General features: G+C 40.1%; 1 pseudogene; it reads left to right on the forward strand.

The window, feature by feature from the left end:
* The first annotated feature begins 9,531 nt into the window (after positions 1 to 9,531).
* On the forward strand, positions 9,532 to 105,344 carry LOC131827732 (RNA-binding protein EWS-like; annotated as a pseudogene).
* Positions 105,345 to 144,179: the final 38,835 nt, after the last annotated feature.

Below are 144,179 nucleotides of genomic sequence, written 5' to 3' on the forward strand. Positions count from 1 at the left end.
GCTGGCACTCTCCCTTCTCATCTGAGAAATGCTCTTTTGTCCAGTCTGTGATTGATCTGGATGCTTCCACATTCTGTCAGAGTCCTTGGCCATGATTAACTGAGTGAGGGTGGGGTCCTGACTGGGATGTTTTGAGATGGAACTGGGAATGCTAACTAAGTTCTAGATCCATCCCACTCTGTATATAAAACTGTAAGATGGCAGCATGATGAAGTCAGCAGCCAAGCATGTAGTTATGGGAAGTCTGAGTCTTATTCATTCAAAAACATTACTGGAAACAAACAAATAAAACCTGCCAAAAATCCAAAACCAGAAACATTACTGAAAGAGTTGACCACGTCTCTATTTCCACTTGCTGATATACATGCTCCTTTCGACTGACTTCAGTTGTTAGTTCACTAACTTCAGCTAAGTAACTAACTTTTGCCAACACATCTCCACGAAGTGTGTTCTCGTCAAGGACACACTGTCCTCCTTCTTGCCAAACCAAATGGTTGTTGTTTGGTCTTTTAGTCAAGTGACATTATAGCCACATTAGACATTGTAGATTCTCTCTCTGCCTCCAGTGCTTTTTCGCGTTGTTACTTTCAGGATATCATTCTCTCCTGTTTATAGACCATGCTCTTGGTCACTTTTTCTCAGCCTCTCCCTTGTTTTTTTCCTCCATTTCTACGCTGCTTGCAAGAGTGTCAGCACTGAATCTGAATCTTAACCCCATTTCTTCTTTCTTTCCTTCTGCATACACCACTCAGATAATCTCTCCAGCCCTGGGCTTTAAATATCACTCACATGCTGATGGTTCACTAACCCAGAGACCCCAGCTCTGACCTCTCAGATTCCTCTACCCAAATGTCCACATGTCATCTCCAAGTGGATGTCTAATAGGCAGCTCAAATACCTGAGTATCACACACGATCCCCCCTCTCCAAAGGAACCCTTCCCGAATCTTCTCATTTCAGTAAATAATACTAAATTGTTCAAACCAAAAGATAGAAGCATTGTCTTTGACTCAGCTTTAAAAGCTCCCGTTCTCTTCGGTCTTCAATGACCATCTCCTAAGTTCCCCCCTCTTTTTTTTTTTAAGATTTTATTTTTTATTTAAGAGGGAGAGAGAGAGAGAGTGAGAGAGAGCATAAGAGGGGAGAAGGTCAGAGGGGGAAGCATACTCCCCGTGGAGCTGGGAGCCTGATGCGGGACTTCATCCTGGGACTCCGGGATCGTGACCTGAGCTGGAGGCAGTTGCTTAACCAACTGAGCTACCCGGGCACCCCTAAGTCCCTTCTAAATATGGTCCCACACAAGACCCATGGGCCACAACTTCCACTTATCTCTGAGGGCAAAATTCAGTGAAAGGAAGCCCTCTTGCAGACTTGAGCTGAACTCAGAAACGATTTCTTTACTACCTCATTCTAAAGGTGCAATCAGGGGCACACTGGACTTGTTATGAGGTGTCTCTTAAGGGGGCCCCTAGTCACAAATAAGTCTGAAGTAGTTACAAATGAAAACTCTGAACTAGCCTTCCAGAAAGAATAATTGCTATTTCTGGAGCTCTGGGCTGTGTGTTCTTTGGGACTGTCCTCATAATTAGTTGTTCTCCACTGTGAAAAGAAAAGCAGAAACTGAGCCATCTCTCATATACTAAACAAACCTTTACTAGTATCTCATTTTATAGGTGTGGATCAAGGTCTGAGTTACAAACAAGAATAAAAGAGGTTCCTGTCTTTCACTCTCTGATATTGGGAGAGTATGGCTAGTGGTTTCATTGTACCTTGTTGTGTCTTGAGGCCCTAACTAACATAGAGACTAAAACAGTTTCATATCCATACCTAAAATATGAACGGACTCCCTCAGAAAAGCGGTTGAGACATGTGGTGAGTCCACTCTGAATGTCGCTGTCACAGACTGAATCGTGTCTCTCAAAATTCATATGCTGAAGTCCTAACAACCAATGCCTAAGAATGTCAGTGCATTTGGAGATAGGGTCTTTAAAGGAGTAATTTAGTAAATCGAGGTCAATAGGGTGGGCGCTAATAGGACTGGTGTCCTTGTAAGAGGTGATTATGACACAGAAGGAAGACCATGTGAAGACAAAGGGAGAAGTGGGGCATCTACATGCCAAAGAGAAAGGCCTCAGAAGAAACTAAAACTGCTGATACCTTGACCTTGAATATGCAGCTTCCAGAAATATGGGAAAATAAATTCCTGTTATTTAAGCCATGCCATCTATGGTACTTTGTTTTGGCAACCCTAGAAAACTCGTATAGCCACTGTGGAAGATGTCATATGCTCTGGAATTCTATGGACCACTGTACTACAGGGGAGTAGCCCCCCATCAGTCATATTCCTCGAAGACCTGGCAGAATAGAGGAAGCCTAGAAGGAAGACAGGGGAGTCTACCACTAAGGAAATGCCCTGCCTCCTGCATAATCCTCTTCCTCACACCGGAACCCTGGAAAGAATTCGAGGCAGGGACCCAGAGGACTGGGTTTGAGGCTGACAATTGGTAGCCCATAGTCAATGTCAGGGACCTTAATGTGTCTAAGCTTCAGTCACCCCATTGGTAAAATGGAATTAACCATTTGGGCTTCGCAGAATAACTCAAAGGGATGATGGACGGCAAATTACTTTGCTAACTCTGGCATGCTCTACACATGTGAGAGGTTATTCTTATTCTTTTTACTCCTGTTTTCATTTAACAAAATCTAACCAGTGGCCCAGGACAAAGCGCATTCAGCTGCACTGACGAATGCCACCTGCCTCTGTGATTGCCTTCTTCATTTGTTTCCATTTCAAACACCCTGTGAGCAGAGTAATTGAGTTTGAATTGCTTGGGGGATCCTCCCCCCTCATGGCTCCATGCAAGTAGAAACTTACTGTTGCTAATGATTTATTATTTCACCTCCTAAGTGTATTTGGTGCTTGTGCCCAACACAGTAGCTGCATAAGGGGAGCACACACGTGCCGTCACTTCCAATATGGACATGAATAAATCCAGGCTGACCCTTCTGCCTTGATCATTTATGGAAGCAGCTCTTTCATCCTCTAAAACAGAAATGTTCTTATCTCACAGCCTCTCTCATGGGACCTGTGTTTAAATTAACTCACTGTCCTCAAGTGCCCTGGCTTCCACTCAACCCCCAAGGTTTTCTCTGTTCTAGGAGGGGAGAAGGACTGTAAATTTACAAGTGCAGAGGTATCCCTATGAATTGGAGTCCATGTGTAAATAAAAATAGCTCACATTTTAGATTACTCATTATATGCTAAGCATTTTACAAGTGTAGCCTTTTTAAGACTCACACAACCGTATGAGGTAAGAGTTATTATTGTCTTTTTGTACAGGTACAGTGGTTTTTAAACCATGACTGTGAATTTTAAAATCAACTTCCATGCTGAGGTGGGTTCTGTATTTCCTCCCCTTAAATATGGGTAAGCTGTGACTGTTGGCCAATAAACAACTGAAAAGGTGCTCTCTGGCTTCAGAAGCTTGGTTGTCAAGACCACGCAGTTTCCACCTTGATTGTTGCAAATCTCACCCTTGGAATCCGTAATCACCATATGAGATATCTGACCATTCTGAAGCCAATATGTTGGAGCGTCCATGCCTTCCCTTTGGCCTTGAGTTCCATATGAACCCAACCTCCCAACCATCCTGCAAAGGTGACAAACATGAGAAAACTTGTTTTGAGTCCTCCAGAACCCTCCAGAACAGCCCATCTGCCGGTGGATTATCATCAAGTGACCTACACTGACAGAAGAAGAGAACAGAAGAGTCACTCAGCTAATAACCTACTCAAATTTGTGAACCACAAAACTATACAAGATATTAAAATAGATGTTGATTGAAGACATTCAGTCTTGGGATAGTTTGCATACAGCACTAAAGAACCCAAATACTAGTTGAAGAAGCTGAGGCAAATGAAAGTGAAGATGTTGTGGATCTGGGACTAGACTCCAAGACTCTAGAGTCTGACTTCTTAATTATACTGCCTTTTCCTCAAAAATCCATAATGATATAATAAGATGAGGAGAAGAAGTAGGATTCTGCTCAATAAAAGAAGTGTCTTCTAACAGAGCTGCCAATAGTAAAATCAGGTCAGTTTCGGCATTTAGAGAAAAAGCTTTTTCATTTGCCATCAAATAAGTGACTTCAAGTCTTTCTCCAACCTCTTATCAGATGTGTGACCCTAAGCCCGGAACTCAACTCTAAACCTTCACCTTCTTGCTTGTAAAATGGAAAGATAATAACTGTGAGGTTCAAATGAGATCAGATCTAACAGAGTACACACTCTGCACATATTGCATGGAGCACTGGGTATGGTGCATAAACAATGAATCTTGGAACACTGAAAAAATAAAATTGAATTAAAGAAATGAATAAATGCTGGGGAAATCCTCAGAGACAATTTCTCTCCTTCAGCCACGATATACCATCCTGGCAGTGCTTCAGACACTCGGCGATGTCTAAAGAAAAGCTTCTTTGTTATGACTGAGGCGGTTCTATTGGAAACTGCTAGGTAAAGAACAGAGATTCTGGTAAATATCTATAGTGCATAGGACAATACCCACCCTGGCCCTCACCCCAAAAAAGAATTACCTATTCTGAAATGTCAATAGTGCTGTTGCTGAAAAACATCCTCATAAAAGAATTGTGTGGTAGCTAAAATAGACAAGATCTCACCAACATTCAATTGCGTCTCTCAAAAATTCTATTATTCTATTTTTTAAAACATTATGATTCTAACCTTCAACCATTCTATGATCCCTAGATTAAAAGATCAAAGAGGTTTTAAATGTTATGATTCTAAGAAGCCACAATTCTAAATTTCTAAGATTCTATTTATTACTCTGAGGTACTTGAAATATAAGACTACTTTCCCAAGCTTCTAAGATGCTCAGATCTTAAGAGGCTTTAATCTTAGATTCTATGGCATCTTGAGGTTAGGTTTCTAATAAGCTCTATTCCATAAAACAAGACTTCTATGATCCCACAATAACATAATGCAATAATTCTAAGACATTATGGTGTTGTAGGGTATATTTCTAGGGTCAGTATGTTCAGGGCATGGAAACTCACTGTGCTGAAGGTGAGGGGCAAGGCTATATCCTTAAGCTTAGTTGTTTGTGATCTGTTTGTATAATCTAATAACCATGTCTGAGGGATGGAGATTTCCATTGAAATGTTTGTTTCAGTAGATGAAAGTTCAGCACCTATGATGCCGTAGACAATTTGTGGCCCGGTTTGGAATAAGTTGAGCTTTCTTGGATATGAAAAGGATACTAACATTTGTGTGCATTACATTGAGAAGTCATGACTTATGATCCCAGCATCCTGGACTCAAGCCCTGCTTCGGGCTCTCTGCTCAGCGGGGAGCCTGCTTCTCTTCCTTTCTCTCTCTCTGCCTGCCTCTCTGCTTACTTGTGATCTCTGTCTGTTAAATCAATAAATAAAATCTTAAAAAGAAAAGAAAAGTCATGACTTATTGGATATAGTCATAAAGGTAATCGAAGTTTTTATTCCTTTGTCCCCTTTAAACCTATTCTATGGGGATAGCTGTGCTCTACTCCTGGGTTTATTTAGGGCTAGCCTTATACTTCTGGTGGTGTATAAGTCATTAACATAGAGTTAATCAAGAAGCAGCTTGTCTGTTCCAGAGAAACAAGCCAAACTCCAAACTTCATTCACAGTTATAGCTACTTCCCTTTCCTGGATCTGGCTCACCACCAGCTGGCCACCTGCATTAAGAGGGAGGATTATGGTGGGTTCCCTTTTCTTTCTCCACGTGGCTCTTTTTATTATCCTCTCTTGTCTTCCTGGTCATGATTTCAGATGGCTCCAGGGTTTAGGAATAGGGATGAGGGAGAAGGAGAGGAGGAACAAGGTTGGAAATATCTTACTTTGAGAGAAAGCAGAGCTCCTCCTTAGGGCTAGCACATGTTTAAGCAAAACTCCTCTCAGGAAATATCAGTGAATTCCTCAGATATGCTACCCCTTCTCTGTGGCTGGAGCTTTCCTCTTTGTGTCTTCTCCAGTATAAGACAATGGGTCTCTATTTCAGCTGACCAGGAAGGACTCCTCTTAACCATGAGCTCCATGTGGTATGCCTCTGGTTTCTTTCTACTCGAGTTAACTCACCCCTCTGAAGAAGGTCTAAAACAACCCTCTTACATAGAGCCCACGGAGGTCCAAGAGAGACCATGGTTCATCCTTTGTTTTTGGAAATGCCAAAAGTCCAATTCAGTTCCAATTTAGCCACTTTCTTCTCCTTAGAATTGTAAGACAGCCCTTGACATTTAAATGTCTCAGGTCTGAGTCAGACCACAGCTGATGGTCCCTCTCTGAGTGGTCTCTTCAAATCCCTTCTCTCACCTCAGGAGAGGGGCAGGGTCTCCACCCTGTTTGGTTGTAGAAAAAATGGGTTGGGGTATGGACTCACAATAAATGAGAGGCTTTATCTAAAATTCCTTATCTAATTTCCAACAGTTTTTTTTTTTTTTTCAGCCATTCCAACATCTTCCATGGTCTAGAGTAGTGGTAAGTAAATTATGGTCTTCCAGCCAAATCATGCTCACTACTTGTTTTTATAAATAAAGTATTATTACAACACAGCTGCACATTCATTTTCATGTTGTCTGTGGCTACATCTGCAGCAGAGGTGAATAGATGCAACAGAGAACATAGCTTCCACCAGCTTCCACCATTCACTTGCCCTTTACAGAAAAGCCTGATGGGCTCTGAGCTGGAGGCAAGGGAACCAAACTGACTCTCTGTCACCTTCTTTTACGGACACAGCACCGTCCTTTCTTGATTCTCCTTTGGAAGGTCACATCTAATATATTAAGACCTCTATGAAACTGAAACTAAAATAATTTTATTTTAACCTTCTGTCATCCTGTTAACACTTATTTACCTACTCATGAGCCAGGTGTACTGGGATATCTACCCAAGTTACCATGTTTAATAGTTAACACGGATACCAGGAGGCAAGCAACATTGATCTCATTTTATGGAAGAGGATACACAGCCTCAGAAAAGCTTAGTAACTTGCTTATGAATAAACAACTAGTAACCAGAGAGGTGGAATTAAACTAAGTTTATCTGATTCCAGAGGAAATGCTCTTCCAAATATCTCAGCTGTTTAGAAACCATGCTATCAAATTCACCCTGTCATTACTGATGCTTCATTTCCCATCCCCAGGAAAGTATAGTACTACTAACATCACCATTCCTGGAACATGGGATCTGGCCAAATTGAAAGTGCTCATTTGTTTCAACAACATGAAAATTATTTATCCAACAACTGCCTTTCAAATCAGGGTTGAGCAGGATGCTATCAGAGTCACCACTCCATAGTGTGCATTCCAGCTTAATTTCAGAACTCTTCATTATGAATCTCCTCCTAGAGAGACTGTCTTTTCCTGAGTTCTGGTAGTAAGAAGTGCCATCAAAAGAAGAAAAAAGTCCATAGAAACCCCAATTTAACCTTTTGCAAGAAGGAATGAAACCATTAGGGAAACAATTTTGGCACAATACTCCCAACCCCATTTCCCACTGTCTAATTTTTAGATGAGAAAAGTGAGATCTAAAGGAAAAACAACAACAAAAAAATAAATAACTGTTCTAAAATGACATGACAATTAGTTATAGAGTGAAGAGAAACTACATTTAACACTCCAAGCCTAGTTTTCAATCTAACATGACAGAGACAAAAGGCAACCAAGATCTTATTCTTTTCCATCTTTCCCAAAAATATTCTGTGTTCATCTAATAAATACATAGGTCTTTTATTATATTGTAAGAAAAATAATAGGTGAAGAATCAAGAGTTCAAAAGCTAATAGAAGATGTCAAATTTACTGAATAAGAAAGATCACCAAGTCAACTGTGGAAGAACCAAATTAATCCAGAATGTATGGGAGACGAAAGAGAATATATGAGAACACAGCAGAGTCCTAGAAGAGTATGAGGGCAGCAGGGAAGAGAAATCTGGTCAGATTGAGAGAGGGAATAACAAACATTTTGTGTGTAGCATTTTGACAAGCTAGGTAGACTACACTTAAGATTACATCTAACCTTCTATTTCCATTGTATTAAGAGAACTGGCAAGTTTTTAATTACTTTTCATTCCTTTGGATGTCAGACTGGTATTTCTTTTCAATATGGTATACACAGATTTAAGAGATGGCTCATTATGTCAAGGCACTTTGATATTCATCAGTCCTCCATCCCTGAGCTGTCTGTTCATGTTCGTGTGTTGGTTCATACAGTGTGCGCACTTCTTGAGTACTCAGTTGTCTTGTACAAACCTCTCACTCATGCACTCAGCCATCACTTCGGTCAAGAGAATTCTTTGACCGCTACTACTGCAGGGTTCATATCCTGTCTGTGTTCTAGTCATGCCTCCCACAGTTTCTGGTATATAACAAGCCTTCAGGAAACATTGTCTCATGGAACTGTGTTGAATTTTAGTGCCTGTGTGGAGTACTGGAGACCAGGAGAACAAGTCAAAGGTTTCATCATTGGGCAAATCACAATAAATTTGAGAAATACAGAAAAAAAATTCTCAGAGTGTTCTGTGTTGAGAAATAGAAGAAGGTGAGGAACAAGTTCAAGGGAAGTGCAGGGAGTGGCTTCTCCTAGAGGCTGATCATGCTCTCCAGCCTCGTTGTGCACATGGAAGCAGAAAGGTCACTCTAGGTGGCCCAGATAGAGGCTTGCTCTTAAAGAAAGAACAAAATTAAAATCCTGAATCTCCCAGTCCCTACATTAAGTACCTGTACCAATTACTGGCCTTCCTTGTCTATAAGAGGCTTTGACAAGCAACAAGTGTGAGACACATTTAGGGTTGATTATTTATTGAATAGGCTCCAGATAAGTTGGATTAATGGAAGGCATGCCACCTGCCTCTGAAGTCTAGGCTGAAGAAATAAAGTGAAATTGGCAAATACAACATTTCAAATGAACTCCAGCCACTACCTTCAAAGACACCAGAGTCAAACCAATATATTAGGTTCATAGGAGCAATCCAAGGTGTTCTGTGTATATTAATTGGCAATATCACTCATGAGCCCACATTACATACAGGTATATTGAAACTCATTTCCATTCAGCACACATTTATTAAAGGCTGACTCTTCATTTACTTACCCATTCATCACTCACTGGACAAATGTTTTCTGTGCCCAGAACCATGCTTGGTGCTGCAGAGACAGGGCAGATCTTAACTAACATTGCTCTACCCTGAGGAAGCTCAATATTTGGTGAATGACCTGCACAGTGAATGATCATGCAAGCAGTCATTGAAGATTTGACAAATGGAGGAAAGAAAAACACAAAGTGTGAAAAGAATGTAGAATGAGGGGTCCTCATCCAATCTGATTGTCAGTAGATGCCTCTTTGAGGAAGTGATATTTAGGAAAGACATGAAGGCGAGTTAGGAACCAGGCAAGTAGGATGTGATGTGGGTTCTCTAGTTTGGAAAAGCATCTATATCTTCTGTCACAGGGCTAGTGGCTGTGTGTAGAGAGGTGGAGAATGACAACTAAGACCCATGATGAACTACATCAGTCAGAATATTTAGAGGAAATATCAAAAATCTTGGACAAACTCAAGTGAGTATGAACACTAAAGAAATTTAATATTTTATATGACGGGAAATCCAGAAGTTGGCAGACTCTAAGAGTGGCACAGTGAATGTACCCATGATATAATAAAGGCACAGATTCCTCCAACCTCCCTTTCTCTTCTACCCTAGCTCCAGACTTCTCCTGAACTCTACACTGGCTTCCCTTGTATTCACCAGAGGGCTTCCAGAGGAATATGACTTTACAGCAATGCTTCTTTGTTCATGATCAGGAGGAAGGCAGAGAAAGCCCTCTGTGAAGTATAAACTGCTAGATCTCTCTTACAGTTTTCTTGGTTTAATTAAGTCATCCCTGAATCCTGGAAAACCCAGGGAACACCGTGCACTGACTGGTATGGAGAAATCAGACTCCAAAACTGAGCAGTGCATGAAGCCACCCTCTACCAGCAGGGATAAAAGTAGGTGCAAGAGTGTTTTCAGGGCTCTGTTAAGAAAGGAGCAGCAGCACGCTTACAATAGATGCTGAGTTAGCCACCATCAGTGCACTGCACTGCTCTCTGTGAGCACAGAGAAAGCTCATGTCCATCTTGCACAGAAGATGTGAAGAGAGCATCATCATTGTTGATTGTGAACATTGGGTTTTATTCCTGTTTCTCTACCTACTGGCTGCAGTAGCTAGACTAGCAATTCAGTATCTCATTCTCAGCTCGATTCCCTGCAAAATGGGGGAAAGAATTACAGTCGTATGGCGTACTTTTCAGATTTGAATAAAATAATGCAGAAAATGAATTTTATCTATGACAGATAATCCATGTATGTTCCTTCCTCCTTCCCTGACCTTCCATCTGTCTTGCCCCAGAGAATGGGGACACTTTAATTCTCACTGGTAAAAACAGAATTTATGAGGGCTCGGTAGCCTATCTTGCTTATAACATTGGAGACAGAATAGCATAATTTCACACTGGAGGACAGAAGGACAGCCAAGCTTCTGGGCATGGATCTGAGTGTGCTTGGGGGTGACTCTGATTGCATAGACATGAGGTGAGAGATGTAGGTCTGGTCTGCTTATCGATAGCCCACCATGCTGATCTCAGAGTCAGCCTTCATTGTGTGTCTTTTTTCCACAATAATTCCCTCTCAGAAGGTTCCTTGGAGTTCATACAAGAAAGCTGAAGCAGGCCAGTACCACCTGTTCACCCAACTTCTTGGACATGCATAAATGCTATCTAGACGCCTTAAGATCCCACCATAAGGGCAGTATGTACTTAAGCAAAAGGGAATGAGGGCTAACTCAATCAAGACATATAAACTGGTTTCTCTGGTGTCAATACCCAGAATGGAAACAGAGGGTCTAAATTTGCTCTCGTTTCAAAAATTCATAAGACCAAATAATGAGGTTATATGCTAGAATATCTCCAAAAGATGAATGAATGTGTGAAAATGGAAGAGAATTCTCAAGACAATATTGATAAAATCTGGAGGTCTTAGGAAGCTTTTTCATGGGGAGGAAGTTAAGGAAGGAAAGCAGGAATCCAATATTGCTTCCAGAGTTTGGTTTTGGAATACCTGGGATAAGTTCAGTATAGTAAGCAAAATGGGAAACATGAAGAGTAAAAGGTAGCATATTTGGGAAAATGTATATGGCTCAAAATTGCTGGAACATATGTTCTGAGAAAGGGTTGGAAGGAGATGAGGATGCAGATACAGACAGGCATTAGGGAATAAATTGCTCATTATCTCATATAAGATTCTTGGACTTTATTCTAAAGGTAAAGCAGAATTAAAGAATGTCTTTAAAGCAAGGGCATGTTGTGTATGTTTCTGTTCCTATTCTGGTTGCAGGAAAGATGGACTGAGTGACGGAAGACAGGGAGACTAGTGAGAAGTTTTCTGTAAAGATACAGGCGAGAAGAAGTTAAGACCCAGAAAATAATGGTTGATAGGGAATGAGAGAAAGATGGAAAAATGGGAGTGACTGGACAATGAAAAGACTTGTCTGCCATCATGTAGTGGCTTCTGCTTTAAGATGCAGAGAACCACACAGTTGGAACAACCAGACTTTGATTATTGGCAAAGGAAGATCAATGGATTCCTCATTTGTGTGAAAATGGCATCCTTTTCAGGTGCTGAAACAGTGTCTGGGCTTCATGTGGCCATCTGGGTAATACTGTACTGCCTGGGTCTAAGAAGACATGAAGAACCAGAGACTTGGAAAGTTTAAGTTCTCTGAAAAGAATGGGGGATTTCTGTTTTGAGAGTTTGATCATACCGTGAGAAATCACTGGGGGCGGGGGGATTTCATATTGTTTGTATTTTAGGCATTTGTGCTGATGATAATATAAGATTTACATATGCAGTTCTGAAATGTGGAATTCTTTGGTGTTATGAGCTGAATTGTGCCCCCCTACAAAGGAGGGAGATATGCTGAAGCCCCAAGACCCAGGGCCACAGATTGTGAGAAGGTTTTTAAAATGGAAAGTAATGTTAAATGAGTTTACTGAAGTGGGATTTAACCAAACATGACAAGAGTCTTTATACAAAAAAGACATCTGGTTCAGTTTTTCAGCAACGTGGCAGGATACAAAATCAATGTGCAGAAATCAGTGGCTTTCTTATACACTAACAATGAAAATACAGAAAGGAAAATTAGAGAATCGATTCCACTTACTATAGCACCAAGAACCATAGGATACCTGGGAATAAACCTAACCAAAGAGGTAAAGGATCTGTACTCGAGGAACTACAGAACACTCATGAAAGAAATTGAAGAAGACACAAAAAGATGGAAGACCATTCCATGCTCTTGGATCGGAAGAATAAACATTGTTAAAATGTCTATACTGCCTAGAGCAATCTATACTTTTAATGCCATTCTGATCAAAATTCCACCAGTATTCTTCAAAGAGCTGGAGTAAATAATCCTAAAATTTGTATGGAATCAGAATAGACCCCGAATCGCTAAGGAAATGTGGAAAAACAAAAATAAAACTGGCAGCATCACGCTACCTTATTTCAAGCTTTACTACAAAGCTATGATCACCAAGACAGCATGGTACTTGCATAAAAACAGACACATAGACCAGTGGAACAGAGTAGAGAGCCCAGATATGGACCCTCAACTCTATGGGCAAATAATCTTCAACAAAACAGGAAAAAAATATACAATGGAAAAAAGACAGTCTCTTCAATAAATGGTGCTGGGAAAACCGGACAGCTATATGTAGAAGAATGAAATTTGACAATTTTCTTACACCGTACACAAAGATAAACTCAAAATGGATAAAAGACCTCAGATTCCTGAGACAGGAATCCATCAGAATCCTAGAGGAGAACATAGGCAGTAATCTCTTCGATATCAGCCACAGCAACTTCTTTCAAGATATGTGTCCAAAGGCAATGGAAACAAAAGCAAAAATAAACTTTTGGGACTTCATCAAAATCAAAAGCTTCTGCACAGCAAAGGAAACAGTCAAGAAAACAAAGAGGCAACCCACGGAATGGGAGAAGATATTTGCAAATGACAGTAGAGACAAAAAGTTGATATCCAGGATCTATAAAAAACTCCTTAACTCAACACACACAAAACAGATAATCATATCAAAAAATGGGCAGAAAATATGAACAGACACTTCTCCAATCAAGACATACAAATGGCTATCAGACACATGAAAAAATGTTCATCATCACTAGCCATCAGGGAGATTCAAATTAAAACCACATTGAGATATCACCTTACACCAGTTAGAATGACCAAAATTAGCAAGACAGGAAACAACATATGTTGGAGGGGATGTGGAGAAAGGGGAACCCTCTTACACTGTTGGTGGGAATGCAAGTTGGTGCAGCCTCTTTGGAGAACAGTGTGGAGATTCCTCAAGAAATTAAAAATAGAGCTTCCCTATGACCCTGCCATTGCACTACTGGGTATTTACCCCAAAGATACAGATGTCGTGAAAAGAAGGGCCATCTGTACCCCAATGTTTATAGCAGCAATGGCTATAGTCGCCAAACTGTGGAAAGAACCAAAATGCCCTTCAAAGGACAGATGGATAAGGAAGATGTGGTCCATATACACTATGGAGTATTATGCCTCCATCAGAAAGGACAAATACCCAACTTTTGTAGCAACATGGATGGGACTGGAAGAGATTATGCTGAGTGAAATAAGTCAAACAGAGAGAGTCAATTATCATATGGTTTCACTTATCTGTGGAGCATAACAAATAACAAGGAGGACATGAGGAGATGAAGAGGAGAAGGGATTTGAGGGACATTGGAAGGGGAGGTGAACCATGAGGCACTACAGACTCTGAAAAACAATCTGAGGGTTTTGAAGGGACAGGGGGTGGGAGGTTGGGGGAACCAGGTGGTGGTTATTACAGAGGGCACGGATTGCATGGAGCACTGGGTGTGGTGCAAAAATAATGAATACTGTTATACTAAAAATAAATAAAATTAAATAAATTTTAAAAAAGGACATCTGGACACAGACACATACAATGAAGACCTTGTGAAGATATCAGAAGAAAACCGCCAAATAGAAGAAACCAGAAAGAAAGGCTTCACGAAATCAACCTTGCTGACACCTTGATCAGAGAGTTCTGGTCTTTATAACTATGAGAAAATAAATCTCTGTTGTTTAAGCCCCTCAGTCCATGGCAGCCCTAGAAAACTAATATGCTTGGTGTAACCTTATAGGAAAGCTTGGATGGCATCATTCAAGCTGCTAAGTGGGATGAGTGATGAATGTTTGAATCGTGTTTCTTGGGGTTATCTGAGTCAAGGTATTTTTGTGCTATTTCAGTTTAGTCTATTAGTATTTTAGTTCATGAACCTCATTGTTATATGACAGATATTTTTAAGATGATCTCAGGTTAAATTCCCATCCTAGTCATCAGAGCATGATGCTCAGGGCACAGGAATGTTTGGAGAAGCTGCTAGAGGTGGTAAGCAGGACTTTTTTGATATCCTCTGAATTTCTTCCTCACAGGAAACAGCCAACCCTGACCAGTCAACCAGAAATCTCACTAGTAAGCTCAGCAGATTAATAGAAAAAACATAAACCAAAGAGATGTCTTTTAGAAACTGCTCATGCCTATCCCCCCAACCCCCACCAACTCCAGTCTTTCTGATACAGACAGTGTTTGAGATTGAGAATATTTCTGGAGGGCCACCTTTACCAACAGTGATTTTTTTTAAGATTTATTTATTTATGTTAGAGATAGGGAGAGGGAGAAAGAGAGAGAAGGATCAGGAAAGGCAGAGGAAGAGGGAGAGAGATTCCCAGACAGACTCTTGCTGAGTGCAGGGCCAGATGCGGGGCTCAATCTCACAACCCTGAGATGACGATCTGAGCCCAAACCAAATGTTTGATGCTTAGCTGACTGACTGAGCCTCCCAGGTGCCCCTAGCAGAGAAATTTTTAAAGGTCTTAATAGTCTACCCCACTGGAGTGTCACAAGACACTTCTCAGAACATATGAATGGGCACTTCTCAGAGCATAAGAAAGGGCACTGATGACAAGTCAGACCTAGGAAGATCTTCCTTCCCTACTCAACAATTTATGGTTCTAGACCCTTTGATTTGAGGCTGGTAGGTGCTCATTGGGTTACAATGTCCTCACATTGTGGTTGGAAGATGTGATTGGAAGACACATCAGGTTGGGTATTAGGAGTGGGAGACTGAGACTGATAGATGGGGAAAGAGCCAAAGCTGGGCTTAGTTGGTTTCAGTAAAGAGGTTTAGTTTTAGCAAAATGGAGTTTTCCATGAGTTCAGTGTATACTGTCCACTGTTTTGAGGTTCGTGGCCATGGCAGAGGATAATTTTCTTTGTTTGCCTTTGTGTGCATGTACACCTGCCTCAGGACCTCAAAAGGAGGACAGCAATAGGGTAAGCCACATTTTGAATACTCCTATGTCATGTAGCTTGGACAAAAGAAAGTATTGACATCATACTATCGTAGTTCTGGTACCTTGATGTTCCCAATCTTGTCATAATTCCTGAGCAACAGGAAGCCATTGAAGGCACTTAGGTCGGGACTGATATAGTAAGACCGGCCTTGAGGAAAACATAACAGGGAGGCTTGATACAGAGGTCAGAGTAATCCACTAAGATTCTGCTCCAGGATTCCTCATTCATTCTATCCATTAACTTCACAAATATTCATCAAGTGGTTATTTTGCAATATTGATCTTGGCTCTAGAGATACAGTGATTGAAAAAAAATCAAGTCACTGCCTACAAAAAGTTATATTCTAGTAGAAGAAAAGGGACAAATAAACATGGTTACATGTATAAGTTATAAAACAAAGAGAGAGAGAGATGAGGGGTGCCTGAGGGGCTCAGATGGTTAAGCTTCTGCCTTCAGCTCAGGTCATGATCCCAGTGTTCCAGGATTGAGTTCCACATCTGGCTCCTTATTCAACAGGGAGTCTGATTCCCCCTCTTCCTCTACCCCTCCCCCTGCTCATGCTCTCTCTCTCTCTCTCAAATAAATTAATAAAATTAATAAATCTTTAAAAAGAGAGAAAGAAAGAAATGCAAAAAGATTCCATTGTGGTCTGCTGCTATGTAGAAGGAGGTCCCATAAGTCCTCACTGATGAGATAATTTTAACAAAGGCTGATTAGACATTCGGGGAAGGAGGATTTTAGGCAGTAAAAAGGTACTGAGATGGTAATGTGTCTGGTTTGTTGGGGACATAGCAAGAACACCCATGTGGCTACAACAGATTTGGTGGTGCAGAGGGATAATAAATGCATTTGGAAAACTAGCAGGGACAGGTAGAGGGAGAACAGATCACAGAAGGACTTAAAAAGTATCCCTGTGTCTCTTGGTCAAAACTTCATCAAAATACCATTTTGCTTTTCTTACTTTGGAGCTTCCAACCTTGTCCTCATTTCTGAACAATATGGGGAAGCTGTAGAAGGTGTTATAATCACGTTGTATTGACATGTCCCTTGAGCTGAAGAAAGTCAGGAGGGCCTGGGTTGGGGGAGCAATTACGGAGATGGGTAGGTGCTCATGGACTTCACTTAGAAGGCCAGCACTCAAGTGAGCAGCAAGGCAGCACAGGTGGTTATGTCCACTAGTGTGGTACAGGAGTGCAAAGAATGTGGGGAAGGAGCTCGTTAGATTTGGTCTATGTACTCCTGATTTCTCAGTTCATCCAGTTTATCCAGCACAGCTGTTCCCATAAACACTGCCACAAGGAGATGGCTCTCAAAACTGTAGAGAGACGCTTTCATGCATGAGCTATCACCAGATGTCGACCCCTTTGCACATGCCCTGTCACTTAGCAGCAGCCGCACTGGCAGCTTTGACCTTGGCAGGAGGCCATCTGTTCTGCCCGGAACCTGCTATGGCAGTTGGGCTTCACAGTGGCACCTGCAAGTTGGTGCTACATCACTTTTGTGAGCAAGAGGCAAAGAAGCAAATAGAATTACATTCCTTTTAAGTTCCTTTGGATGTTCTTCTCACCTTCATTGTAAACATTTATTTAGTGCTTGCTGTATGTCAGGCACTGTGACAAATAGTTGCAGAACATTACTTAATTCTTATCACACCCACGAGGTCTCCCCATCCTCATATTCATATAAGGAAATAAGGGGACAGAGAAATGAAATACTTTGCCCAAGTTCACACAGCTAGCTTGGGCTTATTGACCTAGAGGAAAACTAACCCCATTGCCAACCTGTCATGATGGTAGACCAACAGACAGCACACCTAAGGATTCCAGGCCCCTTTACAGGGTGAAGACCAGAGCACCTTGCATCACCTACTTAGGACCTCATGGCAAGTTCATTTCATGAGCTCATGCATGCCATAGCAGGTGCTGGTCTAATTGATTTTATTTTTTTTTTTTAAATTTAACCCTCAGAGCAGCCTGACTTCTGCAGATGAAGAAACAGAGCTCAAGGTCTAAGAGCCATCAGATAGCTGGGCAAGGCATATAAATATAGGGCTCTCTGATGATTGAGCATTTACTTCTGACCCCCATGCTGTCAAGACTCATTTTGAGAAGAACCCATCCCAGGGTTTAGGCTTTCAGGGTACAGATTTGGTCTTTGAACCAACAGTCTGGTGCAGCACCATGGGACAGAAATAGAATGTGCACCATAAACATACTTTCAATTTTTCAAGGTCTGCATTAAAAAAAAAAAAAAACCTCAATAGATAGGTGAAAATAATTCAATAATATATTGGATGAAGGGGTACATTTCTCATCATGAGCATGGCATAATGTGTGGAAGTGTGAAATCACTATATTGTACAGGTGAAACCCATATAACACTGTATGATAATCATACTGGAATAAAAATCGGAAATAAATATGAATTAATAAATAACATAATAGGTTCAAAATAATATAATTTCAAAATATAAATGATATGAGTATGAATGAGATAGACTACACTCCTTTCTTACATATTAAGCCTCTAAAACCTGAACAGATGAAGGAAAACAATGAGGAAGGAAAGAAGGCAGATAGGGACTTCATTTATTGGAGCCTTGTATTACTCTTGTGTATTTGGGCCTCATGAGCTGAATTAATTACAAGGATTTTTGTGTGATAATCAAACAAAGCAAGTTGTAAACAGTAAAACACGATGCAAATCAGAGCTCCCTGCCTGCCTCTCCAGTGCCACTGCTCAATTCCCTATCCTGTGCCTAGAACATGCTTGATGCTGTTTATCTCCTTCTGGACTGAGTCTTTCCTCTTTCTCTGCCTTATTCACTCTGTGCACCTTCCTCCAGGACTTTTCCGTGGAGCTCCATTGTCTGCATTTTGAGTCAGATACCACCTCTCAGTCCCCTCACGGGGTTCTGTGTCTCCATGGTGGCAGCAGGCATTCAGCCACTGCCCTCTCACGGGCTTGGATGAGAATATAAGAACCTGTCTTCTGATTTGGTGGTGAGCTCCCCAAGGGATGTAACACCTTGTTCATTATAACACCAGTATTTTGCAAAATAACTGGCATATAACTAAATTTTGAATCAATAAAAGCAAAGATGATTGAATAAGTGAACACATGAGTGAATGAATAAATAGTTTGTACTTGGAGAATATAGGAGATTTACTGTATTTTCACACACTTTCTAGTGTCTAGTGTCTTAAGTATAACAGGCACATCAAATGCCTAGCAGGTTTTGTTTTACGGGGTGTTCTTTTGTTTGCTTGTGTTTTTTGGATGACTGGTTATTTCTCTACAAAAGACCCATTTTATTTATGGCTATATGGCCCAATCAGAGTGCAGACCAGAGCTTGTGCTCATCAGAAAAGGACAACAGGTGTTATTCTAGAGACATCCATGCCTGAGCAAAAGCTGAGGCCTTAATTTACTCTGACAACTTCTTCTAAGTAGCCAAAGTGAATTGGAAACCTTCCCTTGAGACATTTATTGGAAAACTCAGTTTGGATTAGTCTAATAACTGAATGTCAACTGACTTCCAAAACAAAGCAGTGAGGCATGCTTCCCTCTTTACAAATCAAGTAACCCAGAAGAGCACAGCCTCAGTAACCACTAATAAGGATTCTCAGAGGATTGAGGCTGGCAAGGGAATTGCTTTTACCCATAGGCTAAAGTCCAAAGACCTTACCTTAGCATCCGCCGCCCTTTATAAATTAGCCCTGACTTCCCCAAACACTGAAAACACTTGGTGAAATCCCACAAGCGTTTCTAAGGAAGTAGAGGGGAGAGGGCATTCCAGGTTGAGGGAAGAATTTAAATAAGGGCAGTAGAGTCCGTTAAGTTTAGCAAATCAGTTATGTCCATAAGGTATATGTGTGGGAAGAATTCATGATGAAATAGGGAAATAAAGGTTACATTTTGTATTATTTCATTTATATCACATTTTAGAAGACAACATTTTATAAATGAAGAGCCTTTTAATGGTCAGGATTTAGTGGCAGAGCCAAGTGAGGTGGCCATGATGGTATGATTTTATGGACATGGGATAATTATAGAAGTGTAAACCTGGTGATTCACAGACCTGTACCCCTGGGGATAAAAATATATGTTTATAAAAAATAAAAAATTAAAAAAAAAAAAAAGAAAAAGAAATACAACATGAGAGATCCTTGTGATACTGGAGTTATTCCATACTTGACTGTGATAATGGATACAGGAACCTACAAGGTAATAAAATTTTATAGAACATACACACATGTGCATAAAATAATACTGGGAAAATCAGAATGAGTCACAAGATTGCATCAGTATCAATGTTCTGGGATATTTAATAAAATTTTGCAGAATTTTGCTACTAAGAGAAGCCGGGAAAAGTAGAGAAGGTATAGTTACCTGCAATTATCTCCATAAAACTTTCAATAATAAAAAAATACTGCTTGCTGTAACTTGGGGGCTGACCATATGTTGGCTGAAGACTTTAAATTCTATAAGAAATAACTAGAAGGAGTCAGTGTGAGAGTATGTCAGTGTCTACTGGCTGAGTTTAGGAAAGTATAAGAAAGTGATTAGCTTCTTCATTAATTGGCTTGTTTGTAAAAAGAAATGAGAGACAGTTCAGAAATCTGGGACCATGAAAATTTGGCAAAGTGGCTACTTCTACACTCTCAACAGTAGGGAATGAGACTGACAAAGTTGAATTGACAAGGACACATAAAGACTCAGTCTTTCCACAAAAAGCAGTATCTCAGCCTAGTTGTCTGAAAGCAAAGCTTGAGATGAAGTTTCATGTTTTATGTCTCTTATTTAAATCAGAATGAAAAGCTAGGGAAGTGTTGCAAGGTAGGAGGAAAATCCAACCTAAGAATATTGGCCACTTCAATTTTAAAGAACTTGGATGTAAGTGGAATTTAAAAAATAAGAGGAGTTTGGCTTCCATATATCTTTAGAGATCCTAAGTCCCCTGACTAACCCACACTGTACTGTGCTTTACATTACTTTGCAAAGTGAAAGAATCCTGCAGGTGTAATTAAATTCTCTAATCAGCTGACTTTAAGTTGATCAAATGAGAACTTAACTCGGGTGGGCAGTACCTAATCACAAGAATCCTTTCTGAAAGCATCTAGATGTTGAAGCAGCAGATTCTCTCCATTGTTGGCTCTGAAGGAAGAAGCTACCATGAATTCTGTAATCACAAGGAAGTGAAGTCAGCTAACAACCTGATGGAGACTGGAAGCAGATATTCTCCAGCTGAGCCACCAGGACACAGCCTGGCTGGCACCTGGATTTCAGCCTTGGGATACCCTGAGCAGATGGTACAGTTGAGTCATGCCAAGGCTTCTGATTTACAGAGATTGTGAGACAATGATGCATGTAGTGTCCAGTTGCTAGTTTGAGGCACTGTGCTAGGCAGCAATAGGAAACTAATACAGTTACCTTGCAGAACATAGATCTTAGTTACTTTCTGGCAAAAATATATCACTAAGGTCTCATCCTAGTAAAGAGTGTCATTATAGTGTCCCTTATTTTTTCCCTGAAATCAGCAAAGACAGTTTGTATAGAAGAGAATTCCTGGTAGGTAACGTATTCATGTTCACACCCTTGACTCTACAGGTCCGTTACTGGTATTACCATTGAGAGTTACCACATCCATAGAACATCTGAGATATAATTAAGTAAATAGTTTTCTTTATATCTACTCACACTTTCACTTATTTAAATCCATGAGGAGGTTGTGTTTATCATGGTGCTGCTATAAGTGACAAATTGTCAAGTCTCAAAGGTTTAGAACAAAAAGTCTATTTTCTTCTTGTGAAATATTCCAAAGATGGGTATTCACCAGGAAACTCTTCTGCAACTGTCCCCATGCACTGATTCAGGATCCAATACTTTCCAATTTGCATCTCAGTGGTCTTCAATATACAAATTTCAAAATCACCTTGCTGTTCATCTCTTTATCAACTAATCTGTGGGTAAAAGAGAATGAAGAATCAAGCATAGTAAGGACCTGTCCACAATTCCATGCATTAGCCCTAGGGATGTGCCTCAAGGCAAGGAACTTGACAAATACAGTTAAACCCAAGGAGGGGGTGGTCGGGTGGGAAGAAAGTATGGTGGTTCAACTAACATTCTCTGGCCAAAAAAATGTATCATTGCTACAAATAGAAAATCTTAACTCTTCACAAATAGAAAATATAGTAAAAATCAATACAATAAGTCTTCATATCATTTGAAATCCCAAGGCCCAATTCTACCTTGATGGAGCAAAGCAAATCTAAATATTCTCTTTTCCTGATTCTAGTTGCTCTATGAGCACTTTTCCTCAAGCCTTCCGTTTTGAATAAGTTGAAAAACTGTATTATCCATATTTCCAAGGATAAGTAAGCCAGCCATCCTCCCCTCTCCCTATTTGAAGATTATTTATTTATTTTTTTTTTTGACAGAGAGCTCAAAAGTAGGCAGAGAGGCAGGCAGCGGGGCAAGGGAAACAGGCTCCCCACTGAGCAGAGATCCCAATACGGGACTTGATCCCAGGACCCTGGGATCACGACCTGAGCTGAAGGCAGAGGCTTTAACCCACTGAGCCAACCAGGCACCTCCTCCCAATGTAAAACATCCTCCTACTACCCACAATCTAGAGACACTTAGGGGAAAACACCAGTGTAGAGTGGTTCTCCACATGGGCAAATACATCTCAGGGGCCACTTGGCGATATCTGGAGGCATTTTGGGTTGTCATGACTAGGGAACAGGCTGCTACTGACATCTCATGGGTAGAGGCCAGGGATGTTGCCCATAATTCCATATATACAAGAAAGCCCCCACAACAACAAAAAATTAACTGTCCCCAAATACCAGTGATGCCACGTTTGAAGAAACTGGTATAAAGTAAATAGAAACTGGATTCGTAAATCCCCCTCATCGTGTACCCATACAGGAAAAAATCTTAAGCATATACTATGTGCCAGGTACTGTTTTATATTCAATGATGCAAAAGTGAACAAGACAGATTGCTTTCCCTCATGGCACCTATGTTCTGGCTTATTACATATATGACCCAATTAACCTGCCTGAAAGTTAGGCTTCTCACTTGTGAAGTAAGGGTCACTGTAACTCACAGGGCACGTATGGAGTTTAAATGAGACAATGTATGTGTAACGGGATGTAAAAATGGTACTCTTCATGCTTCATGGGGCATGAATTCAACAGATGTTACATTCCAAAGTGAATTGAAAACAGAACACTATGGAAAAAATAACTGGTTATATGACTATCACAAAATGTGCTTACAAAGGTGTAGGTGGAGTAGTGATCCATGAGGATCCTGCAATGAGACTTCTGGGAAGGACCACAGGGCTGATGAGGCTGCAGGGGGTGGGGGTCTGAAAAGAAAGCTTTAAGATTACAAAGAGGTTTGAAGGGTGCCCCTGCGGTTGAAAGGGGGACACAAGCATGGGTGCTTACCATGCCTAAGAAAGTTAGAGTAACTGCAGTCCTGATAGTGCACACACAGGGCTTTGGAGCAAAAGAGGTAGAATGGGAGCCTGGGGTCAATTTCCAAGGAGTTCTGCCCCGAAATGCAGCCTTCCAGAGTAACAAAACTCAGCAATAATGGACTGTGGAGTTTTCTGCTAGGACAGAAGTCCCGAGGTGATTTGGAAGGAGACAAACACAGGAAGTCACATCATGGCAATTGCAATGGCAGGGTCTCAGTGGGGGAGCTTCTGAACTCACCAAGGCATTCACAAAAGAAAGTTTTGTGAAGTTCTGATCATCTGCCAGATATGAAAATCTCAGGACAACACTGGATAACAGCTTCCTGGTTGCCATTCTCTAATCCTCTCTGTCCCCTGTTTGGCAGGGTCAGATAATTATTTCATGAGTCTGGAGGAAAGGTTCCAAGTAGAAAAAAAAGAGTAGGAGAATTTTACTACCCTCTCTCAATTTATATGAGCAGCCTACTCCAATGGCACCTTGTGGAGGGCAAATTTAAAACAAAATCAAGTTTAGGAAATTCGTTAGGATAAGGTAGGCATTAGTGAGGTATCAAACGCCCCAATCCCAGTTAATCACAGAGCTTTATTTCATCTTGTGCGATCTATCTAAATTGTGGCAGTGGGTATGTGCACAGGGTGGAGGGGGGCATGCTCCATTTCACATAGGGAATCTCATCGACAGATCCACATCATCATTACTATAACAACAAATGACTTCCCGTGGGTTTCTGAAGCACAGCAAGAGAGAGCTGAAGTGTTGCACATGCGCTTTTATAAGGGGACCTGAAATGACATAAATTGCTTCTCTCAATATCCTAATGCCCATGATGGCAGACATAATTGCCCTGGAAGGTGGGAAGTGCTATCTCCCCATGTGCCCAGGAGGAAAGCACTAGATATGAGAGAGCACTGGTCATTTTTCAACTTCCCAGTTTATAATTTACTGCACTGGACATTTTCAGTTGCTGTCCTAAGAATGACTTAACATATTTTAAGTTAACCCAAAGAACCCAAAGTCAAGGAAACTGTGAACTTACATCCAGGGGCAGAGAAAAGATAGGTTTTCATTAGACTCGACATGTTCTACAAGTTTAACTTTCTGGGAACCCAAGTAAAACGTGAAGGATACTGAGTTGCACACACCAGGAGACCCAATATTGCTTGCCTTCTTCCTTTCTCTTTTCCATGTGCAACTACAATTTCAATACTATTCTGATCCTGATATGAAGAAAATAATCTTATTCTATATTATTTTTTAAGAGCCATTTCTTCAACACCCACTGTATGTCAGGCACTAAAACATCTCTTTTCACTTTCTTTTCATGATGCTGCAGCAGGTGGCTCCATGTTTCCCCAGTGCAGTTAATGCAGAAGACTGCAGAGCATGGAAGATATGCAAAGCCATAATTTCCTTGATCAATATTTTTACTAGGATAGTGGACATACAAACTATTGTTTTTATATTAGAACAAATCTGAGTATATTTGTGGGATTTTTTTAGTTTTATCAAAAACTAAAAAACTATAAAAACTTATACACTTAATGTATATAACTTGATGGGTTTGGTATGCATACATCCATGATACCATCATCACAACCAAGATAATAAACATATCCATTACCTCCAAAAATTTCCTTGTGTTCTTTTGTGGTTTTTTTTTGTAAGAATACTTAACATGATATCTATAAATGTTTTAAAGTGTAAATTGTTAACAATAGGTACAATGCTGTACAGCAGATCTCTAGAACTTAATCATCTTGAATAACAGAAACTTTATTTCCATTGAAAAACAATTTCCAGTTTTCTTCTTCTCCTAGCCCCTAGCAACCACCATTCTGTTCTCTGATTCTATGACTTTAAATATATTAGATATCTCATGTAAGTGGAAACAGAACAGTGTTGTTCTTCTGTGACTGGCTTATTTCACTTAGCATAATGTCCTCTAGGTTCATCCATGTTGCAATAAATGGAAGAATTTCTCTTCCTGTGAGGATGAATAATATGTCATTGTAAGTGTAATACCCCACATTTTCTTTATCCACTCATCTGTTGATGGTTATTTTGGTTGTTTCAATATCTTGGCTATTGTGAATAACGCTACAATAAACACGAGGGTGCAGATGTCTCCTCAAGATCTCCATTTCATTTCACTTAGATACATAAAAGAAAGTGGGATTGCTATAGATTATATGGTAGTTCTATTTTTAATTATTTGAGGAACCATCATACTGGCTGACACCATTCTATGCTCCTACCAGTGGTGTGTACAGATTCCAAATTATCCACATCCTCCCCAATGCTTTGTTAACTTTCATTACATTTTATTTTGATACCAGCTATCCTAACAGGTGAAGTGATAGCACATTGTGGTTTTTTTGTGTTGTGTTTTTTTTTTTTTTTTTGGTTATTCCATTTTATTTTATTTTATTTTTTATTAATTAATTTATTTTCAGAAAAACAGTATTCATTATTTTTTCACCACACGCAGTGCTCCATGCAATCTGTGCCCTCTATAATACCAACCACCTGGTACCACAACCTCCCACTCCCCCACCACTTCAAACCCCTCAGATTGTTTTTCAGAGTCCATAGTCTCTCACGATTCACTTCCCTTTCCAATTTACCCCAACTCCCTTCTCCTCTCTAACACCACTTGTCCTCCATGATATTTGTTATGCTTCACAAATAAGTGAAACCATATGATAATTGACTCTCTCTACTTGACTTATTTCACTCAGCATAATCTCTTCCAGTCCCCTCCATGTTGCTACAAAAGTTGGGTATTTTGCTCATTTTTAAGTTGGGTTATTTGTTTTTTGCTATTGACTATAGAAGACTATATACTTTGAATATTAACCTCGTATTAGATGGAGGGCTTGCATATAGTTTCTCATATTCTGTAACATGACTTTTCACTCTGAATTGTTTCCTTCCCTGTGCATACAGAAACTTTTTAGCTTGATATAGTCCCACTTGTCTACGTTTGGTTTTGTTGCCTGTGCTTTTGGTATCAAGTCCAAAAAACTAATTGCCAAAGCTAATGTCAAGAACTTTTCTTCCTGTGAATTATTGGAGGGGTTTTGTAGTTTTAAGTCTTATGCTTAAGTCTTTAATCCATTTTGTTTTTTTTGTTTGTTTGTTTGTTTGTTTTTTTAAAGATTTTATTTATTTATTTGACAGAGAGAGATCACAGGTAGGCAGAGAGGCAGGCAGAGAGAGAGGAGGAAACAGGCTCCCTGCTGAGCAGAGAGCCCGACGCGGGACCCGATCCCAGGACTCTGAGACCATGACCTGAGCCGAAGGCAGCGGCTTAACCCACTGAGCCACCCAGGCGCCCTCTTTAATCCATTTTGACTTGATTTTCGTATAATCCATTTTGAGTTGATTTCTTGTCTGGTATAAGATAGGGGTCCTATTTCATTCTTTTGTATGTGGATAACCAATTGTAAGATATACATTAAAAGAATAAAGAAAAAAACCCTACAGATTCTTTACAAAAAAAGAAAAGAAGAAGAAAAAAAGACCCTGACAGAATTAATAAATCAGCACAACAAATTCACATTCTATACCCTACCAATGAACAATTTAAAAAAAAAAAAAATTAAGGAAAAAATCCATTTACAATGGTATCAGGAAGAATAAAATATTTAGGAATAAATTTAACCAAGAAGATTAAAAACTTGTGCATTGACAATTGCAAAGCACTGACAAAAGAAATGAAAGCAGATGCAAATAAATAGAAAAACACCTCTGGTCATGGATTGGAAGAATTAGTATTTTTTAAATGAGCACACTATCCAAAGTAATCCATAGATGCACTAAGATCGATCATTGTCAAACTCCCAATGACTTTTTTTTTTTTAACAGAAATAGAAAAATAAATCCTAAAATTCAAAGGGACAACAGAAGATATGGAATAGCTAGTGTGATCTTGAGAAAGAAGAATTGGAAACATCACACTTTCTGAATTGTGATTATAAAGTATTTAAAAAGACCCCATTTAATGGCTCAATAATATCATGTGGAAGAATCCCCCCAAAATAAATTTTAACGTTTGTCATACATCTTAGATGTTTCCAGTTTTTCATTAGCAAATCTTCCGCTGTGATAAATATGTCTGTCATGTAAGAACATGTCCTTACGATTTTTGCTGAAAGTGAATTGAAAACAAAGAACAGTATTTTGTCAGTAGAAAATAAAATATAACAAATAAGGTCCCAAAGAAAGGTAAGAGAGCAGGTGAGTAGAATACACAGCTTCATTTACAGTTTGGGCCATTACTGGACATGTTATATAAGTAATACAACTAGGCAGCTTCCATGTTTTCTGGATGTTCTTGAGATCAGGTAGGTAGTGCAGCTTGTAGAAGGCACGTTTTTTTTTTTTTTTTTTGTCTTCTTTTATTTTATTCACTTTTATTTTTGCATGGAAACACCTAATCTGTTTCCTTTTCTTCTTCCCCCTTTACCTCCTCTACCCATTCCCTCATCTCCCCCACACACACCAACAATCAGAAACCAAGTGAAGTCTTCCAAAGCTGTTCATTCCATCAGCACATTGTGCAGGTCTGCAGTGGGGCAACTTTGTTCTGTCTCTCTCCTGCACTTGGCTTGATGTAGCTGAAGTGGGACACTTCCTTCAAAGACCCGGTACAGACAAAACACTTATCTTTGCTCAGGGTTTGGAGGAACTCTCCAAGAAAAGGCAGGGAAACTAATCATAGTAAATGGAGAAAGAAAATTTTCAGGGAATAGTAAAAGACTGACAGAAATAGAAAGGAGCCACAAAACTGCTCTACAGAAATCCCAAAGGTAGGAATCTGTACCATCGTTCCCATTATCATCATGGTCAGCACTCACGGAGCTTCTCTGTGCTAAGGAGTCTATCAACATCATCTCATGAAATCTTCTCAAAAACCTTCTGATGTAGATATTAGTATCTTAAGCTATTCACACAATTAAATTTAGGCCCTGGGAAGTTGGGCAAATTTTTCAAAATCTGCGTTATTAAGCATCCTGGGTCAAAAATCCTCAGCCTAGATTCTGGAAACTCTTATTCACCACCACACTTTCCTGAGGTAGCTCCCACTACCTTTTTTTGGCCAGAGGAGTGTAATAATGTCTGATTCATTCAATAAAATTCATGAAGGAATAGTTTTCTTCCAGGTCACATGGAACTATTATTGTGAAAAGCCCAAACAAAGCAAAACTATAATGATAATTAGAACTGATTGTTTTATTTTTTTTCTAAAACACAACAAGCTAAAAATAAATACCTGAAATGATAGAAACCATAAAAAGAATACAAACCAAAGAGACAACCCATGGAATGGAAAAAGATATTTGCAAATGACACTACAGACAAAGGGCTGATATCCAAGATCTATAAACTCAACATCCAAAAAAAAAAAAAAAAAAAAAAGGATAACCATGCCAAAAAGTGGGCAGAATATATGAACACACACTTCTCCAAAGAAGACATACATGCAAATGGCTAACAGACACATGAAAAAATGTTCATCATCATTAGCCATCAAGGAAATTCAAATCAAAGCCACATTGAGCCACCCGTTAGAATGGCCAAAATTAACAGAGGAAACAACAAGTGTTGGAGAGGATGTGGAGAAAAGGGAACTCTCTTACCCTGCTGGTGGGAATGCAAGTTGGTGCAACCACTTTGGAGAACAGCGTGGAGATTCCTTAAGAAACTAAAAATAGAGCCACCCTATGATCCTGCAATTGCACTACCAGGTATTTATCTCAAAGATACAGATGTAGTGAAAAGAAGGACCATCTGTACCCCAATGTTTATAGCAGCAATGGCCACAATTGCCAAATTGTGGAAAGAGCTAAGATACCCTTCCAGAGATGAATGGATAAAGAAGATATGGTCCCATATACAATGGAATATTACTCAGCCACCAGAAAGGATGAATACCCAACTTTGGGACTAGAAGAAATTATGCTGAGTGAAATAAGTCAAGCAGAGATAATCAATTATCATATGGTTTCACTTACTTGTGGAGTACAAGGAATAACAAGGAAGATTTTAGGAAAGGGAAAGGAAAAGTGAATTGGGGTAAATTGGAGGGGGATATGAAGCATGAGAGACTGGACTCTGAGAAACAAACTGAGGGTTATTGAGTGGAAGGGAGTGGGGGAATGGGTAAGTCTGGGGGTGGGTATTAAGGAGGGCATGTATTTCATGGAACACTGGGCATGCTGCATAAACAATGAATCTTGGAACACTGAAAAAATAAAACAAAATTTAAAAAAAAACAATACAAACCACTAAGAATAGTTTAAAGCTGTATTTTCTAAATGAGTGCTTCATGGGATGCAAACAGTGAAATCATCCTTTAAAAAAAAAAGATTATATGATTATGTAGTAGAAAATGCTAATATGAACTTCTGAGCTCAGAAGTTCATATTAGCATTTTCTAGATTCTGAGATGTCTGGCAATACTATAGCTAACGTGGGTTAACCCCATTAGTAAAACTAAAAATAAAATAAATAATTGAGAGGGAGGCAAACCATAGGAGATGCTGAACTTCAGGAAACAAACTGAGGTTTGCTGGAGGGGAGGTGTTTTGGGGGGATAGAGTAACTAGATGATGGACATTAAGGAAGGCACTTGATGTAATGAGCATAAGGTGTTATATTCATTGATGAATCACAAAATTCTACTTCTGAAAGTAATAAAAAAATCTAAGCACATTTGGTTACAGAACCATCTTTTCTCTACAATGAATGCCCTTGGTAAAATACACTGTTTTATGTACTTCCTATGGGATCTTGCAGAGAATGCCAATATGGAGCTATTTCTTTATCCTTCTTAGCCCCTTGTTTAGAAAATTCATGTAAAACCTCTAAGACTTACCATATCTGCTCCCACCAGGAGAGCAAGGAGACTTTGTAATATAGGGACGAGAAGTCCACATCTCAGCTATTTCTTTTCTTCATTGCTTTTACCTGTTCTATCTAACTTTAACTTCTCTAACTTCTTGGCCCCTTAGTTGGCTTATTTTCCTTGGCTCAGATCTTGGCCAAGTCTTTTGGATTTTGAAATGTGGGCTTGCCCTTTGGGCTGAGTGAGGTACCCCCCAGGACCCATCACCAGGTCTGTGAATTCTAAGTTTTACATACCACTACATGGTCCATTCAATAATTCAGCAAGTCATCACCAACAACCCACACTGAACATACGGAGGTTAGTAGCACAAACATGTAAGTTCACATAGTGTGTTGTAAATTAGCACTAGACAGATAGGCTCTCCTTGGGCAGTGTAGTAAGCATTGTGGAATGAGAAGGACATGCTGAATAAGAGGACTTGTAACCTAGATTTGAGGGGTAAAGAAGATTCTAGGAGGCAATGGCATCTACCCTAATCTATGAAGGTGAATATAAATATTTAAGTGAAAGAATGGTAAAGTAGAAGCAGAATGTAAGTGTTCTAGGCAGATAGAACCACAGGGGTAACGTTTGTGTTACCCCTTAAAAGAGGAGAAATAGATTCCTTTAACTGACACTTGTAGTTTGAGGATGTAAGTAATGGGTCATGAGGTTTCAGAGGACAGAATAGAAAGCATGTGTCCCAGGCCAGCAACCTGGGATTGGGTGTTTGGCCAGCCCAGGTTCCTGGGCCAGACCTCACTTATGTATGGGAAAGAGTTGTCAGATTCCTGAGCTCTGTTCACCTGCAGTCATCATTGCCCTTTTCCATGGGTCAGAATCCTGCCTTTCTGTCCATATCTCCAGCCAATTTAAGTAAATCCCAGGTGTATAGGAGAAGCTTCAACCCCAGTACTCAGAATGGGAGGGCAGTGTGAGGCTGAGGTCCAGGTCATCAGACACATAAGATCTCTATAATAAACACTGCTCTGGGTTCACTGTCAGCCACCATCTCACCTGATCCTGTGGGTTATTTGTTAAAATTCCCAAGGATAGCTGAGAATATGGATGACAAGAGAGATTAAGTAATTCACCTAAGGATATACAGGGTTTTTTTTTTAACCTTTTTATTTTTCAAAATTTTATTTATTTATTTGACTCATAGAGATCACAAGTAGGCAGAGAGGCAGGCAGAGAGAGAGGGAGAGGAGGAAGCAGGCTCCCTGCTGAGCAGAGACCCTGATGCGGGGCTTGATCCCAGGACCCTGGAATCACAACCAGAGCCAAAGGCAGAGGCTTCAACCCCTGAGCCACCCAGGCACCTCGGATATACAGGTTTTAAACCACAGATTCTAAACACTGATCTACCAAAACGCATCCTCTTTCTATCATGTTGCCTCACTTCAGTGAGTGTTTTTTGTTTGTTTGTTTGTTTGTTTCTGTTTGGTTAGTTAATAACAATATTAGTAATATAATAGCATCTAACACTGATGAAGTGTCTTTGGACCAAGATCCTTATTAGATGTTTTGTATTCATGATCTCATTCAAACCTAATGACAGCTTATGGAATAAATACCAGTATGCTTAATTTGCTGAAGATAAACTTACAATTGAGAAATGATAACTTTTCTGTGGGAAATGGTTATTACATGCAGGAGGTAAGATTAGAATTCAGGTTCTTCCAGCTTCATATTGCATATCTTTCCATAACTACATTGCCTCTAGATTGAATAAATGAATTAATAGAGAGGACAAACAAATGCAGGAATGATAGCATAAGCCCTTGCATTTTTTTGAAATGAAATGCATGGGATTTTCAAACTGAGAACGGTTTTTACCACTTTTTTTTTTTTTTTAAGAAGAGGGCTACCAGCAAAGACCTTTAGGGGTGCTATATAATTGCCTATGAGGATCCATTACAGTCCAAGAGACACAGGTGCCAAAGGCTCCCACATCCATCATGGGTTTGTTTTATTTTATTTCAAAGTAGATAATGAGGATCCCATTTATTCTAGGCACTTTTGTTGATGACATACTAGCTCCCATAAAATCTGAAAAGTAAAATCAATTTTATGAGCAATTAAATGGGGTCTATCCAGAGGTAATTAATTTTATGATGGAGGTTGAACAAGGTGATAGGAGAGCCTGTTTTAGATGCATTGATGATAGGGAGGAATAATGGCTCATCAGCTATGAAATAGTTCCAAATTACCTTGCTTTGGGGTCATTATTTATATTTTAAGTCTGCTGCCCTGTTTGCATCATGAAAGGAGAGCATATTGTTATCCACAGACCTTTGAGGAGTACTCCACATTTGTTCTTGTGAGCATAATGGAAATCTGGACTGTCAGGATACTGGACTTTGCTTTTCTATAAGACAGATGTCCTTTGATCTACAGTTGAAGGAACAATGAGGCCATTTATCAGTAAAAGGATTCAGTACTATCTGAACTTGGGAAATTGATAGCAAACAGCTGAGAAACAGGTGTTTGGAGGTTATGGTCCTGATATAATTAATTAATCTATGCATTTGTTTATCAAGTACTTATTGGAAATATCCTATATGTTAGGCACTATGCTAACTACTGGGAAAATAAGGTAAAATTAATATAATTAATGAGGAGTTTGTGGGTCTGTGATAGAAACTGAATTTTTCCTTGGGATGATTCAAAACCTTTAGAAAAAATTGCTCTTGAATAGGTTTGACCACCTCAAAATCCAATGATTACAAAACATATGAGTAATGTGTCTTGCTTCTAAGGTTATTAATACTACATGCCTTTGTCCTTAGAATGGTGCCCCTTCCACAAACAGAGTCAAGTTTAATTTTGATCACCAGGGACAGATAGCACAATGAAAAATGCTGAAGGACATTCTACGCACCCTAGTTTATCAAAGAATCCCCAATCCTTCATGTCTTCTTTATGAAGCTTCCTTTTCACCTGAGCTTACACAACACTGTCTCATCCTCCATTATTATGTCACCAGGCATGGACAGAGCTTGGACTTCCAAGCCAAACTCATCTGTCAAACCCAAGTAATCCTAATACTGGCTATGATTCATGCAAGAAATTTCACCTTGATGACCATCCCCACTGCCCCCTCTAATGAACCCTACGGTTGCAGGTTTTGAATGAGAAAAACTCAACCCAAATTGCTAAAGGGAAATCAAACAAAGAAAGGTTTGGTTGGGTTGCATAACTGTGAAGTCAAATAGAAAATAGTTTCATGCACAGCTATGTTCATCTTCACGTGCATTCAGATAATTGTTTCACACCTTCTCCATCACTGCTTTGTCTTCTTTGGTTTCCTCCAGCAGGGTTTTTCAAATGGTGGCCTCTGGAATCACCACATGTATACTGTCCCCACTGTCTAGACTTACAGAAGGAAAAAAATCATCTCTCTCTTATTTGCTCAAAAAACATTACTGGGGGCACATGGATGGCTCAGTCATTAATTGTTTGCCTTCAGCTTGGGTCATGATCCCAAGGTCCTGGGATTGAGGCCCACATTGGGCTCCCTGCTCAGCAGGAAGCCTGCTTCTTCCTCCCCCACTCCCCCTGCTTGTGTTCCTTCTCTCTCTGTGTCTCTCTTGGTCAAATAAGTAAAATCTTTTTTTAAAAAAAGTTAAAAAAAATTGCTGGGATTCACTCTGAATAGAACAATTTGAGTCTCATGTGCCTCATCAAAAAAAAAAAAAAAAAAAAAAAAACAACAAAAAAAAAACATTTTAAGCAGTCAGTTCTGGGCCATACATCCACCCCTAGATAAGGCATGAAATTAATTTTGTAAGAATCTCATGGACATGGAGAAGGTTAATTATGGATTCTTATTCCAAAAGATGGAAGCATAATTTACATGGCAGAAAATCACACAAAACAGAGTCCAGTCTACCCCCTTTTTTTTCCCTGAAAATTGAGCATATTAATCTCATAAAGACACAGAGAGAATTAAAATAGATGAGTATAAAGTGTCCTACTCAGTGGGTGGCACAGAGTAGATGTTCAAAAAGTCCATTATCTTTCCTTTCCATAAAAATGAAATACCTTATTTCATGCTTTCTCATCTTTCCAAACAGGTGATAGAAGTTTTCTGGTTAGGTGCCAACTTATGTTTGTAGCTTTGTCCAAAAAGCCAGTCTGGTGGCTTGCACTGAGTGATAGGTATATATTTTTAAGAGAAAAGTGTTTGTGAAATTGCAGGCTGGAATTTCCAGAAATGTCTGGGGAGATTTCTTAAATACGATCACACATGTTTGTATAGTTGACCTAACTGGTCTTCTTAGTGGCCATTTCATGGCCCAAAAAGAAAGATTCAGCTTGAGCCCTACTCTGTAGGGAGCTTAAGCTCCAGTGGTAGGAATAATACAATTGGAGAAAAGAGATTTAAAAGTCATCTGTTTCCCTAGCAAAAGTCATATGTGTTGCAACATCTTCCCTGAAGGCTTGACAAACAAAAATTGTAATGAACAGTCACACAGCCATATGTTCTTTGAGCTAGCCAAAGAAGGCTTTGTGCTAGAAACACATCTAGCTGCAACCTATATAAATATGCCAGTCAGGCAGAATAGTCTGTGGGTGAGATAAAAGAAAAAGCCATCTGGCTCTGCAATATAGACCTACCTGGACTTTGAAATACGTTTTCATGGCCTGGGCTTGGTAATCTAATTTCCTGGGTTCAGGATCTCCTACAAAAGCTAATAATCATTTTGTTTCTAGTAATTGTGTTACATCTGGCCAATGCCTCTTGTTCAGAGTCTTAAATGCGACTCTATAGATATTTTTAGTCTATCCTTAACCAAGAAGTAGAGGGAACTAACTGCATATTACAAAAAGCGGTCTCTGAAGAAGATGACAATGATGAAAATCTGTATACTATGAATAAAAATCTGCTGCTTGACTTAATCTGCCTTTGGTCAAAAGAGAGGATTAAAAAAAAAAAAAAAAAGTGTTTTGACAGCACTCTGCACTTAGATGCCCTGGCCTGACACTAACTTGGCTGTTGGTAAACCACTTCATTTCTCCAACATCCTACACAAAATTTACTGATGTCCAACCAGAATATTACTGGAAACTCATGATAGAAACAGATGGCAGCAGACTCCCACTACCTTGAGTTTTCCTTGAAATCACCTAACACAAGCCCAAGTCCTATCATAAGCCCCTCTGAACCTCATCTTACTGGCAGTTCCCATGCTTCCCTGTGGTGTATGGTATCCCTTTTCTCAGAAACTCATATATGCAGCATTGTTAGACCATGTGTTCTTCACATAACTCTTTGACTAAGCACTCAGTTGATGGTAGTTATTGTGAGGAGTTATGAATATGTGGAATATGATGGATTACTTGAATGGGAGCCACTCTTAGAAGTCAACATTCTACTCTCACAGACACCCATATTTACCAATCCTCACTCTGTCAGTGTCTGTAGTATCTTGAGGATAACTTTTGGGTTTATAATGTGTTTCTCTGGATAAACTTATGTTGACATAACCTAATTCTGGTAGACAGTGAGAATATTTTCCACCAATGAAGAAAGAACTACAAGAAAAACCCATATCCTCTGAAAGGAATCCTTCAACAGGTGAGAGACAAAGATATTGCTTTTCTTTGGCTTTGCACCTCCCTCTTGTAGGCTCTGTGAGGGGTTGTTAAGAGTGGAAGTAGAGGCAGTCAGAAGCTAGAACCCCTGCATAACCATGTCTCTCAGGGATAAGTTTGAGGATGTTGGTTTTAATTGTAAGAGAGGTGGCAATTCCTTTAGTATGTGCCTTTGCAGGTTTTAAATGAGTTTTGCCCTGAGCCCAGTAACTGCCCCTTCTTGAGTGATTTGCTAATATCTAGAAAAGAAGAGAAGAAGGGAAAAACTGTGGCCAGAGGAATACACAGCCAGCCAGCAAAAAAATGAGCCAGTAGTTGTAGGAAAGCAGAGGGTTTAACATAAAGCAGTTCAATAATCCCAGGCCCTGTACACATAATCCAGTTTCCATCTGCCTCCCTCATCTTTGAAAATCACCCCTCAAATACCCTCTATCCTGCTAAGAATGGATATGTCTTTCTGCAAGCATTTTTGTCAGTTCTTTTGTGTGCTAATCTCCCTGCCTGTCATGCATAGGTAGCAAGTCATTGCAGAGTTATGATCTGTAAGTCTAGAAATGTATAATGCAGTTTGAGGAAAAAAAAACACTGAGAACTATTTTCTACTTACTGGACAGGATTATGGTGTGCATGAGGGTTCATCAAGGTCACTGTGGCTTTTCTGTTCATAGACTTTAGTCAAGCAAGACATACTGTGTAACTGAGAGGTGACTTCTTTGGCAGGATATTATAATCAGTAGCTATGTTATCTCTGCTTCCCCTGAAATAATTTTATATATTTTATTGATCAGTGTTTCGGTAGATGTAATGAGTCAGAGAGACCTTGGGGAACACTCGGGCAAATTTGCAAAATATTTCAAATCAGTTTGAATTTGTGCTCTTTGGTAGGCAATTTCTGTGCACTTTCTATGAGCTATTGTTAATGTTTAGGCATGTGGAAAACATGAGTGACATGTTTATCATGTGATCAGCCCCAAAGAGGAAGAGCAGATAAACCCTGTGGCCATCTTTCTTCCGTCCTTCCATCCTTCCCATTTTCAACATCCATTCTGTCTCAGGGTCTAGCACATTTCCTTTATAGTGTCCTCTCCTTTCCTCTCCTTTCTTGCTCAAAACTGAAATTAATCACAGATTCAACCACTGCCCTCTCTAATGGTAACATCCTAATTTTGGTCACCATTTTCTTCTGTCAGGAGAACAAAAATGTCTTCTATGTGGCTTTCCTGCTACTACTCTCACTTCATTCTCCACGTAGTAGCCATACTCAGTTCAATTTCTGAGTAGTTTTAAACTCAAGCCAGGTCACAAGTATCCTAATGTATTTTCTAGGGGTAAATATTACCTACTTCCCTTCTATATTTTACACTCACATGTGATTAAAAGTTAGGAATTTGTGAAAAGAACAAGAAAATGTGACTCATGATCAAGACAGAGAGTAGCCTTGATGTTGGTCCTAATGTTGAAATTAACACATTATGATTTCAAAATAAATATGAAAAATATATTTAAAAATCTAGTGAGAAAAGATGGCATGTGTGAACATACATAGAGTTTCAGCAGAGGCAAAAGTAATAAAACAATTAAATGAAATGAGGGAAATGAAACACATGATATTATTTCAAGGGCTTCAAAGCAGTATGGACACATCAAAGGAAAGGATCACTGAACATGAAGACAGGTCAGTAGACATTACCTAACATAAAACATAAAGAGAAAAGGAGATGAAAGAGATAAGGTCTCCAATACCCAAGACCTTTGGAGCAGCATTAATAATATAACACATATATTTGGGGTATCAGAAGGAATGAGGGGAAGAATCAGAGGGATTCCTGTGCTTTTCCAAACTTTCTGAAAGACATCAACTCACAGAACCAAAAAGCTCAGTGAATCACAAGCAAGATTACAAAGGAAATCACACATAACGTATTTAACATAAAACTGCAACATCTTTAAAGTGCTGAAAAAAAATCAGGTCAACTAGAATTATTTATACAGCAAAATTACTCTTCAAAAATATAAAATAAAGATATTTTCAGGTAGGCAGAAAGTGGGAAAATTTACCTACAACTGATCTATACTAAAAGAATACTTAAGAATACCACATGAAAGGCAAATCAGCAGCAAGGAAAGAAAAATAACAAGAGCCAATATGCCTTTTTATTATACACACACATACACACACATGTATTTGTATAATTTCCTAAAAGACTGTTAACTGTTTAAGATTAACATAATAGCAATGTGAATCTGTGACATAAAACACTCAACACTCAGGTGGGAAGAGGGCCAAGGCCAGGGTGAGGCATCTAAGGCACAAAGTTAAAGAGGCACTCACCTTCAGGTCGTATGTACGACATGCCACCATTCCCCTCACCTTTGTCCTGGGTGGGAGAGGTGAAATTGAAGTACACTATTACAAGAATCTTAAGGTTTCCTGAGGTACTATAATTTTACTTGAAGTATGCATGTTGTAATATCTAGAGAAACCATTAAAAGGCACAAGATGTTCAACAAAATAAGTCAAAATGGGATCCAAACAAATAATTCAAAAACAGAAGAAAGGAAAGGAGAAGCAGAGGAATAAAAAGTACATGGGGTAAATAGAAAAAAAAATGAACAATTACAGTAGAACTAAACCCAAACATATAAATATTTATATTAAAAATAAAGAGATAATCCAATTAAAAGGCAGAAGTTGTAAAATTGTATGAAAAGCAAGATGCAGTTATGGGTCATTAATAAGAAATTTTAGACAGGTTGATAATGATAGAATAGAATAACATATATTACAAAATTATTGAGTGAAAATGACGGTGGAACTGTATTAATCAAAATGCATGTCAAATAAAAGTATGACTGATGCATTTAACAATGATTCTATACTAACCAAGAGGACAAATCTATTGTCCTATGTATTAAACTAATAATTTTATTATTATTTAATATTGTATAGTATATTTAATATCATTATATTTTTTATTTAATATTTATATATTATTTAATATTTGCATATTATTATTTATATATTTTATAAATTATATATTTTATGAATTATATAATATATATTTATACATAATTATATGACTTATATATTTTATGAATTTATAAATTTGTATATGATTACTTATTATTTATGATATTATAATATTGATATATTTACTATATTATATTTAATATTTAATATTATAAGTAATATTATTATGTAATTGTTATTATTAGGACTATTCTATCCTATGTATTAAACCAATAATTAGACAAATCTATTGTCCTATGTATTAAACTAATAATGAAAAGTTTTACAGAGCAAAAACTGATAGAACTAAAGGGACATATACACGAATCTGCAATAAAGGGCAGGGATTTTAACATCTCTCTTTTAGTAATGGAGAGAATACCTAAAAAATATTAACAACACTAAAGTTTGTAGCATTGTTGTAGTGTTGTTGTTGTTGTAAAGCTTGTTGTAGTGTTGTTGTTTTGCTTAATTGGTATTTGAGAAAGATTAATAATTTTAAATGCTTGCAGTAGAAAAGAAGAATGCTGTCTAGGTTGTTGTCTACGACTACAACTTAGGAAGGAGAAGAGAAGGGAGTTGGGGGAAATCAGAGGGAATGAGGAACCATGAGAGATTGTGAACTCTGAGAAACTTAGCACTTTGGAGGGGAGGGGGTGTGGAGGAATGGGTGAGCCTGGTGGTTGGTACTAAGGAGGGCAAGTATTGCATGGAACATGAGTGTGATGCATAAACAATGAATCCTGGAACATTGATAAAAATAAAATAAAGTTTAGGTACTAAAGGCAAAACGGTTTCCCCCCAATATTATAGAATCTAGAAAAACCTCAAGGCACCTGATAGTAAAAATGAGAAATCATAGTTATAGACAGGATCTCTTCAAAGCAGCTAGGACAAAGAAGCCCCTTATGTACAGAGGAAAACCCATCAGAATAATGTCAAACCTGTCCACAGAAACCTGACAAGCCAGAAAGGGCTGGCAAGATGTATTCAGAGCACTAAATGAGAAGAACATGCAGCCAAGAATACTTTATACAGCAAGACTGACATTCAAAATGGGATGGAGAGATAAAGACTTTCCAAGACCGGCAAGGCTTAAAAGAGTGTGCAACCACCAAGCCGACACTGCAGGAAATATTAAGGGGGGGTCTATAAAAGAGGAAAAATCCTAAGAATATCATTGAACAGAAATATATGGAGACAATCTACAGAAAGAAAGACTTCAAAGGTAACATGATGTCAATAAAAATGAATCTCTCAATAATCACTCTCAATGTGAATGGCCTAAATGCACCCATAAAATGACACAGGATTGCAGATTGGATAAAATGACAGGACCCATCCATATGTTGTCTACAAGAGACCCATTTCAAATCTAAGGATACACCCAGACTGAAAGTGAAGGGATGGAGAAGCATCTTTCATGCCAATGGGTCTCAAAAGAAGGCCGAGGTAGTGATTCTCATATCAGATAAATTATATTTTAAACTAAAGACTATAGTCAGAGATACAGAAGGACACTACATAATTCTTAAAGGGACTATCCACCAAGAAGATCTAACAATTGTAAATATTTATGCCCCCAATATGGGAGCAGCCAATTACATAAGAAAACTATTAATCAAGATAAAGAGTCATATTGATACAAATACATTAATAATAGTAGATCTTAACATGCCTCTCTCAGTAAAATAAAGTTTAAATAAAGAAAGATGAATAAAACACACACACAAATAAATGCAAAATAGAGAAAGCAATGAAAACAAGAGAGGAAATTAATGAAACAAAAACTAGATATAAACAAAACAAAACAACAACAACAACAACAAAAAAAAAAACAGTTTTGGTTATTTGAAAGTATTAATAAAATTAAGAAAAACCTATAAGGCTGGTAAGTAAAACACCAAGAAACCAGAAAATACCTAAGTGACAGATGTACCCTCAGTAGGCAGCTCCAAGTCAAAAATGGAAGCTGGCTGCATTACAACCTCACTTGAGGTTGTCTTGTAAAAGAGTGATATTAGAAATCTTCTGCTTTAGGCAGTGCACCATGTCATCCACTTTGTGCGGAAGGAGAAGTGACCCAAAGTTAAAATATATATGAGACACTGGCAGTGTGGAGCAGCCTGGACAAATGTGCAAGAGCTTAGGTGAGGAGTTGTGGGTGAATGTATATGGATGGGTACATTGAGGTGGGGATGAAGCATAAAGACTTTGTATTACACATGAATGCTCATCAGAGAGCATTCAGCACAGAAAAAGGCCTAAGAAAGTAGATAAACTAATTTGGATCCTCAATAACAGGCAACTTCTGTCAGTAGCCATGCAAATGATGGCATGAAGGGCACCTTAATTAAGTATCTATGATGGCAAAAAATGGAAGCTACACAACTGGCCCAACAGCATGGACTAGCCATTCCCACTGCCAGCAACCAACCTGTTAGCAACAGTGACTGATGCTGAGCCCCAAACAGGCCATCATTTCTTAAAGAGACTAAATGATCTCTTCATGTCAGGTTCACCCTATCGACAATCCTGAAAGAGCTAGTGGTTCATCCCCAAAAGAACAGACATGGGTTCTGCGTATGAATTTGTCTTTCCTGTGCAGAGGGCTTCAGCCACTACCACTATTCATGTTCTTGAGTGCTGAATCCACCAGCACTAGAACCTGCATAAACTCAGAACATGAGACTCACATTTTGATAAAAGAAGTATGAGAATGAGCCATTGATCACAGGACCCAGTGTGATATTACATGCTGCATTACACAGAAGCTGCTGGCCTGATAGAACCCTGACACAGCTCGCTGAGGGCACAGCCAAGGCATCAGCTCAGAAGTAATACTCTGCGGGAACAGGATGCCCTTCTCCAAAATGCAGCACATGCTCTGCCTCAGAGACCTCTACAGGTACAGTGTTTTCAATAGGAAAGATACCTGTGTTCAGAAATCAAGTGATGGAAGCAAGTCTGGGCTCACTTACCATCCCTCCCAGTGACCATTGAAGGAATGTCTGCTTCCCCTTCCTGCAGTTAGTGCAAGGCTGCTGAGTTAGTGCTCCCGGATCTCAAAGGGAGCACACCTTCACCAGGGTAACAGGAGGAGTCTCACGGAATTAAAAGTCATGGCTGCCACCTGGTTACTTCACACCTTTTGCTCACAGATGTGCAGACAAAAAAAGGAGTCATTGTCGTGGCAGCAGTAATGGACTTCAGTCACATTGTAGTGGCTTAAAACAATATATATTTACTCTCTTACCATTTGGTATGCCAGACATCTGACATGACCTGGCACAGATCTTTAAAGCCAACAACATTGTGTCTCTCTGATAGTTCTCAGTATTCATGTTTCCCTCTCATTCTAAGCTCAACAGGAATGGTTCTTCAATTTTAAGGTCCCAGAGTTTGGACTCACTCAGGTAATCTAGAAGGTAATCTCCCATATCAAGAGTCTTAATTCATTGCATCTATAAAGTCTCCTTTGCCTTGTTAGGAAACATGCTCACAGGTTCCAAGGACTAACCGTGAGCATCTATGGAGGGCCACTATTCTACCGACCTCAGAACCCAACAACCTCTCAATTGTTTTAGACTTTATATTATAGATATCTATAATATAGTTAGATAGATAGATAGATATAATATAGATATCTCTCATAGATATATGAAATGTATATGAGATTGTGTGTGTGTGTGTGTGTGTGTGTGTGTGTGATAATTGGCTCTTAAAGTAACTTCAGATATAATAAATCAAGGACTCAGAACTTGAGAACTTCCCCTAAATTGTACAAAATGTTTCCTTTCCAGGTGCATATGTGCTTTTTGCTGAGGGTAGGATGAGAGTGGTAAACTTTCTCCCTAGATTCTCTGAGTTGAGAATCACTGTTTTAAATCCATTTTCATTGGGGCACTTGGGTGATTCAGTTGAGCTTCTGACTCTTGATTTCAGCTTGGTTTGTGATCACAGGGTCATAAGATTACACTCTCTTTCTTGCTCTGCCCCACCTCCCTGCTTGCACACTCCCTCTCTCTCCCAAACAAATAAATAAATAAACAAAAAGATAAATAAATAACCAACCTATTAAATAAATTAATTAATCCATTTTTATCATTGATAAATGGTTCAAATAGTATTTCACAATAATTAAAGGCAAGCAAGTCATCTTTCCATGAGAAACTCAGCTTCAGAGACACTCCATAAATGTGAATGAGGGCAATGCTAGAAGATAGGCACTTACACAGCTAACATTATGTCTTTACAGCCAATATTTATTGTCTGCTCATGGAGATCCAGTAGTGACTGTACTTAGCATTTTATATAGATTGGTTAACCTTGATCTTTTGAACAATCCTGTTCAAATTCACCATAATTATCCAAAATTTAAAGATGAAAAATGAGACTTAAAAACAGTGTGTATATTCCTTAATAAATTAAAAATAGAGCTTCCCCATGACCCTGCCATTGCACTACTTGGTATTTACCCCAAAGATACAGATGGAGTGAAAAGAAAGGCCATCTGTACCCCAATGTTTATAGCAGCAATGGCCACGGTCGCCAAACTGTGGAAAGAACCAAGATGCCCTTCAACAGATGAATGGATAAGGAAGATATAGTCCATATACACTATGGAGTATTATGCCTCCATCAGAAAAGATGAATACCCAACTTTTGTAGCAACATGGATGGGACTGGAAGAGATTATGCTGAGTGAAATAAGTCAAGGAGAGAGAGTCAATTATCATATGGTTTCACTTATTTGTGGAGCATAACAAATAGCATGGAAGACAAGGGGAGATGGAGAGGGGAAGGGAGTTGAGGGAAATTGGAAGGGAAGGTGAACCATGAGAGACTATGGACTCTGAAAAACAACTGAGGATTTTGAAGGGGCGGAGGGTGAGAGGTGGGGCAACCAGGTGGTGGGTATTAGAGAGGGCACGGATTGCATGGAGCACTGGGTGTGGTGCAAAAACAACAAATACTGCTACGCTGAAAAGAAATTTAAAAAAAAAAGGTTAATTAATATTCCTCAGGTTACATAACTGGGATTTACTCTGGCAGTCTGATTTCAGAGCCCACACTCAGCATGATACCACTGCTTCTAGATTTTGCTTGATCCCAGGAATGTAACAGAATTCTGTAGAAATGAAGATAGACATATTTATTTCCTAGCTATATTCAATACCTGCTTCATGAAAACCTTCAGAGCAGGTGTCAGGAGACTTCTTTTTTTTCTTTTTTCTTTTCTTTTTTTTCTTTACATTTCCCTAAGAAAAGCTAAAATTAAGTCAGATCTTTCTGGTGTAGTTGTGCTGTTTCTTAGAATATTGCATGGAGCACTGCCTGTGATGCATAAACAATGAATCTTGGAACACTGAAAAAATAAAATAAAGTTTAAATAGATAATAAATAAATAAATAGATAGATAGATATTGAAATAATTCCATCACATTTGGTAAACAATGTCCATGGGTATTCCTCCCCACCAGAAACCCCACTTTGTTGGACCTTCTAACTTTCTCAGAGTCAAGTAAGTGACAGGTAAATACCTGGTTGGGCAGGGCACCTCCAGACACAGATCCACTGATGTTACCAACATCCACCAGTGATTAGTACTCCACCAAGTGAGTCCAATGACAAGGCAAGTTTAGGAAACCATTAGTAAGTGCAAGGAAGGTATTCAAGTATGTGTGGCTTTTGAAGGCAGCATCAAATAGATCCAGGTTCATGTTCCAGTTTCACTATTTACTTAATGATCCTGGATGAGACTCTTATGATTTGGAGGTTACTTCCTTACCTGCAAAAAACAAGGCAACAAGATTTCAGGGTTATCATGAACATTGGATGAGCTAATTATGTGAAAGCACTATATTTAGTTGAAAACACTCTGCAGTTAGGAAGAGTTCCTATTTTTACTCTTGAAGAGGGAACTCCAAAAGAAATATCTATCCAATGAGATAAAGGTATAAATACAATAGTACTTCAAAGACCATCATATACTACCAAATATTCTCTTGTGGCAAATAAAAACTCTACAACCAGAATTTCTAGGTCTTTCAGCTGAAGTCATTCTTTTTTAAGTCATTTTTTTATTTGTTTCAGAAATTTACCAACTTTTATCCATGCCCAAGAAAAAGTCTTATATTTATAAACTTAGAACACCTCGAACAGGTACCCCCCCTATCTTTAGTGTCCTGCATAGTTCCAGGCAAATAATAGATTATCAGAAATGTTTATGAAAGAAATTTCTGTTTGGTCACTATAATCCAGGGAATAGCCAAAGTCTTGCATATGTGTACCTTTTTGCATTTGCATTTACTCTCACACTGCTATCTTTGCAAGGTCCCACACTGATACTGTGCACTAGGCAGGGACAATACTCCACATAATTCTTTCACACAAGGAATCCTTAGCATGAATATATTCCTGCTAGGAGTCAAAATTGTACTAAATAAGAGTTTGAGGATTCAAACTGCAGATAGGTAGATAAGTAGGTAGGTAGGTAGATAGACCAATGGATAGATAGATGCATACATATGTATGTGTTAATGTTCATGCACACAACATGTGTGTTTGTATGCATATATATCTATCTCTGTCTACCTATAAATAATTATTAAATAGTTACTCTTCTAAATCACAAAACAAAGGGCATGACTAGACTCCCACTCAACTGCCAACTATTCTGATTTATCCATTTAGTGCTCTTTCCTCACACCATAAATACACTGGAAAATGTAAAGTCCATAGTTATCTCCTTGACAAACAGTAAAAAACAAACAAACAAAAACAACAACAAAATAAAAAACCAAAATGTTGTTCCTTGGATGTTATATCCCAGTACAGGTACTAGAGCCTGAGGGAGAAATTCTAAAATGGTGGACGTGGATAAAATGGCAGGTGGTTCCATTGGGGAGGCAAATAGCTCTTTTCCCAAGGGGCTAAAAATGATAGCCCATTCTTCCCACATCATTGACTCAAAAGACTATAATGAGACTATAATGATCCATCATGTCAAGGAATATTACTGTTTAGGGAGTACTTGATCCATAAGCTGTTGGCAAAGTGTGCTATGAGGATCTATTAAGGTACAGCTTGCCAATGTGCACAATATTTGGGGAGCCACAGCTCCGAAATGATCAGCTTTTGCCTGCTAACTTAGGGCTCCATTCCTGGGACACAAAATTAAAGCTAAAGTAAAAGAGGTTTTTCAAATAAGTCACTACAATATTTGTTCATATTAAGAGGGAGATAGAGACAGAGAAAGAGAATAAAAGAGAGGGACTAACAGAATTCTATTAAAGGAATGGAAAAATAAATAAATAAAAGTATCAGCACTGACCTCTACCATTAAGTTAGGTCAATCAGTCCAAAGGCGATCATTAAGCATCCAGGGTGAATGGGTTATGAAGTGATATATGGAAAGAATATCACCAACCCTTGTATGGATTACATGTTTATGTCCTCCCAAAATTAGCATGTTGAAAAACCCACCTCCAATGTGATGGTGTTAGGAGGTGGAGTTTTGGGGAGGTGATTAAACCACAAGGGTACATCCCTCATAGATAGCATTTTGCCCTTAGAAAAGGGACCTCAGAACTGTCTCTTTGCCCTTCCCACCATGAGAGGACACAATGATAAGCTGACTGTCTGCCCCCTGGAAGAGAGAGTTCACCCAAACCTGACTATACTGGATCTCAGATTTCCAGCCTCCATATTCAAAATGCCCTTCCTTCCTCAAAAAAAGATTACCTATTAAATTACATATTAAATTGGTCTATAAAATTCAGGTACTCAAAACTGGAAAGTTAGCCTCCTCTGTTCCACTTTGAATTCATAGACACACATTTGAAAGATTTGCTGTGCTCAAATTTCTACTTCCTTGCCTCCCAGACCCATGGGACCTTCTTTCCTCAGGTCGTCAGCAATACTTCATTAAAATGGCCTTTTCAACAGATGGTTTCAATCTTGCCATATCTAAACAGAGTCTCCCCCCCCCCCTTTTACTTGACCCACTGCAGATACTCACACAGGTGGTCACTCTACTTTTTGAAGCACTTTGAGCCCTTGATTTCAGATCAGCAAGCACCCCTGGTTGTCTACCTCATGGGGCACTCTTCCTCAGTCCCTTTTTCTGTATTCCTTTCCCTTCTCTGAACTCTTTGTGGTAGAAACCTCCAGAGCTCAGTCTCTGGACTCATGTGCTCTCTCTTGTCATCCCTCCTTTGATGATTCTACTGAAGTATGTGCCTTTGAACACCATATATGCATGGCTTGTCTCTCTGGTACATTACTTTCCAGTGTCTCTATGACGATATATGGTGACCTTTCACTCAGGTATGTCAGGCAACAACCTAAGAATGATCTTTGGTCCCTATATTTATTTAAATCCTACATATATTCTACCAATAAGACCTTCCACTTATGCCTTAGAAACATTCAGTTAAAATAACCAAAGAAAGAACTCCTTGTTATTCCCATGGCTTCTACCTTGGCCTGAGGTGCCTTCAGCTCCCACCTGTATCAAAATCATAGTCTCCAGATTGGCTCCTTGCTGTTTCTTTTCCCTCTCTAGCCAAGTTCCAGAGCATCCTCTAAAATATAAATCTTCTCATGTCATTTTTCTGCTGGGAACATATACTATTAGAATAAAACTCAAAATTGATAAAATATGTTATAGAGTCTGACATCATCATACATAATCTTGCCTCACCTGTCTCTTCTGACCCACCTCCCACCACCCCACCTCATCACTGCACTTTTGCCACAGAGGCTATCTTGCTTTGATTGAAACTTGTCAAGACTGTTCCTACCCCAGGGGCTTTTTTCCTTGTCCTCCCTTCTGCTTAGAATATTCTTTTGCATGGCTGGCTCCCTCAGCTCACAGGTTTCAAGGGAAATTTGGGGTCCTCAAAGAAGCCTGCTCTGGCCATCCTAAGACTGCTTCCTGCCTGTCCCTGGACCCCTCTCATGATTACCCTTTTTCCAACCACTACCCTAGTTTTGTTTCTTTTATAATTGTCCCTAAACACGGTTATATTATTTGCTGCTCAGTTGATAAAATAGCTTATAATAGTATATTATTTCTACCTGCAACTCCAATAGTAAGGTAAGCTCCAAGGGGACAAGTCTTTTTGTCTGTTTTTGTTCTATATTATTCCCATATGCTTAGAACTGTTTATATCATCTCCTTATACCCCGGGTATGGGATCTATATATAAGATAGAGATACAGATATAGACACACACACACACACACACACACACACACACACACACACACACATTTATACATAACATTAGATTTAGACTGAGATTCGTACTCTTATTAAATAAATGAGTAAATGGGTAACCCCACAGATACTAAGCATGTAGAAGTAAGTAAGCTGAGCTATCACCACTGTTTGTTGCCTTGCCTGACCACTCAGGGTAAATGGAACAGCTCCAGGATGTCAGTCAAGAATTCTCTGGGCTACAACTAACAAGGAGCAGACCTCTGGCCAACAACAAGACCTTTTGGAATCAGGTCTCAGTGGGCCCTTCTGAAATAACACAGATACAGTGCAGTAAAAACAGCCTGCAGAAACAGCATTTATAACTCTCTTTACAACTGAAGTCTATCACAGGAAATGCTGAGGAAACAACATATAAATAAAAATGAATTCTCAGATTTATCTGCTGAGGCTCTAACAACCTAATGAGGTTTCCCCAGGAAAAGCAGGACAGGCAAGGAGAATAAAAGCACCTTAAATTTCTTCTTTCTGGCCCACATATGAAAGCAATTCCTCCTTATTTCCAGCTAGAGCCCTTCTCATCACCCAGAAGTGGTTTTAACTGCCTTTGTTGGAGGTAAGAAGGAAAGAATGTTTCCTTGTTTCTGCATGACTAATTCTCAGAGGTACATAGTGTGCACGGGCCTACCCGGTTCCCAGGTTCTACATCCCCTACGCCCACTATGACACTGATGTACCATCACCAACACTAACCATCAAAATCTCAATGTCTCAAAAGAAAGAATGTGTGTGTGTGTGTGTGTGTGTGTGTGTGTGTGTGTGTGTGTGTACTGCTTCATACAAGAAAAAGTTAAAAAACAACCCTACTTACCTGGGTAGTCAGCTCGTTTTCTGGCACATTAGCCTTAACTACATGCCCTAGATTGTATAACTAGACTCCAGTGTCCTTCTCTGTGCTTAAGTCTCCAAATCTCCAGTGCCCTCAAGATAAATACACCTTATCATTCTACGCATGGGTTGTATATGCCCAACCCTTGTCCGGATTTTTCCTTTTGCCATTCGACCTCAGTATCCCATACAACATAACACTTGTAGTCTCTGTGCCCAGTTCTAGTTCAGAATGTGCTATGCCTCAGCTCCTCAAGAGAGCAGGCCCTGAGTAGGAACATCCTAAAATACAGCGCTAAAAATATAGGTCTAAGCCACTTGTTATTCTAGAATAGAACAGAATTTAGGGCCAGAAAAGTTAAGGAAGCTACAGTGATGGTACTGCAGCAGTAGGTGGTATTTTGAAAGTTAATTTAACAGAAAATAGAAGATGCTGAGTAAAAACACTCGAGGCCTTGAGAAATATCCCTGAGTCTGTTGGGACTAGGGAAAGAGCAACAGGTCCTAGAGCCATAAAGTAGGCAACAGATGGGTGAAGAATAAGTATGAATGGATGGATATTCACTCACCACACTGTAACTCTTTCCTGTGACTTGTGATATGCTGAGGATGATGCTGGGATCCAGGGACAGAACACAGCCCCAGCAATCTCAAGAACAGAGTAAAGTTGAAGGGATGAGTAATAAGAACTATGGCAATTTTAACATCATTATCTATAGTAAGACTTTCATCATGCACAGTACTGGTTAGGATTTCTATTTAATATAACACTGATCTGGTATGAGGATTCTCTCTCTCCGAGATAAAAACAAATAGAACGCTGGATAAAATATCACCAAAATTCATTATTTTTTTTTATGTAAAGTAAGATTAATGCAAAAAAGAGATGAAGAACAAGCACATTGGAAAAGAGATAACAAAACTAAAGGACTTCCAGGAGAGTAGGAATTAGATATGAAATTCTATACCTGGGGATGGGTCTTTCACATCAGGAAAGGTCATGAAGTCAAGGCCATGGTCCCTGTGCATAGCCAGAGCTATCCACTAGCAAACCAAAGCATCAATATCCAGGCTTTATGTGAAATGGAAAAAAAAAAAAAAAAGAGTTCTACCCCATTGACCCAGAGGGTATCAAGAAAGCATACAGTTGGGGCACCTGGATGGCTCAGTGAGTTAAGGCCTCTGCCTTCAGCTCAGGTCATGATCCCAGTGTTCCAGGATTAAGTTCCACATCTGGCTCCCGCATCAAACTCTCTGCTCAGCAGGGAACCTGCTTCCCTTCCTCTCCCTCTGCCTCCCTCTCTGCCTACTTGTGGTCTTTGTCTGTCGAATATATAAATAATTAAAAAAAAAAAAAAAAAGGAAGCAAAGACATTTTAACAATGTTTATTCTTCAGATCCAAAAGCATGGAATGGTTTTCCATCTTTTTGTGTCTTCTTCAATTTCTTTCATGAGTGTTCTTGAGTTCCTTGAGTACAGTTCCTTTACTGTACTCTTTAGTTAGGTTTATTCCCAGGTATCTTATGGTTCTTGGTGCTATAGTAAATGGAATCGATTCTCTAATTTCCCTGTCTGTATTTTTATTGTTAGTGTGTAAGAAAGCCACTGATTTCTGTACATTGACTTTGTATCCTGCCACATTGTTGAATTGCTGTATGAGTTCTAGTAGTTTGGGGGTGGAGTCTTTTGGGTTTTCCATAGAAAGAATCATGTCATCTGTGAAGAGAGAGTTTGACTTCCTCATTGCCAATTTGGATACCTTTTATTTCTCTTTGTTGTCTGATTGCTGTTGCTAGGACTTCTAATACTATGTTGAACAAGAGTGGTGAGAGTGGGCATCCTTGTCATGCTCCTGATCTCAACGGGAAGGCTGCAAGCTTTTTCCCATTGAGGATGATATTTGCTGTGGGTCTTCCATAGATAGATTTTATGAAGTTCAGGAAAGTTCCCTCTATCCCTATACTTTGAAGGATTTTAATAAGGTCAAATGTTTTTTCTGCATCAATTCAGAGGACCATGTGGTTCTTCTCTCTTCTCTTATTAATTTGTTCTATCACATTGATTGATTTGCAAATGTTGAACCATCCTTGTAGCCCAGGGATGAATCCCACCTGGTCATGGTGGATAATCTTTTTAATGTGCTGTTGGATCCTGTTGGCTAGGATCTTGTTGAGAATCTTAGCAACCATATTCATCAGTGATATTGGTCTAAAATTCTCCTTTTTGGTAGGGTCTTTGCCTGGTTTGGGTATCAGGGCAATGCTGGCTTCATAGAAAGAGTCTGGAAGTTTTTTTTTTCTGCTTTAATTTTTTGAAACAGCTTCAGGAGAATAGGTGTTATTTCTTCTTTAAAGGTTTGGTAGAATTTCCCAGGGAATCCGTCGGTCCTGGGCTCTTGTTTTTTGGGAGGTTTTTGATCACTGCTTCAATCTCGTTACTAGACATCGGTTTATTCAGGTTGTCAATTTCCTCCTGGTTCAATTTTGGGAGTTTATAGTTTTCTAGGAATGCATCCATTTCATCTAGGTTGCTTACCTTATTGGCATATAACTGTTGATAATAATTTCTTTTTTTTTTAAGATTTTATTTATTTATTTGACAGAGAGAGATTACAAGTAGGCAGAGAGGCAGGCAGAGAGAGAGAGGAGGAAGCAGGCTCCCTGCTGAGCAGAGAGCCTGATGCGGGACTCGATCCCAGGACCCTGAGATCATGACCTGAGCTGAAGGCAGCAGCTTAATCCACTGAGCCACCCAGGCGCCCCAATAATTTCTGATGATTATTTCTACTTCCTTGGTATTAGTTGTGATCTCTCCCTTTTTTTCATAATTTTATTAATTTGGGCTTTCTCTCTTTTCTTTTGGATTAGTGTGGCCAATGGTTTATCGATCTTATTGATTCTTTCAAAAAACCAACTTCCACATAGACTGGTGGAACAGAGTAGAGAGCCCAGATATGGACCTTCAACTCTGGTCAAATAATCTTTGACAAAACAGGAAAAAATATACAGTGGAAAAAAGACAGTCTCTTCAATAAATGGTGCTGGGAAAACTGAGCAGCTATATGTAGAAGAATGAAACTCGACCATTCTCTTACACCATACACAAAGATAAACTCAAAATGGATAAAAGACCTCAATCAATGTGAGACAGGAATCCATCAGAATCCTAGAGGAGAACATAAGGAGTAACCTCTTCGATCTCAATCACAGCAACTTCTTTCAAGATATGTCTCCAAAGGCAAAGGAAACAAAAGCAAAGATGAACTTTTGGGACTTCATCAAGATCAAAAGCTTCTGCACAGCAAAGGAAACAGTCAAGAAAACAAAGAGGCAACCCACAGAATGGGAGAAGATATTTGTAAATGACAGTACAGACAAAAGGTTGATATCCAGGATCTATAAAGAACTCCTCAAACTCAACACACACAAAACAAACAATCATATAAAAAATGGGCAGAAGATATGAACAGACACTTCTCCAATGAAGAAATACAAATGGCTATCAGACACATGGAAAAATGTTCATCATCACTAGCCATCAGGGAGATTCAAATTAAAACCTCATTGAGATACCACCTTACACCAGTTAGAATGGCCAAAATTAGCAAGACAGGAAACAACATGTGTTGGAAAGGATGTGGAGAAAGGGGAACCCTCTTACACTGTTGGTGGGAATGCAAGTTGGAGCAGCCACTTTGGAGAACAGTGTGGAGATTCCTCAAGAAATTAAAAATAGAGCTTCCCTATGACCCTGCCATTGCACTCCTGGGTATTTACCCCAAAGATACAGATGGAGTGAAAAGAAGGGTCATCTGTACCCCAATGTTTGTAGCAGCAATGGCCACGATCACCAAACTGTGGAAAGAACCAAGATGCCTTTCATCAGACGAATGGATAAGGAAGATGTGGTCCATATACACTATGGAGTATTATGCCCCCATCAGAAAGGATGAATACCCAACTTTGTAGCAACATGGACAGAAGCAACTGAAAGAGATTATGCTGAGTGAAATAAGTCAAGCAGAGAGAGTCAATTATCATATGGTTTCACTTATTTGTGGAGCATAACAAAAACATGGAAGACAAGGGGAGATGGTGAGGAGAAGGGAGTTGGGGGAAATTGGAAGGGGAGGTGAACCATGAGAGACTATGGACTCTGAAAAACAATCTGAAGGTTTTGAAGGGGCGGGGGTGGGAAGTTGGGGGAACCAGGTGGTGGATATTAGAGAGGCCACTGATAGCATGGAGCACTGGGTGTGGTGCAAAAACAATGAACACTGTTACGCTCTAAAGAAATAAAAAAATTAAAGAGAAGAAGGAGGAGGAGGAGGAGAAGGAGGAGGGGAAGAAGAAGAAAAGAAAGCATACAGTAATATTTGTGATGAAAATCGAGACTTGTCCCATAAGAGTATCTGGCCTGCATAGATTAATATTTCAAAACTCTTTTAGGATCAGTGGAATTCATACCGCCCCAACTCTCTGAAGCAGATACAAACACAAATCTGTCTAAGTGAATACTCTACAACCAACAGCCCAGATCATTCTCCAACATGTTTAACAGCTTCTGAGACTTAGCTCAGAGTCAGAAATTAAAAACCAAAAAAGACTGCAGTGCCCAGGAAAGAGTTATCAGAAGGTACAAACAAGAAGATGTAGAGATAATGTATTTAGTCAACAAATATTTATTGAATGCCTACTACACACAAAGCACATTTTGGGCATTGGGATATATCAGAGAATAACATAGGCAAAAATCATCACCTTCATGAAATTTATACTGCAGTAAGAAAGTTACTTGAAAATAAGCATCCAAGTAAGACCTTATAGCTAATGAACTAACTATAAATGATATGTTTCCTCCAAAGAGCTCGGGGAGCCACCCTGGACTCGAAACTTCAGAGATGCACCAATTCTTCAGGATCTTTATTCATTTCTTAATATGAAAACATTATCACATAGTAATACATACCATTCAGTTATAGTACATTTCTGATGATCCAGCCCTGTACTGGATTTGTGTTCAACTGTTCTGCTCCTATCACTGAACATCTCTTACACCTGGGACAGAGCATATCCAGGGATTAAAGTGCCAGCTATGGAATCAGCTAATCTGGGTTTGAATGTCAACTCACATCCTAGCTGAAGGACTTCAGGAAAGTTGTTTAAATATAACCATTTCCACTCTCTTAAAAAGATAATTATCATTAGGATGTAACTCATACGGAAGTTATATTTACCTATGTAAAGAACTTAACAGTGTTTGACATATAGTAAGTCTTCAATAATTATCAAATATTATTATACCAGGGGTGCCTGAGTGGCTCAGTGTGTTAAAACCTCTGCCTTCGGCTCAGGTCATGATCCCAGGTTCCTGGGATCGAGCCCAGCATTACACTCTCTGCTCAGTGGGGAGGCTGCTTCCTCCTCTCTCTCTGCCTGCCTCTCTGCCTACTTGTGATCTCTGAGTGTCAAATAAATAAATAAAATCTTTTAAAAAAATTTAAAAAATATATTATTATACCATATTGATGCCAGATAAAATTTACTCATGGTAAGCATTTATGCTTCTTGATTCTTCATTCAAAAGATGAGATTCTTTTCAAATCCTGAAGGTGCCACTACTCAAGCATTTAAATGTTTACAACTTTAGTGAAATGTGTCCCACCCTTTTCATGGATAGACAGCCTTAGGAAGAGAGGAATGCATATGTCTAATTGACAAGGGATGCAAGGATCATTCCAGAACTAGAGTAAGTAAAAGATGTTCAATACATTTTGACCAACATGTTAACTGTGGTACAGAAGAAAATTGTTCAGACATGTGATTTGGGATGACTTAGAAATAAAGCTCCTTTGAAATGTACATCCATTCTGTCATCTAATACCTCCTGAAGGTTGATTAACTCACTAAGCTGGGTTTTATGAGAAAGCCCCTGTGATATCTGTGGGTGAAGTCATGCTGAAAATGACATAATGTGGCATTAAGGGCAGTTAATCTTACCTTGTGGCCATTTGATGTCAGTAGAGTCTGATCTGCTAAGATGTGTTACCCATACCCACTAAAGTCATCAGAGACAAATATGTAAGCCTTTTCTTTGGGGACAAAGATGCTGTTGATGAGGAGGATGATAACACTGCTGTGTTGACTACTGTATGTGAATATTATATGTGAATTTCATCCATAAAATATTTTGAAGTATATCTATGAATATCTTCATTTTATAATTCGAGAAACTAAGAGTCAGAGGTTAAATCACATTATTAACTGGACAATCAAGATTCCAAATCAGGCAGTCTGATTCCAAAATTTCTGCATGGAATCTGCTCTAAAATAATCAAATCAAGGAAATCTGTAAGTAGATTTTCTCCATGTTACTCCTCTTTAGTAAAAAAAAAAAAAAAATGATATTAAGTATAAGGAGAACATACTGAACCATATTTATAAATATTATAAATAATACTTTTTAATAATAAGGTGCTTTCACTTGAAAAATTGCTATATGATTCTGATATTTCTGTGGTATATCATTTATCTATCCTGCATGCTTGGTTTCACAAACACTTTCCACAGTGCTCGCATGTCACTAATAAAACAATGTGGCACTTGCATTATGGGCTCTCCACAAATTAGTTAGACAGCTAGCAAAAATCATGTTAAGAAAGAGAAAAATCTCAGCTTCCAAAGTGTGATGGGCATTTATTTAGACATTTGACAATAACATTTAAGCATCTGGAGAACACACCCTGATTGTAGTTTACAATTGTTTGGCCAGCTAATGGGTGTTGCCATTGGGTGTTGCCAATGGGTGTTATCTAGACACATATCTTAATCATTCCTGAGCTTAGTGGAAAGATTCCAAGAGGAACAAATAATGGGGAGACCATTCTTGCCTGGATGCTGTCAGACAAGATGTAGAATCCTCAAATGTCATAAATGAAAAAAACACAAGTGATACTTTAGCCCAACTACCTCTTTTTACAAACGAATAAATTATAGCCCAGAGAGAGGATGTGATCCATTTAAGGTCAATGTATTAGTCAGGATTAGGCAAGGTTACATTGCAGTAACAAGCAATCAGTGTGTTTTGTTTGTTTGTTTGTTTAGAGAAACATTCCACTTTTATGCTATACTACCCAAACCATAATTAGTTGGGTATACAGGTCATCAGAGTCCCTCCTCCCACATGGGTTTACATTGTCATAACAGTAGGACTAGCACAAAGCAAATTGTACCTGGGGCCTTGCAGTTTCTTCTGCTTCCTTTTGTTGACTAAAATAAGTCATGTGCTTAACTTCAAAGGGAGAAAAAAAGTATAATCCTGCCAAGTACTCAAAAGGAAAAAGCCAGAAATATTTTTGAATTCCTATAAATACCATAATCCACAGTAACTACTACCACAAAAGTGACATTACCACAGGATTCAGCAAAAGGCCTGATTTCATCATAGGATAAAACTCAGAAAGATACTTTTTGGCAGCCCTAAAGGTCAGTGACAGAAGTGACAGGTAATACTGGAAGTCAGAGGGAAAGCAGGCATGATGTCCTAATAATCTCTCCACCTGGGGCAAAGTACTTCGGATAGTTCAGTACATCTGGATAGCTCAGGAGGTGGGTGTACACTTCTGATCACATGGACAGAGAAAACCATGCTGGAAGAAGAATAACACAAAAGAAAGTAAACATTGGGGACTAATCAAACTCCACTGTAGGTCTACAGATCACCAGCAAAGGTAGAACCCAGACCAGGATGGAAAATAGTAAAAACAGGAGGTAGAATATTTAATAGCAGACATAGGGTAGTATTGGCCCTGGAATTAGCCACAGTGGGAATCTACAGCTGCCCCTGGTTAGGACAAGGGGGCAGTATCCCAGAACCTGATGGGAGTGTCAGGGGAACAATTTGCTCATGCGAGCTATAGCTTTAGATACAAGTACACAGCTTGTACGCAATCTCTGGTGTCACAGGGACAGAACAGTGTGGTGTCTTTTGCTCCAAACTTTTGTGAGTGCCTTCTACCTGCAAGTAGAAACCAGAAACGTTTCCCAGATGATGTGGTCCACAAGGGCCACCTCCAGGGCACCAAATAAAGTGATGAAGGATGGAGAAATGGATGTCCTGGGCAAATGGAGAATAACTGAACAAAGGACTTGAGATTATTGAGGAACATGACTAATGTCATAGATCCAGGCAGACACTGAGCTTGTCAGCAGAGGCACAGCACACTTCCAGACCTGGTCTCTTCCCTAAATACAACATTTGCCTGGTTGGAGCTCTACAATACTGATCATTTATTTTACATACATAGAAGCCAAAGGGGAGAAATTGATGCCGGCCATCCTGGAGTGCACTGAGCCAAGCCAGGATCCAGGTCCTCTTAGGGTCAGCCTTACTCTTTACATTGGGACATTTCTCACTCCTTTCATCTCTTTATCACTTACTATTCTTATACTCTAAGTTTCAACCACATTCATTGACTTGCTGTATCACCAGCACCTTGACACTCAAATGGTGGTCCATGGACCAGCTGTATCAGCATCATCAGGGAACTCAGCAGTGAAGAGTCTCAGGCTCCATTTCAGAATCCAAATCTACATCAAATCAATATCTCCAGATTCCTGTGTACACAAGAAGTATCAGAAGCACTGCCCTGATGTACCCTGTCTTCCCTGAGCTGGGGACTACATACGGGATGGACCCTCCTAATCTTTGGATGATGTAGCTTATGTAACATAGATTTTAATTTGTGCACAGACCTTATTTTTTTTTAAAGGGACTCCCCTGTCCAAATAGTGGGGGCCCAGTGATTCAGCCTGGCCGAAGTGTACAAATTCCAGAGTCCAGAGGTTAACTCAAGAACAGTGATTCTAACTAACTGCCCTGAATGAATCAATACATGTGAGTGAGAGATTGAGGATGTGGCATGGATAGGACAAATCAGCATCCTTTTCTGGGAACTGACACAGGCCCCAACAGAGGATTCAACCATATAAGGACCACACAAGTCTGCATCTATTTAGGGTCTCCCCCTTGCTGACTAAGAAGGAGACCCAAAGAAAATAAAGAAGAAAATTAAAGGTATGTGTAAGAAAAAGAGAATTGTAGACATTGTCTGAACTCAGGTGCCACATTTGTCTAAACAGTCCCTTGAACCCCTCACTTATGGAAGCCAGTATATTCATATTTATAACTGAGATTGTTCTTTTTGGTATTTCTCCCTAACATCTGAATGATTTCCAATGAACCCTTCTGGGTATTTTATATCCATATTCACCTTTCTGGACAGAACTTAAGCATCACCTTCTCTTGGCAGACTTTCATGACACTACTTCCTCAAACAGAGACAAGTGGCCCATTTCTTTGTCAGCACAATCTTCTAAGCATGTCTCTGCCAGCACATTTATCATACTGTATGACCACAACCCTCCCTCGTGTCTCCCACGGGGTCATAGTGAGGACCAAGAACAGGTCCACAGCTGTCTCTCCCACCACGGAAGCAAAAGCATATTGGAAAGTATCTGGCACAAAACAGGTGCTCAGTCCATATACTTTGAATAAAAATTCATCAGAAATAACTCTCCCACATTCTGCATCCACAGAACACATTTTAAGTCCTTGTGAAAATTTCAAATTAGTAGTATTTCAGCAAAATTGGACAAATTCTCCTGGGCAGGTCCAGTAATAATGAAGGAACAATGTAATCACCATTCTTTTCAGCTTCATTAAGTAGGGAATTTGAGGTAAAACTGAGAAGGCAGACAGCACTTGGGAATTTGATACATGTCTTTTAAAGAACTTAAAAAGAACAATTACGAAGACAGGGTTCCGCAGTTAAAATGAATCTTAATTGAATCAGTCTGGAAAGAGAAGCCTGAATTAGATTTAAAAGGGATAGTTTAAGGGATTCTTCATAATTAGGTAAGTTAATTCAAAACATTCACAGTCTAATAGTTTCATCCACTCCTGAGCTGGATTGAGAGGAAAGAGAACACATTAGGAAGAAGTGCCTCTATAAAATCTAGGTTGTGTATTTCGATCTCCTTTCCTTGATGAACTTGGACCTGAAGTAGTTTAATGAAGATGGTGCTTCACACTGAAGATCAGAAAATGCAAAATCTGAGGAGGATTAAAAGGAGTTGTTTTCCAAAGACAAAATGAACTAAAACACCAAAAGTCATATTAACAAACCTAAATAAAGCCTAAAATGCAAAAGGAAGCTAAATTATCTTCCCCAGCCTACAACAGATACAGAATATGTTTATGTACATCTAGAAATCACCAGAAAGTACTTGCCAGGATTAATTAAGGGGGGTTGGTAAAGTGAAGTTACCTGGCATTGGTGAAGAAGAGAGGATGAAGTGGGATTCCCCAGAGTGGAAGTGATCTTGACCCCTACTGTGTTTGCATAAGACATCAAGAGAAAGATTGAGTGCCTACTGTGTATGCATCTTTGTAAGATGCTGGAAGAGTTGGAAATTGATATGAGTACTTTAACCAATTCCATGGCGTGGATTTTATTCTCTCTCTCCACAGCTTCTTGAAATGAAATCAAGTTTAACTAACTTCATAAGGGTTTGTGCATATACCAAGATGAGTCACAAACAGCCTTTTCACTGTAGAAGCGCATGATCATGTAGAGATATACCACATGACACCAGAATGTAAATCCTACCAGACAAAAGTAACATGTGACTTCTAAACAAGTAAAGTTGGTAAAGAGATTAATTATATCCAAGGAGATGGGACAAGATTGGGTAATTTCTTCACCAGCCTCTAAGCTAGGGAGCATTTTGAAAGTAAGTGAAGTAAAGGAAAGGGACCTCCAGCTAGAGAAATCAGCATGAAAACTGGAAGTGAACCATGAGAGACTATGGACTCTGAAAAACAATCCGAGGGGTTTGAAGTGGTGAGGGGGGTGGGAGTTTGGGGGTACCGGGTGGTTGGTATTAGAGAGGGCACAGATTGCATGGAGCACTGGGTGTGGTACAAAAACAATGAATACTGTTATGCTGAAAATAAATTTTAAAAAATCGTAAAAAAAAAAAAGAAGTCAAACTCCCTCTCTTTGCAGATGACATGATTCTTTATATGGAAAACCCAAAAGACTCCACCCCCAAACTACTGGAACTCATACAACAATTCAGCAACGTGGCAGGATACAAAGGCAATGTACAGAAAGCAGTGGCTTTCTTATACACTAATAATGAAAATACAGAAAGGGAAATTAGAGAATCGATTCCATTTACTATAGCACCAAGAACCATAAGATACCTGGGAATAAACCTAACCAAAGAGGTAAAGGATCTGTACTCGAGGAACTACAGAACACTCATGAAAGAAGTTGAAGAAGACACAAAAAGATGGAAGAACATTCCATGCTCTTGGATCAGAAGAATAAACATTATTAAAATGTCTATATTGCCTAGAGCAACCTATACTTTTAATGCTATTCTGATCAAAATTCCACCGGTATTCTTCAAAGAGCTGGAGTAAATAATCCTAAAATTTGTATGGAATCAGAAGAGACCCCGAATCACTAGGAAATGTTGAAAAACAAAAATAAAATGGGGGGGCATCATGTTACCTGATTTCAAGCTTTACTACAAAGCTGTGATCACCAAGACAGCATGGTACTTGCATAAAAACAGACACATAGACCAGTGGAACAGAGTAGAGAGCCCAGATATGGACCCTCAACTCTATGGGCAAATAATCTTCGACAAAACAGGAAAAAATATACAGTGGAAAAAAGACAGTCTCTTCAATAAATGGTGCTGGGAAAACTGGGCAGCTATATGTAGAAGAATAAAAATCAACCATTCTCTTACACCATACACAAAGATAAACTCAAAATAGATAAAAAACCTCAATGTGAGACAGGAATCCATCAGAATCCTAGTGGAGAACCTAGTCAGTAATCTCTTCGATATCAGCCACAGCAACTTCTTTCAAGATATGTCTCCAAAGGCAAAGGAAACAAAAGCGAAAATCAACTTTTGGGACTTCATCAAAATCAAAAGCTTCTGCACAGCAAAGGAAACAGTCAAGAAAATAAAGATGCAACCCACGGAATGGGAGAAGATATTTGCAAATGACAGTACAGACAAAAGGTTGATATCCAGGATCTATAATGAACTCCTCAAACTCAACACACACAAAACAGACAATCATATCAAAAAATGGGCAGAAGATATGAACAGACACTTCTCCAATCAAGACATACAAATGGCTATCAGACACATGAAAAAATGTTCATCATCACTAGCCATCAGGGAGATTCAAATTAAAACCTCATTGAGATATCACCTTACACCAGTTAGAATGGCCAAAATTAGCAAGACAAGAAACAACATGTGTTGGAGGGGATGAGGAGAAAGGGGAACCCTCTTACACTGTTGGTGGGAATGCAAGTTGGAGCAGCCACTTTGGAGAACAGTGTGGAGATTCCTCAAGAAATTAAAAATAGAGCTTCCCTATGACCCTGCCATTGCACTCCTGGATATTTACCCCAAAGAAACAGATGGAGTGAAAAGAAGGGCCATCTGTACCCCAATGTTTATAGCAGCAATGGCCACAGTCGCCAAACTATGGAAAGAACCAAGATGCCCTTTAACGGATGAAAGGATAAGGAAGATGTGGTCCATATACACTATGGAGTATTATGCCTCCATCAGAAAGGATGAATACCCAACTTTTGTAGCAACATGGATGGGACTGGAAGAGATTATGCTGAGTGAAATAAGTCAAGCAGAGAGAGTCAATTATCATATGGTTTCACTTATTTGTGGAGCATAACAAATAGCATGGAGGACATGTGGAGATAGAGAGGAGAAGGGAGTTGGGGGAAATTGGAAGGGGAGGTGAACAATGAGAGACTATGGACTCTGAAAAACAATCTGAGGTGTTTGAAGGGGCGGGGGGTGGGAGGTCGGAGTACCAGGTGGTGGGTATTATAGAGGGCACAGATTGCATGGAGCACTGGGTGTGGTGCAAAAATAATGAATACTGTTATGCTGAAAATAAAAATAAATTTAAAAAAAGATATGTGCATATGTCTGAGGGACATTTTGTCTAGGGCAGAGATTATATGTGATTCTTTTACCGTGACATCTATACACAACTATCTCCACTATGATAGATTCTTTCATATAATTTTTCTTGTTTTATTGTGTTATATTACTACATATTGTAATTATAATACATATTATAATTATATATCATTATGCACTATGTATATAACAATTACTAATATAGTTGCATTACATATTATATATAACTATAGTTATATAATATAGAATTATAATATATATACATGATACATATATAATTATATGTATTGTATATATTTGATATAGATTTTATTCTTTTCCATATGATAATATTGAAACTAAGGCTGGTGAGCCAAAAATGGCAGAGCCAAAGCTAGAGGTTTACTACTCCCAAATCTGATTATTTTTGCCATTCTACAAACCAATGAAAAAGGAGCAATAATGAAGGAGAAGGTCATAAGACTATAACCACATTATGTAACACCTTTAATTTTCCTCTGAAGAGATCAGAACATAGAATGCAGTTAGGTAATAGTTATTATTGCACTATTATTTTAATATTTTGAGCAGGGACTATTAATTTCAATTCTGTTGGTAGTCTTCATATGCAAAGATAACTTTGGATCAGATGTTCTTTTAATCCAAGTGTTTATTAGTGACACACCAATCTCTAAAAAAGTTCAAATCACTCTTTGACTTCCTCCAGCCTTCTTTCACCTGCCCTACATATCACCTGATATGTGTGTGGTGAACAGTCTCCAAGACGGCCCCCAATCAAGCCTGTGTTCATGACCTTGAATAATACCTTCCCTCCTTGCATATGGGCTGGAATTGTTGACCCACTTCAAACAAATAGAATACAACCAAAGTAAAAGGGTGCCGCTTCTGATTAGGTTTTAAGGATTGTGACATTCTCATTTCCCCTTAAAGATCTCTTTCCTTGAAAGAAGCCAGATGCCATTCCATGTGTAAGTCTGTGGAGGGGCCCATATAGTGAGGGATCACGGCCCACAAACAGCCATATAAGTGAGCTTAGAAGGGGAAGCTCTTCACTGGATCAAGACCTCAAATAAGACCACAGCCTTACTTGGCAGATTGACTAAAACCTCATAAGAGTATATGAGTCAGAGCCTTCCAATTAAGTTATGCCCAGAGTCCTGAACTCCGTTATATGTGAAATCATCAATACTTATTTTTTGAAGCTGGTAAGTTTTGGGGCAATTTGTTACATGGCAATAAATAACTAGTACAAATTCTGAAGACTGAATCTTCAAGAATATATAAGTTGACCATCCTGATGTGGGGATTTCATTTTTTAATTTCTTTTCATTTGTATTAGTTTTTTATTATTATGTTCAATTAGCCAACATATACACACCATTAGTTATTGATGTAGTGCTCAAAAATTCATTAATTTCTTATACCCCCCGCAGTGCTCATTAGTTTCTAAAAACCAACATTCATCTTATTCATTTGTTTGTCCTAAAAGAAACATGGCGAAATATGAACAGATCGAGATTCAACATGGTCAGGGCAGGACTCAGAGATTTTCATTTCCAAATTCTGAAATACAGACTCTGAAGTACACCAAAACTTGAAATCCATAGACTTTATGGAAATTCTGTAGCCTTTGGGATAGTGAGAGCTAGATTAATTCCTATCTTCATTATATACTGGCCATATGATATAGAACATGTTACTTAAGTACTCTGAGCCTCGATCCCCAAATACATAAATGAGATTTCTATCACCCTCTCAATGTAATAAGAAGGATCATTTAAGACTAACAGAGGTAAAGGTCTGCTACTTGGCACATAACAAGGAGTCAGCAAGGGGCACTTGGGTGACTCAGTTGCTTAAGCATCCGCCTTCAGCTGGGTCCTAATTTTAGTGCATGGGATAAAGCCCTGTGATGGGATCTGGGCTCAGTGGTGAGTCTATTTCTCCCTCTCTCTCTGCCCCTGTTTTAGCATTCATGTATGCATTCTCTCTCTCTCTCTCTCTCTCAAATAAATAAATAAATAAATAGATAGATAAATAAAATCTTTAAAAAAAGGTATTCAACAAAATTACATTTTCTCCCAGGCTAGTGGAGTTTGATCCCAAACAAAGACTACATATGTTTGATGATTAATTTCACTGTGTCTTCTTGACTAGACCAGGGATGCCCAGGTACCTAGTAAAGCTTTAGTTCTGTGTGTGTCTGTGAGGGTGATTCCAGAAGAGATGAACATTTGAACTGGTGTATGGAGCAAAGAAGAAAATCCTTCTTAGAGTAGGTGGGCAGCTCCCTAACCTTTGAGGGTCCAAATAGAACCAAAAAGAAGGGGAAGGGCAAATCCATTATCTACTCTCTCTTTGCTCAAACTGAGACATCCATCTTCTTTCACTCTTGGCATCAACATCAGCCCTCCTGATTCTTACATCTACTGACTCAGATTGGGATGCTACCAATCAGCTCCCAATTTTCAGACTTTCAGACCCAGCCTGAAATAAGCCACTAGCTTTCCTGTTTTTCTAACAGATGGGAGATGGTAGGACTTCTTGGCCTCTGTAACTGTGTGACCCAATTCCTATCATCTATATCTATCTATCTATCTATGCATCTAATCTATCTATTTATGTATCATCTCCTATTGGTCTGTTTCACTAGAGAACTCTGGCTAATACAATATGTAAAGACACACAGGGGCAATACCACTAGAGCAGATAGCTTGGAGCAATGTAAGGTTATTGTTATTTCCCTCAAGGACTGGGAAAATTATCACCTGATATTCTTCTCTTTTAGGTCAAAAAGTTTGGAGCAAGTGGAAAAATAAGATTGAGGCATGTGCTTTCACCCAACCTCTCAATCCTCAGAAAGAATGCTATTACTGATAATGAAGTTTTTTTCAGCTGAGAAATGCTAAGAGAGTTGAAAGATAATAACATACATACATATAGGTAGATAGATACATACATACATACATGCATATATTCTCAATATATGCATATGTATACACACATGTGTACACATAGACACATACACACACATATGTATGCATGTATTTATACACACACACAGACCCATATGGCCTTAGAATCAAACTAGAGAATGAATGTGTGGCATTGTCCAAGGATGTCTGTTGTTTTTCCTTTTAAATACACACAAGCTACCTGGCTCATGAGCTGTCTGCATGCATTTATTACCCCAGAACCACGGCACCAACAAGTTCTAACAGACATTGCAGAATTACAGACAAAGACATATGTCACCTGATAACTCCCATACCACACTGCACAGAGCACCCAGAGCAGAAGCCCTTTGTCCTTGCATCTCACGATTGGCAGCCTCCTCCTCCCAGCTCTGCTCTCAGGGATCCTTCCTGCCAGCTCACTGCCCTATATTGTCCCTGCCTCCTTCTTGCTACTGCTTCCTCCTTGCTGCAGGTAACTAGTTCCACTCACATGCCATGTGACCTTCAGTTTTCCTCCACTTGGGAGCTTGCAAGTGACAGTAAGTGGCTACGGAAGACCAAAGTTGCCAGCCTGGTTGGGGAGGGCCGGAATTTGGTCAAATCTCAAGGCTAGTTTATAACTAACTGGAAGATCTACCCATGCTCTTGCCTGTTCTCTACTTTTTACTGCATGAATGATCTTAAACACATCTCTTAACATCATGAAGCTTCCAAATTCATGACGTTATCCAGGAGATTAAAGGAGAATGCCTGTATAAAACACCACTCATGGTAAGAAATCTTTAAATGTTAACTCTTTTTTTAAAATATTTTAAATTAAAAAAAAATTTTTTATAAACATATAATGTATTATTAGCCCCAGCGGTACAGGTCTGTGAATCACCAAGTTTACACACTTCACAGCACTCACCATAGCACATACCCTCCCCAGTGTCCATAACCCCACTACCCTAAATGTTAACTCTTATTACTGTTGCACTTTTATTATATTTAATTTTATATGTAAATCAATATTCTAATATATTTCCATGGTGTTATGGAAATAACTGGATGAGATAATCTATGTATTGTAGCTATGATAAGGCCAGACACATTGTAGAAGCGCAATAAATTTTTTTTTCTTCTATTTCTTTTCTTTCCTTTATCTTCTGAAATCTTCCAAAACCTGGCAAGATATGTCAATGATAGAAGAATAGATGTGTCTGGTTCAGGAAACCATTATCAGCCCCTCAGAGAATTCCAAAAGGCTATTTGCTACCCTAACAATCCTAACACTGTCTTTAATTTCTTCAGAAGGACAATGGCTGTGCCCTGTTCTTAATGACATTTTCTGAGAGTCCCAGTTTCCTCCACATTCAAGAATATTATCCAATATTATTCAATACTTTTCTCTCTGAGAACAAAAACAAAAGGAAAAGAAAATGGAACAAACAAACAAAAAACAGAAATACAGAATTTGCTTGGAGTTTCTCATATCCCAATCTTACTTGGAACAAAGTGTGCTGAAATTATATATTCATTCAACAAATCTTATTGTGACAAAGGCTGTACCTATTCATCAAAGAGCGTGTTTCCCTTTCACGATATAAAGGTGTTACTGACACATGGTTTGTTACCGTTTAGCCAGGATCCAAAATTGCTAACTCTTCTTGTAGGGAGGAATTTGTGATTGAGTCTGGCTGATAGCAGGAACAATTTACATCACTTCCTGGCTTGATTCCACTCAGTAATCTCCCAGATCATCCTCGGTTCTCCCACTACCTCACTCACCTGAACTGAAATGAAAAGTTGGACACTTAACAGACTGCACCACTGAGGCACCCCTCTCAGTCATCTTTAAACCAGTAACAAATGAACTCATCTCAAACCCAGGACATCCCTGGGACTTCCACGGAAGGGTAAGTGAAAATTTTTCCATGGCAATATTTCCAAAATCTAAAGTTTTCCAATCAACACCAACAATAAAAAAAAAAAAAAATCCCTTATGAAAATATTACCTCTGATACCCATATTTGGATACCAGCTTTCTTTTAATATAGGCAAGACGGATACTAATTAAGTGAATGCAGAAAGCATTAATATGGATAAAGGTGACCTTTATAAATGATAAAATGAATAATTCACCAGAAAGATATAATCCCGGACCTATTAGTCCTTAAAAACATAGATGCTAAAAGTAAAAGCAAAATGACAGTTGATTAATTAAGGAATACTCAATGAAAGATTTTAACACATTTTTGTGGAAAATTATAAATCAATCAGACAAAAAAAATACTAAAGACATAAAAGAGATTGTAAAATGTTTTCTGTAAAAACATTTCTGTAAATAATTTAAGATTAGCAGGCTACATACAATCTATGTAATTGTATTCTCTCTCTGTCCCTCTCTCTCTTTCATATACAAAATCCTTTAAAGATGTAAAAACCATTCTGAACTCATAAGCCACACAGAGCAAGCCTGAGCTGTGAGCTGAATCTGACCAGTGGGACAGTTTGCCAGACCTTCATCCAGAAGTTAAGAAAGCAGATAACGACTTCATCTAATGGATATTTCTTCAATACTGCTCCAAACAAGTAAAGTGTTCTAATCATTTATAGATTATCATCCATTCATTCCTTTTGGGCAAATATGAAAATTTAATAATAATTGATCACATAATGATCTGTAAAGCAAGACTCAATCAATATAACTAAGAGCCAATATCATGAAAACACAATCTCATACCATAATGCCAGAGAATTAGAAATTAATATAGGGGCACCTGGGGGGCTCCGTCGGTTGAGTATCAGACTCTTGATTTCAGCTCAGGCCATGATCTCAGGGTCGTGGGACTGAGTCCATCTCCCTCTTGGCTCATGCACACAGTCTCTCTCTCTCTCAATGCCCCTCTAAAAAAAATTATCACAAAAGAAAGACCAAATGTGCAAACATTTAGAAATCTGAAAACAAAACTTCTAGCCTCTGACAAAGCCTGTGTGGGGAGGAACATGTGGGGCTGTAGATGAATGTCAGTGGTTGGACTGACAGCACATGCCCAGTCACCTGAGTGGGCCTTTGTTAACCACCTCAGCCTACCTCCTCATTGCTTTCAGGAAGGCAGGCAGGACTAGCCACATGGTTCTCTAAATGGCTGCTTTCCACAGTGCACCTTGTTACCAGCAGTAGTTCTTAATCTTAACTTTGTGCAATGCTCTTCTTATGACATATTAAGTGCACCCTTAATAATCATGAAATAATGGGTGATGTAAACAATTTGGTATAGATGATACAAAAATGACATAATGTTTAAACTTTATTTAGAACAAAATGAATCTTAAAAAACCCTAAGCTTCTAAGTTCTGTGTTGAAAAAGAAGTCACAATATAAATTACACAGTATTCCAAATTGAGTGAACATGCAAACACTACTTTAAAATGAAAATGTACAGACAAAAATGCATATATTAGAATGGAATTAAGATCAAAATAAAGAAACTACTTTAATTGCATTAATAGTGTCTTCCTGAGAATGTGAAAAGTTTTTCTTTAAATTCAGGAACCAGCACACAATGCTTACTTTCAGGGTACTGGAGATGCCTGTCGGGGCAGTAAGGCCACAAAAATGAAGAAGAAATCGTATAAGGACCAAAAAGGAAAAAATCAAGTTGTCACCATGGTAAATTGATGAACAATATGATAATACCCAGAAAAATGACAGTTTTCAAATTATTAGAATTAAAAAGATCAAGGTTGCTAAAGATAGGATCACAATAAAATACCAATAATGTTCTAAACATCAGGAATAATTGATTAAAATAAATTATTCTTGTGAACAGTGTAAACACACAAAAAGATCTAAATTATTAAAATAGATTTTGTGCTTTGAAAGAAGACAATCAATATTGTAAAGGTGTTGAGATTACTGCCAATTAGTCTTTAATCAAAACCAATGTGATTTTGTGTAACATAACAAGCTAATACATAAAGTTATGCAGAAAGATGCAAATCCAAGGACGGCCACATCAAATCACAAGTTGGAGTAGAAGGGCAGGAAACTCAGCTTACTGAAACTCAAATACATTATAAGGACACAGAAAGAACAGTAAGAGATTTGAGTAGGGATAGAAAAAATAAATTAAAAAAACAATACAATAAGAAACATATTAAAGAACCAAGAAAAAAAAGTTTGTGCACCTGTATGGGTGTATTTGAGACAATTTGATACATGATATATGACAAAGATGACATTACAGTTATATAGAGACTATTTATCACCTACATGAGAAAAACACAAATGAGATCTTTATCTGATATTAAACTCATGCACACATATCACATATAGATGGATTTGGACAAGGGTGGGGGATAGATACAGACATGATACAGATATATACATAGAGAACAGGTGGAAAAAGATCAAGATAGAAGAAAAAAAAATTTTTTTTTTAAAGATTTCATCCATCCATTTGACAGAGAGAGATCACAAGTAGGCAGAGAGGCAGGCAGAGAGAGAGGAGGAAGCAGGCTCCCTGCCGAGCAGAGAGCCCGATATGGGACTCGATCCTGGGATGCGAGATCATGACCCGAGCCGAAGGCAGCGGCCCAACCCACTGAGCCACCCAGGTGCCCAGAAGAAAAAATTTTAAGCACAAAAATTCCTTTTAGTCAACATTATTTGGTAAAATGCATGATATAAAAACAAAAAAATTAAAATATAATTTGATAAGGTTGCATTGATTAAAATTAAATAATTATGTGTGACACAAATCATATTTAAATAAACAAAATTAAAAGATAACTCACAGCATGAGAGTAGATAAAACATATAAATACACATACAGATATATCACATTACTGTATAAAATATATGAAGAAATCCTACAAACAAGTATTTTCAAAAGTAAGTAAACTATTGTGAAATAAGAAAAGAATAAACAAACAGTATGATAGAAAAAACTAAAATGTTAAAAAATTAGAATATTAAAAAACTTAGAAGAGGGGCATCTGGGTGACTCAGTCAGTTAAGCATCTGACTCTTGGTTTCGGCTCGGGTCATGGTCTCAAGACTGTGAGATCCAGCCCGAGCCCCACATTGGACTTGCTGATCAACATGAAGTTTGCTTGAAATTTTCTCTCTGCTTATCCCACTCTCTGTCTCTCCCTCTGCTCTTGAGCTCCCTCCCTCTCTCTCTCTCTCTAAAATAAGTAAATAAGTAAGTAAATAAATAGATAAAATTTTCTAGAAGATTCTTAACCTTTCTAATGTTTAAATAATGTAAATTAAAGCAATTTGGATATATCACTTCTTAACTAATGGGAAAAATTAAAAGATTTAATAATAAAAGTATTGACTTTGATGTAGGAAAACAGAAATAATTGATACTCTGAAGTTTGAGTATAAATTGATTGAACAACTTTGGATTATGTTTTAACAAATTTTATCAAGTTCAACCCAGCCGTTTTCTTTTTAGGAAAATAAACTGGAAATAAAACTGTCATACAGGTATACAGGAAACATTTCATGTGTCCCTGTGGTTATATGAGAGGTTTTATTATTATTTTATTTTTATTTTTTATCTTCTTTTTTTTGTTTGTTTTATTTTATGTTTTCAGTGTTCTAAGATTCATTGTTTATGCGCCACACCCAGTGCTCCATGCAATAGGTGCCCTCCTTTATACCCATCACCAGGCTCACCCATTCCTCTACCTCCCTCCCCTCCAAAACACTCAGTTTGTTTCTCAGAGCCCACAGTCTCGTGGTTTTCTCCCCTTCCAATTTCCCCCAACTCACTTCTCCCCTCCAGATGAACAGCAGACTTAGGAGGAAAAACAGAAGCTTGGCTTGCAGATGGCTAGATTCAGGATGTAAATGTGAGCCAAACATGGAGAGCAGCATCCCAACAACCTCTCTCAGAGATGGTTGAAGATACAGATAATGATGACGGTAAATCCTCCCAGTGGGCAAAACTTCAGGAGGTACACATGGTCAACCAATTTATGTGGAAAAAGAAATAGCCCCAAGTTAGAATAAATAAAGAGTAAATGATCTGGATACATGTTCAGGGGTTTCAGGAGAAAATATTGGAATTCCGATAATAAGGAAGTTTGGGATGGATGTATGAGAAGGATAACAAAGTGTGAAGTTCTTAGTATCAACATTTTGAAGTCCAACAGGGAGCATTTATGATGAAAGGAGCTCCAGCCAAGTAATAAAAGGACCAAGCTAGCTGGTATCAGCCGGCCTCTGTCATTGGCCACCCAGAAGCTGCCAGAGTAGGCACTTGGATGGAGTGTCCTCAGTAGCACAGGTGAACACTACTCATGGGTCTAAAGGCAAAGATTCACTCACTGAGATTGATCTCTTCTTACTACCAAATGTCAAACCTATAAACAGCAGAAATAAATGCCTGTTCTCACAATAATAGACACATACTCCAGGTGCAAATTTGCTTTCCTTCCCTAACCATAGGGTCTTAGTCAGCATGACTCCTCAATGGATTATGGAGAATTTAATTCACATTTAAAAGGTCTCATATAATGTCATGTGAATCCAGGGAATCTATCTTGCAGAAAAGATGTTGGGAGAGTAGGTAAAATGACCATGGAATCCTCTGGATGTATCATACCATACCATACCACCTGGGAACTTCTGCCTTGATAGACTGTTGAACTGGTCTACCAAGCACAACTGAAAACAACAGTATGGAGATAAGAGTTTGGGAGGGTAGACCCAGTCTACTTACTGAACCAAAATCATTACATGACACTCTGTTCCCAGTCGGAAGGATATATGCTCAGGGATTCCAGGCAGGTACACAGCACTCAGAGAGACCCACAGAGTAAGTGTGTGCTTGCCTTCTGTGCAAGTATGGGTTTTTTCAAGTTATATGTTCTGGTCCCCAAATATATTGAGAACGACATCTACCAAACAAGGGGAGCACCACATTTGACATGGAGAAGTGTTGTTTAATCTCTTTTCAAAGGGAGACTCACTGCCCATGGCAGAGAGTGTAGCCTGGAAATAGTCAGTGATAACTTCCTATATTTAGCTAACTATCTGTTATTTTCTCTCTTCTATGTATGTCCTTTTCAAATGTAATCTACACAATTTATACATGATTAAATACTGTTTTATGACATTTTGTACTTCACCATATATTGTACACATTTCTGAATATGACTAAATATCCTATAATATGACATTTGTCACTACATTTATGGCTAGTTCTAGAAACTATAAATATCATTTACTTCTCTGATTTTGATACTTATTTAATTGCATTTCCCTTCTCTGTATGGAGCAAGTCATGAAGTTTTCCTACAGAAAAGGGCAAGCAGGAATTCCCAGGATATCCTGGGAGGAGGTACACCCACTAAAACCTATCCCAACTCAAGTTGTAAAGTACTGTTAAAAATTTAGAGGTGAGACTTGCAAGACAGAGTGGACGTATTACGCTGTTTATACATCTTATTCAGAACTTTCCTGACTTAGAAATTTAAATACCACCTGCTATTCTTGAATCTGCCTCCTTCAGTCCCGTGTGTCTAGCCCCAGGTCAAGCAGGCCAGAGCAGATGGGACCTTCCCCAACCCAATCTCTACTGACCCTATTTCCCCATCATAATTATTGGGCACAAAAGTAACTTCATGGTATGAAAAAAAATAATAAAGTGTATATAAATCTGTTTCTAATTTATGCCTGGAACCTAATAGCTGTGCCTAATAGCTTAACCCAACCACCAAGTCATAATAGGAAGAGAATGATAGTGTGTATCTAAGACTGGACTTGACAGGGGCTGCCCCTAGATGACACAGACCAACCCTGAGAAGGGGCAGAATGGCAGTTTGCCCATTTTCAAGGAACAACTACCAGGACTTTTAAAAGCATATGCAAAATGTGATTTTTCCTATTTGTGTTTCTATTCTTATTTTGACTTGCTTCTCTGACCCCAGACCCGTGATTGGAGTGCCTGGGTCAAGGACCATGATAACGGCACCAATAATAGCAAAAGAGAGGATTTTCTGGGAGCCTTCAGGGAGCACAGAGATTTCTCTCCTTCCAGATCCAGCCTCCTCCAATGAGGCAACACAGGCCAGGGAGTTGGTGGGGAGAGCAGTCTTCCCTGCAGAGCTGACTCACTCTCGGGTTGGCTGTCTGAAATGCAGACAACATACATGTTCTTTAGGGAGAACCTCTGAAGGGGACAGGACCGTCATATGCACCACCGAGGAAGATAGAGAATATAGAAATCACGGACAAGTTTTATGACCAAGTGCTAAGTATCCTGTGGTCCCCAAAGATATTAGCACAAATCTTAAATATGTCCCTGAAAGGAATAAAGTATGGCTAAATTGCTTAACCTTTAAAATCTTTAGCTTCCTCTCTTCCATATGGAAAAAGGAAGTAGCCTAACTCTTATCAAGCCCTTACAGGTGTAGAAGACAGTTTTGGTGTTCGGCTTGTCCAAGCCTCAAATCAGTGTGTTCTGTCATGTACACAGAACAAGAAAAGGCGCTTTAAACTATTTCTTAATGTAGTCCTCACAGCTTTGGGAGGGCATGATTTTATTCATGACACACATAAAAAACAGGTTAAAGAAACCCTGTGACCTGACCAGTGCTTCATTATTGGTGATGTGATGAAACTTGGCCTTCTTTTGTTTTTGTTGTTGTTGTTGTTCTTTTGTTTGTTTGTTTGTTTGCTTGTTTTGGGGTTCTTTTTGCCTGTCTTCTGAGTCCAATTCAGAAAATGCCACATTATCACCCTGGACGAGCCCACAGCACATGGAACAGAGCTGCCGCTTTAGCTCCTCTGGACAGTCTGAACCATGCAGGACCCATGCTAGCAGTATTGACTCTATTGTGTTTAGTTGCTTCCCTCTTCAGATTTTTGAAAGTAAGAAGAGTTAGAAATATGCCCTGAACCCATTGTGTGGGAGGAACTACGTCTGCTCAATAAAATACCAACAGATTGTGAGTCACGGGGATGGTCACCAGGTATCACTAGTGCTTTCCACACACCACCTAAGCATATATTGACTATGAATGTTGTCCATGTCAACACAACAGATTTTTAGGCAATAAGTACTTGTCTACATAGACATTCATAAACTTTAAATCAAATCTTTGTTACTGAAGAGTGGTAAGTTAGAAGCACCTTAATGTGGGTCACTAGCTACCACTTTCTCATCACCGACAACTGACTGTGCTCTCCTAGGGATAAAGGCAAATCTGTGTAACTTCAATACCAACCTTATATTTATGTATACTGTGGTTTAATTAAATAAAATGTTAGTTAGTGTGCATTTACTCAGATATGATCCTTAAAACAGGGAAGAACAGAGCCTTAATTACCCAGAATGTATAAGTAGTCTATATAGGTCTTTAATGATTTCTGTCCCCCATAGCTATCTGTAAACCTATGAAAATGATAAAATTCAACAAGTGTGGCTCTCTTTGAATGCAAGAACATGACAATAACCTCTGTAAAATGCTATGGAGCTATAGTGGGAGGGGTTTCATTACCCTCTGTGGGTCTTAGAGAATAAAAAATGTCATTTTCCTGGTTGACTATCGCCTGGAATGCTCACCCCAATAACTATTGTACCTTTTTATTTTGTTGATTTCCTATCTGCTGCTTTCAGATATCATTCCTCCCCCCACCTCACCTTCCACGTCCAGCCTTCCTGTCCTGCCCAGCCCTGCTGCAGCAGATAGAATATGAAGCCCCACAGAAGCACAAAATGAGTTCTTCCTTGGGCTCTGCTTTTCAATCAATGCATGTCAACTTCATGGGAGTTAAATTGAAAACATATGAGGAAAGAAATCACATTGTTCTTGCTTTTCTCTTTTTGTAGCTAATACATTTTCTGCTATAAAAATTCAAAGATATATATGGGAGGAAACAGAAATAACCTCTGAATTATATATTGCTGTGTTTATATGGAAAGATATTGATAGAATTATTTAATTCAAAGAGGGGCATTTTTCTCATGTATACTGAAAAGATGATAACAAGGACAAAATAGGTGTTTGTAAGTATGCAGGTACATATAATGTTTTAATCATTCGATAAATAAGGTGCTTCCACATGAGGCAGGATCTAGGTGTGGGATGTGGAGATGAGTAGACACAGTCCTGGCCCTCAAAGAGTTCACTTTTAGGAAGGGGGGCCAGGAACACAAATGGCACAAGACATGAGCTATTTAACGTGTTCTCCCAGAGTGCAAATACGCAGTGACACGGCATGAGACTGAGTTTCGTTGCCTGAGTCTCTTAGTGATTTTAGATCAGTTTGTGTGACTAGTGGGAGGTCAAACAGCTCATCAGTGCGAAAACTTCCCCACACTCTGCAGCTGTCAAACCAGAGGGTCAGAGAACAGAAATCATGAACATTTTAAGAAGAATCAGACAATAATTATCCTTTACAGAAGAGATGAGGAATGGAACAAATCAGCACTCTTTTGTTACCAGCCTCGTATTTATAAACAATCCCAGGAAAGATAGACAGAAGAACAGCTTTTCTGGTTTCTCTTAGACGTCTCCTTCTCGGGTTTCTTCTACTGAACAATCCCAAACCAACAGATAACACACACGCACACGTTTCATCAAGCACGTTGTCCTTGGGCAACTGTGACATAATACAGTTTCCCTACAGTCGTGTTGGATAACGATCTGCATGGGTGGAGAAGGCGAGTGCAGGAGGCAGGTTGAGGAAACCACTCTGAGAGAGAGAGTGGGGGGTGCTAGGCACAAGCTCGGGCGGTTGTTACATGTGTGGGTTCCCGGGGGCTGACGTGGAGTGGGTTGTTCTATAAAAGAGAAAATCTCTACTGAACTGAATCTAATCCCCTAATCCCTTCCATTTGTACATCAATTTACAGTTCTCCAAGCTCTTTTCCAACCATTATCACATTTAATCTTCACAAATGCCAGGAAAGAACACAGGACAGGGATTAATCAGTCCTTTTAATGTAGAAGGGAGAGGAAGTGATTTGGCCAAGGTCACAAAGACAGGAGGGACAGACTGGCTGAAACTTCTGCTTCTTTTTTACCTTTCGTCTGACACCTCCTTTTTGGGGACTATTTTTAAGCCTGGAGGTAGATATTAATGCAGACCATGGGAAAAGAGAAGTAACACATAAGAGTCTTGTGTCGTGTGCCAATCTTCCATACCAGGTAAAAACAGACTTCTCCTAATCCCCTGCCTGGTCTCCGACACTCAGTCAGAGGATGTCACAATTGTGGTTCAAGGACATCTGCCAGCACAGAACTGCGGATTTCCACTCCATGGTGAGACAAGGAGTTTGTGCGTGAATGCAGCCAACTGTCCCAGACTGAGCACTGTTGGGTGACATGTTTTTCACAGCAAGGTTCTTCTAAGAGGAGTGCACTGTCCTGCATGCTTGCACAAACACACATTCCCATCACGACCCTGCCTAAGCAGTTGCAGGACAAACCCTTAGAGTACCATGGCTTACAACCAATAAAACGAATAAAACCAAATTAATGAAACACCTAGTGTGGGATTTCAGAGAAAAACTTTCTCCATCATAACCACCTGAGTTCCACTAGAGAACTTTGAAATTGGGAGGTTCCTCACACCCATAGTGTCCTCATCTTCCCGCCCCTCCCAACTGGAGTAAGCACTTGTTTTTCCAAACACACACTTTTGAGGTCTTGTTTCTTCTCAACGGTGGACCATGGGATCATGAAATTTTAGAGCTGGCAAAAAGCATTTATAGGAGAAAGACTAAGGATAAAGAGACAAGCATGCTCAGAGGGCTCTGCAGAGACCAGGTGGGGGCCCCTACATTAGAGTAAGTGAGGGAAGGTCTTCAGGAAAGATGCAAGAGAAGAAGTGACAACTGCACAGAGCCTGATGAGTGCTGGAAATGTACCAGGTAGAGAGTAGAGGAAAGTGAATATCCCACAGAAGAAATAGTGCGTGAAAAATCAAAAGGAGAAAGCGTACAGAACTCCAAGCATGTTATTATTCAGCAGGGAGAGAAGAATAGCATAAGTGGGAGGAGCCTGATCATAAAGGATCATAAAGGACATATTTTGCCAAGGTAAGAGGCTTAGTTTTTATCCTGTGGGCAGTGGTAAGCCATTGAAGACATTTATTCAAGGACAGGAAGAATAAGGTCAAAATTTCTAAAGAATATCACTCTGGAAACAAGATATTTGGAGGCTGTTACTGACGGCAAAGAGATCAGTTGACAGATTTTTGCAGCAGCCCAGGAGGCCAGTCTGCTGAGCCAGGAAAAGTCGAGTCTTAGAAAAGAAAACTGGAATTTTTACAAGGTTGAGTTTGATAATTAATGATAACATCGGGGTGCAGGGTTTGGAGGGAGGGAAGTATTGAGGGCAATGGAGTTCTTGGTTTGTGCGAGATGCTAATGTACTGGTTCCCAACCCAGCCCACATTTCTCTCCATAACGAAGGAAGCTGTATGAGGCAGTCAGAGCCCACCTGACCCTGTCCCTTGGCCTCTGTCCAGCACTAGCCAAGTTCTGTAGAATAACCAAATTGGGTCAGGGTCACAGCCTATCACTCAGGACACTCTGCACATGTTCACAACCTGCTCCTCTATAGATTAGGGGTCCAGAGCCGCTTCCTGGCCCTTGCTACATCTCATACCCTCCTCTCATCCTACTATCTCAGACCTGGAGACTGTTTCTGTTCTCTCTGCCTTTTGACTCTGCCTCTCCTCAGTGACCCTGAGTAGGATAACCCATCTCTTCTCCCTGCTTTGACCTGCCTTGGATAAGATGCCTAACAGAGCCAGCACTCAGGATCCAGGCTTGCCTGATCCCAGCTCACCAGCAAGCCTCCCAGTTTTGGCTGAGTGCCTCTGCTCAGATCTCTGTGCAGTTTTAATTGTCCCAGTGGCCTGGTGTTCACTATATCCTCCCCGAAGACTGGAGGATGGCCACTTCTCTTGGAGACTGCATAGCGTAGAGGAAAGGTTTTGAAGCCTGTTCTGCCCCACTTCTCCAGCACACCCTGCCATTCACCATTGTACCTAGCAAGCAAAGGGATGGTGGACAGCTCACAGCATGTATTGGAACTCAGTGGGGATGAGAGACCAGAAGGATAGAATAATATTGTCTGGATTGCATTGTGCCTCTTTGAAGCCTCATAACAAAAGTGGTTTGCTCAACATGGAACTGATATGTATTGTATCCATATTATGTAACAAGTACTCTAGAAGGAATTCGAGATTCAGTGGGTAGAAAAAGAGGAAAAGTTTCCTTCTGGTTGTGAAGATAAGGTTTTAGTGGAGGAGAGATGGATATGAACAAACAAAAAATATGGTTATTGGTAAGTTCTACGGAGAGAATATACTGGCATAAAGAGACAGAGGGAGGTAGAGGCTAATTTGGGTGAGTGGTTAGGGAAGGCCTCTCTTGAGCAGTTGGCCTTTGCATTGAGATAGGAACATAGGGAGGAATCAGTCCTGTTTTCTGAGAAGGCTAGTAGGAAAAGCATTTTTGCCAGAAGTAACAGCTGGTACAGATACTCCAAGGCGAAACCTGGCATGGCTAAATGCAAGGATCCTACAGCAAATTTGTCTTGGATAGCCATGTAGGAGCTAAAGCTCGTTTCCAAAATTCTGTTCTGGAAGAACATTATTGCTTCTTAATTTCCCAGTAGATACCTCTTTTTATTCTTTAGAGAAACACTTTGGCACATTAGAAAGAGCCCAGGATTTGGGGGAAGACATAATTAGGCTTGAATATCAGTTCCATCTCTCTTTTTTTTTTTTTTTTTTTTTTTTTTATTTTTTTATTTTTTTATTTTTTTTATTTTTTTTTTTAAAGATTTTATTTATTTATTTGACAGAGAGAGATCACAAGCAGGCAGAGAGGCAGGCAGAGAGAGAGGAGGAAGCAGGCTCCCTGCTGAGCAGAGAGCCCGACGTGGGACTCGATCCCAGCACCCTGAGATCATGACCTGAGCCGAAGGCAGCGGCTTAACCCACTGAGCCACCCAGGCGCCCCGTCCATCTCTCTTTATTTCTATTGGGTTAGTTAAGGTATTCAAGATCGCTCAGCCTCAGTTTACTCACCCGTGGATTAAGAATGGAGAGCTTGACTGCATATTTGGAGAGAGACCCAGACAAGATAAAACATTTATTAACACTTAGTTTCCTGAAACGTAATGAGCACTTAATAAATATTAGTTCTTCCCCTTCCTCATTAAAAAGCCTTAAAACTATTATAAACAAGAGCATTATTAGAACTACTATTAAGTTCATAACCCTTCTCTTCCATTTAAAGGAAATTCTTTTTATTAGCAGAATAGAATATGAATAGAAATGTGAACATCACACTATTTGTAAGTTCTACTAAATATATTTAATGTAGTAGGTGGGTAGTCTGTTAGGATACACCAATTTCAATGGGACTTGAGGTTTTAAAATGGCAACAAAGAAGAAAGAGAATTGAGCTTAGTCCAGGGCAAACTGGTCAATGAACATTCAATTTCCTTCATCTAAAGAAACAATGAAAGAACCTGCCATTTTTGGAATGATTACTGTGTGCCTCAAGTTTCCTGTGTTAGACCTCTAATTCTTTTTTTTTTTTTTTTAACATATAATGTGTTCTTTGCCCCAGGTAAACCTATAATTTTAAAATAATCTGAAAGTTAGGTGTTTTTATTGGAACTCCAGCCACTGCAAATGACAGCATCTCAGTTTTATCTCACAAAAGACATGATTTTGTAAAGCACTCACTGTGAAGTTCAAGCTTCGGACCAGAGTCAGTTAGGGCTCGATTCAGGCATTCAAATGAGGTTTTGAATTTTGTTTTGACTTTGCTTTCCCTTTCCATTTTCCTGCCTTTCATCTTCCTGGGTTGGCTTTCTCATTAGTTAAGAAAGCTCTTCCCAGGAGAGGAGGCATCATTGCTGGAGTCCCAAGAGCCTATGACTCATGATCCAAACCTCAAGAAATTTTCCTTTCACCGAGTTCATAGACCAGTCTCAGGGAGGACACTCATGGGCCCTGCTTGGAAAAAATTTTTGTGTAAACACTTTCTCATGATCAAGGTGATGAACTCAAATGTCCATCCTGTAATGATGTCAAGAATGGTATTTAAGGACTGATGGGAAATAGGGTCCTGATTGTCAGCCCTATCAGGACCAAATGGATATGGTAGTGTTGTCAAAGAAAGGATGTTAAACAGACATACACTCTGTGCTATCTTGCACTCTCAGTTTGCATATAAGAACACTGAGGCTTGGATATATAAATCAACAGACAGACAGTTACCCAAATCACACAGCTGTGCAATGGTAGAACAAAGATTCAAAATAATGACTGATTCTGAAATCCGTGTCAAGTATGTCAGCTGCTTTTCTGACCCTTCAGTAATGCACAGGTACCTCCAATATTTCAGCAAGGAGAATTAGATTAAATATTTTCCAAATTTGCAGTGTTCAATTTTTAAGGTATTTTTTGTGCACCATTTTGTCTATGTTTTGGCCTTTTTTGTTATACATATATTAGGTTATTTGGGCATGATGCTTCTTTGTGCTGTTTTGTATTTTTCAAATGCAATCTACTAAACAATGAACTTATCAGAAAAAGAACAGTTACTTGGAAAGGACTCAGGCCATGTGCAAATGAACTCCATTAGTCTTGCATTTTGACCGGTATTTATTTTCCAGTCAAATCCACAAGGCCGTGCAGAATGCCAGAGAAAAATGAAGGAGATAAGTTGTGATGGCTTCAAATTGTCCTCACCAGAGCCATGGGCCTCCAGCACTCCCCAGGGACTGCAGCAGCAGCCAAAAGGAGGTTGAGAGAGTTCCATGGCTCAAGCATGCCCCATCCCCATCCAGTTCTATCTGCATCATTGAAAATGTAAGGGTCACTGCTTTAATAGAAAAACCTGCAGCCTCACTCACAGGTCATGGTCATGAGTGCCATCTCTAGTACACGATGGTGGGGTGGTTGTTTTGGCAAGTTGCCTATTAAGGTCAGACTTGGCCTTCCCCTTTTGAGGTATTGAGCTTCAGAACACTCCCCACAAGCAAAATCAAGTATTTCAGAGGTTTATTACTGGCACAGGCATAGACCAAGTGGTCAGGACCCCAGAAGAAGGAACTCAAGATTTTTATTAAATTGCCCAGAATCAGCAGAAAAACAGATTAGTGAACTTGTTGGCTGTCTGGGCTCAACAAAAAGACTTGGGGCTCAGCCGTTAGGGACACTAGCTCCACAGTAACCCATCAGTCCTCACCAGGTGACCAGTAATTTGTAACCAGTCACTCCTCTTTGTGTAACTGTGTGGTTCTGCCTTTGTCTGAGAGAGGTAATCACTGGAGCTGCTCTCGCTCATACCTACCCACACTGAGGAAAATCCCAAGGCTTTAAAACAATGATTTCTAATTATTCTTCACAGTTTAGTACTCACTGTTCTTTTTATTGTTTTTTCCCCTTGCATTAGTATTTTTTTTTTTTTTTTTTGCATTTTGACACATCACACTGAAGAGTTTTAGGCATCTCTTACTTATCTCGTCCAGTGGTATATGGATATATCTATGCACTCTGCAAATATTTGTTCAGCAGGGATTCTAAACCATGTCCTGTGTAACACACCAGATCTATAAATCGAATAAATTCCCCCAATACCAAGTGCCAATGATACAGTGAGGGTAGGGGGAGGATGGAACTACAAATACAAAATGATAACACAAAGGTAGACTCGTACTCAGAGAGAGTCGTGTTCAAGGAAGTGAATAAGTACAGAGAAGATTCCCGTGACCCAGCACAAGGGGAGTGAGGGTCGGAGCAACCTTCCATAAAATGGGACGTCTGGTCTTCCTTTTGAGCCATTCTTCCTTGTACTATGCATGAAGAAGTGGCTAGAAGCTGGTTGCAAATGTTTGTTTAAAAAATGCCAGCTGCTGGGGCACCTGAGTGGCTCAGAAGGTTAAGACTCTGCCTTCAGTTCAGGTCATGATCTCAGGTTCCTGGGATCGGGCCCCACATGGAGCTCTCTGCTCAGCGGGGAGCCTGCTTCCCCCACACCCTGCCTACTTGTGATCTCTCTTTGTCAAATAAATAAATAAAATATTAAAAAAAAAAAAATACCAGCTGCCAACTGAGGACAAACACCTTTACGCACCATTGGATAATGATTTAGGTAGCACATACCTATGGTACCATCAGGAAGTCTTATGAAATCTTGACCTTCATGGAGTCTGATGCTCAGAGATGGTGTCCGATTTCAACTGACCCCATATTCACTTCTCTTACCTCTGAGAATGTTGCTCAAGACATCATTAAAACTACATACTTTTTTTCTTAGGCATGTTATCTATCTCCCCATGAAGATACCTCCTTCCAACACAGGCAAATTTCAATAGGAAAGAAAAAGAGAATGAAACAATGTGACTGTAGGACCTCCCAGGTTCTAGGAATCCATTAGCTGTGTGGTGTCCAGACTGGATGGTACCAGAGGGAATGCTATGTGAGGGTGTCCCATTACACATTTTGCTCATACCCTCAAGAAAATAAGAAATGTGGTTTTGTTTTGTTTTGTTTTTGTTTTCCAGAGCAAGAGATGCAAAGCAGAGTCTTGGTACAGGTGCATTGGGGGCTGAGGTTTAAGAACATTGTTTTGGGTATCAATAGAAGACAAGTTCACACTCTAGTTCTGTCGATCACTGCATGAACTTAAACATGTTAGTTCACCTGTCTGATCCCCAGTTTCCACATCCCTGAAATAGATACTGTGGGGGTATCTACCTCATAGTTTGAGAATCGAACATGAGAATATGAGATGAGGAAAACTTTGGCCAGTAGTTGTTTGGTTTTTTATATATATGTATAAACACTCATCTCAATTCCTATAATGTATCCTTAGAGGAAGTTAAGTGTGGTTAGTGTTTAGGAAATGAGAGGAGACTCTCATGACCATAGAGTGAGGGCAGCCTCAACAAGAGAAGGAAGGGTGTTCAGGCCACTTGGAATGTATTTGATGAAAAGCAAGGGATGGATAATTGGACTAAATGCTGATTTAAGTGAGGCATTCTACAAATAGCCTGGTTTCAAGAAATAGGTTTTACATCTCGTCTCTATCATTATCAAATACTGGGCAGAGAATTTGGGGGGACACAAGGGCAAACTGATGCCTTAATGGCAGGGATTGCATTTATCCATTATTGTCTGTCAGATAATAGATGGTCAATAAATATGATCTGAATGAAAGGAAGAAAAGGTTTCTAATTTATAGAAACCAGGTGTGTGAGGCACAATGCTGTGTACAACATGGTGAATGATCTTGAGTTCGTCACAAACCAGGAGCATAATGGAATGGAATAATCGCGGAAGTGTGATGGGTCAGGAGGAAGGAGGACTTGTCACCTGTATAAACTTGGCTCAGATGGGTGTTTGTTGGGCTCCCACAGTCACACTGCCCCAGACATCAAACTTTCAACGTGATGCACCATGCTTCTGCATGGGGGAGTGCCAGCATGCCTGTCTGTACAAACAGGATGGTGCTTCCACAGACATCCTTTGGTTCTCCGTGAAGTTTCAGTGAAACAGAGTATCCCCACACGCTATTTCCAACTAATAAGCGGTTTTCTAGTGTGCCTTGTTGTTGAGGGTTCTGCTATGGGAGTTCATGAAAGAGAATGAGAACTTCTAGGTGGAGTAATAAACAGGCACAGCCTCATAGGAACCCAACATTACCTGATCCTAATACATTTTATCTATTGAAGCATCATGTAGCATTTATGAATGTTTCCAAAGAGAAATAAGAAAAATGTACTAATTGAATAAAAGCTAAATGTTTAAAAATGTCATTCAAATGGCTTCAGAAAACATGCTTGGCTAATTAGCTATTCTGAACAGGTATCTATGGAAACAGCTGTATATCACTACTCAAAATAGACAATCATTTAACCATTTAACAAAGAATCAGAAAACAAAAGCAAGCCTCGTTCAGTGATATTTCTCTTTTTTTTGCAACACACATAGTAGGAGAAAACTGAAGATATTTTTTAAAAAAATATAACATTAAGATAAAAAAGGAGCCAGGGTAGGGGTGAGGACACAGAGCAGAAGCAAGAATTTCACCTCTCTGGACACTGTGCCTGCTTTATGTGCATTAGTAGCAACACACTTTGTACCCCTGATGAGATGATAATTGGTAGTAATATTCAATATATATTATAATACAAAATGCTTTGAGTTTCACTTTCATTGTCTAGTAACACAGAGATGAACTCAACCTTTGTCGTTGAGAAGCTCACCGTATGGAGATCCAGAGGAAGATTTAACAGGAGAGAGACACGTGGAAAGCATTCTGGGAGCATAGATAAGGACTTTATAAATCTGGTACTGGAATGAGGTATCGGCAAGAACCACAGGGAGAGGTGGCTTCTAGGCATGACCTAAAGCCAGAAAGATATGTATGCTTGTGAGCAGAGATGGTAAGAAATGGTACCAGCAGCATCCATGCCCCCTGAATTATATGCATGGTGCCCTGGGAAAGGGAACAGCAGTGGATTCAGAGATTTTTCCAAGACTTTGAACACATTAAATATATCCTAATTTAAGCCTTGTTGCAACCCTATATTGGGTAGGATAACTTTATCCAAGTTTTACAAATAAGAAAACAGGTGGCTCAGAGGTACTAAGTAAGTTGCCCATGAGTGCCCTGTTAAGAGTCAGGATTTGAACTACCTGACTTATGACATTCTAGAAAATCTCATGGCCAAGAACAGAAGAATCCAGTGTCACTAACATGCCCTCCACATGCCTCTATTAATGTAAATCACACCTCTACCATAGTGCTATAAATCACAAACCAGGAAGTACAATCAGGGATTAGAAACTCAGCATTGTTTTACATTGTTTTACAGAACCTCTGATGATATTCAACTACTTCTCCAATCAGCATAGTCCTGCATGGAATGATTTGGTTAACAGTGGTACCAGAAAATTTCTAAGATGGTAAAAACACATCCATGCACGTATATACATGTATGGACACTAACATACTCATTATTACAGATGCATAAACTTTATAACTACATTCCGAAGTGCTTTAAGAGGTATACCTGCAGATGGGAATTATTGTTCTACATCTAATCCAAAAATAAACTGGGATATAAATGAGCATATTTAATAATTAGAATGAATATGATTTTAAAAGCTAGAAATAAATCAAGTGCTATTAAAAACACACACACACACACACACATTGGTGCAAATTACAATCCTGGTGTCGAGAAGAGGAATCACTAAGTAAGTCAGAACTTCCAAATACACTGATCCAAACTACATACAGAGGAATATGATCTGATTTGGAATTCCATCCCTTTTAGTCAGATTTCCTACCCCAAGTCCGTGTCTTGGCAACTCCTTAATAACTCTGAGCCATAGATTCTTGATTTATAAAACAAAGAAAATAATTATTTGTCAATGTTCTTGGATTTCTATAAGTGCTTATGACTTTCCAAGAACTGTCTTAAGTCCTTGAATATATTTCCAGACTTTTAATTCTCATAGCATGCTGCCAGGTAGCATTTTGCACATGAGGGAATTGAAAGACAAGGAGATTAAGCCCATCGTTTTCTTGATCTCCTGCTAGTCTCTGATCCTTCCAAGTCCATCATCAAGTAGCCACAATTTCCAATCCTTTTTTTTTTTTCTCAGCATAACAGTATTCACTGTTTTTGCACCACACCCAGTGCTCCATGCAATCTGTGCCTTCTCCAATACCCACCATCTGGTTCCCCCAACCTCCCACCCCCTGTCCCTTCAAAACCTTCAGATTGTTTTTCAGAGTCCATCGTCTCTCATGGTTCACCTCCCCTTCCAATTTCCCTCAACTCTCTCCTCTCCATCTCCCCTTGTCCTCCATGCTATTTGTTATGCTCCACAAATAAGTGAAACCATATGATAATTGACTCTCTCTGCTTGACTTATTTCGCTCAGCATAATCTCTTCCAGTCCCATCCATGTTGCTACAAAAGTTGGGTATTCATCCTTTCTGATGGAGGCATAATACTCCATAGTGTATATGGACCACATCTTCCTTATCCATTCATCTGTTGAAGGGTATCTTGGTTCTTTCCACAGTTTGGCGACCGTGGCCATTGCTGCTATAAACATTGGGGTACAAATGGCCCTTCTTTTCACGACATCTGTATCTTTGGGGTAAATACCCTGTAGTGCAATGGCAGGGTCATAGGGAAGCTCTATTTTTAATTTCTTGAGGAATTTCTACACTGTTTTCCAAAGTGGCTGCACCAACTTGCATTCCCACCAACAGTGTAAGAGGGTTCCCCTTTCTCCACATCCTCTCCAACACATGTTGTTTCCTGTCTTGCTAATTTTGGCCATTCTAACTGGTGTAAGGTGGTATCTCAATGTGGTTTTAATTTGAATCTCTCTGATGGCTAGTGATGATGAACATTTTTTCATGTGTCTGATAGCCATTTGTACATCTTCAATCCCTTTTTATCACTTCCTCTGGCTTCCAGGCCTCCAGCTCCTCTAGGTTTAGAGGTTAAGAGATGCTCAAGGCTCCAAAAGTGCTGACCAGGGCCATTCCCAGCAGGATCCTTGGAAAATAGACACTAGTATATCTCTCTACCCCTCAGAGAGTTGTCCCCCGAAACCACCAGCTTTCTTGGAGCTCCTCAAGTATTTGGTACACATAATGGTATCACTCAACCATCAGAGATTTCTTGTGAGGAAGAGATAATGTACCTTCTTTTCATAGTAAGGAAGACAAAATGCAAGAAGATGCTGTTCCTAGAGTCAGAAAGTGGTGAACCGGCTGCAAACTCCAGAACAGGTTCCATCATGTATGACTTAGTGTCTGTAACTGCAATAGTTATTTTTCACTTTATCAGTCTTCTGTGGTAGAATTAAATGATACACTTCCAGGAGTATACAGTTTTTTGATGCTCATCACCTACCCCACACTCAGAACACCAGCATAGAACCATACAATCTGGATAATCTTTTTCATGCGGCTGAATCCCATCCAAACTTCCTTAAAGTTTTATGCTTCCTTAAACATAAACTCAGGGAGCTCTTTCTTGACCTTTACCCTACTTTAAGATCTCTGGTTATATAGACCTGTGATTTCGTGTGTGTCCCCTATCATGGCACTCATTGCATTTAATTAAAAGTTCAATGACTAAAGGAAGAGACGGTCTGTCTCATCTACAAACACACCCCCAGTGCCCAATGCCTATTTCAGGGCTTGGCACCAAACACATGTATGATATATATTAATGTAAGACCGAAGTAATTAAATTTTGATGCATATAATAATTACTGTCGAAGTTTATTAAAAATGTAGGTATGTCAGGTTGAGTGGATCTGTGAGAGGGCTCAGGTAGCTGCACTGAATCAAGCACTTTTTAAATTTTGATACAGAAGGTATTTTGCAGATTCTATCAAGTGAATTAATGTTTGGGTGGATGGGTAGATAAATAAAAATGAACAAATACATCAATTAGCCATTTAATTAATGAATGGACAGATAAATATATTATCAAACTGAGGCTAGATCTGAGATTGTGTTGACCCATTAAGATTCATTCTGTCTTGTTGTGAGTCTGGCCTGAACAGGCAGTAAACCTCCTCTTGACATCTCTTTGAACACAAATGCTCTGAGATGAAACAGTTCTCTGATAATCATCATTATATTTTATACGCCCCAGCAACACTCCAAATGAAGCCTTTGTGCTAAATCTTTATAGAAACAAACAATTGGAAACTAGGAAAAGTCTTAATCAACTTGAAAGTAAACACAAGGTTGCCATTTAAATAACTATCATCTCCCCAAATGCAAACTTCTCACGACCAACACTGAATAAATGCAGAGAACACATCTATTAGCTGAAAATGAATAAAACAGTATTTATGAAATGAGTAATTTGAATTTGATTAATGTTTATAAATGTGTTTACATATGAATTGAATATTAACCTATAGCTTGAAAGGGTTTAATTAGCCTTGGAATATTGTTTTGGAGCACAATGAAAAATAACCAATTCACAAAGGGAAAGGCAAAGGATATCTGCATGCACAAATGAGGTCAATTAATTAAGCAATTTGCATATGTTTGAATGGTTATTTCCAGGGCTTTTTTTTTTTTTTTTGACATTTGGCTCTTCTTATTCCCATATGTGTCTCCAGTGTTCTATTTATACAACACATCAATCACTCAGCCACTCTGAGTGCATCGTGATCTGCTCAGGTGCAACTCTGGAGGCCACAGTCTTCCCTGAGAACTAGTCATCTCTGCACAAAAGACACAGTCACTTGCCCAAATGGGCCCTAGAATGACAAACAGGGAAATCAAGTTTAAGCTGAACCAATGAATTTGATATAGAACCATAAAATATGTGCAGCAATCAGAATATAGCGAAAGCTCAGTAATTATTCATTTAATGAATGAATAGATGAATTAAAACTATCATGGATTTCAAGAATTATGCAGTCGTGTTTCTAAAAAAATCATTGCAATAGTATCATCTCAAAACTTTTTTAATCCAACTCTCAACATCGCTTCAGCCCTCTCAATTTTGCATTTATCCATCTCTCAGGAAGATTTTGTGAAGTCTTACTGTATTTCAGTTGCTTTTAAAAAATAAAATGCATATATCATATGCTATTACAAATGAGTTATTTTGGCCCTCCAGGTTTTGAAAATTCCTGCAAGTGACCCTCTATCTTCTCCAAGACCAAAGCAGCACTATTGAGGCTCCTAATGCGAAGTCAAATAGCTCATTAGCCAAATAACAAAATATGCAATAAAATAAACAAAAATAAGATAAAAATATTTTGCATAGTAGATAAAATAAGATAAAAAGATATTACATTATACATATGCAAGAGAACCTCACTTCTAGCCTCTGCCACCAGACATAGAAAGAGGCCATTGTTAATCAGCTGTCCAAGCACTGGAAATGAGGCAGAGGAAGGAATAAGCATCATCAAAAAATAACTTATCCCTTACATATTTTACACTGTATCAAATTGTACTATACATGTATTATTCAGTATCAGTTTGTGAAAGAAGTATGAAAGATGTTATTGACCTGATCTGAAACAGGAAGCATGTGTTCTTTGTATTGGAGTAGGATAGCTGAAGCATTATCACTGCTACACTAATTCTTATTTCCAGGGTTTCTCAGATTTTAAGGCCATGAAATGGTCTTAAAGAGAGAGCAGTGCAGGAAAAAAAAGAAAGAAAGAAATCCATGTACTCAGAGTAGGGCTGGCATTTTGTGTTGTTGTGTGAGCATTTCCTGCAAGCCACAACTGTAAGGACACTAGAAAGGATTCTACCTATCACCCACGAAAACTTTCCCAAATTTCTTGAAAGATACTTTCAAGTATTTAAGTGTGGATGAGGGCTCTCTTTCCACAGAGATGAATAACAAAGAGGAAAACAGTGATGCTAAGAGCAATGATTTTTTAGGCTAATAATAAAAATTACACATGTAAGAGGAAGAGCAAATCCTGTCTCTCCAGTTTTCCTGGTTAGTTGGAAGTTGAAATGGAGCCTGATAGAAATAAATTATGCAAATGAGGTCATCAGAATGAGTGTCTTTAAAAGACAAAATAATTCACCGTAGATATTCTGTTGTACTGAACTCAGTCTTCGCCAACTCTCCAACTTCACCAAGATCTATCCAGATCTAATTATTTGGCACGTGAGGCTGCACTGGGTGACTTGGGGTATGAGCATGGAATAAAGTGTGCTGACATTGGAGAAGTATTCTGTTAGGAAGAGCAGGAATCAATATATTAACAGCATGCAATCTTTCAGGCATTGTACTAGGCCCATGGAAATACATTAGCTCACTGAATTGTCTCAAGAATTCTTGGAGGAATAAATTATATCTACTTTTATTTATTTTGCAGCTAAAGTTCACAGAACATTTAATATATCCAGTTTCCCCTTAGAAACAAGTAACAAAACCAAGACCATGCTTCAAATGTGTCTAACCCCAAGTTTCAGCTTCTCACTTTTGGCTCTATACCTGTTTACTGTGAGGTCTACTCACACAGCCCACTGAGTACCATGAGCTCTGGTCCCAGGAGATGAGATTGCTCTTGCCAGATACTAAGAAATCACAACCTGACATATAACCTGACTAAGAACATATTACCCATCTCCTCTTCTACATTCAGGTCAGAGAATTCAGACTCCTGGCAGAACAACCATTTCCAGGAACTGGAACAGAAAGCTTTATTCCTCCTGTCCTCCACCCCATCCTCTGAAACACACACATTTACTTCTTCTTACCTCTGATCTTGATCTCCTACCTTCCCCCCTTCCTTCCTAATCAATGAAGGCAGGATGCCACAGGCTCGCAGGCTTAGGTTTTGGATCAGGTTGCCATGGGCTCTGATCACGATGGAAAGGCTGGTTCACAGTGGGACCTTGAGCAAGGTGATCTCTCTCATTCTTATTCTCCTCATTCATTAAAGAGGGAAAATAATTTAAATCAAAGTCTTGTGAGTGTCTGGTTTACGAATCTAAGTTTTATTACTCTCTTCCTTCCTTTAATACAATTCAACAATGACTAAGGGTGCACTATATCAGATGATGGCCATGGGACAACTGGACCTTTCTATCAGACTAAGTACTAATCCCAAGACAGGAGAACTTCCTGGTTTACTCCATGGTGTGGTCCTCCTCATCCTCTGGTTTCTTAGGTTGATCCTTATCTCCTGCCCCTGTCTTCCACAGGCCCCAAGAACCCAAGACTTTACTTCCCTCCTTGCTCTCTTTGCCCTTGCATTATTTCCTGGGTTCTAATTGCCTGTTGTGCCTGTGATTATACTCACCTCCAGCTACAAAGAAAAGCGGCTGTCCTTTGGCATCCTATCACAGGGCAGGCATCCTGGTGTTAGCTTTTTCGAAGGAGATGCACCCATTTGCACAAAAAGAAGCCATCCAGAGAGTCCAGACCTAGGCTTTGGGAATTCCAATGAACAAAACACTACTAATATTTGTATTCAGTGAAGGAGAGTGTATCAAATTTGCATGCTTTTATTGACCTCTTGCAGATGTCTATCACATGAGCTTTCTTCAGAAATAGCTGCCAGTTCCACTGTTCTCACCCTGCGACTTGCTGGGATTCCCTCAGTTTCACAGAAAAGCTCACAGGTCTTTAACAGAAAATGCTGTAGTTTAAGTTGTTACCTTGCTTAGATTGCTCTTTTTCCTTCTGTCTACCTATATGTCTACCTAGTTTACACTCTTTCATTTAAAGACAACAGGAGGTAGACAGAAAATCAATATCTGAGACACTGTTCACTGCCCCGCCTTCTGAAACAAGCAACATGGTCCCAAAGAACTCCCTTTCTCAAGTCTTCAGAATCAGCCCATCCCTTTCACTCAGTTCTTTTGATTCATTAATGCTGACAAACGTCAACAAAAAAGCTCATATATTCTAAAAAATAAATCCCAAGTAAAGTTGTACTACCTCTGCAACTGAAACTCCCTAAAATTTCAACTAAATCAATTTAACTGAAATCTGGTCATTTGAAGAGGAAATATCTTTGATAAAGTTAAAATCTGGGCAACTATCAACTGTAGGAAAAGGATATTAACAAGTCCACATTTAATTTAAGATACAGGGTAAATTGTAAATTTGTGTTCATTTTGAACAACCTTTACTTATTTATTCTTTATGGCAGGGGTTTTCACAAGAAACTAATTCATATGGATGAAGTATTGCTTTTTTTTTTTTTTAAGTATTGCTTCTAAATATCATATTATAGGGGTTCCCGGGTAACTCAGTTGCTAAGTATCTGCCTTCAGCTCAGGTAATGATCTAGGGTCCTGGGATGGAGCCCTGCATCGGGCTCCCTGCTCAGTGGAAGTCTGCTTTTCCCTCTCCTACTCCCCCTGCTTATGTTCCCTCTCTCTTTGTCAAATGAATAAATAAAATCTTTTTTTTTTTAATTTAAAAAGTGAATAAATATCATATTGTAGAAAAGCCAGAGATGTCAGCCTCTTAATTCAATTAGCAAATTGAATGGCAAGATACTAATAAAGTTTATTAAAAGGATTAGGTTTATTAAATTTTATTAAAGTTTAAATAAAGTTAGTTAATCTTTAAAATAAAAAGTTTAATTAAAATAGGGAGGGGGTTGGGGAGAAGGGGGTGGGATTATGGACATTGGGGAGGGTATGTGATTTGGTGAGTGCTGTGAAGTGTGTAAACCTGGTGATTCACAGACCTGGGGATAAAAATATATGTATATAAAAAATATATGTTTATAAAAAATAAAAAATTTAAAAAAAAATAGCATGCTCAGATTTAATAAGAAAAATCATAAGTCAGTTATAGATGAATTATGAAATCCTAAGTACAAAAAATTAGTTAGCTTGTGGTTTTTAGTGATACATATTTTACTCATTCATTCATTCATTCATTCGCATGCTGATGAATACCTATTATGTTCTAAATTTCATGGTAAGGGCTGTGCGAGATACAGAGATAGAAACTCACTGATCTTGTATTCAAGGACTTCTCATTGAGTAGGGAAATGATCCTTGTATCATACTGTGGTGTCAGACATGTAACTCTGTAACTCCCAGAGTCTTTGTTAGCTTACACATTCAGTAAAGTCAGCTGTTGTAGAGAAGCACCCCTTATATGAGGAGTAGCAACAATGTATTCATGAAGAGCACTGCTGTGAATCCAGGAGCACATACATGATGTATACATACATGTTTGATCTAGATATATATGCATACACACACTTATATAATCTGTCAAGTCCAAAGATCAGTTCTGAGGAAAGAGTCCATCATACTAAATTATCATAAGAATGAGAAATGAGCTCTGGGAAGGAAGGGTTGATTCTTTGTGACCTCAGGAGGAACTTCTCTTGGCTAAAGGGACAGGTAGTCATACCGGTTCTTTTTGCTTTAAATTTTAATTGCCTCTTGAATGGCAGCACCTTGTTTTGGAGAGCGATCCTATTCCCTTCTACCTTGTGCATCATAGCAGGAAACATGAAGGGTTCAACAGATGAATGGATAAAGAAGATGTGGTCCTTATATACAATGGAATATTACTTAGTCATCAGAAATGATGAATACCCAACTTTTGCATTAACATGGACGGAGGAGATTATACTAAGTGAAATAAGTCAAGCAGAGAACGTAAATTATCATACGGTTTCACTTACTTGTGGAACATAAGGAGTAGCATGGAGGACATTAGGAGAAAGAAGGGAAAAATGAAGGCTGGGGAATCAGAGGGGGAGATGAACCATGAAAAACTATGGACTCTGAGAAACAAATGGAGGGATTTAGAGGGGAGGAGGGTGGGGGATGGGTTAGCTCAGCGATGGGTATTAAGGAAAGCATATATTGCATAGAGCACTGGGTTCTATATGCAAACAATGAATCATGGAACACTACATCAAAAACTCATGATGACTGTTATGGATATTGGTGAGGGTATGTGATACAGTGAGTGTGCTGTGAAGTGTGTAAACCTGGCGATTCACAGACCTGTACCTCTGGGGTTAATAATACATTAAATGTTTATAAAAAAATTAAAAACTAAAAAAAATGATGACTAACATAACAGAAATAATAAAAAAGCAGTAAAAAATAAAAATAAATGAAAATAAAAATGAGAATTTGTTACAAAAAATAAGTCTGCTGAAATTCATGATAAAGGTAACTATTAATTTGAATGATAATGTACATCTTGGATAGATTCTTTTCCTGAGAGGTATTAATAATTAAAATTTCCTGGCTCTCTATTAATTGATATATTTAAAAATCTTAAAACAAAACAAAACAAAACTAACCAGAATAGGAAACATGCAGCGTATGCTAAGCCTTGAACATGTATTGGCTCACAACCCCGAGGTTTCCAATCAGAGCATTTCCCTGGGATTTTTCAAAGGGGAACAAGGCTAAAACAGCGGCAAAATTAGCCTCGCAGGTGCCCAGTATCTGTCCTGTCTTCAGAGAGAACAGACCATAGCCCAACCACAAGCAGAAGCAGAAGGCTTTGAAGAAAAGAAAAGAAAAGTGCTGCCATTTCTTGGGTTTCTATTTTAAGTTCCTTACATCATTTAACTACATCACTGCATTCCAGATTTTAATTAATTCAAATTAATTAAATGCTAACTATTTATTATTTTATGATTTATTTATAAATAATTTACAAATAATTGATCATTATTTAATATTGATTAATTATATTAATAAATCAATCTAATTAAATTAATTAAAATTTAATTTAATTAAAACTAAATTTTAATTTAATTGTTCCAAAATATTTATATTTATGCTTAATACATTTCAGTTTTTTCTGTCATTTGAATTTTATTTTTTTTAATCTGTTTCATATGCCTCCTAAAGAGAATGTAATAAATTTGTTATTTCAAAGATACACAAAATGCCTCCTGTGTGCAGCACCATGCTGGGTGGTGGGAATCGAGTGTAACATTGGAACAGATTTGGCTCCTGATGAGGAATATAAGAACTATGGAAGACAAAGGTGCTGTTATTGTAATAATACAATACACAGGTCTGATATACTCGGGAATATCAGGGAAGGATTCCAGAGGAAGTGACACTGGAATTGGGGTTTCTTGATGTCCCTTCTAACTCCAAATGTTACTAATCCCCTAAACCCTCAGGGAGGACAAATGTCAAACCCTTCATTCCCCTGGTGCTCACTTAAGGAATATAGAACAGTGTTCAGTGTCCTTTGCCTACTTCTTCCCTTCATAGCTTTCAGGTTCTTTCACCAGACATACTCTACATTTAACTTGATTTTCTCCAATTTTTTCAGTTTGCAAAATGGCCACCTTCTGCTGAAAGAGCAATCTCTTCCCTGATTACAAAGGGACAAGAATTATCCCTGCAGCTTCTCAGATCCAATTGGTAGCTATCTTCAGGGATAAGAAACTGACCTACGCCACCCCCAGTCTGCTGTCTTTGGGGTTCATCTCAGTTTCCAGAATATGCTGTTGCTAGGAGTTAACTGATCAAGAAAATTATTCCCCCTCACTGCCCTTCTTATAATTTTAGGGACAGGAGCCAGATAGATCATATAATCAAATATTTCTAGACTCCAGACAATGAGACTTGTTGTTAGACTAAAGAAAGGCAGACATTACACTTCATTACATACTTAAGCTGAATGGAATATGCGATGGCTCAAAATTTTTAACAGATTCTAAAGTAGATTACAGACAGCAATGAATAAATCGTAAGTGTTCGTTAAGTTGGTTAGGTGTTCAAAATACCCAGCGTCTCACAATTTAAACTTAAATCTTTCAACTTCCTTCTGCAAGTTTCCCTTCAAAAAATCTCCTTGATGCTATAAACATTCGGGTACACGTGCCCCTTTGGATCACTACGTTTGTATCTTTAGGGTAAATACCCAATAGTGCAATTGCTGGGTCATAGGGCAGTTCTATTTTCAACATTTTGAGGAACCTCCATGCTGTTTTCCAGAGAGGTTGCACCAGCTTGCTTTCCCACCAACAGTGTAGGAGGGCTCCCCTTTCTCCGCATCCTCTCCAGCATCTGTCATTTCCTGACTTGTTGATTTGAGGGTTGCTGGGGGGAGGGGGTTTGGGAGAAGGGGGTGGGATTATGGACATTGGGGAGAGTATGTGCTTTGGTGAGTGCTGTGAAGTGTGTAAACCTGGTGATTCACAGACCTGTACCCCTGGGGATAAAAATATATGTTTATAAAAAATAAAAATATAAATTATTTAAAAAAAAATCTCCTTGACTATTACCTATATTTTCCCCCAAAATGGGAAGAGACAGAACAAAGTAGTAAGGGAACTTTGTATTTTTTAGTCCCTGTTCTGAGCCAAACTCTGTGCCCAGTACTTTTATAAGGCTCTCATATTACAATAACAAGCACTTTCACCCTTAGATATTATTATTTATTATTGCAGTCATGGGGAGAAGGGAAACAGGACTTCACCCAATTCCCCAGGTCATCTGAGGGTGGTATCACCTTCTCAAGGTGGGGATCCTGGTGATCGGAGCTGAAATGATGGGGGGACTACCAACTGATGATCAATAGATGACTTTTTTTCTTACAATCACTTCTTTTATACTTTACTCAAGATCTGGTTACCAAGAGCATGTAGATTTACGTGCAGGACATGAACTGCTTGTGAGATGTGAGCTACGTGCAGGACGCGGGCCACATGCGGGATGAGCTACATGCGGGACGTAGGCTACGTGCAGGCAATCAGGTCTGGCAAGTGAACAACAATGATTATCTCTTAGCTTTAAACGACAGGAGCAAGTTAAGGATTCTCTACCTTATCGGATCCATCTGAAGTAGGACATGAAAGCACTCTGGGGATCCTCCCATGTTTATTCGGCCCAGAAAGACTCTTGCCCTCCATCTCCTGGAGTTTTCTCCCAGGATCCGAAATGACCCCAGTCACATTGGCGAGGATCCGGGCTGTGTTCCAACAGTGGGACTCACACCTTCAATTCCCTTTCTCCCCACTTCCCTACAAGACAAAAAGCCCCCTATCCATTGCACCAAGGTACCATTGGCTGCCTCAGAAAACCAGACAAGGTCCACCATGCAGGTCTTTGCCTAGCAGGTCTGTGAGGAAGAAAGTGCATTCTCTTTCTGGCCCTGTAAACCCTCATGCCTCAAGGCTCCAATTCTGCCACTTCCTCTCCTTTCTCTCTCCAGGGTTCTGTTTCTGCCTGAGAATTTTGTCTTAGCCAGGAATATCAAATGAATGATTCTGGGGTTCTACAGCGTCTGCCGGTTTTCTGAGGCCATCCCTCCTTGGAGGGTGACTCTGGGACTGCTGAGGGGCCAGTAGCTCCTGACACTTTCAGCATGTTGAAGTTGATAGAGCATCAGGAATGTGGCTGTTTCTACAGGAGTGCTCGCAACAGCCCTCTGAAAGGACGAAGAATTCTTATTGTCCGGTGCATTTCTCTGAGTTCTCAGGATCAACGTGCAGAAGGGAAAGGTGCGGTAGCAGTGATTAATGAAGCAAGACTCATAAACATGAGCAAAGACACTAGCAAGGAGAGGAGATGCAAGAAGGGATGGAGAAAAGTGGAACCTCTGAACTTCTCTCCTTGTAAAATGTCTTTACAGAATAAGGTCCTTGCTGCCCAACTTTTTGCTTCTCTACACATCTGTGACTACATTTTCCAGGTGAAGGTCAATTCCATTAAATACTTAAGCATTGTCTGAGCTCCTCCAGTGTTCCAAAAAAAGCTCTCCACGTGGGGGATGAAGACAGTAGTAAAAAGAGTCCTTGCATGGTCTTCGGAAAGAGCACTTCAGAGTGAAAGAGTTTGAATTTGGTTCTCAGCTTTGCAATCTACAGCTGTATCACCTTGAAAAGGTTAATATATGTTTCTGAATCTTGGTTTCATCTGCTAAATGAAGCAACAATGTATTCTGCAGTGTGGTCATCTACAACAGTGTGCTCCAGAGTGTTAGCACCAGACCAGAGCTGGTGGTCAGTACACAGCAGCTATGGCGACAATCCGCTCCTGGAGCAGAGCAGGTCCCCAGCCCTTTCCCTCCATCTCTTGGGATGCCTGGGAGAAATCAGAATGGATGGGTTTGCAGTTTGGCTTTGAATATGTAAAGTAAATATAGAAACAGAGACCAGATAATAAAAACTCAATTTTGAATAATTCTTTATACTTCACTGAACAATCCCACACCTGTTATCTTGATCCCCAGCAAAATTTCAGGAGATCAGTAGATAGGATGTAGCATATTTTTTTAATTGTTATTTTCAGAGGCTCAGAGAGCAGAAGGGCATTTCCCAGGATCACCATTTTAAAGGGGAAGAGACAGGAGCTAAATTAATTCCATGATTTTTACCTAAAAGGTCAATCCACGCAAGCCAGCTAGATGTTCCAATTATACCTGTCCTGCTGTTCTGTGTTTAGATAGCCTAACGCTGAGTACTTAGAGAACAGTGTGGAGAGTGGTCTCTAAGGAGTTGGGCTTGTCGGACACAGTGCATCTTCCTTAGCTGACTTTGTAGAATCAATCACTTCCTCTGTGCCTGAGGTCTGGGCAGGCAACAGGAGATAGTGTGGCTGACAACATTAGCTCTCGACATAAGCAACAAGAGACCATCCCAGAGCCCCAGGGACATGCCTCCTGGCCAACTGGGCAGCCCCCGCCAGTGGCCTGAGAATAGCTGCCTTCTCATCCCACAGAGGCTGCGAGAGCACGGCCTGGCTAGCTCACGCTTCATTAACTGCACTTCTATTTTTGAATTCTGTCTTGTTTCCATTTGGCTTCAGAATGGAATCTCACCCTGGGGTCAGAAGCACTTGTGTCAGCAGCAGCCAGAAACCCATACATCTTAGTGTAGTGAGTTTCTTTCAGGGCTGCTTGGCCAACATGTGCTCATCTGGGTTTCCTAATGGAAGAGAGGGTGACAATGGGGTGGTTTTTCTAAACCTAGTTTAGCACGATGCTGTCTGCCTGCCTGCCTGCCTTCCTTCCTTTCATTTTCTGTTCTTCCTTCTTTCCTTCCTTCCTGTCATTTTTTTTAAATGTTTTTATTTAATGAATGGTAACTCTATCCCATGCACCCTCTAGGTGCTGGACTAAAAAGTTAAGAGGAACTTAATCTTTTAAATCTCCAACAGTTTGTGGAGGAAGACAGGTACCTCAAAAACACTAATCACTTATTTGGGGAGCATAACAAATATCATGGAGGACAAGGGGTGTTAGAGAGGAGAAGGGAGTTGGGGTAAATTGGAAGGGGAGGTGAACCATGAGAGACTATGGACTCTGAAAAACAATCTGAGGGTTTCGAAGGGGCGGGGGGTGGGAGGTTGGGGTACCAGGTGGTGGGTATTATAGAGGGCATGGATTGCTGGAGCACTGGGTGTGGTGAAAAAAAATAATGAATACTGTTTTTCTGAAAATAAATAAATTGAAAAAATTAAAAAATTAATATGCTTGCCTGTTTCGTGTGTGTTGAGTTTGAGGAGTTCTTTATAGATCCTGGATATCAACCTTTTTTCTATACTGTCATTTGCAAATATCTTCTCCCATTCCGTGGGTTGCCTCTTTGTTTTGTTGACTGTTTCCTTTGCTGTGCAGAAGCTTTTGATTTTGATGAAGTCCCAAAAGTTGATTTTCGCTTTTGTTTCCTTTGCCTTTGGAGACGTATCTTGAAAGAAGTTGCTGTGGCTGATATCGAAGAGATTACTGCCTATGTTCCCCTCTAGGATTCTGATGGATTCCTGTCTCAAATTGAGGTCTTTTATCCATTTTGAGTTTATCTTTGTGTACGGTGTAAGAGAATGGTCGAGTTTCATTCTTCTACATATAGCTTTCCAGTTTTCCCAGTACCATTTATTGAAGAGACTGTCTTTTTTCCACTGTATATTTTTTCCTGTTTTGTCGAAGATTAATTGACCATAAAGTTGAGGGTCCATATCTGGGCTCTCTACTCTGTTCCACTGGTCTATGTATCTGTTTTTATGCCAGTACCATGCTGTCTTGGTGATCACAGCTTTGTAGTAAAGCTTGAAATCAGGTAACATGATGCCCCCCATTTTATTTTTGTTTTTCAACATTTCCTTAGTGATTCGGGGTCTCTTTTGATTCCATACAAATTTTAGGATTATTTGCTCTAGCTCTTTGAAGAATACCGGTGGAATTTTGATCGGAATGGCATTAGAAGTATATATTGCTCTAGGCAGTATAGACATTTTAACAATGTTTATTCTTCCGATCCAAGAGCATGGAATGGTCTTCCATCTTTTTGTGTCTTCTTCAATTTCTTTCATGAGTGTTCTGTAGTTCCTTGAGTAGAGATCCTTACCTCTTTGGTTAGGTTTATTCCCAGGTATCTTATGGTTCTTGGTGCTATAGTAAATGGAATCGATTCTCTAATTTCCCTTTCTGTATTTTCATTGTTAGTGTATAGGAAAGTCACTGCTTTCTGCACATTGACTTTGTATCCTGCCACGTTGCTGAATTGATGTATGAGTTCCAGTAGTATGGGGGTGGAGTCTTTTGGGTTTTCCATGTAAAGAATCATGTCATCTGAGAAGAGAGAGAGTTTGACTTCTTCATTACCAATTTGGATACCTTTTATTTCTCTTTGTTGTCTGATTGCTGTTGCTAGGACTTCTAATACTATGTTGAACAAGAGTGGTGAAAGTGGGCATCCTTGTCATGTTCCTGATCTCAACGGGAAGGCTGCAAGCTTTTTCCCATTGAGGATGATATTTGCTGTGGGTCTTTCATAGATAGATTTGATGAGGTTCAGGAATGTTCTCTCTATCCCTATACTTTGAAGCATTTTAATCAGGAACAGATGCTGGATCTCCTCAAACTCAACACACACGAAACAGGCAAACATATCAAAAAATGGGAAGAAGATATGAACAGACACTTCTCCCATCAAGACATACAAATGGCTATCAGACACATGAAAAAATGTTCATCATCATTAGCCCTCAGGGAGATTCAAATTAAAACCACATTGAGATATCACCTTATACCAGTTAGAATGGCCAAAATTAACAAAACAGGAAACAACATGTGTTGGAGAGGATGTGGAGAAAGGGGAACCCTCTTACACTGTTGGTGGGAATGCAAGTTGGAGCAGTCTCTTTGGAGAACAGTGTGGAGATTCCTCAAAAAATTAAACATAGAGCTTCCCTATGACCCTGCCATTGCACTCCTGGGTATTTACCCCAAAGATACAGATGTCGTGAAAAGAAGGGCCATCTGTACCCCAATGTTTATAGCAGCAATGGCCACAGTCGCCAAACTATGGAAAGAACCAAGATGCCTTTCAACAGACGAATGGATAAGGAAGATGTGGTCCATATACACTATGGAGTATTATGCCTCCATCAGAAAGGACGAATACCCAACTTTTGTAGCAACATGGATGGGACTGGAAAAGATTATGCTGAGTGAAATAAGTCAAGCAGAGAGAGTCAATTATCATATGGTTTCACTTATTTGTGGAGCATAACAAATAGCATGGAGGACAAGGGATGTTAGAGAGGAGAAGGGAGTTGGGGTAAATTGGAAGGGGAGGTGAACCATGAGAGACTATGGATCTGAAAAACAATCTGAGGGGTTTGAAGTGGCGGGGGGGTGGGAGGTCGGAGTACCAGGTGGTGGGTATTATAGAGGGCACGGATTGCATGGAGCACTGGGTGTGGTGAAAAAAATAATGATATTGTTATGCTGAAAATAAATAAATGAAAAAAAAAAAGATCCTTAAAAAAAAAAAAGAAATAGGGACGCCTGGGTGGCTCAGTTGGTTGGACGACTGCCTTCGGCTCAGGTCATGATCCTGGAGTCCCGGGATCGAGTCCCGCATCGGGCTCCCAGCTCCACGGGGAGTCTGCTTCTCCCTCTGACCTTCTCCTTGCTCATGCTCTCTCTCACTGTCTCTCTCTCAAATAAATAAATAAAAATAAATTTAAAAAAAAAAAAAAAGAAATAGAGCTACCTTATGACCCGGGAATTGCACTACTGGGTATTTACCCCAAAGATACAGATGTAGTGAGAAGAAGGACCATATTCACCCCAATGTTCACAGCAATGCACCCCAGCAATGTCCACAATAGCCAAACTATGGAAAGAGCCGAGATGCCCTTCAACAGATGATGGACAAAGATGATGTGGTTCATGTACACAATGGAATATTATTCAGTCATCAGAAAGGTTGAATACTCAACTTTTGTATCAACATGGACAGAACCAGAGGAGATTATGCTGAGTTAAATAAGTCAAGCATAGAAAGCCAATTATCATATGGTTTCATTTACTTGTGGAACATAAGGAATAACCTGGAGGAACTTAGAAGAAGGAAGGGGAAAATGAAGGGGTGGAAATTGTAGGAGGAGATGAGCTATGAAAGACTGTGGACTCTGAGAAATAAACCAAGGGTTTTTAGAGGGGAGGGGTGGGAGGATGGGTTGGCCCAGCGATGGGTATTAAGGAGGCATGGATTGCATGGAGCACTGGGTGTTCTACGTAAACAGTGAATCATGGAATACTACATCTAAAACCAATGATGTACTGTATGGTTACTAATATAACATAATAAAAAAAATTAAAAGAAAATACCAATTGAAAACATTTTTTTTAACTTGAAAGCATACATGGTGAAATTAAAATGGGTTTCTAGAGGGTTTTGTTTTGTTTTTTGTATTGTTTGAAATAGTTCTGTACAACTCAATTGAAGATGAAGTTTTCTCTTTTTGTTTCTCAAGTCTGTTTGTAGTCCTCTAGGCTTGGGGGTGGGAGGGGTTTGGCAGGCAGTGCAGGGGATTCAAAAGGATGTCATAGTCTGCCCAATGTCATAGTCTGCCCCAGCCTGGCCTCTGGGGATGCCGGAATGCACGAGGCTGTTTGAGGCTGTTGGAAGTTGTTGCAGGCTCATGGCATGTGTGCTGTGTGAGACTGGCACACCAACACTGCCGGGAGCACGTGTGACATCCGTGCAGGAACATAGGCCACATGTGAGTAATCTGGGATGGCTCAGGTCATGGTGCGTGCGTCTCTAGCTCTTGTCACTAATCTGGCTGCTGACTCACTCCTCCCTCTTGAGATAGTTCCTTTTGATTCGCAGAATTTTTAGAAAATGCAGGTTGGCAGAGATAACTTGGGGAAGGAGGTTAAAGAGGGCATGGTGGGTGGAAAGGGCCAGGAGAAGAGAGCCTCTGCTCCCCTCCAAGGGGACCTGTGTGGGCATCCCAGTAAATCAAGGGGCAGATGCTTATCCTTTGCAATTGTCTATGCATTTTTCCTGAAGAGGAGAACGGGGCTGTGACCTGGAAGTCCAGCTCCTCTGAGTGCTGTCCTGCCTGAGTTTCTGGCTCTCATTAGAGGATTTGAGATAAAGGAAACCCCATCCCCTTTTAGGTTTCACCTCCTCCTGCTACCCCAAACACATCTGCCCTTTTCCATGCTAATCATATTCCAGATTCAGATCACACAGGCATCCCACAACCTAATTCCTTGGGTGGGAGCAATGTATCTCTTTGGTACTGAGACTAGGACCTGTCACTTTTTCTCAAGTAATGTTGGCATGAGAACCCCTCATTTCTTCACCAGGAATCCAGAATCAGATCTGTGTGTTCTGTCGCTCTTTCTCCCTCAATTCCTTTGTCTTGGTCCCTTTCTCTTTTTCTATCTCTCATATCCCCTCATTTCTAAGACTCTTCTCTAGCAGTGTAGAATCCTTTGCCATCTCTTTCTTCCCTCTGTGATTCTAAACGATGTCTCCTTCCTTTTCTAGCTAATCCCTATTTGTTCTTTAAATCACAGATACCACTTCCTCCAGGAAGCCCCCTCTGACACTTTCCAGGCTGGATTAGCTGCCTTTGCAATGAACCTTGACAGCATTTTGCTTTCCTGTCCTGCAAATGCAAGGCAACTCCTGCAAAAATATTTTGCTTCTCTTCCTGCCATTAGAACATGAACTCTTAAGGGAGAAATTCTTGATTTTAATATGTCATTGATGATAACACACATCGTCAGTTTTGTGACTTTTTGTTGATTTTTAAAAAGACCCTACTTTATGGAATATAAACATTGATTATAAAACTTACTCCAATTTCATAATGTAAGCTATAAAACAGTGTGAAACTTTATATTGAGAAAATGTGATTTATTTGTGAAATGCTGTATTCTTAGCACCTGACTCACAGTAGGAATATAGCAGAGGCTGTTAATGGTCACAAAAAACCATGCACTTTTCCTCATTTCCCAGATCCCCACCACCACCACCAGCACAAACACACAACAGTGACATCCTGTGACTGCCCTTGCAGTGTGACATAAGCAGATTTGATGTGCCACTTCTGGTAAGAGGCGGTGAAGAGAACAAGAAGGAAGGGGAGAAAATGGTGATCACAGTACCTGTGGCCAAGCTGTAGCCCTGCAGGGCTAGAGTGCATACACCTCTCAACCCACATAAGGATATGCACAGACCACCCAGAAATGCAGGCAACAAAGTTAGGGAACCTGAGAGCCCACTGATGACAGCTATACCCAGGCTCAGACCACTGCGACCTATGGGCAGACCACTTATGCAACTCTGATGGACAGTCTCCCACTGCTTATACAACTCCAACGGTCCCCCAGGCATGCAGTCATCCTGTCCAGGGGTACAACAATGGTGCTTACAATACCACCACTACTTTGGTCCCTACCACCCAGGCCTCCTATGCAGCTCAGTCTGCATATGGCATTCAGCCTGCTTAGCCAACTAATGAATAGCAGCCAGCAGCCACCACACCGCAAGACCACAGATAGTAACACGCCCACTGAGACTAGTCAACCCCAATCCAGCACAGGGGGTTATAGCCAGCCTAGGCTGGGATATGGATTGAATAATTACAGTTATCTGTACATACCTAGGACCTACCCCAGGCAGCCAGTTACAGCACCACCATCTCTTCTTCTAACAGCTATTCCTCTACATGGCTGCCTAGTTATGCACAGAGTGGTTACTCTCAGAAGAACACCTATGGGCAGCCCAGCAGCTAGGGAAAGCAAAGTAGCTATGGGCAACAAAGCAGCAATGGACAGCAGCCACCCACTGTTTATCCCTCCCACACTGGATCCTATAGCAGGGCTCCAGGTCAACATAGCCAATAGAGCAGCAACTACAGGCAGCAGAGTACATTCCAACAAGACAACCCCAGTAGTATGAGCGTTCATGGGCAGGATTCTGTAGGATTTTCTGGATCAGGAGAGAACCAGAGCAGGAATGGCCCTGATACCCGGGGCCGAGGAAGAGGGATACTTGACTGTGGAGGTATGAGCAGAGGTGGATGGGGAGGAGGACACGGTGGAATGGGCTCTGGAGACGGAGAGGGAGATGGCTTCCATAAGCCTGGCAGAATTCTGGACCAAGGACCAGATCTTGATCTAGGCCTACCTATAGATCCAGATGAAGACTTTGACAACAGTGCAATTTATGTGAAAGCCTTAAATGACAATGTGACTCTAGACAATCTGGCAGACCTCTTTAAGACGTGTGGAGTTGTTAAGATAAGCAAGACCCACCGCTGTGAAGACCCACAAACTGCCAAGGCTTCCATGGAGTGCATTGATGTGAAAGATTTTCAAGGGAGCAAACTTTAGATTTGCTCGCTCAGAAGAAGCCCCGGATGTGGGGTCGTATGCCTTCCCATGATGGCAGAGGGATGCTGCTGCCACTCTGTGGAGGTCCAGGGAGCCCAGGAGGTCTTGGAGACCCCATGGATCTCATGGGAGGCCATGGAGGAGACAGAGGTGGCTTTCCCCAAAGGAGCCATGGGGTTCCCAAGGAAACTGATCCAGAGGAGGAAACATCTAACACTGAGCTGGACACTGGCAGTACCCCAGTCTAGGGTGTGGAAACCAGAACTTCACCTGAAGAACAGAATGAACCAATGTAAGGCTCTGGAGCCCTCTCCCCCAGGTGATGACCATCACCATGGCAGAGGTGGTCCTGGTGGCATGCAGGGTGGAAAAGGACTGTGGTGGTCCTAGGGGAATGTTCAGAGAGGGCTGTGGTGGAGACAAAGGGGGCTACTGTGGTGGCTGGGGCATGGACTGAGTTGGCTTTGGTGGAAGAAAATGGGGAGGCCCGGGTGGGCACCCTGCCCCTTTGGTGGAACAGATGGGAGGAAGAAGAGACCAGCATGGAGGGCCTGGAAAAATGGATAAAGGCGAGGACATTCAGGGATGCGGAGACCCGCCCTCCTAGATGCAGAGACCCTGCAGAGCTGCACTGACTCCCAGATTCATTCTTTATTTTATTTTATTTTATTTTAAATATTTTATTTATTTATTTTACAGACAGAGATCACAAATAGGCAGAGAAGAAGGCAGGGAGAGAGGAGGAAGCAGGCTCCCCACTGAGCAAAGAGCCCGATGCGGGGCTCGATCCCGGGACCCTGGGATCATGACCCAAGCCAAAGGCAGAGGCTTTAACCCAATGAGCCACCCAGGCATCCCCAGATTCATTCTTTAAACCAAAAACTGTTTTAAATTTGTAATGTTGGCCACAACAGTTTGATGATTCCTTGTCTCTCCTTTTGTATTTTTTAACATTTGTGAAGAAACATTAAAATGGTAATAATAATAACAATAACAATAACAATAATAATAATAAACAACTTTAAAAAAAAATAAAAGGCAGTGAAGAGCCTCTTTTATTTTCCCTGCCCTGGAAATGAGGGCCCCCCCCCCCCCGAGGTGGTGGAGTTGCTGGTTAGGTCTGCGTCACTGCTTTACCTCATCCAACTTGTGAGGAGACCAAAATAAGCATTTGTTGTGTTAAAGCCACTGAGGTTTCCGGTTTCTTCTTGTTCTGGAGGTTGTCCGTAGACCACAAGCTATCTTAGCATCATTAATGCAATAGGTCAAAATAAGTGCTTTATAAATTATTGCTTGAGTCCTAAAATTAGAATATCAATTGCCATCAATTATCCTCAGACAAATGAGTAAGCGGACATGATTTAGTTTTACAGGCTGACAAGGGCTGTATGAACGTGAAACCCTCCTTTCAGGAATGCAGCTGCTGAAAGCTATTACACTGTCTATTTTAATACCCACGACTCTAGATGATGCCATCTCCCCATGCAGGTGAGGAGCCCGAGCTTCAAAGAGCTCCAGATTCTGCAGCTAAGTGACAGGGTCCAGACCCCCAGTGCCTCCTTCAATGTGAAGTCCAGACTGATCTCCCACCCATCTGCCACCCGTTTGCCACAAAAAATGGCACTGTCATTACTTTGGGTCATCACGAGTGTCAGCTTTGCACACAGAAAGCTCACACACAAGGAGAGTTTCCAGCTCAAAATGCCCCCATTGTGTAGCAGGTTTTGATGACTGAGGTCTTCCTGTGAAAGCCACGTGACCCATATGGCCTGATAGCTCCTCTCTCTCTGGGGAGAATCTCCCACTCTCAACAGAAGTTCCTCAAGTAATGCAGAAGCAGCTATCACTGGACTGTTGTCTGGGGCCCCATGAGGGCACTGTGAGCATGTGACCCATCAAGGGCCCTCCATCTGGCAATCAGCGGATGGGGCCGAGTGGGGAAAATCTTCAGGGGTGGCCCTAGTCTGACATGCAGGTGTTCTATGAGTTGAAACCTCTGCACACAAAATGAGCCTTCTTTGAGGTTACAGGAGCAGCCCCTGGCTGCTTTGTGTGGGTTTCTTCGCCTTCACATGGCACAAGTTTGAGATGATAAATGATCAATTAACAAATATTTGTCAGGTGATTACCCTGACCCAAGTTCTACGCTAGAACCTGAGTCAGAAGGCTGAACATTTCTTCAAAACAAGGCAGATGTGCTCCTGCCCCTGATGAAGATTTAAGCCTCAGAGAAAACAGGCACAAAACTAATAATTACACCAAATATGAAAGTCACAAGGTTCAGGAAGTCAGAATTGAGTAGTTTAAAATTACGGTTTCTGAGTTAATGCCTTACTCAGACCCCAGTCCCAGCTCCCATCCTCTGTGTTGTCCAAATGCTCTGAATTTCAGTTGCTTTGTATGTGAAACAGAGATAACACAACCACTTCTTATATAATGCAGCTGTGAGAAGCAGGGTGACAACTGATGGACACTGTCCCAAAGTGGCTACTGCATAGCAAGCCCTCAGGACATGTTAGCTATTAATCATGTTGTTACTCTAACCAAGACGCTCAGGGAGCTGCATTAGTGTACACCAGAGTCATCGCAGTCAGTGCAGTCAGGAAAGTCTTCCAAAGAAATGATATTGAAAGTAAGATCTGGAGAAAGGCTGGGGATTAGCCAGGTGGAGAGTTCTGGAAATGTCTCCCAGAGCACTCCAGGTAAAGGACTGGCATGAATAACAAGCTCAGGTAGCAGAACATTGGTACAAATGTAAGTATGTCAGTGTGGCTAAAGCCTGAAGGCTTTGCAGAGAGTACGTGGGAGGTCAGTAGGGGCAAGGGTGTGGAAAGAATGTGAAGCTCGGTTAGGGAGGTCAGAACGTATCTTAAGTACACGGTGAGTTCCTAAAAAGCTCTACACTTGCTTTACCTGGTTGTGACATGATTGGGAGGCTGCTTAGTCTGGTTTGAAGAGTTTTGCCTCTCATGCCCTCCTTTAGTAAATAGTGTCAGTATATCTCCAAAATGCATCCTGACATTCTACCAAGTTCCATTTCTCCATGACCATGAACCGAGCACAAGCCCTGTCTGCTCTTCTCTGGATTTCCCACTTTCCCTCTTAGCATCCTGGACCCCCAGCAGCTTAATACCCCACACTCAGCAACCAAAGTAATTTCTTAAAGCATAATAAGATTATGTCATCCCCTGCTTAAAACTGTCTAATCCGGGGTGCCTGGGTGGCTCAGTGGGTTAAAGCCTCTGCCTTCAGCTCAGGTCATGATCTTAGGGTCCTGGGATGGAGCCCCACATCAGGCTCTGCTCAGCGGAGAGCCTGCTTCCCCTCCTTCGCTCTGCCTGCCTCTCTGCCTGCTTGTAATCTCTGTCTGTCAAATAAATAAATAAAAATCTTTTTAAAAAGTGTCTAATCATTTTCCCTTTTGTTTATGAAAAAAACCTCTAAAATCCTTACCATGCTCTACACAGTCCAACATAAATTGGAGTCTCCTTTTTAAATCATTTCAGCTTCAATTCAAACACCTGCTACTCAGAAAACTTTTTTCTGACAACTCGAGGTAAAATATCTATATCTTCCTTCCCTGACCAAAGACAATTAATAATAACAATGATGGTGATAATAGTATCATTGATCTTTATATGTAATTCCTGCTATAATTTTAAGAGATTTTGTTAGTACCCAAACATATCTCCTGTATTTGTTTGTCCATGCACTTCCATTTACTTTCCCTCTTGAGAAGATACATCCTCTTGGGCAGACATTTTGTCTGTCTAACCTGTCACCGTGTCCTCAGCACATGGAAGAATTGATGACCTACATTAGAGAGGAAATTTGGGTTTGGATGTCAACTGAGTAGGTATTTCTTCCAATTCTTCCAGTCAACAGTATGTTCCCAAGTCAATTTGTTCATCTTTACACTAGATTTTAACACCTTTGCACCACAAGATTGCTAAGCAATGAAGCTGTGACCATTCCAAATCCCAGACACTTAGATATGAATTCATTGGTTATTACCAATGCTACTAATCATCACCACCATCACCATCATCACCATCATCACCGTATCATCCCCAACACCATCATCACTGTCATCCCCATCACTATCACCATCATCACATCATCATTATTGACATCATCACCATCATCAGAATCACCATCATGACCATTATCAGCATCACCATCATCATCATCACACCACCATCACTAACACCATCACCATCAATTCCACCATCCCCATCCCCATCATCACCACCATCATCATCATCTTCATCATCATCATCATCAACACTATCATCTTCACCACCATCACCATCATTACCACCATCATCATCAACATCATCATCACCATCATCATCAATCTTCATCAGTACAATCAGCAATATAATAGTTGTGCTTCTATCAAACATATTTCAAGTGCCAGAAACAATGCTACTTTTTCATTTAGTCCTTACAATGAGAGCAGGTTGATACTATTTTCTTTATTTCAAATGGAAAGGGGGGCTAAGAGCACAGAAAGTTCCAAAACTTGTTCCAAAGCACATGGCTAATATGTGGGGAATTATGTTTCAAGTCTAGGGCTGCCTGAGTCCAAATGTGGTGATTTCCACAAGGCAATCTTGCCCTCTTATTTTATTCCAGATTCTCCCAACTCATAAGCATTGGTTGGGTATCTAGGCCTCCAGCTCATCACCACTTTTATTTTTTAAAACTCATTTCATCCCACTCTTTCTTTCTACAAGGACTATGCCTTGGAATTGACCTGATTCCTGTGCTATTAGCCACCCTGGGCAGTGTCCTCAGGCCTCTTAATGAAGCCCTAAAACCATGTTCATTCCAGTTCTCATCTCAAGTGGAAACATATGAGAATATGTTTATATCACTGGATTGGTGAGATAAAGTGATTAAGACAAACTCTCTGAAAGACTCTCAGTGTCCACATGTGATCTTTTGTCATCTACACTGAGTGCTTACTGTCTTAAATTTAATGGAAAAGATTGAGCCTAGATAATCCAATGTCTTGATGTGCACATCCCTCACAGACAGTGACTGGTTGAACTCTGTTTGCCAATTCCCTTGCAAAGATTCCTTAATAGAAATTAAGAGATCTTCTTGAAATTAGTGTGATGAGATGGAGCTTTCATCTCTCATCATGTTAACCACATCAGAGCCCAGCACATTAAGCCATGCTCCTGGAATTATACAAGATGCTGAAGAGCTGCAGATTTGAGTTCAATCTTTGACATCTCAAGGAAAAAAGTAGTCAGGAAACATGTCTCATATTTTCTCTCCCTTGTCAGACAAATTGGTATTCTGTTGATCTTGTTTTTGAAATATCTTGCAATTCAAGCTATTAGAGAGAGAAAACACTTATTTGTCATCACTTTCCTGAGATGCTTAGATATGCGCTGTCAAGGATGATTTTTCAGACACAATCCAGTCACATGAGGATTGCTATTTGTGTTAATTAGTATGTGACAGCTCAGATTTCTCCAGAGGGCCTCCTAATTCTGGTGGCTTATTTAAAGCAGGGAGCAAAGAATCTATTGCACAGTAGGTGGGATAGAGGCCTAACATTTCCTCCGTCAGACTTCTTGTCATAAGTGGTTTCATGTTTATTTCAGATATGGCCAAGGGTGTTTGCATCTGGTCTGGCTCCTTTCTTAAGGTCTATATAGGCTATCTCTCAACTGCAATTTTGAAATCCAAAATTCTGAAAACTAAAAGTTTTTTTCCAACCTATTTGTTAGTAAAATGTTATCTGACTCAACATGAGGATCTTTATAGTCTTTATGTATCCCATTGGTGAGAATGGTCTTATGGTTCATTGCAGAAACATCCATTTATTTGCTATCTCTGACCCCACTGAAGACACAGCCTTTCTAAAATGATGGAAGGAAGGAAGGAAGGAAGGAAGGAAGGAAGGAAGGAAGGAAGGAAGGGGAAGAAAAGGAAAGGAAAGGAAGACAGGAAGAGGGAAGGAGTTGGGAAGGGAAGGAGGGGAGAATTCTCAAGCATATCAGGCCTAAGGCTTCTGGATATGTGATTGGAAAATTGAGTGTACACTGATGACGCTCATGAAAGTACGTGCAGTTGTCACCAGTATTAACCCAGAGTTCAATGGGTAAATTGATCAAGAATTGACAAATTGGATTAAAAAACCCAAACTTGCCTTTTCTCCCTATGAAACCTCTCCTCCTCTCCACTTCAACACAGATGATGTCCTCTGGTATCTATTAAAAAAAAAAAAAAAACTCACCATATCCCAAATCCTAAATTCACTCCTCTTTGATGCCTTCCTTATTCCCCAGTTATAATAATCTACTTTATTCTCCAGGACAGCAGGGCAGCTACCTTCCTCACATTTGAACGTGGAATTATAATCAGTTGCATGTCTCCCCTACTCAACTGTAGAGCTTATTCATTCATTCATTCATTTATTCATGCAATTATTCAAGTTCTAATGCCAGGCTTTATACTAAGTACTTTTATCTATTTTTAATTAATCATTGAAGAAAGCTTAACATACTTATTAATGCCTCCATTTTTTTTTTTCTGGAAGAAAAACTGAAAATAAGCTCAGGAAGTTTAGACTATGGTTTAAGAACATACAGCTAGTGAGTTGTAGCGTTGGGATTTGAGTCTAGGTCTTTGTAATCCCAAAGTCATGTTTTATAGATATTCCATAGTGTTTGGGGAACATATCATCTTACTTGCTTTTTTTTTGTCACAATATAACACACTATAGAAGTGGCTTTGGTTTTTTTAATATTTTATTTATTTATTTAACAGAGATCACAAATAGGCAGAGAAGAAGGCAGAGAGAGAGGAGGAAGCAGGCTCCCCACTGAGCAGAGAGCCTGATGCGGGGCTCAATCCCAGGACCCTGGATCATGACTTGAGCTGAAGGCAGAGGCTTTAACCCACTGAGCCACCCAGGCGCCCCTAGAAGTGGTTTTAAGTAGGTAGTTGGATATATTATTTGTTTTTGTTTTGTTTTGTTTTGTTTGTTTGTTTTTCTCCATTACATGACTCAGAGCACCATCTAACTCTGTGTGATAGAGTTAAAGCATTATTTCTTGGCCTTAGGTTTTGACCTACTGTTTTCTATACAGACCTTATTTGTTGAAGTTTCCTTTTTTAATTCATGCTCCAAAAGAAAAGATGAGATCTAAAATCCCTGCCACTTAAACACAAGAGAACATATTATTTTTAGTTTGAGAGCTCTCTTTACAACTGGCTGCCATAACAATCAGCCGAAAGTAGGGCCCCAGACCTGCTGGGCCCATGGCTTGCATCTGCCCCAGGACTCCCACCTCGGATGCCATAGCACAGTAGCTGGAATCCATGGTCTGCCCTGCAGAGGCAGTCAAGAAAGGGAATCTGAACCTGGACTACATTCCTGGAAATGACACTCTAATCTGTGGCCCCTGGCTCTGGTAAATCGGACCTGATTCTTTGTGTGGCGACTTCCAAAGTTCTCTTGATTTTTTTTGTCCCCCCTCAGCTGAAGTACACCAAGACGAGTTCATTCATTTTATGTCCAGTGTGTGTCAGGCTGTTCGTAATCTTCTCCCATTCCTTCATCCTCCTATTTATCTATTCAACAAATATTTGTTGAAGGCCTAACTGTGCCAGATGGAAACAACAGCAAACAAATGGAGTATTGGCCACATGGAGCTTACATTCTAGAGAGTGAACTAGCAAACAAAAGTAAACATAAACACAGAGTATGTCAACTGTGGAGGGAAAAAAAAAAAAAGCTGAGGATAAGCATTATTAGGCACAGGATGTGATGAGCACTGGGTGTGTATGCACAACTGATGAATTATTGTGCTCTACATCTGAAACTCATGATGGCTAATTAAATTTATATTTTAAAAGGGATTATTGGGATTGAAGCATGTAGTTGTTGTTGTTTTTTATATTTTATATAGCATAGTCAGAGAAATCTTCAATGATACGGTGACCCTTTGTGTGGAGATCTAAATCAGGAGCTCCTGGGAAAAAAGGATTCCAAATAGAATGCACGAGGCTTAAATAAGGAGGGTTTGGGAATATTCCAGAGGTGGGCACTGGGCCATGGTGCCTGCATGTGGGTGACAGCGGAAAGGGAGGAACTGAGATGAGAAAAAAGTTCCAGGGAAGCTACTCAGGTAAGACCCTGTGAGCCAAGAGAGAGATCTTTGCTTCATCTCTAACGGGGATGGGAAGTCCTTGGAGAGATGTGATCAGTGCCATGATTTGAGTTACCATTTAAGAAAATCACTCTGGTTGCTGTGTTCAGTGTGGACATTCCAAGAGCCACAGATGACTCAAGGAACCTTGCTGGGAGATGATTGTGAAAATCAACTTGTACCAGTGCAATGAGAAGGAACCTAATTATATAAAGACAGTAGTAGATTGGCATTGTAGGGGGTTTGCTGTTTTCTACCTCTCGGTGCCTATGCTGACACTGACTTTGGGCTTGGCAGATGACTTATTTTGCCCAATAGGATGGCAGCAAATTGAAGTAAACAGGAAATTAAAAACTGCTTTCTTGTCACCATGATACCAATATGCCTGGACCAGCCTGCCTAAGGCATGTGAGAGATGGGGAGTAGCACTGAGTCCTCAAGCCAGAGCAAACAGCACTAGCTCCCAGCCAACCACAATCACACAAGAAAGCAGAAATCATCCCAGACAGGTCCGAATAATCAGAGCTGTTCCGCTGACCTGCAGGCCTATGAAACATAGTAAAAGAGCATTACTTTAGGTTTTCAAGTAGTTTGTTGTAGGTAATTAACTCACTGATGTCATATGATGAAGGAGGATCAGGTAGGTCCTTGTGTTGGTGGGAATTTGACAGTTATTCTCTGTTTACTCCCAGATAGTCATAGAAACAGAAAATAAGGTCAGTGAGTTGAGTCATCTTACCCAAAGGTAAGAAAGCCAGGGTGTATATCCAGCCCTTCTGCCCATCATGGGTTGTGGCTTGTTCCCTGGGGAGTTACTATGCCCCATTCTGCTGCCTCTGCCCTGCTTGGGGCTGGGGATAGAGGGAAGGGAGGGATCATGCTCTGGCTGGCAAGGCCTCAGCTAAAGAATCCCAGATACTTGCAGAAGAAAGGCCACAGGGTAAAGAAATGGTGAGAGGTGGGGACCGGACAGCTAACAGCTGCTGCCATAAATAAATGAGACATTGGAATTTAAGATCGCAGGATGAAAGGTACAGCCAACTTCACCACAATTGCATTATACATATTATTGCTGAAACACACATTACAACACAAAACAAAATGTAAGTGAGAGAAAGAACCTATATTGAACTGGAGAACATGGCAAGTCATAAGATCAAGGGTTCAACTCTCTTCCCTGAAGATTTATATATTTTTTAAGATTTTATTTATTTATTTGAGGTAGAGAAATAGAGAGGAAGAGAACACAAGTGAGGAGACGGACACAGAGAGAAGCCGACTCAGGCTGAGCAGAGAGTCCAATGCTGGACTCCCTCCCAAGCCCAAGGGATTATGACCTGAGCCGAAGACAGAGCAGACGGGGCCCCCCAGGCGCCCTTCCTTGATGCTTTAAAAAAGGAAAAAAAAAAAAAAAAAAAGCAAAAACAAAAACCAATCTGCGGTTCAATGCTTTTAGCAGTGAGGGAACAAGGCCAAATGACCTCTCTAGTTTCCTGCGTGAAGAGCTTCTGAAATGTCAAATAAGCTAAACGAGATTTGCTTCATGTTGGCAGAGGAAAAAGGTACTATAGAGAATCTATAAATCAAAGTCCCTCATTTTTTTTTGTTCATTATGTTTATTTTTACTATCATGTATTTCATTGTAAGTTTCTTCTACATTGCTTTTATTTTTTTTTAAGATTTTATTTATTTATTTGACAGAGAGAGGTCACAAGTAGGCAGAGAGGCAGGCAGAGAGAGGAGGAAGCAGGCTCCCTGCTGAGCAGAGAGCCCGATGCAGGACTCGATCCCAGGACCCTAAGATCATGACCTGAGCCAAAGGCAGCGGCTTAACCCACTGAGCCACCCAGGTGCCCCTACATTGCTTTTAATAACGGTTTTAATAGACCCAGGGTCAGAGATCTCACACTCGGTCACTCCGAAGCTTGGACAGTTTGCAGATTGACCTCCCTGGACTCAAAAGTCCCCCGTGAGGATTATCCAAGTTCTCTTTTCCAGTAAGACAAAGCGCTTTTTCCTTCTTTTCTATTTTTTTTTCTATTTTTACTTTTCTGTGTTTTAACTCTCATTAAAAAACCACATAAATAAAATGTAGTGTCATCCCCATTTCTCAGTGCTCAGCCCAGCTCAGCTGTGCTAAGTACATGCACTCTGTCGTGCGACCATCACCATACTCCATTGACAGAACCTCTTCATCTTGCAAAACTGAAACTCTGTAGCTTTTTAACAATTACACCACATTTGCCCTCCCTCCGGAGCCTGGCAACCGCCACTCTACTTTTCATCTCAACAAATTTGATGACTCTAGATACATGTAAGGAGCCTCGTTTTACAGTACATCATTTGCTTTTTGTGACTCCCTTGTCTTGCTTCACATAACGTTGTCAAGGTTCATCCCCCCTGCTAGCAGGTGTCAGAAATCCCTCCCTTTTTCAGGCTGCATAGCACTCCATTGTAGTGACCGACCACATTGTGTATACTTGTCCACCTGGCAGTGAATACCTGGCTGCTTCCACCTCCTGGCTGCTGTGAATAATGTTGCTGTGAACACAGATACAGAAGTCCTCATTTTCTCCCCTGGGGAGACAGAGTCTTGACAATATGGATTTAATTTACTTCCTGGTTCCAGGGGTTATTGATGGCAGGATTTGGGCTCTGATCCAGGTTGCCTAAGTCGAAAGGTCAAGTGATGTTATTTTACTGCATCTTTCCTGCACCCAGACCCTCTGAAAGCCACTGGACATAGAGAAGTGAGTAAGACAGACACAGCCCTTGTCTTCCTCGTGTTCCCATTCTGCCGAGGGAAAAACAGAAAGTTGATGAACAAGGTGACTGATTATGATATATATATTCTGCAAGAAAAGATGACAAGATTCTCAGAGAGAGTCACTGGTGAGCAGGGGTCTCTCCAAGCACTTGTTCCTGAGCAAGCCCAAAGGATAAGAAAGATCTGGGCAAGAGAGGTGGAGAAAGAGCCATCCAGGAAGAATGCATGGAAGGAATGCCCTCGCGCTGGAGCAGGCTTGGTCTGCTGAGAAGTCCACACATGAGCCATGGGTCTGTGGAGTCTACTGAGCAAGGGTAAGAGTATAGGGCTTGAGGATGAAGAGGCAGGCAGGGGCTAAGTTGTGCTGGGACTGTACTGAGGATTTTATTCTAGGGGCACCAGGAAGTATTTGAAGGGGTCTGAGCATCAGCATGCTATAACCTGATTAAGGTTACTGCTCTACTGTGCTATACTGTTTCAATAATAATCCCCATCACTAGCTTACTAGTGTGCTAGTAAGCACAAGTGTGTTTTCTGTATGACTGATAGGGGTTCAGCTTATAGTAACTTATTCTTATAACACTTCTAATAATTTACTACTGTCTGAGACACAGACAGGTTAGCAATTTGCCCAAAGTCACACAGCTTATAATTAGTAGATGTAAAACCTAAACCTTTGACATTTGATTTCAGTGACTATCCTCTTAGTGAAGACCACCATGTCAATGAAATATCTTGATACAAATCTGTTTGGATTTAGTTTCCCACTTGTCTATTCTCCAAAGGCCTAGTGTATAGGGCTTTCTAGATAATAAAGACTCAATGCCATCTTATAATGGTAACTCCATTTGGCCATCATTGTTTTCAACCCTCTCCATAGTCCTTTGAAGTAACAGACATGAAACAAACATCACAGTGCTGGATGTCTGTGGGTAGAGGGGACACCTCCTTCCACACCTGACACTTCCCTGTGAGTGCGGACAGGCCCTCGGAGATCACACCACTGAGTTCTCTTCCCCATGTGTCCTTCACTGCTCTTCTGGGGAGGTCTAGAGACATATAATTGGCATGCACGAAGAGAACCTGGAGCCTGTCTGACTTGTGTGTTTTCTCCTCTCCTTGGGAGCTGGCTGCCAACAGATAGCTGGAGGCCTCGAAGCCTCTTGGACCTGCAGAAAACTTGGCAAGAGAGTCTGAGGGAATGCAGCCCAATCCAGGAGTCTGGTGACCAGGGAGTGTGCCTGGCTCATTCCCAGGATCTGGGTTAGAAGCCTAACTGTCTGGCTCTGTCAGCTAAGTCCTGTAGCCTCCCTCAACTGATGGTAAGGGGATATTTTCACACTCCAGTCCTGATCTAGACACTTTTGTTATTCTCTGGCTGGTTTAGAACACAGACAGGAAGGAGAGGCCTGGCATTTACTGCCCTCCCCCAACACTAGACAGCCACAACACTAGACATATAATGGTGACTCCATAACTTTCAGGTCATTTCTGTTTTTCAGGCAGGTCCAGGGACCCCCGGGGAGTCACAAAACTCATCAGTGATATTTGAGATTCAAGGTCACATCCGTCCAATGTGCCTCAGGGATTTATGAAGCAACAAATTTATCAGGAACATGGAGAGGGCCCAGTGTACGAGAGCCCCACGGGTGCCGACCACAACAGCACACATCTCGGGAGGGTTTCTCAGACCTGGAACCCTCCCCACTGAATTCTAAGAGTTTCAAGCAAGGCAGTGGTTACCTCCGATAAGCCGGGTACCTAGCTCTGGAAACACAGGTTCTCTGGTGACTCTTGTCAAGAACCATAATAGCTTCAGGCACCGCTGGCCACATGGTGAATCTGCTATCAATAATTCAAGCAGACGGAGAAGCCAATGTCTGCTGCTCTGCAAAAACACTGGTCCTTCTACTGCTCCCAGCGCTTCAGCCCTCTGTGGTCATGATGAGGCAACTGCTTCCTCATCAGGTGGGAAACAGACACACTGAACCAGGAATGGTAGTTTTCTCTTCTGCAAGAAATAGGTACAAAATAAACACCCACAAGGGTAGATGACATCAGCTCGCACTGTAACATTATACAAAGGTCAGAAGTTGGAGTTAAATGTCAAATGCTGGGAGGAAAGGTCGCTGCTCTGCTTTGCATCTCTGGGTCTCCCCAGTACCTGCTGTCAGAACTTCCAGCAGTGGGGGAAGTTCACGGCCTTAGGAAAACCTTGTTTGCCTTCATCTCTTGACACTGTTTTCCTCTTCTCTTTTATAGAAGAAATAGGAAATAGGTGCCATTTGCATATTAAATTAATCTTTAGATATTGCTTAAAAAATATATTTTCACCATTAATGAGAAGTTAATGTCTAAACAGTGGTTTGATTACATTTTATAAGTTTTTATTGCAAGAATAAAGTGAGGCCAGAGATTAGGGTTGTAGTGGTAGTCTGCTTCTATAATAATTGAAAAAAAAACCAATAACATGTACATGTGTTTGGGCTGGCATCCAACTGACTGTTGTCAGCATAGCTCACGTCATGATACTTTATTCCATATAACCTGCCGTGACCTTGAGTTCTGTAAGATAAAGTGCTGAAGTCATAGTTCACAGTGTCTTGAATTTTCTCAACTTTTTTACTGTATTTCCACTACTGGGACAAAAGTTCCGATAGTTCACTCTTGAATAATCTTTAGAGTATAACATACAAGTTGGTTTTTTGTTGTAGATTTCTGGGTTTTTTGTTTGTTTGTTTGTTTGTTTGTTTTTAACATCTGACTTCAATGTCTCATTCTACACTCATCTTCCAAAATCTCTTCCCCTTCCCCATGTTATTCCCTACTGGGCATCTTTAGAACAAGAAAAGGGACTGTAATCAAGCAGTTTCTAGGATCTTAGGTGTCTTTACTCACACCTGGACTGGACTACCTGGGCTCCTTAAGCCTCTCTCTTTTCTTCTGTCTCTTTCTGTCTTTTTCAGTTTTTCATCTCTCTGTAGGATGGTGAAGCTATTTGTCCATTTGGCCTCCCCTGATCTGGCCTCAGGAGTCGCATGGTGTCACATCTGCCACATTCTGTTAGTCCAGGAAACCCCAAAGCCTGCTCAAGGGTCAGGACACATTTGCTGCCTCTTGAGGGAAGGTGTGACAAGGATTTCCTGGGTGTGTTCTATCCATTTACAGAATACCTTCCATGTTCAGATGCTGTACTTAAACCTGTAATAACCTTTTTTAATCCTCCTACCAGTCTCTTTGCAAAGGCTGGTTACCCATTTTGTAGAGGAAATTTGAAGCATAGAGCAGTTAGATAACTTCACAGAGGTAGAGAGTGATAATCCAGGACTCGAAGCCAGGCCCACCTCCAGATTCCTGGGTGTGCCCCTCTTACCTCACCAGGGCTACTGCATTGTGGGTTCTCAAGTCATACCTGGTCAATGAATGAATGAATGAACATTAAATTTCAAATCCTATAAGCATTCTATACTACTGAATACAAGTTAAACATCACAAACTTCTCTTCTAGACTCTAGACTCTGTTTTTAGATTTCAAATGTGAACCCAGATCATTGATTTATTAATTCATTCATACAAGTATATCTCCAGCATGAATCTATCTTAGATTTACTATGATTCAAAGACTTTTCCAGACGCTAAGGGAAAGCAATGGACAAGCCCAGGGGTCGCTGGCATCACAGAGTTTACACTGCAGGAAGAACAGCATTTAAAGAGACAATGGCCTGATGAGTCAATGAATCACAGTTGTGATAAATATAACGAAGGTTTATCTTAAGGTTCTGATCTAGAATTGCTCTCCCCAAACAATGATACTTTTTACCAGGAGTCTCGTTATTAGAAAGACAAAATGGTGCCTCCAACTGGCCTGATTGGACCACCTTTGCTTGTGATGCCAGATTCACAAGCAATGAATCTGGTGTTGACCAGATCCTTGGGCATAAAGGTTTGCAATGGTGTCTGTGGGTGTCTGCTCTGTGGTCATTTCATTATTACATTGTTATTATAGTGTGGAGGTCGATCAGTCTAATTGATCATTGGTTAAAGCACATTTGCTAAACTTTGGCAGTAGTGATATTTGGGTATGATAATTCTTTGTTGTGAAGACTGTCCTGTGCATTGAAAGAAGTTTTGGACGTCCTAGGCCTCTACCTCCTATAAGCCAGTAGCACCAACCTCCAGTTGTGACAATCAAAAATGTCCCCAGCCATTGTCAAGTGTCCCTGGCAGACTAAAATACTACCTGTTGACAACTAGAGGGTTAAAAACAAACAGACACTGATATAAGCCCAAGGACTTCTGCTTTTTTAGTTGTGCGATCCTGGAGAAGTCACTCTGTCTCCCAAGGCACTCTGACAGTGTCTATAAAATTGCCTTATATATAAGTGAGTTCCTCACAAGGTTTTTTATAAAAACTGTCATAATTTTCACTCACATTTATTAAGTGCTTATGATAATCTAGGCACTTTTTTTCTGGATGTATTAATTTGTAGATTATTTATTCAATTTACATTTTCATAAAGTAGAATACTATAATCCAAATACTCAGCTAAGCATGAAGTACCCTTACTTTAATCATGGAATATGTCATGATAAATTTAAAAGAAATCATGCCCAAAGCATATTTTTAAAGGATATGTGAATGACTTGACTACATGATGTTCTAGAAATGTGCTGTCCAATACAGTGTTCACCTGACCACAAGTGTCTATTAACATTTAAATTCATCTAGGTACCCTTTTAAGTTTTTACGTATTGATTCACTGAACCCCACAGAAATGTCATGAGGAGAGTGTAATGATTTATCTCCATTTTATAGATGAGGAAACCAAGAGATATTAACCCTATAGTCTATGGTCTATGAAGTGTTTGTGGAGATGACATTAGCCACACTGTGCACCACTGTTGCTTGTCACAAATGGCCACTGCTTGCCTCACAGATAAACCCTTAAGAGTTACAAAATAGGGGCACTTGGATGGCTCAGTCAAGTGTCTGCCGTCAGCTCAGGTCATGATCTCGGGGTCCTGGGATTGAGTGGCACATAAGGTTCCCCGCTTGGCGGGGAGTCTACTTCTCCTTCTCCCCCACCACCACTCCTTCTCTCTCTCTCTTTCAAATAAACAAAATCTTTAAAAAAAAAAAAAAGAAAGATTTATACAATAGATATCCGGACATAAAGTAAAATAATAAATAGGAAAGCTAACAATTACAGAATATGCTCTCTATTCTTTGAATCTTATTAAGTGTTGGGAATCCAAAGGTGAACAAAGGCCACAACTAACCCTCAAGGCTCTCAAAGCTCCCAGTGATGCCACTGTTTGGAAGACTCCAGCTCTCTTCACTGAATTGCAGAGGTCCTGGAGGACATGGATGCCAGCAGCATCCTCTGTCCTGAAAGTGGTCCATCAGAAGGAATCTGAGAGCACAGGTTATCTCCCTGCTATCTGATGACTGCCTGAAGGTCTCAGAACATGTTGGAAGAAATGGAGCCTAGAGGTAGGCAGGTCCACAAAGGAGCAGCTCCTTCTGCGCCTGGGCAGAAGTCAAGCCTGGGCTGGAGTGCTGACCATGGAAATACAAAGAGGAGGATCTTACAACCTTTGTGATTTGGAAAGGCAAATGTTTTGAGTCTCAATTTCTCTATCCACAAAGTCATGATAATGGTACCAATTATCTAGATGTCATAAAGATTAAACAGATAAAATATACAGCACAGGACAATGGTGAATTCCTCAATAATAATTACTATGAAGCAATAAGCACAGAGTAGGTCCGAGAAACTGATGGCTTTTTCTTGCCTAGTCCTCTTTTCTCATGCTTTCAGCCTCTTTCTTACTGCCCTGAGGATAATGTTATTGCAAACATTGACCTAATAAAGATGCACAGAAACCTCTTTTTATACACTGAAGCAATGCAAAACAAAACAAAATCCAAAAAGGCAAAGCAATTCTCTTTCATGTTTTGCAAGTTCCAGTGGGATTTCTTTTCCAAACGAAGATATTCTATTTCTATTCCAGGAAATAAAGATATTGAAAATAAGAAAATTCCCCTTAAGATTCACTATTCAGGAGCTCAGCAGTTTTTCCTTTTATTTTCTCATTTTCCCATATATCATCTGACTTATATTCACTCTTTTGTGTTCTGCCAAGAGCATGGTGAATACATTTAAAGAGGAAAAAAAAAGTCACTCAATCCAAAGCATCCAAACCTAATAAATATTGTTCCTTCAATTCATTCATTCAGAAAATAATCACTGTCCACGTGCTACATGCTGAGCATGTTCTAGGCACTGAGCAAACAGATTTTTTTTTTTTTTAAGTCCTGTGCTCCAGTGGAGCTCCACTTGAATGGGAGAGAAAAACAAGCAAACAAATAATACCATTTCCACTAATGCTTAAAGTTATTCATCAAATAAAGTGTCCAGTGGTAGGGACTGATGGAATGTGGGTGCTTCCTAAGACAGAGAGAGGTCAGGAAAAGTCTCCTCTGCAGAGGAGGTATTTGAGTTTGATACCCAAAAGCAAGCCGAAGGAAGCTCTGGAAGGGGCGGTTTAGGTGAGAGAAAGCCGGAAATACCCTTGATGTGGGAACCATCTGAAGGTCTCCGGAGGATAGCAATCCATCAGATCAAGGAAGGATGGGCAGGAGCAGCAGGGTAGGGGGTGACTCTGGAGAAGGAGTGGAGGGCAGGTCACCTAGCACCTCCTAGGCCATGGGACAAATGTCAGATTTTCATCCTAAGGGAGATGGTCAGATAATTTGAGTGGAACCATAGCAGGTTTACATTTGAAATGATCATTGTGGCTGATGGATGGAGAAAAAGACCAACTCTGAGAGGACAAGCCAGTACTCTGAGTCAGGTGGTGGTGGCCAGGCAAGGGTGGCCATCCAGAAGCTGGTGAAATATGCCCACATTGGAGTTCACCAGTTGGGAAAGAAGCAGCAGTTGGAAAAAAGCACTCAACAGTCATGAAGGTGTGGATTATGGAAGCTAGGAAAGTCCAATATCTTCAGGGTCAGCTGGCAACCTGGAGACTCAGGAGACCCCACTGTGCAGATGAAATCTGAAAACCGTCCGCTGGAGGATTCTCTCTTACTTGAGGAGGCCAATCTTTTCCTCCTAGTCAGGCCTTAAGCTGAATTGAAAGCAATCTGTTTACTCAAAATTGACCTACTTAAATGTTAATCTCACCTGAAAACACTTTCCAACTTGACACATAAAATTCACCATCACAAAGCCTGATGCACTGTTTAAAAAGAGACAAACAAGTATTCAAAACCCAACTTTACCATACTAGTTCAACAATAACAATGCTGACCATTCCATTGTGTGATGAGTACTATAGGAATCATTTTATTTTAACTCACTCAATCTTCACATAAACCCAGTAAGAGCTGCCGATACTCTTCTCTTTTACAGAGAAGACAAGTGAACTCCAGAAGACTGAATACACTTTCCAAGGACAGGTGAGTCAGAGCAGGGTGTGGTCACTAGCTGATCTCAAAAGCCATCCTCTTTAACCAAACTCTGCTGTAACCACCTGAGTCTCTTACACTCAGTTTCCCTGACGGACTATGGAAATGAGTCATACTAAGAGCTGGTAGAAATTAAATGGCATAAAATCAGCTAGCAAGATAGCTGAAATTTAGTAGATGGCAAATAAAATCTGATGTCCTTCCTCTCAAATAGTCAGTGGCTTATTCCGTTCCCTTCCTTCCTTCCTTCCTTCCTTTATTCATTCATTCACCCACACATTTAACCAGTAACCACCAGGGTCCAATATTATTAATACCATGATTGGCATTTACAGAGAGATTTGATTCCCATTCTTTATTGGGAATGGTTTGGGCATTGGAAATATGCTACATTTGTCATAAAATAAAATCCAAGGTGTCCCAGGCCTTTCAGGCTTGAGCTCCCATGGCCACATCTCCAGCCCCATGTTCTATGTGGTGATAAGACACCGTCATAACCTACACGTGGCCCCATGGTGGGCAGCCACATGGGCTTGTAAGCATTACACAGACATCTCAGTCTTAGGCAGAGCTTTTTATTTTTCCTATTATCTTTGCTGTTATCTTTTCTGAGAATTATGGCAAGTACTACTACAGTTATAAAGTCGCTATTATTTTTATTACTATGGGAATTACTACTTTGCTTGTAATAGCATTGTGAATTATTGTGAATATTCAGTGAATATTCAGCAAGGTATTCATTCATTTAAAAAATATTTATTGAGCACCTTTTACTGTGAGTAATCTGGGGACCTAAAGAAGGGCTTTGAGGAAAGGTGATACGTTCTAACATAGACTTCAAAAATAGGATTCTGATTCCTTTATTGAGAGGAGGGTAGGGACAGGACAAACAAGGCAACAGCAGAGGGACCCATTGAGAAGCTATTGTAACCATCCATATGAGAGAGGAGGGGAGTCTCAGGCCATTGTGGCACTGGTAGCAGGGGTAAGAGGTGGCCGAATTGGTTCAACTGTGAAAGGATGGGAGTTCGCAGAGGTAGGTGAAAGATCAGATGCCAGTTATAAGAGAGAGAGAAGATCCAAGGATGACTCAAGAATGTGGGTCTGAGCAACCAGAAGTCTGGAGTCACCGCTCACTGAGCCGGGAAGAATGTGTAAAGAGCAGGATGGATGGGTCATGCTTGATATGTCTTAAAAGTCCGTGTGCAGATCACCAGTTAAATGACTTCCTTAGTAGTGGTGGCATCGGGGAGGCTCTGTCCGTTACGTTTCCAGCTCTCCATTTCAGCTCATGATCTCAGGGTGTGGGATCGAGCTCCATGGGAGCTCCTCTCTCAGAGCAGAGTCTGCTTGAGATTCTGCCTCCTCTCCTTCTATCCCTCCCTCTTCTCTCTAAACAAACAAACAAACAAATTAAATTAATCAATTAAATGTTTTATAAATAAACAAATAAATAACTTGCACCAGACATTTTAGAATGTGGGTGGGAAGTGGGAAAGTAAAGCTCAAGGACTTAGTCCTGCCTTCAAGGGCCTCACAGTTGGCAGGAGTTACTGGAGCTATTTTAACACTGGTGTTGAGAAGGTGTGCCCAGGTTAGAAGCCCAGGGGCACCAAAAAGGAGCACATGCTATGCGCAGAATTCTGAGAGGAGCAGAGACTTAAAATGTCTCGAAATCCATGTGAGGCCTTTGTAGCCAATAAACTGGGGATACTATAGTAGATTAATTAATTTAAGAAGTCTGCTAAAGAGAAGATCATAAAAACGATACCTACACATTTTAAACATTTTCTATTAACTTAAAACTTGAGGTTTGCTGGGGTTGGGGGTGTAGAATAGGGTGGTTGGGTTATGGACATTGGGGAGGGTATGTGTTATGGTGAGTGCTGTGAAGTGTGTAAGCCTGAGGATTCACAGACCTGTACTCCTGGGGCAAATAATACATTATATGTTAATAAAAATAAAAAATAAAAATAATTTTTTTTTTAAAATCTAAGAATAAAAGATACCTTCATTTGCCAAGGTTCAGATGTACATCCAAGGTCTTGATCTGAAGACAGGTCTCCGGTTAATTATTCTTCCTTTAGTCTTTCTTGCATAGATGGATGGCACTCATAATGTATGGTCTTTGGTTTCCAGTATGAATTTTTTGACAGTAGAGTAAAAATTTAAAAATATTTAGAAAGTTATAGGAATGCAGACTTCTGGGTTTTTCAGCTTTTTTTCCCCATAGTCTTTCACTGATCCAAGCATAATTTTTTTCAACTACTCACCTTCATCAAATCTTCCCAAAGCATTTAGTATTATAGAAACAACTCTTGTCTTTTTGTTCATATTTCATTATTTATACGATAATTAAATCAATGTATAAATACAACAACAGGCACAAATGAAACAAATACAAGTGCTTTTTTTGGAAGCAGAAACTCTCCCTTTGGGAGCAGAAGAATGCCAGTGTATTGAGAGTAGCTTACTAGTCCTCTGCCATCTAGCATGCTCTAGACATTGTCAGTACATTTCATTAAGATTAGCGAGGTGCTATTTAACCAGCACATAATTAAATAAAACTCATTTCAGAGACTCCTTGGGAAGAAAGTCTCTATAAACATCTTCTCCTTCCACCTGTATCTCTCTCCTTCCACCTGGATTTCTAACAGCATTTTTGACTGCAGACAAGGTAATTAATTTTAAATGAATACAGATGGTCCCCAATTTACAATGGTTCAACTTCAATTTTTTGACCTCACAATGTTGCAAAAGCAATGCACATTCAGTAGAAACCATACTTGAATTTTTTTAAAAGATTTTTTTTAATTTATTAATTTGACAGAGAGAAATCACAAGTAGATGGAGAGGCAGCCAGAGAGAGAGAGAGGGAAGCAGGCTCCCTACTGAGCAGAGAGCCCGATGTGGGACTCGATCCCACGACCCTGAGATCATGACCTGAGCCGAAGGCAGCAGCTTAACCCACTGAGCCACCCAGGCGCCCCCATACTTGAAATTTTTAATGTGGATCTTTTCCAGGGCAAGTGATGTGTGAGCCGACCCTCCCCTGGTGCTGGGGGGTGGCAGAAACCACAGCTCCCTGTTAGCCGGAGATCACAAGGGTCAACAACTGACACACAGACAACAGTTCTGTACCCCTATACATGTTCTGTTTGTCACTTCCAACACAGTACCCAATACATTGCAAGAGACAGTCAACACTTTATTATAAAATAGGCTGTGTGTTAGCTGATTTTGCCCAGTTGCAGACTCATGTCAATGTTCTTTTTTTTTTTTTTTTTTTTTATTCCTTTGACAGAGACAGATCAGAAGTATGCAGAGAGGAAGGCAGAGAGAGGAGGAAGCAGGCTCCCTGCCGAGCAGAGAGCCCGATGCGGGACTCGATCCCAGGACCCTGAGATCATGACCTGAGCTGAAGGCAGAGGCTTTAACCCACTGAGCCACCCAGGCGCCCCTCATGTCAATGTTCTGAGCATGGTTAAGATAGGTGTGGCTAAGCTGTGAGATTCATGGGTTAGAAGTATTACATGCATTTTCAACTCACGATATTTTCAACTTAGGAAAGTGTTTATTGGGATGTAATCCTGTCATAAATTGAGGAAAATCTATATGACTTGGAACACACATGCTATCAAATATCTGATTATTCTTCTTTGGCTTCAAGATAATTAATAGTAAACATATTTTGACTGCCCCTGACCATCTTCTATGCATTAACCCATGCTGAACTCAGAGAACCACAGAAGATGGGTACTACCACCCTAAGCATTTGACGGATGGTGTGAGAAAGGGGGCACAGAGAGAGAAAATCCAAATTCCTTAGTGGAATCAAGAATCTTATTTCCCATCTCCTTTCTTCTTTCTGTGTCTTTACACAGGTAAAACACTAGAGCAGAAAAGGCAATTTTTTTTTCTCCTTTAAAAGGCCAGAGAGTAAACATTATCAAATTTATGGACCATATAGCTCTACCACAACTAATCAACTCTGCTGTTATAGCATGCAGACAACCATAGATAATAAATAAATAAATAAGGCCCTGTTCCAGTAAAACTTTATTTAACAGACAGATGATGGGCCAAATCTGAATCGTGCACCACTTTAAGTCCTTGCCCTGGATAAAGGGAATTACTCACCATTTATCCAACAAACCACACAACTCTCAGTCAGATTGCTTCTCTCCTTGCCTTCTGAAGTTCACTTATTTAACTCACCACTTTGCTCTATAGTGGATTATTATTTTGTTTTAGTTAAAGTAAACCCTAAAATTATGTGGCCATCAAAGTAAAACCTTATTTCTTACTCATATAAAGTCCAAAATGATTGTTCTGGCTAGGAACAAATCTCCTTGGAGTGATGATTTAATCTCCTTGAGATTAAAGTGGTGGACAAATCTCCTGGAGTGGTGATTTAGGGATCTAGCTTCTTTCCACCTGGGCTCTACCATCTCCTGTAAGTGGATTCTGAGGTCATTCCAGAAACAGAGCAAGCACAGAAGACTGGGCATGGGAAGGCTAGAGGTGGAGAGAAGAGACACAGTAGCATAAAGGAAATGTCATCTAATAAACATCTTGAAAACCAGGCAATATTTTAAGGAATGACGTGGTAAAGGCTAACAACTAAGGGAAGAACGTGAGATAACATAGACGTCTTCACGGGACCAAAATGTCCTGCTTGAAATAGAGAGCAGACATGATGAGTAGTAGATCAGGACACAACATGCAAAGGTGTACATAGTGTGTCCCTGCCAGAGGACAGATGGTATTTAAAATAGTCAACAGTGGAAACATAGAAAAGAATTTTTAACCCTGATTCGAGACTCTCTGATCCTCTAAGGACAAAATCTGTTTAGGGAATTTAAGCAAGAGGCCGTTGGAAAATTGGTTGAGCAAGGGGATCAGGGGAAGCAGGAGGCACACTAAGACATCACGGCCAACACGAATTCGCATTACAGTTACCTGAATAAAACCCGGAGAGCGGTGTGATGTCAGGGAGGGGAGAGAGCATTGGACTTAAAGGCAGAAAACTTGAACCTAAAGCTTGGCTCTGGCAATAAGCAGTTGTTACCTTGAGTAAATCACTTCTCATCCCTGGGATCTAGAGTCTTTATTTCTCATGGAAGAAAGTCACAGTGTAAGAAAACAGAAGTATCTTCTTCCAGCACTAAATTCAGGGGCTTGGTGAAAATTAAAAATAAACAAGGAAAGTCTCTAACGCCTGTAATCCAGATGCAAGGTCTAATTACAAATTCAAGAAGGCTCTAGAATGAACCAAAGGCTGCAAATGAGAATCTTTTGCACATTATCAACTCCATGTGGCCTGTGAAAGAGTTAGTTCCCTCAGAGTAAAAATAAATGTGCTCCTTTAAGAACACCTGAGGGGGGCATTATTTCCATGGATAATAATGTTCATTAATTTATTCAGCTTGCTTGCACTATTTTTTCTACTATTGTCTGGAATCCATCAAATGTTCTTCCCTCTCACAAGAATTGCTGATGGCCATTGATCGATTACTTTGTTTACAGAGGCTTGCAATGTTCCAGCTTTAAAATAAAATTAAAATGGGGAAAAAATCCTAAAGCAACCTTGCAGCAATTGGGAAATTAATCGTTGGCTTCCAAAGCATACCGGAGGCTGAGATTAAAAACACCGGCCCTCCTCTCCCCCTCCACAAGATCACAGTGCATAGGGGCATCCATTCGCCACCAGCAAATTGTTCCAGAGTTTCAAGAGAAAGCTAAGTAAACGGTTTTCTTCCTGGCTGCTCTCAGAAACGTTCCCCACAGCACTCGGCCTCGACACTGATGAGTACCTGCGGGCGTGCTTACACAAAACAGAGCAGTTTGGAAGCCATTTTGATAAATGATACTTTCCTTTCTGCAAAGGCTGGACATGGAGGTGTTGTCACTTCTAAGTGCACCTAAATTGCCCAGCACAATTAAGGCATCATCTAAGCTCTAGGAATGTTTTGTCTGATTCTGAAACACAGAGCCACTTAAATCATAGGTCTGGGCCAGACACATAATAAAAGTGTGGGGATTTTTCTTAGCAAATGCCTCTCAAACTCTGGCCCACCCTGGAATACCAATATCTCTCTGTCTGTCTATGTATCCCACATGCATCCTCCTGAGTCGTATCAGCCATGAGAAAAATCCTAAGTGTGGTTGACAGTTAGAAAAGTCCCAAGACCGAAACACCACTCAGATTTCCTGAGATTTTAAACTTCTTCAACTACTTTAGTTGGTCTGACTTCTGGGAAAAAAATGTGACTTCGATTCTTGCTATGAAACATGGCAGCAGCAACTTGCACAGGGAAGGACAGGAAACCGTGAGGTGGAAGGAAGAGGAAAAATCCATGTTTTTTGACTTGTAGAGGCATAGTAGATTTGTTCTAACACAGAAACAAAGAAAGCTCTAACAGAAACAGGAGCCGGGGGATGAGGAAAATGGTGAGATACTGGTCAAAGGGTGCAAACTTCTAGTTAGAAGACGATTAAGTTCTGGAAGTCTAGTATTCAGCACAGTAACTGTAGTTAACAATACTATGTTATATACTGGAAAGGTGCTGAGAGAGTAGATCTTAAATGTTTCCACCACAAATACACGCACGTGTGTGTGTGTGTGTGTGTGTGTGTATTATGCAAGGTGATGGGTGTGCTGAGTAACCTACTGATCATTTCTCAACATACACAAATATGAAATCATCGTGTTGAACACTGTGAGTTTATATAATGTTACACATCAATTATATCTCAATAAATTCCAGGGCAGGAAAAAGCAGAAAGAAACTAAGAGAGAAGGAAAGGAGAGAAGGAAAGGGAGAGATGGAGGGAGGGAGGGAGAGAAACAGAGAGAAAAAGGGAGGGAGAGACGGAGGAGGGGAGGGAGAGGAAAGAAGGAGGGAAGGAAGAAAGAAGGGAAAGGGAGGGAGAGAGAGGGGCAGATTGAGGAGAGAGAGATACATTGGGAAGCAACCTACCGGTCCAACTTGTTATTGTAGGACCAGCAAACTCAGTATAAGACACGTGATCAATACCAGAGAAAAACAGATACCATCCGGCTCTCCTCATTCCTGGTCTCTTTACTGGTTTTTCTGACCCAGACCTCTAGCTTTGATTCTCCATTATGATCTGGGTTCTTTGAATCCAAGCCATGGAAGTAATTTTCTAGCATTGAAGTCATTTCCTCCATTATAACTATATTTCACACTCACCCTTTGTATTTCAACCATGGTTTCTACAGATTAATGGCTTGTCTATTGCACCCTATGGTGAAGACTCTATTCTGGATAAAGAGTGGTTAGGATTTAGAGCTAACCTATTACAGCCCTGGATGCAAGTCTCTAATAATGTCCAAATGGACATGGCAGAAATTGGACCAATGTGGCATGAATTCCAGACCCAAGGAATATGGCAGCAGGAGGAACTTGTTTCAAGAGGAAATACAAAATCCACTCTATTTGATGGTAAATTTGGGCCCTTCTGCCCTGGATGACAATGTTAAAAACTGGCATGACCAGTAAAATGTCACAGAAACCCATCAGATCTAGTTCTGCAAGGTGTTGTTTTTCAATCTTCCAATTCAAGCAAAACTAATGCAGCAATGAAGCCTGGACATGTACTTTCCTTCACTTGTACTAGCCTCTGATTCATGATCAGGTTCTTTTAAGATAGAATGCATCCCTCAGGTAGTGGCAAGATCAAGACATTTGGAGTCACACAGGGCATGGGTCCATGACTCAGTTCTTATACCCATTGGGTCTGGGGGTCTGAGGAAGTAATCTAAAAGTAATCTATATTGCAACTTCTTCATCTCTGAAATGGAGAAAAAGAAATACTTGGCATTACTGTGGATCTAATTTAGAAAGTCCCAGTGCATACCACACTGATCTTCAAATGCCCATTTGTTTCCTGTCACTATGATGTTAAAGGAGGAAGCAACCCCCAAAATTAACATCTTATGAATCAAAAAAGTTTAGAGTAATTATGAGATTTTGCCAGAGTCCAAATAGTTGGCTTGTATCAGAGTCTGACAAGAGCTCAGGATATCTAATATTAATATCAATTTTAATATTAATAATTATAGTAGCAGATATAAATTGAGCGCTTCATTTTAAACTTAATCATATAGTTTAATTAATTTTGAATAAGTAATTCATTAAGTTCATTCAAAATAAAAAGGATAAGAAATGCTACAGTAAAAAATCTTTCACCGTTCCCTCTTTCCCCTCCCCTGAACAAGTAACCCCTTATTTATAAAGTTTCTTATGTGTCTTTCTAGAGTTTCTCTATGTATAAGAAAGCAAATGAAAGTATATATTCTTATTTTTCTCCAGTTTTATACAGAAGATATGATTACACAACTTACTAGATTTTAGAGATATTTTCACATGGATTTTTCTCCATTCTCTTTTACAACAACAGCAGTTGGTTATATGAAAGTATCAGAATTGCTTTTACAAGTGCCCTGTTAATGGGTATTTACATGGTATCTTCTCATGTTCCTAAAAACAGTGCTGTAGCGAATAATCATTTAAAAATCATCTTACATATGAGAATTAACACAATAGGATAAACTCCCAGAAATGGAATTTATGAAATAAAAAAAGCATATGTGTTTATCATTTTGATAGTCATGGCCCTTTGTATGTGGCTCTATGTTTCCACAAGCTGTATGTGAAAGGATCTGTTCCCCCCTCCCCAGTTTTGCCGAAGAGTACAACCACTACCTTCTTAATCCTCGACAATAGGTCGGTATAACAACTCAGGGGAGGTTTAACTTCCATGTGCCTTACTGCAAGTGATGCTAAGCATCTTCTTAGAGGTTGAAGAACCCGTTCTGTGAACTTTCTCTTCATATCTTTTGTGTATTAATGATTGTTGCCTTAGTCTCTTAAGAGGATCAGGTTTTCCTCTCCATCTCTAATTATATTTTTAACAATGCTAATGACTACTTTTTTTTTTTTTTTTTTTTTTTTTTTTTTTTTTTTATAGCCAAACTATGGAAAGAACCTAGATGTCCATCAACAGATGAATGGATCAAGAAGATGTGGTATATATACACAATGGAATACTATGCAGCCATCAAAAGAAATGAAATCTTGCCATTTGCAACAACATGGATGGAACTAGAGCGTATCATGCTTAGCGAAATAAGTCAAGCAGAGAAAGACAACTATCATATGATCTCCCTGATATGAGGAAGTGGTGATGCAACATGGAGGCTTAAGTGGGTAGAAGAATAAATGAAACAAGATGGGATTGGGAGGGAGACAAACCATAAGTGACTCTTAATCTCACAAAACAAACTGAGGGTTGCCGGGGGGAGGGGGTTGGGGAGAAGGGGGTGGGATTATGGACATTGGGGAGGGTATGTGATTTGGTGAGTGCTGTGAAGTGTGTAAACCTGGTGATTCACAGACCTGGGGATAAAAATATATGTATATAAAAAATATATGTTTATAAAAAATAAAAAATAAAAAAAAAAAAAAAAAAAAAATAATGACTACTTTTTTATTCAATGATTTCTTCTAGAGTTTGAATTTCTGCTAGAAACTTCATCCACGCTCGAAGATGACTAAGTACTTCTTCCATCCTAGGCCTTTTGTGTGTGCTCTTTTGTCTGCCCCAGACACCCCTTCACTCAGAACCACACCTCTTGGACGTGCTGACTCAAACCACCTTGTCGAAGAAGTCCATGGGTCCTGCTGGAAAGTGTCTTCCCCCTCATTCTCCGTTCTTTCTCCCCATAGCAATTGTTCATCTTTTGTATGTGCATTTTAATTTGCTAATTTATTTTATTCCTTCATTTGTTGCCTATTTCCTGCCTTTCCACTATGTAGACCTAAAAGGAGCTGGGGTCTTGTTTCTTTTGATCTGCACTACACCCCCAGCACTTCTAAATCCTGGCATACGACAGGCACTCAGTAAATACTTCTTGAATAAAGAAACACTTTTTTCCCCACTATGTTCATGGTTTCATTTTTGTATTTAAATTTTTAATCCCTCTTAATTTTATCCCAGTTTATGGTATGAGTTTCAGATCCCACTTTGTAATTTTACATGATTAACTAATCATTCTAACGCTGCGTATAGAATAACTATATTTTCCCAGCCACTGTGACTATGTTTTGTATATTTTGGAATTTCTCTTTAGACACATGTAATTTATTTGCATTTAATCCTCATAACAATGATCTCAGTATACATTAATATTTTGATTTTAAAGATGGGAAGATTGATCTTTCTTGAGGACAAGAAACTAAAATAACAGGAAGTAGCAGTATCACAGCTGAATATACACACCAGGTGGTAGCAAAACATCAGTCCAACCTCAAATGCCACATTCATTTTATGCTCCATGGAAGTCTCCATGGTACTCTGTGGACAGGGCATGACAATGTAGGCTGCTTTTTATGAAAGCAAATTCTGAATTGCTTTGCACAACGAATTTTCATGAATACGGTGTCACAGAATATAATTAATTTGGATGTCAGAGATGCTCAGAAGGTAGTATTGTTACTTCCTCAATGCAACTGGAAAACTCATGTTCTAGTCTCTGGGCCCCTGAGAACTTCATCTCAGACCTGGGTATTCTCTAGGCAGAATAAAAAACCAAGCTCTCAAAGATAAAACAATAAATTCAAATATTCTTGGTCAAAGGATTTCTAATTTTAATATACTGAATATATTATATATGTTTTTAAATTTATAATTTACTAAGAAAAATATGTTAGAAAGAACTCCACAGGCTTTAGGGTTTTCCCATGGAGTGGAATGTCTTCATAAGACTTTTCTTATAATGGAGAGATTTTGGGGTTGGGCAGCTCACAGTTATAATAGTAATTACATTCATTGAGTAACAGTAATGGAGGTGATGGGATTTATGTGGTATAAAATATTGTCATTTGTTCAAAAATACTAATATGATTATTCCTTGTACATATAAGAAAGCCAAGACTTGGATAAGGTAGAGAACCTGCCTCAAGTCTCTTGGCTAATGATGTTGGATCCAAGACTCAACACAATTCTCACATCAAATGTATGATTCCCCCCACAATACCCTGCTGCTTCCAAACATGTGGCTGTTCTCGTTTTGGTGTGGTTATTGAGCAGAGCAGGACACACTGAAGGGTCTGAGATATTATTGTAGTACCTGCTGGCATACATTCCTTTTTTCTTGCTCTCCTTACCTCAATTCAGTGAGCCATGGAGGGAGGAATCTCCTTTGCTTGGGTCCTTCAAGCCATTCCAGCCCAACAATGTTCCCCACACCAGCTGGCCCTACAGGCAAGTGACAAAAACCACTGTTGTTTCTACCATCATCTAGGTAGGTCCACCTTCTGGCTCCTGACCTCATCTTTCCAAACATGACTCTGACTGTTGTCTCCAGGTTTGGAGCGATTTATGGACCAAGACTTGGACCTTGGTGTTTCTTGACTGATTTTCCTATGATGAATAATTTTCCTTTGATTTAAATCTTAGGGGTGCCTGGGTGGCTCAGGGGGTTAAAGCCTCTGCCTTCAGCTCAGGTCATGATCCCAGGGTCCTGGGATGGAGTATGCATCGGGCGCTCTGCTCAGTGGGAAGCCTGCCTCCCCCTGCACTCTCTCTGCCTGCCTCTCTGCCTACTTGTGATCTTTGTCTGTCAAATAAAAAAAAATAAGTAAATCCTAACTCTCCTCTACTGCTTAGACTTATCTGATCTCTCCACTTCTGGGTATTTTGGGGGAAGCTTCAGGTAGGCAACATTCACTCTAGATGCAGACGTAAGACCAGGTATTCCTAAGCTCAATCTGCAGGATGAAGAGTCAGGCAGGTGAGTCCAAGACATGTTCACTCCACTGCCTTCCTGATTCTTCTCTCACTGTTCTCTAGTCTCTTTTTAACACAGTGGGTAGACATCATTCTCTTCAAAGACTTCTACTGGCTCCCACTGACTCAGAGTAAAGGACAACACCAGGTTTGCCCAGGTTCTACAGAATCTGCACTACCTTTCCCAGCTCTCTGGCCGCAACTCTTACTTTTCCTCTCATTTTGCTCAGCCACACTGGTCTTATCATTTCTCAAACTCTGCAAGTATACTTCTCCCTTATGGTCTCAACACTTACTGTTTTTCCCTCTTTCAAATGTGGTCTTTCAATGAAGCTTCCCCAAAATATATTACTTACCATTACACCCTCCTCAAACCCTCACATCCCAACTTTCTCCACACTTTCACTTTCTCTTAACATTTCGACATGTAAACACACAGAGACACAGACACACACACACATTTATTTTAATTATTGTCCCTCTTCCCACACAAGATTATAAATTCCACAAAGGGATGATTTTGTGTGTTTTGTTCACTGTTGTCTTCGTAATGCTTCAAATGATACTTGGTACTTATTAAGTACTTAATAAATAACTGTTGAGTGATTGAATGAACAAAATGGCAGCCAGGGAAAGATATTTAAGTATTAAAGAATATTCTCCCAGATCCTACATAAAAGGCAGATAAGGAACCAGTGAGGAGGTTTGGGTGGTCAGATTTTCTAAATACTATTTTTTTTATAAATACTATTTTGTAACTGTTGTTTTATAGTGAGTATTTAAAGAAAAAACTTACTTCCATTTCTTTGTGAGATAAGAAAACCATGATTCCCTTACCTTGAGGAAACAGCTCTAGCTTAGGACAAAAGATCCCCTACAATGAGAACCAGTGAAAACTGAGATTCCCAGAGTGTAGTCTTGTATGCAGTATGGTATTGCTTTGTTTGATGGCAGTGTTGCCCCAGACCCCTTGAGTATATGTGACATATAGTATACCCATTCAATATTTTAAATGATTGAATTTCAAAATATATCTGACTCCAAGGAGTTCAGATAAGTGGCTTTGATCTTGTATTTTCACAGCCAGATGCAGCAGAATTGCAAATAAAAAGATCACGAAGTTTAGAATTTGGAATCATTGGGACAGTGTGCTACAGAGACACAAATTTCTTATTTCTAAAAAAAAGTGTCAATAGTTTATTTATGATTTCCCATTTTATTGAATATGAATCATTTACTGGGGTCCTATTCCCAAAGACCAACTGACAATGTCTAAATCTGATAGGGAGGGATTGGAGTGAGAGTCTCTGCAGAGAAGATTCTAACTTAAATAGGTTGACCAGTGAAGTTGGACACAATCTAGAGGATGAGTAACTGGATTTCAAGAACAATCTCCCCGTATTTTGGTGGAAGTTATAATTTTACTAGTTTTTTTTTTTTTTATGTGATCAGTCTATTTGAGTGGCCAATCCTTTTGCTTATTAATGATTATCTTATACATCCAAATACAGGAATGGTTTTGACCTTCAAATGTCAAGGATCTGGGACTCAGAGAGGGAGATGAAATCAGAATAATATCAAATCTTATCAGCATCAAAGACTCGGTAGGTGAGTTCTATTGTTTCCTAGATGCACCAATAACCTAAACTGCAGTATTAACAGACATGACACCCAGACTGGGGCACAGAGGGAAAGCAAGTTCATGAAAAAGAAGATGATGTGAAAGTCAGCTCAGAACCAGTAAGTCTTTACTTGAATGAACATGGTTGGAGTCTGGATGACCTGGAAGTCTAGAAAGTAGGATTTTTTGGAGGGGAAACATAATATTTACATGGGTGATAATGAAGTTCAGGATATCTATTGAGTTTCAGAACAAAAGGGTAGAACCCAGAAATAGAAAATTAGACCACAGAAAGGCAAGTAGAGATTTTCATTTTGAGATAGGATATTCTTTGGTTATCCAAAATTCCCAAAGCAACGAGAAAAGCAGTGTCCCTTTCCCTGACCTTGGGAGAGAGTGGAGGCAGCACAGGAGACTTGTCATACTGAGTAGAAGCTCTCTGACTGCCCTCTCCCCACCCCCTGCTTAGTTCTTAGGAGATCACACTGAGCTCATGCTGCTCCCTTCCTGAACTGGACTCTTTTCTTCCTTACAGCAGCATCCACTCCACTGAGAAGACTTCCTGCAGGCCCGAGACACTCCCCAGCCTTCACTGCCTTGACCTCCTATTAGGGCTTGCCTCCTCTTCCAATACAGCATGCTCATTCAGCAATGGGATTTTTCTTGTGTCTGTTCCTGGACCATACTGTGTAGACCTTGAGGGCAGGGACCACGTTACATCTTCATAGGTCCGAAACCTACAAAGGACTTTCCCTGCAGAGAACCTGTTCCTCAAAAAGGGGCATTTCCTAAAGCCAATGGAGAATGGAGCTGGTATATGTCTATTTGTATGTGTGTTCAAGACACTGGGCTTTTCTCCCACACAGTTTCATTTGCTGATGAGTAATCAGTTCAACCTGAAGAAAATTATTTTATTATTGGGAATTTGATTAACTTTTAGCTCTGTGGGTGTGTGGACACTCTGTGCTTGATGTTGAGGTTAGAATATCAGCATCAGGAGCTAATTTAATTTTGATGTCTCATTTTTCTCTACTTTTTCTCCTTGGTAAAGTGCCAACAAATTGCAAGTTAATCCTGCTTCTAAAATTACCCAAAGTACATGACCAATTTGTTGGCAGGAAATACAGACAGGCTATCACCTGATTCTGCTACGTGCTTTCAATATATGTCATTACTATTTTAAAAATCTAGTTCTGTATGTTGGGTTCACTATATAGCTCATTATTCTGTCTTTTATCAATCAAAAGAGGCTGAATTATGCAGATCTCTGGCTAGCAAGAGCTTCTCTGTGCTAGGACAAATGCTGAAAAAAGTGTCCTTATAATGTGGAGAATCTGTCTTATAAGTACAGACGCCTGGTGTGGATCAGTGACGTCATACACGTTGTTGAAAAGAGGGAAAGGACAAAGAATGGAAAAGACATAATAACCAATATGCTGAATACGCATGTTAAGTATCTTATATCTTATTAAAACATATTTAATCCTTACCATACACTTTGGGATGGCTACTTAAAGACAAAGAAACTGAGGGATAGACTGTCATGTAACTTGCTCCCAAGTCTATGTGTATCCAGAGCACATGATCCAATATGGACACAATAGAGGTTAAAAGTGGGTAAAGGATAAATGAAACAAGATGGAATTGGGAGGGAGACAAACCATAAGTGACTCTTCATCTTAAATCTTAAAACAAACTGAGGGTTACCGGGGGGGAGGGGGGTTGGGAGAAAGGGGTGGGGTTATGGACATTGGGGAGGGTATGTGCTTTGGTGAGTGCTGTGAAGTGTGTAAACCTGATGATTCACAGACCTGTACCCCTCGGGATAAAAATATATTATATGTTTATAAAAAATTAAAAATTTAAAATTTAAAAAAATTTAAAATTTAAAAAAAGTGGGTAAAGGGCTGATGGTGGAATCCAAGTTCTGCGCACTTAAGTCACTTAACTTGTCTCATTGAGCCTCAGTTTCCTCGTACATAAAAATAGGGTTGCTGATATCTATCTCCTATGGATGTCCAGAGGAAAAAATGAGACAATATTTGTAATCTGCTCAGCTTAATCTAGCACAAAGGAAATGTTCAGCATACAGTTCCACCAAGTTTTCGTGGTGTCAGAGCTATTTGGATGTTATTTTTAGGTTTGTTGGTTTTGTTGTGGCTGCCCAACTTAAATCCTTTTAGAGCTAGTGCCAGGGAAGAATGAGGAATGAATGATGCTCTGACCACAAAGCTTGCGGTAGGAGGAGTGGCTCAGACCTGCTTATGGCACCTTTTCTTGAGGTAGAGGTGAAAGAAGTGGACTTTGAGTCAGCTGACAACAATAAATCATAGCTTAAGTGTATCCGACAGCACAAAAGCCATAATTGCTTCCTTTGTTGCTCACAATTGTTCATTATGGCTTGGAAAGGCCCCCAGATCATATAAAGGTACATCTGATGTAAAATATCATTAACCATAGCTCTCTCTGTGCCCTCACCTTTGCATGTTATTGAAAAGAGCTGGGAGAGAAAGAACCAGCCCCAAAGCAGCTCATAGCATCACAAAAAAAGTGACAGCTTGGCATAAATGTGGAGATTTTTAGACTTTTTCCCCAAACACTGATGGAGTGCCTATACCAGACTCTGTCCCCAAGTGAGCCCTGTCATCCCACCCACCATCCCAGCCTAGAATGCGCACATGGTAACATGTACTCAGCCTGGAGACCTCCCATTTAGCACCCCACACAGCGTCCCATGTTGGCCAAAGGGAAGAACTCATGACCTTGTAAAGGTAGTCTGTCTGAGCACTGTCAGGCAGAAGGAGACGTTAGTTTCTTGCCTAGCCTAGGCTTACCCTTCCCAAAACACCATTGGCCAAGCTGAGCTAGAGGCTGGTTCACGTATTTGAAAGGTCAGTGGTCTCCCCTGAACATGGTCTCCCCTTCCACTCTACTCCACTGCAAGATGATTCCATAGTTATTCAACTATAATGGCAATTATAATAATGATAAAGAGAGTAAGAAACTTAAATAAGCTTGAGGCACTGTTCTAAATGCTTTATATGTAGTAACTAATTCTAACCTCAAAGCAAAGTAATGAGGTACATAGTATTTCCATTTTACAGGTGAAATAACTGAGTCACAGAGCAGTGAAGACACTGGATTAGATCACAGGACCAATAATATCAGGAGTCCAGAGAGGACCACCTATGTTTCATTCTCTCTTGGGTTGGCAGTTAGAATAGGCAGAGATGATAGCTCCACCGTCTCTGCAGCTTGACACAACCAAGGTCTACAACCTTATTCACAACATATCCCAAGGGTTGGGAAGGGTTGGCAAGGCTGTTTGCTCTATATTGTCTTCACTCAAGAACTTGGGAAAATGTTATCCATGTTGTCTCTGTGCTTCCTTTGTCAGTGGTACAGGATAAAGAGATTGCAGTTGTGTCCTGTTCTGGAAATCCAATGCTACTTTTCAAAAGCAACACAACAGCCCACAATTTAATTAATCTGCACCTTCCGCACCACCCCCACCCAGCATCTCTGGTCTCCAGAGATCTCCATATCCTGCAGTAGCTGCACTGGGTCTCTCTTGTTAGACACTTAGGGATCACCCATGTTTCCTATTGCCCCCCCAGTGGTTGACAGTCACTCACAGCGCCTCGTCTAGATGCTCCCTGGGAAGCACCTTCCTCTCCATCACTACACCATCTGTCCTTGGGTAGGCTTCCGCCATCTCTCCTGGACCACTACAAATGCTTTCTGACTGCTCTAGGGAGAGAAGTCAACTTCCTCATGATAGAAAGGGACAAAGAGCTGCCCAAAGCACCTCATTCTCCCCTCCCAGAGACAATCTCTCCCTTCCCGTTTAACTGCTTACTTGAACATTTGCTCCACCTCAGTGATGTTTAAAGTGGTAAATGGAATTTATTTGCACAAACTAAGTTGAATCTACTATGTATTTCTAGGGTAACCACTATTTCCAAGCATTGGTTTTAGGATCATACAGACCGGGAATCCTAGCTCTGTGGCCCATACAGCACTGAAAGTCATTGAACTGCCCTGAATCCTGGCTTCTAATTTGAGTACTGGCAAAAATAGAAATAATATTTATCTCCCAACATTTTGATCAAAAATACATGAGAGGATGTTTGTAAAAAAGTCTAGCATATTTCCTAGTGCAGTCGAGGAACTCAGAAAATGTTCACTGCATCTAAAGTACACAAAGTATTCACCAAGAGTGAGCTGGGGAGTTGGAGGGAGCTGTCCTTTGCTCTCTTCTTGGAGAAACAGTAAAGTCTGTGAGTTAAGTGTGGGCTCTGGAGCTAGACCTGAGAGTGCACATGCCAAATTTGTTGCTTTATCCTCTCTTTGCCCCAGTTTTCTTGGGGTTGTAATCATGATGCCAATACTAATTGTGAGGTTGTTGTGAGAATCTTCATTGTCATTTTTCATCTTCAAGAATTTAGGAACAGGTTGAAGGCACAAGACTGGTATAGATAAGAACTTGGATAATCCTGCAAGGGACTGCATGAAGCATCCCAGGACAGAAAATGTTCATGCTGGAGAAAGCAGGTAGGTGTTTCATGAGATCTTGAAGAACCTCCACATGAATCCTGGATCACTGAGGAATGCTGGCGTCACTGAGGGATCACAAACACTGAGGTCATAAGAGGGTATTTTTTTTTTTTTTTGAGAAAAACTACTCTGATCATCTCCAACTCAGTGAGCAGAAATGGCATAGTGATGTAACAATGAGGTGAAACGTGGTGTTGTGCGGTACCTTCCATGCAGCCAGCATATTTTTGTTATTGTTGTTTAATCTAAAAGCCCTGTCCTGCAGCCTTAGCTTTATGAAATTGAAATGGAACTACTCTGACACATCTCCTGACCCTTTGATCCATCACTCTCCAATGCCCATACTCAGGAACAGTCTAACTGAGTGTTTGAAGACAGATGTGTCACAATTGCCTGAGACCCTTTGCTATGACAAGGGTGCTGGCTTTACTTCAGCAGCCCAGGAACTATGCTTTCCTGTAAGAGCAAATCCCACTATACAAAGTATTCAATTGCTACAGTAAATTTAGGTCTAAAGAAGAAAATAGAAAATTTACTCCAACTTTGTCTAAGGAAATGTGCTCAGGCTATCCCAGAACGCATTCTTTCAGAAGCATGGACTGAGCTGCTGTTATCATCAGGAGTTTTGAGGGCCTGAGCATACAAACACAGAAGAGCAGGCCAAGGACTCAAGGGGATTCAATGACCACCATGCTAGTCCCAAGTCCCCAGGCTCCATACAAGCTCAAACTTTGCCGATCAATTAGGAAATCGTGTTGGTCCACAGAACTGCATTGTCTCACCACGATGCATTTCCATTTTGCATGGCATTCCTTTGGACCTGTGAACAAAGCTGTCCTGGAATGTAGCTAGGTCCCTCAAGTTCTTCCTATGCTGGTTACATTCTTCTTGTGAACTGCTTAGCCAGCTTGTCTGCTTTTCTTTCTTACTTCTCATCCTCCCTGTAGAAACTCACAACTTTGGTTAACTACCGACTCGTGCCCTCAGCCTTTGACATCTCAGATCCAATCAATACCATTGTTGGGTCACCTTAGGAGAGAGCAGTGGCCTGAGAAATAGGGCAGAGGTCCTGGACTCTAACCATGCCCACTTCGCCTCATTTGATTAGCACCAGCTGCATGCCCCCAGGTAACAAAGCAAATAGATGCCTCCCCCCCCACCCCCTTTCCAAAGGCACAGGGATCAGATTGGGGTTTCATTTTGCTTGTGGCCAGACTTCAGAGCATTGTGTAGTTAGCAGCCTGCGGTTTAAAGCTCAAGAGTGAGGAATGGAAAGAATAGGATTTACTGTCAATCTCTCTTTCCTGAAAATTAAAAAATTTGAAACTCCCTTATCTGTGACGCAACAGTCCCAGGACTCGCCCTGGTCCATTTCACAGTGTTCGTGACAACCAGAACAGTGTGGGGGATGAAAGCCCTGTGGGAATCACTGGGCACCCAACAGGTGCTACAGCTAATTCTTTTTTTTTTTTTTAAGTTTTTATTTATTTATTTGACAGACAGAGATCACAAGCACGCAGAGAGACAGGCAGAGAGAGAGGAGGAAGTAGGCTCCCCGCTGAGCAGAGAGCTCGATGTGGGGCTTGATCCCAGGACCTTGGGATCATGACCTGAGCCGAAGGCAGAAGCTTAACCCACTGAGCCATCCAAGCGCCCCTACAGCCAATTCTTGAGCAGGTTGGAAACAAGATGATATTTGAAGTCAGATGTCACTGGGTTCCAGTCACAACCAGGCCACTGTAATGACTCCTGAAACCCAGGGCCCCTTTTCTCAACCTTCAATGCAGTGAATAACCAGTGCAGTGATTCTCAACCTTGGCTGTGTGTTAGGTTCTTCTAGAGAAATTCCAAAAGACGATGCTCAGGCTGCAATTCATTGTTTGTTTGTTTGTTTGTTTCCAGAATGTCTGGGGTGAGGACCCAGACGCCAGCATGTCTGGAAACATCCCTCTACTTCCAGTAGTAAGCAAGTCACACTGAGAACCTTTGGTTTACTGCCATGAATGTAAGTCATCAGCTGCTCAGTTCCCAAACTCCCAAACTCCTACCCTCCGTGCATTCTAATCCCTCCGCTGTCACTTTGAGTGGCTGAGGTCTTGTCAGTCTCTATCTTACAGACCCTGTTCATTCAATTTATTAAGTAGCAATAATAATGGCCATGCCACCGCCTTATTGGATTGTTGTGAGATCAACCTGAACAGCCGTAATTGTCTCTGCAAACAGGGCACCGTGGTGGGGATGACAAGATGTTATTAAACCATGCGTGTTGAGATCCCTCAGTCATTAGAAGACCAAGAAGAGAGAATGGACATGCTTTAAAGTGCATCATTCCCATTTCCTGGGCTCTTATGACAAAAGGCGCTCTTACCACTCCTACTTTGCAGTGGACCACAGAAGGATCTGGGTTCAAGTGGAGCCTAAGAATGAACCTCGCTGTTCAGAGAGCTCCTAGTGATTCAAATGACAGCTGTTTTTTTTTTTTTTCCTCCTATGAAATGATACATTGCCCCTGACTCCCAGCAGTTTTTGTGTCCAAAGAAATGAGAACAAGGGGAGGATTCAGACTTCAGAATGGCAGGCTCTTTTGTAAGAGAAGGCTGCGGGGAACTTTGCTGGCCTCCTCTGTCCTCCCTCTTGCTTGCTAATTGATTTAATGGGAGACCCTGATAGATGTATTTCAGCTCTGCAAGGGCCTGTCCTGCTGATTTATGTCATGCAAGGAGAAACTTATATTTGCTCTCCTGGTTTCTCTTTTAATTGCTACTGAAGGGAAGGCATGTAACTTTAAGAGTCGGGTAGTCATTCATCAACTCAGCAATAGCTCATGTTGAGGTTTCAGTCCTTCCGATTTAATAAAATTCTCATTTCTTAGAGGGATGACTTCTGGAGGGCATGGGCAGAAATAATGCCAGCCGAGAGAAGCCATTTATGTGTCTACCTTATTCCTAGCCTTTAAAGTCAGCCAGGTGTATGTCCACGAGGCTAGTGGAGAACAGCACACTCCCCTTTTCTCATCTGCATCTGGAGAGCCT

This window comes from Mustela lutreola, chromosome 3 (assembly GCF_030435805.1).
Source record: "Mustela lutreola isolate mMusLut2 chromosome 3, mMusLut2.pri, whole genome shotgun sequence".
Lineage (NCBI taxonomy): Eukaryota > Metazoa > Chordata > Mammalia > Carnivora > Mustelidae > Mustela > Mustela lutreola.